The sequence below is a fragment of the Pinus tabuliformis genome, chromosome 7 (genome assembly GCF_031772625.1).
Source record: "Pinus tabuliformis cultivar Carrire ecotype Pingquan chromosome 7, CPIR1, whole genome shotgun sequence".
NCBI lineage: Eukaryota > Viridiplantae > Streptophyta > Pinopsida > Pinales > Pinaceae > Pinus > Pinus tabuliformis.
Window position 1 is genome coordinate 1,058,969,204 of NC_142293.1, and position 144,179 is coordinate 1,059,113,382.

Sequence of the window (144,179 nt, forward strand, 5' to 3'; positions counted from 1 at the left end):
ACATGAAAACTGAAATACATCACCTTTTCCTATCAGATTTAAGAGTTCTAAAAATTTATCTTTGATTCCTTTGAGTAGGAGTTTTTTATGATCTCTTTTTCCAAATACTTATGCTTTGATTTTTGAAGGTTGTATCGAAATCACTCCACATAGTCCTCCAAGCTTTCATCTTCCCCTTGTATCATATTGACAATATCTTCATTGTCCTTGCAATAGTCTTGGTACTTGTTGACTGATAAAAGGTGCCTTTTCAACTCCTAATTATCTTCACATTAATTATCAATCCGAGCAAGTCTTTCTATTTCAAGAGTGTACACAGTATGTAGTGGCTATTTAACTCAAAGAGTAATGCTTCTAAATTGCAGTATAGATCTTTTAAATACAAGAGAAAACAGATGCAGTAAGTAAATTCTAATTGCAATCAAAAGAAAACTCAATCCTTTAATGAAATCAAATCCTACAACAATTCAGGCAACAACAATATGCAATTCAAGTAACAGCAGTATCAGTTAAGAGTACAGCAGTGATAACTCCTCTCTTAGAAACTAATTGAATTTAAATCAAACACATTCTTTGTAAAACAATGATGATATCAACCTGAGAGCCTAATAGCAGTAGTTAATACTCATTACAGTTGATTACATCGAGCAGGATATTTATCTAGGAAATTCAATCCAAAGCAAAAGGAAACTAATTAAACAACAAAGTTCTAAATTATATAAAATAGAGTTATTCTGTCAATGCAAAGAAATAAGGAACAACAACGAAATAAAATATCAAAAAGCAATAATACTATCAAACTGTCATGCTTGCAATAATTGAAAATATATGACACAGGTGAAGCAGTGAATTCCACTGGAAGCCGGGCCCTTAGCCGCCAGCGTACACTATTGGTTACTTCAGATAAATGAAAAGGAACAACAACTCCTCTTATGTATTAATCATGAAAGAGTATTACAACGTATTTGCATTCTTCGCTACAGTGAAAGTCTGTAATTACGAATTACAATAATAATAACAATATTCATCCCCTTTCTGCTTATAATTGTTGCCTTTTATAATGAGAAAGGGGTAAAAAGATAAATGATAAAACTGATACCTCAAGATCTCCCGATCCTAAGAGATTCGTGAAATTTTCTAACTTCAGACATCTTTCCCTTCTTGCATTGATCCTGTTGATTTGTTTTTTGACGTATCTGCAACCGCTGTGTTCCTTCCTTAGCCTATCAATGTTTATTGTTTCTTCACAGCGAACAACATTTGTCCCTTTTGTTGCTTTCCTGCAAAAAGGAAGGTAATAATTATCCAAAGCGTAACTGCAAATAATTTTTGTATTTCTTACCGTAATTTCTTAATAGATTAGTGCATTGGGATATAGAAAGGATAAGAATAAAGAAAAAGGATAATAAGTTAATAGTAAATGCATACCTTATCCATGACCCATCATACTCCCCTGCTTACCCTTTTTCATGTCCTCATGAAAACCATGTGGTTCGTATGCAGAGTAGTCAAGGAATAAGCTGGAGAAGGAATGTCATAAAGCAGTCTGAAACCATGATTCTTGGGCAGGAGCTCAAAAATGTGCCCTCTCTGTCCTTTAGACAGTTCATATACAGCCTTGTACCCCTCATCAAGATACCAAATAATAGGGCTATGGAACTGACAGCCTAGCCAATAAGGACCTTCCCTTAAGATGAGATTACTATAAGTGACAAAGTGTTCTACAACCAGTTTAAAATTTTTATAGTTAAATGGATCTTTATTATGTACATTGTTATTGGAAACTGTCCATCTGAACTTAGCTACAGCCAAGGAGCTTTCCTAAATGGAGAGGAAGTACTCTATTCCCTTTTGGACAATTTCTTTCTGAATAGGCCCCAGAATTTTAATCACTCCTTCCCTCTTCATTAAAATTTTGTGGTTGGCCAACATTTGTAACAATTGTTTTAGTTCACCTCTGACCCAAAGGTCCAGTCCATTTTCCTGTCCCTAGAACGTGTTATGATCCTTGAACCATTTCAGTTGGTTAACAGCGAATGAAATAAAAGCTTGAAATTGCACATCCCCCACAAAAGGAATGGGGTTCTTTTCAGTTTCTTCCTCTAATACAAAATTGTGTAAATAAAATTCACACAAAAACCTCTGAACTTTTACCCCATGTTGTTTACAATAGTTTATAAAATCATCAATTGTTTTCAACTCTATCGGTTTTCCAACTTTGACAACTTTGATCTTCAAGTGTAAGTATCTTTCAGCAAAAATAGGGCATAATTATTGGCAGGAGATCTGCATGTCAATACATCAGTATATAATGAGCAAATAGTATCCATTTGACTCTTGACCTTTTCTAATCTAAGCTTCATTTTCTCAGTCCTCTCTTCTACCTTTCGGTATTTATCAAAGGCCTCACTTTCTGAGATGTTCATGTCCCGAAGCTGTCTCTGTAATTCCTGGTATTTTTGCTGGGAGACTGTTTCTAGTTCAAGGTGTTCTATGGTAAGCCGAGCCTGGGCTAAATCTGCTTGAAGATTCACTATCCTGGGGTCATTGTTCATCATGATATCTTTGGCTTGGGTATTTGTCTGTGTACTCCTGCTATGGTAATGGATGTTGATTGTCTGTGTTTCTTTGTTGTAGGAGGCCCAAACCTCTATCTGGGTAGATGTGCTATAGGAGGGTGCCATCTCTGTCTGAATGGCTAAGTCATGAGAAAGTATAACCTCTGTTTGGGTAGTTGTTTCTAAAAAAAGTGTATGTTGTTCCCTAACAGGTTCAGTGAGTATGGGCTCAGTTTGAGTCCCCGTAGCTTTTGTTCCTGCAATTCAGTTTGGATAGTTGCGTTTATTGTTTCTGGGGGTTTGTCTAGGACTTTACCTGCTGATAACTCCCTTATTTTTCATTTAAGCCTCTTCACTATTTTCCACAACCTTTGTTGTTCCTTACTGAGCTTTTTAATTGTGGCTCTATTCTTTTTAGGGGGAGCAAATATTTTGCTAGTCATTTCCACTCCAAAAGAGCATGGTTGCTCGTCTTGACTCTTCTGTAAAAGAATTTTCCCCAAATTGATTGTCATCTTCTTGGTCTATCTCCATGTCCTCTGTTTGGTTTATATTCTCTATATTTAGGTCTACCTGGCTGGGTTCTTCTGGAGGTATATCGCTAGGTTGGCCCACCTCTTCCTGAGTGACTTCTGCCCCTGTTTCTACTTCACAGATTACATTTTTTGGTATGCTCCTGTTGTGGCCAGAGTTTTCTTCTGATTGGGTTGCTCCAATGTTAAAGTTGAGCGGGCTTTCAGGCTGTATAAATTCATTCATATTGGCTAAAATTTGGGCCAATTCAATATCATGCAGTAGGTCTCGTGGGGGACTTGTATTTGATGTTGAGGGGAGTTCTAATCATTTCTTTCCTCTTCACTAGAGTGTTATGTTTCCTCCTCTTGTTCTAACTCCAGGTCATCCCGTCCTCCCAACTATAAATATTGCTCATTTTCTGGACTAGATATTTCTATGGGTTGGCTGCTGCTACCCTGGGGATTTTCAACTGTTCCCAAGTTTGTCCTTAATCTGGCAGAGTGTCTGTGTTTTCGTGGAATGTTTGTTGTGCAGGTAGTCCTCTTCCTTTTTGGAACAGGGTTAGGAGCAGGTAAAGCTAACCCCCTTCTATGGCAAATATTAGTTCTTCCCAACTTGTTTGCTGCTGGACGAGGCTGTAGATAACTATCAACCTAATTAAACAATAATGACTTATGAGTGTTTCTATGTGTCTGGATTTTCTTATTCTTTCAGCAGAATCATGCAGTAAGAAATTCAAATATGCAGGTAGGTCTATTAAACATTTTTGTTTCAAAACTGCTAACAGTTTAACTTGACGCGGCCTTACCACATCTTTGCACCCATCACATGTAATGAAATTCTAAACAACTTTGGCTAGTTCTCCCCATGGTTCTCCAAGGGATGATGGTCGAACTCCTTTTCCTTTCATGATCATCTCCTACCCTTCATCTTTAAAGGCTTAAATGGAATCCTATAGTTTTAGTTGTTTATTCATCCACATGGGTCCTTCAGCTAGTAATCCAAAAACTTCTGCAATCACAGCATCTGATACTGTGATTTGGCTGCCCCTCACCATAGACTAGTCGTTCTGTAAATTCTACAGGAATTCTATGGCTATTGTTTCGTTGGGTTGCTAAAATCATGTGAAATATGCAACCCACCCGGCTCAAATTGGAATTTCTCTGGCGGCATCAGAAACAGCCAGTATTGGTGGCTCCCCGCACACTGTTCTTCCTCCCATATTGCGTGAATTCTACACACTGTAAGTTACCACAAGTAACACAGCAATAGATAGAACTAGCGATGGAACAACAAGTTGTTATGATCGTTATATCAGAAGATATTTTTCAGCATAAATATTGTTAAAGACCTGCTATTATGGATTGTCATATAGTTTTGCATAACCAAATAAAGGACTGACACGCATGCATAAGTACATTGGGAGTCACCCTCGCCCCCCTTTGAAATGACAGGTCGCCTTCAACCAAATTAATGAAGGAAAATCATGCTAGTGGCGACGTACAGGGATGGTGGAAGTGATAAGGTACGCCTATTTATGAAAGGATCGCAAGAGATATCAAAGTGTTGAAATCAATGCATATATGATAATTATCAATTAGTGAGGAGATGCCATGAGGTGATTTCGAAAAATGAAAAAGGACATCTGACAGAAAAAAGATACTTTACCACTATCATTCCACTTAAAGCTTATTATGATCGATTTTTTAGAGGATATCCATGCATAAAGGTTCAAAATAAATAAGGAACATAATTGCTCTGTAGTAAAGATACCAAATAAGGAAAGGGACTTATAATAACTATTGATGTTGGAAATATGACTTCAATACCATCAGCAGAGATTATGTTTCCTGTAGGCATCTATAGCCTCGACAGAGTTGCTTTCTAACCATTTGGAACCATGGTCCATTATGTAAAATAGGGAAAGTGCATTATGATATTAGAGTGGAGACCAATGTGCTGGCTTGGTGACTAGATGAACACATTGCCATTCACTAGGAAGGAGCAAAAGGTGGGTATGCCAGCTCGTGATGAGACCTCCTATTCCAAGGACTCTTTATTTCTTGATTCATCCATTAGATCATATCCCTAGTGTGGTGTCCATAGTGGGAATGCCACTTTGTTACTTCCTCATGATCATGGTAGGTTGGCTCGTGATGAGACCCCCTATCCTCCATTTGTAACAAAATCAAACAATTGGTAATAAACATATGTATATCTTTATTTATTTATTTTTAGAACAACACTTCCTATTTATACATAGAGGGTGGCTCAACACTCCTTAGGAGTAGGAATGGCGGAATAAGTCTAAACATATCAATAGAAGAAAGTATGTCCTTAACCTTATTTGATGATAATGAATAGAGAGAGTTATAGGGTTTAGGGAAGAACCACCATGGTACAAGTAATCAATCACTTTGATTTATAATGGAAATTCGGGCAGTGAAGTGATATAGATGGTTGTGTCCTTTATTTTTTGATCAATACAAAGCAATCTTGTTTAAAGATGATAATATTCAATAATTTCTTTTTCCAGTAATCCTCATATTTGTATCGTTTCATATATATTTGTACCCTTGTGCCTGATAGAGGATCATAAAAAGTGAAATAATATTCATAAAGTGCTTATTTCCTAAAGAAAGCCTCACACAAAAAGTGTTGTTCCTTATAGGGAACAGCAAGAAAAGACACACAAAAAGGTGTTGTTCCTTAAAGGGAACAACAATTGTTCCCTGTAAGGAAAAGCGAAGGAAAAATACACGTGGATGGTGTTGTTCCGTGTCGGGAACAACAAAAGGATATATGCATGACAGTGCTATTCCTTTTAGGGAACAACAACTGTTCCTTAGGAGGAACAACAAGAAGAAAAACTACACACCGAAACAGTTGTTCTTTAGAGGGAACATCAGTTGTTCCTTAGAGGGAACAGCAACTGTTCCTTATAAGGAACAGCGAAAAGAGAAATAATTGGACATGAAATTGTTGTTCCTTAGAGGAAGCAGCAGTTGTTTGGGAGTCTTTTGTTCGTCTATCATTTTTTTTAACATCATTGTGGAAGATAGCCTAACAGTCATGACAACGTCACCATTTTCTTGCTTTATACTCGCGACGACCTCGGGTTGCTAGTTTAATTCCCGCGACGACTCTTGAAATCGGACCGTCGTGAAAAATAGGTGTACTTTCGCGACCCTCTCTAGTTGTCTATGTAACACTAGCGACGACAGCTCTAGTTGTCAGTGTAACACTTGCGACTGTCTCTAGTTGTCAGTGTAACACTTGATACGATTCTTGTAAAGTTGTTTTTACAAATTTACCTCCTGAATTCATCAATCTTGTTTATCCCATATTGTTTCTTGTCTCTCATTAGCTTGTTTTAATTGCTTTTGGTTCGGGTACTATCTCTTTGATTTCATTGAGTGAGTCTTGTGTTTTGGACCATGTGACCTAGCCCTTTAGAAGTTTCATTGAGAAACCGTTTGCTTGGGTTACTTGTCTGTTCAAGGTTCATCCACAACCGTCTTGTGATTTACTTGAGGCTTTTTCGCTGCTTGTTTTCTTGCTGGTTGATTTTTACTGTCGATTATTGAACCAATTTTTATGTTGATTCGATTTCTTCACTACCAAGCATAGATCACAATTGTTTGGATCGATCAGTCCACACTTGCTTGTTTGTCTCTTTAAATTCAAAAAAAAAAAAAAAAAAAAATCAAAAGTTTGCATTCATTTAGAATACGAAAGTGAAATTACATTTGCATTACGAATTTTCATGTTTGAGAAATTGGAAAGCGAATTTTAAATCTTTTATTAGTAGTATCGATGCATCGTGAGATTAATGTATTGATGCATTGTGTTTCTTAGTGTTTGCATTCGCTTGTCTTGGTTTTGGAATGAACTCTCTACCTTTCTGTAAGTAGGTGTTCATCGAGATGAAATATTATTTACTCATTCTAGCTGCATCCTAGAGTTTTAGATATACATATGGTAGGGCTTGGAAATTGAAACATAATTCAAGGTCAACTCTAAAATGAACTGAATGAACTTAACAATGCATTGGAACATAACGCACACTATTTAGAGGTCTAGGCTAGAGACGTGCTTCGGCGTCATTAAACCTAGTCACTATTGCTTTCACTCAAGGTTGGGTGATTCCTCCTTTTGTGACTCAATAACGGTCTAGTACGGAATTGTGCTCCCATGTACCGTCAAGTATATGTTGGGAGACCCCACTAGGTTATCATCATATATCCCTAGGAAGTCGTGTCTGCCACCTTGCAAACCGTAACGCACTGAACACAGCATTCGGAATATTGACTACCGTACAGAAAGTCCTTGGTTTTCATATGACTGCCAAGGTGTATATGCAGTTTTACGGGTTGTTTGGTAAACCTTTTGCCTAGTTCTCTAGAGTAGTCACCTTTGTTCCTTTTCGGACTCCCTAAAAGAAAAGGCCCATCTGAGCACTTGTCACTTCAGGCTCATTAAATATTTGAAGGCGACTAGAGTCATCTTTTCGTCCTTTTCTCGACTCTTTAAAGATGAAAAGGTCAAGTTTTGTTCATGTGTCATAAAATATACTACCCACGAAATATTCCTGGTAACATTTTAAGTTCTAAGAGTGTTTCTCAGGCTCGTTCCCGATGGAAACAGTCCCCGAGTCCACTGGTCAAGGTCTTCCCCCAGATGGGAACCCTGGTCCATTTCCTTCTTTTGGAAATGTCAGTGCTCCGTATATGGCAACATTGTCTTTGCCTGGGTTAACCATTGGTTTGCCCGTGTGGTTGTTTTCAACTTCAGTGGTGCCAAGTGTCATGATTCCTGTTCCACCGTCTCCTTCGTCTAAACCACGACATGTTGATTCCAAAGTTGAGCCTGTGCCTTCTTCCCCTATTTCTTCACCTTCATCTCCTCCTTCGTCTGGTGTCCAAAATGGTGGAAGCTTTATCCATAAGCGGACAATGGTGAAGGGGATGGTTGCATTCACATATCCTATAGGGGAATCGAATCTTCCCTTTCTTCTTACCGTTGCCAGCTGATAAGGTAGCATCACCATGAGCTTCAGAGGACGACGAGGGACGAGCCAGAGCGTGAAACCATACTTCTAAGATCCTAGGAATACCAGGACAATCACGAAGAAGATGGTCACCCTTGCACAATTTACAAGGAAACTTAACCTTCCGCGGAGGAGCAAAAGGTGGTCCGACCTGAGATGTACTTGAAGTAGTAGCTGCACAGGTGGCCTCGCGTTTATCGGACTTCTTCTTCTTCTTCATCTTCTTCTGTACTGGGGGCATTGGAACTCGATCTGTCATTGGTGCATCATGACATGTATTCCTCCCAGAGTGCATTTCTTCCATCCCACGAAGACCTCTTGGGAGCCATGTTCTCGTATGGACCATGAACAAGGGTCTCGAAGATAGTTCTAATCTTGTGTCGACCTCATTAAAAAACGAAACAAGCTATATGAGGATAGTTTGTTTCTGTTTCAACCTCATTAAATGATGAAACAAGGAGTCTTGAGGAAAGTTCTCGATCTTATGTCAACCTCATTAAAAATTGACACAAGGGTTATGAGGATAGTTCTTTTACTGTGTCAACCTCATTAAAAAATGAAACAACTCCCTTTCCACATCGAGTCTTTACTTAAGCTCTCGTAAAATCCAAGTCGAGTCTTTCCAAGATCTTGAAAGTGAACCTTCATTCCATCCACCTCGTTGAATGCAATGAAGCTTGGGGGGCATGTACCTCTATTTGCATTGTTATGCTGGGGGCATGCGAAATTGTAATGGGCATAGCTTTTTCATTTCAAGCTTTTCTAAACATGAAACCGAATCCAAGCAGAGTTCTCAATGGTTCAAGCTTGTATAAAAATGAACCCATACCTGATTTACATCTTGTGATTGCCATTTTATCCATAAAATTCTACTAGATGAGCCTTGGTTGTTTCATTCCATCGCCACCATCTCTTTGGCCGATCATATGCTTTCACTTGGTTGTCTTTTCCTTTCCTGAGGAACTATAGCAATGAGTGGTTTTATTAGCCAGCCTCTTGATTGTTACATGTTTTGAGCAGTTCCACCATTGTCGGAACTAGTTGCTACCCTTTATACGACTCGTTCCTCTAGGAAGAGTCACCTTTAAGCTCTTTTCTAACTCGTAAAAGATGAAAAGATTACTGAGTATTGCTCCCCTTTTGACTCGTTAAAGAGAATAAAAATGGAGGTCTGCTTTCAGCTCTTTTCCGACCGTTTAAAGACGAAAAGATTGTCGAGTTTTCCCTTTTAACTCGTGTTACACAAAAATATCGTTGCCATGATTATTTGCAGTCAGTATGGGTCTATCATCACTTGTACTGTCCTCCTAAGCAAGTCTCATACCTCAGCTATTCAATTCAAGCTTTGAAAATGAGAGAAAGACATTGAAAATCAACAAAGCTCTGGTTCCGCACTTTCTCTCACTGTTGCCTGCAGTCCCACACCCCCCGTTTACAAAAACTGCTGACCTGCCTGCTTTGTCCCTAAAGGAGTGGGTGTGAACCCCTGTGAAAGTCAAAAAGGCGTAAGTTTATTCTAAAAATACTCACTTTGGGTTAATTCTAGATGTTTCTAGAAGGAATTTTGACGTGGATTGGTCGCTCTTAGGTGGCTCATGCATCCCAAAAGAGAAGGAGCTAATCCCTTGATGAGAGGAGCTATCCCTTTGAAGGAGGGCTTTATCCCTTTGAAGTAGGACCTAGTAACTTCCCTCCATTGCACTATAAATTAATGCATTGGGCTGGTTGCTAGGGAGGTTAGAAGCTGAACATTTTTTAGGGTAAATGATGGTGGAATTGAGACTTCCTAGTTAAGCTTGAGAGGAGAGATGACATACCTTTTTGGCTTCATTGGGAAGAGAGTGAAACTTGTCAAAGTAGAGGAGACTTCTTTCTGGACCTTGGGAGGAGCTTGTACAGCATCAAGGCACAGGTTGTAAAGTTATTCTTTGATTTGAATTAATACAATCAGATTCATTTTTCTCAACAAATTGTCTTATGTCATTTGTTTCATGAATTCCTTGATCTTCATGTTAAATATGTTTTATGATATTGGCTTTGCAGGTGCTATTCAACTTGTTTTCTTGTTTGTGTTTGCAAATTTGCAACGAGGGAGCTCATTTGGATCGAAGGAGCGAGGCTTCCACAAACTTGCATTGGACCCAAGGTAGGCCTAAATCACTTGTTTTCCTTTGTTTATAAATGCATATTTAGGGAAAGATAGTTTTTGATTGGCTTGCTTGTCATTAGATATCTTTAGAGTCTAGGAAGGTCTATCTTGTCTGCAAGATTGACTCATTCTGTGTGACAAAATGACGACTCCACTGGAGACTTGATTTTTTCCTTGTTTTTACTTTGACCTGACAAACTGTGTTTTTGTTTCTGTTTTTGGCTTGTTGTGTGTGGAATTGGGTAGATTTAGTAAATCCAGGGTTATTTTTTGTTTTTCATAACTTTGCGAGAGGACCGCACCCTAGGCTTTTGACACAGTGCAGACCTATCCGCACTTTTGCTTTTAGCACAGAGCAATACCGTACCTGTGTTAACTGTGGGCCTGCGGACCCTGTCAAAATTTTGGAAACCCCAAGATTTTCTCTGTTAGTCAGCTTAGTTTTTGTTTAGATGTTATTTTCCCCTGCCCAGACCTGCATATAACCTGTCAGAAGCTTTCCTTGGGTTAATTTCATTAGTGTTAGGGTTTTAGGTGAAATTCCTAGAAGTTTTGCTTGTTGGGCTTGGTTTTCATTTTGGTCTTGTAGTAGCTCTGAGCTTAGAAGTTGTAGAAGCCTCAGATCACCTTGGTTTTTACCAGCCTTCTTATGAGTATGACCATTTTCAAAATCTACCTTTTTTGAGGAATCCACCTCGTGTTTTCTCTTTACGAAACTTCGAAAAAGCTTGTGTTAAAAGTTTGGATTTTCATTTTTAAAAAGAAAACGAAATTGGTTGTTTTTTACTCATTTGTGATTCTGCATAAATTGGTCCTTAGTTTACATCTAGCTAAGTAAAACATCCTTAAAAAAGACATCTTGTAAGCTTTGACTTCAAATAGGTTTTTATAGTTTATAGATCTCAAAGTTAGTCATTTCCATAGTTTTGAGTGTTTTATAAAAAATAAAAAATAAAATCTTTTGGAAAAAGTTTGTTTTTGTAGTGGTTGAGTGTTTGGAAAGAAAAGGGAAATTTTTGTGAAAATAACTAGTTGTCTCATTTTGAGTTCATTGGAAAGGACAAAAGCTCTTCTTTTTATTTGTTTGTTAAGAAAGATTTGTGTTTACAAGTATTTGCATTCTCAAACTCTTTCCTAGCTAGAAGTTCATTAAAGGGAAAAGATTGTTTAATCATCTTAAGTGCATTCTTTTTAGTGATTTTGAGTCGAGCCTTCATACCACAATTTTCATCTCCGCACCTCTTGACTTAAACAAAAACCAATAAAAATAACGCTTAAAGTAAAATTCATATAGTAATATTTTTATTTCTAGGGCTCTGATACACCAACATAGCTTAGGCTAGTGTCTTGGAATAGGGAGTAATTAACTCTCCGAGACAGTAAAACAAACAAGTAGTTGTATCTTGCGGTAGGAGAGAAATCCAATTGTTGCATTTATGATTTGGGAAAGGTCCTCTTAAAGGAGAAGCATGAGATCGTGTCCGAACCAGTGTGGGAATCAATCCTTCCTCATTGGGAACGACGCTAGATATTCACGTATTAAAAACGGTAAACCTGATTAACCATTGTCGAGGATCCTAGGGTCACTTGTTGGTAAAACTTGGATAATGTCAAGGAGCCTTTAAGGGGATTGAGCTTGTTACTCTACCCTTGCGTGTGTATCAGATCATAGACTATTCCCCCAAGTATATTTGTTTTAGTTGGTAACCTTAGTGACCATATTCTTTAGGATTCTTCCTAAGGTGACAGTGGTGGGAAGATCCCACTGTACCTGGAGCAGGCGTCGGCTAGACTCACTTGGATTTTTTGGGGGGTTATCTTCACTCGAGACGGTTAAGTGGAGGGACTTGTGCCAGTCTATTCATTAAGCAGGTTGTCGGGGTAACTGTTCCAACCGCCATTTCTGTATTGAACTCTACGACGTTGGGCTTCATCACCAACTAGTGTTTTCAGTATGGAAAGTTACTGTTTGTGTGTATTTGATCTCCTAGATTCTTTAGGCATGTGATTCAAATTTGTTTGGTTCTTTAGAGGCTTTAGGTGATTTTTATTAAGATTTTACTTTGTTTGCGTGTGAAGTAGTTAAAATTTTTTAATTGTGGCTGAATTACCGAGGAAGTCCCGTAGACTTCGGGGCCAACCTCCTAAGTTTTCATCGAGCCAGCCTGAAGGGTTAAGAGCCCTCGTAACTCCTAGAGACAATAGAGTTGGGTCACCTGAAGAAGGAGAGTCTTCTTTGGTGGTACATCCTCATTTTCAAGCTTTAGTAGCAGATTATAATCCACAATCAGTGTCTGTTTCCGAAGTTATTGGTAGCTTTTCATCTACTAGTGATATAGGTGAGGAACCTAAAATATCCGAACTTGAAAGTGAATTTGCTGCTACTCCAACATCGAGGTTTGCTTCTCTAGCTTCTAGTGGTCCTGGTTCACCTAGGGTAGAAAGAATAATCACCCAAAATCTTCCTTCTGGACTTATAGCTATTGCAGAACTTGCTACTCCGGAAGAAGAAGTAGGCATCCCTATCCCTGAAAATCAACCTGATATTGAGCTAAGGGAGCCTGAATCAATTTTTTACAGTCCACCTAGGAGCAGTGCTTGGTATCTTTCTTTGACTAATTTCTTGGAAAACACAGGGTTAAGTTTTTCACCACCTCGTGTTCCTTATCACCCAACACCTAGAGGTTATTATCCTCTGTTAAATATGTCAAGATAGTCGTCCATGTTTACTCAATAGCCAGAATCCTTTTTGTACAGCGATCCTTCTGTTCCCTCTGGGTATCAGTCACTTTCTGGTACTTTTTTGGGAGCATCTCCTCAACCCATTGAACAAGGGTTATTAACTGGAAGCAATGGTAATAAGCCATTGAGTGTAGAAGATATTCTCATGATGTCAGGTACTATTCCTAATCCTCAACCTCAAGGTGGCCAGTTACTGCCTGGGGGGAAGCCTCAAAATCCTCAATTATCGCCTAGGGGGCAACCTCAAGGTACCCAATTTGCACCTGGGGAGAAACCTCAAGGACAGTACATACCTACGGGACAGTACGTTCCTCAAGGTCAACCCCAGACTCAATATGTACCTCAAGGTCAACCCCAGTATCAATATGTACCTCAAGGTCAACCCCAATATCAGTACGTGCCTCAAGGGTATCAACCGCAATGTCAGTACACGAACCAAGGTTTCCAACCACCCTCCGGTCAATCATATGTTCAAGGAACGGGAAATGTACCTTTGAATTATCAACCCTACCCTCAACCTGGTTATGGTCCTCAATATCCTCAACCTGTTATGGGTCCATACACCGGAATGAATTTAGTGTGGGATCCATCGCAAACTCAACAGGTGTTGCGTCCGAATGTACAGTTGTTATCTCAAATTGGAAAACCCTTAGTTTCTAGTACACCCCAGCAACCTATCCAGTCTACTATTCAAACTTCTGAACCTTCGGTAGTTTCTTAGCCTGGGCCTAGTACGCCTCGTACTCCACTTCAAACGACTGCTACAACTGCCGCAACACCTGTTCAATCTACCCCACCTACTTCTGGAGTATCGACAGCTCCGGTTTCTACTGTTCCTGTATCTACTCCTCAGACATCTTTACCTCCATCTGCATCCACGATTCAAACTTCGGTTCAGATGGCTATAGGACAACCTGGTTCAAGTATGGTTGTCAAAAGTCAACCACAATTTACTTATCAACCATACCAAGGACAGTACCAATTCGGTCCTGCTGTGCAGTAGCCAGTCTATCAGTATCAACCGTACCTTGGGTACACATATCAACAACCTCAACAACCCCAGTATGGTCCGGTTAATCCTGGTTTTCCGGGAGGCTACAATATCCGAAATGCAATTCCTATTCCTAGTTATCCTGGATATGCTCCTCCTAGGGCTGGTCTCATGACCCAGAGTTTTAGGGACCCTAATCGTCAGTTACCATTTATCGCAACTTTGGACTTGCCTGACTTGTTCTGCCTAACGAACGATCCCATTAATTATCTTCCGTTTTGGCCGCCAATGCCAAATAAGTTGCCTAGTGATATTCCTAAGTTTGAAGGCAAATCAGGAGAGGACCCATTGAACCATGTGATGACTTATCACCTTTGGTGTGCGTCTAACTCTATTTTAGATGATTCAATCCGTCTAAGGCTTTTCCAGCGCACTCTAATTGGTCTCGTGGCCAAGTGGTACATCGAGTTACCGCGAGGAACTTTTTATAATTTTAGTCAGTTAGCTACCTCGTTTTTAGCTCATTTTCAGTTTCCAGTCAGATATGACAATGCCACGGAATTACTAACTTCATTAAAGCAATTAACGTCCACATACATTTCATATCACATTCATGAATGGAGACGTCGATGGCGTTTAGTGAAGGTTTTTATTCCGGATCAAATCTTGGCTGAATGGTTTGTAAAATCTTTGTTGCCAAAGATCACTGAGGATGTAGCTAAGGCCGGAGTCGTTACTGAGGAGCAAGTAATTGCTCAAGCACAGTACCTTGACTTGGTTTATACTCAGTCAAGTACGTTACACGAGAAAATCCCCGATCTTCCTAAGCAGAATCAAATCGCTGCAGCTCCTTCAGGGTCTCATGCCGCTGATGGTATGATTGGTACGGTTAACACCAAAAGTAAGAAGAAGTCTTCCAAGAATTCTTCTCCTATCATAACCTTACCAGATTCCCCAACAGGAGATTCTTCGGTAGAAATTTTCGCCGATATTCACGTTGTAGAGTCATCTACAGCCAAACCAAAATATGGTGGTAAGAAGAAAGGGAAGAAGAAAAATAAAACGGACAAAAATTCAAAAGAGAAACCTGAAAAATCAAAATCCAATGATGAAAAACGCAAACCTCGTTATCCTTGTCTCATTTGCGACGAAGAACATTTTACAAGAGACTGCCCTCATCGTGCAGAGGTTGCGAAGATTGTCAAAGATTCCCAAACACATGTTGTTTTGAAGGATCCTTTTCCAAGTCAAGACAGTAAGATGATAGGTTCTTCCTCGAGTGCCAGTGAAGAACCCATATTGATGATGTCACATGTTAGGATTGTGACTCGATCGCATGATTATGGTAGTAAAAGTCCTATTGATGGTAAAGAAGCAGAATCTTCTCATTCTAACCCATCAACCACAGCTCCCGGTTCTGATCCACTACAGATCGAAAAACCTAATCCAGACTTGGTAATCAAACCGCCCGCCAAGGGTATACTTCGAAAGTCATCTTTCAATCCACATGCGAGAGTAACTCAAAACTATAACATTGTTAAGGATTTAGTTGTTTCACCCTCGGCAATGTCGGCTTTGGAAGTGCTGCAATCATGTCCAGCATAGCGTAAATTACTTTTGTCGGCTATAGGAGCTATTGATGTTCAAGACTCGAACTTAATAATTTTTTATCTAGAAAATAGTACACCACGCTTACCTCATCAAATGGCTTTCCAGATTCCAGTGATAGTCAAAAATAGGCCTATTCATAGGACTGTGATTGATGAGGGAGTCTCAACGTGTATTATGTCGATACAGTGTTGGAGATCGCTTGGTTCTCCTTCACTAAATCAATCCCCGACGATTCTAAAGGCCTTTGATGGCTGTGGGTTTCATCCTTTTGGCATTCTACAGGATTTACCTAGAGGGGTTGAAGGAAAAACCGTTAATCTAGATGTGGAGGTGGTTGATGCCCCTCTAGATTACAACCTTCTCTTGGGTCGTAGTTGGTCTTACGCTATGACAGCTGTCGTTTCATCCGTCTTTTAGGTTATAAAGTTTCATCATAATGGAAAGATCATAACAATAGACCAGCTGGCTTACTTTTCATCCGACCCAGCCTCTTCTGAAAATATTCAGCATGTCGGTAAAATGACTATCCCGTATAAGGATGTTAGAGTAGGACTAGTCAAAGATGTCAGTTTACTGGGAACTTTTCCTTTTCCTCCGATCAACACATCGTCTTATTTTGCAACCATTTATATGATTTCATCAGACACCATTGTTTATGATGATCATTGGATCGTTCCTTCTGAAACTGAGATAGACTCATTTGGTGATGTTATGTCTTTGAGTCCATATGAAATTGCGTATGAGGTCGTGCAATCGTTTACCGACCCATCTTCAACCAAAATTGACTTAATGAATGTGGTCCGTGAGGAATCACTTTTCACATCAAGCTCGGATTCAATCACATTTTCTGAACTTGTTCACTCCGATGAGAAAATTCATTAAATCCTATGTGTAGATGATTTACCATGGGAAGATCTCCATCACAGATCTTCGTTCTTACCCGAGAATGATCGTTTTGAAAATGATTTTTTATCAATTTTTACGACTGAATATGTCAAGGAACCTCAGAATCCAATGAAAAATCCTGATTTGGAGTTAAATTTGGGAAACATCTCTCGAACTATTCCTATTAACATTTCGGTTAAGTCTGGAATTGTTGAGAACATTCATATAGGTGCCTCGTGTACAGAAGATGAAATTCAAATATATAAGGCCCTCTTTCAAGAATTTCACGACGTGTTTGCCTGATCCTATGAGGAAATGCGAAGAATTGATCCTGCAATTGTTGTTCATGAAATCAAGACTTACCCGGACGCTAAACCCGTCCGGCAACGTTTGCGTCAGATTCACCCAAGAAAAGCTGCTGCTATTAAAGCAGAAGTTGAAAAATTACTCAAAGCAAGTTTCATTTATCCGATCCCGTTAACAGATTGGGTATCAAATATTGTTCCAGTTAACAAAAAACAAGGGACAATAAGAATATGTATCGATTAGAGGGACATTAATCGAGCCTGTCCAAAGGACAATTACCCAACTCCCTATATCGATCAAATCATTGATGATTGTGCCGGCAGCGAAATATTCTCCTTCATGGATGGTTTTTCCAGATACAATCAAATCAATATTCTACCTGCTGATCAACCAAAAACGGCTTTCATTTGTCCATGGGGGACATTTTCTTATTGTAAATTACCTTTTGGGCTCAAGAATGTCGGAGAAACTTTTCAAAGGGCCATGTCTTATGCGTTTCATGACATCAAGCACATTGTGCAACCCTATCTCAATGATTTGCCTGCTCATTCATTACATCGAGCTGATCATCTCATCCATCTACGAGCAAACTTTATGAGGTGTAGGCATTATCGGATTAGGTTGAATCCACACAAGTTTGTTTTCTGTATAGACACGGGTCGATTGTTGAGGTTTGTTGTTTCGAAAGCCGGCATTCGCGTCAATCCCTCGAAGGTCAAAGCTATTGTCAAATTGCCTCCTCCTTCGAGTCTTCGCCAACTCCAAAGTTTGCAAGGGAAAGAAAAATTTTTAAGACGATTCATTCCTAACTACGTCGAGGTTACAAAGGGTTTTACCCGGTTGTTGAAACAGAATACTCCATTCTATTGGGATGAGATAGCTCAGAAATCTTTTGATGCACTTAAACACGCGTTGACCCATGCATTGTTATTGCATCCTCCCAACTACAACCAGGACTACTTCTTGTATCTCGCCGCCTCTCATTCCACCATTGGAATGGTCTTAATTCAGGAAGATGAATTTGGTACTGAACATGTGATATATTACCTTAGTCGAACTTTAAATCCAACTGAGCTAAAATACTCACATGTGGAGAAATTGGCATTGGCAGCTGTTTAAGCTGTCCAACGTTTTCGTCACTACATTTTACTGTGTAAAACTACAGTAATTTCTGATTGCAACCCTATGATCAACATTTTGACCAAGAAATTGCTAGGGGACAAGTACTCTAAATGAATTGTTATCCTGCAAGAGTTCAACTTGGAATTTGAAAAATCTAAGTCTAAGAAATCTTTAGTTTTTGCGGAATTAATGTGTGACTTCCCACGTGCTGACACGGAAACTGTGGCAGAGGAGCCCATTGCGGATGAATCCTTGTTTCTAATCAATAATTTAGATCCATGGTATGGGAATACCATCGTTTATCTCCAGACCCAATCCTTTCGGCCAGAAATTTCAAGGTCAGAACGTCGGAAAATATGATTCCAGTCCCAAAAATTCAGGATTATTGGAGATACTCTTTATCACCATGGGGCGGAATCTATTTTTCGACATTGTTTAACTCATGAGGAAGCTGAAAGGGTTCTAAATGACTGTCACCCTGGAGCTTGTGGCGGTCATATGTTTGGGTATGCCACAGCCCAAAAGATATTGCGCGCTGGCTACTTTTGGCCGTCTTTGTTTAAAGATTGTATTAACACGGTCCGAAAATGCCACAACTGCAAAATTTTTGATCGAAAGATGCGTGCTCCACCTGCTCCTCTCCACCCTATAATTGCCGTTGGTCCTTTTTCCAAATGGGGTATCGATTTTATTACATGTAACCCTCACTCAGTGGGGGGGCATGCATATATCATCCTTGCGGTAGATTATTTTACCAAGTGGGCCGAGGCGATGCCTACATTTGAGGAAGACGGCAAAACAGCTGCAATTTTCATGTTCAATCAAATAATTGCTAGGTTTGGTGTCCCACAAGCGATTATCACTGATCATGGGCGTCATTTTTTAAACGTTATGATGACCGAACTTATAGGCCAGCTTGGCTTGCGTCACAATAGTTCAACTCCTTATTATCCACAAGCTAATGGTCTGGTTGAATCCATCAACAAAGTTTTAGTCATCATGATCCGACGAATCATTGGGATTCATCGATCGAATTGGCATAACATGCTATTTTCAGCACTTTGGGTGTATCGAACCTCAGTAAAAACATCAACAGGGTTCACTCCTTTCCAACTAGTTTATGGTCTGGAAGTTGTGTTACCTATTGAATGTGAAATCCCATCATTGCAAATGGCCATTGAGTCACTTCCAGCCACTTCCAAAGAGGAAAAACGTTTGTTATACTTAACTCAATTAGATGAGAATCGACGTGATGCTGCATTGGCAATCGAAACTCATGCAAAACGTATGAAAGCTCAGTATGATCGAAATGTGACCCCTCGAAATTTTTCGGAGGGAGATCTAGTCTTACTGTATGATCAAGCTAATGATAAATTAGGCGCTGGAAAATTCGTTCCTATGTGGCATGGTCCCTATGTTGTCAAGCGAAAGCTAGCAAAAGGGGCCTATGAATTGGTAGACTTTGACGGGGACTCTTTAGGTAAACCCAGAAATGGTCTTTACCTGAAGAGGTATTATGCTTAAAGGATGGGTATGGAGATATTTTTTAGTTAGGATAGTTTTCTTTCTAGCTGGTGTGTTTTAGTTTAAAAAGTGTGCTTAGCTTAGAGAGTGTTTTTTGTCATTATTCCTGCTTATCTTGGTTTTACTCTTGATATTGCAGATGTCGATGCCTCTCCAAACATACATTGGTTTCGCTGATGGTGCTTGTCGTAATACACGGAACATTTCTTCCGCAGCTTGGGTTATCTATTCGCCCTCTGACGAGTTAGTATCTATGCATGGGGTAAGCCTCGGTCAAACAATGAACAACATTGTCGAGTATAGTGAATTGATTGAGTTATTATCTGAATCTATTTCATTTGGGATCGGAGTTTGATAGTGAGGTTAGATTCTGAACTCGTTGTATTACAGCGTAATAGAGTGTATGCCATTAGAAATCCAGTGTTATTGAGATTATTTTTGAGAGTGCGTCTCTTGGAACGTGAATTTGATTATATTGAATATCAGCATATCCCAAGATCTTTAAATACATTAGCAGATGCAATTGCTTCTTGAATGTTAAGTAGACATTTGCAATAATCATACATGTAAATTTAAAACCATTCCATAACATGATTTACAAGATAAGCCGGTAATAGTGATATATATATAGGAGTGTGTCAAAAATACATCGTCCTCGATCATAGGTTGAAAAACACCTTATGATCAGCAAAAATGATAAGTACAAAAAGCAAAAATGTCATATGTGCCTACAATAGGCGATCGTCCTATCACTGGTGATGATCTCGATAAGAAACCACTGCACAGGCCACCTTTCAAAGGAACATCCTAAAAGGTCCGTGGACCCCAATCACATAGCGCTGAAGTCGACGAGGAATGTCATCTATGCTGGTCTCCGGAATGTCTCCCGTCAAGCGCTCTAGATGACTCTCCAACTCGGCCAAGGTCTCTGCTGATTCGTCCTGTGGGGTTGGTGCGGCTGTAGCTGGTTGTTTCCTCTTGTAAGGCTAGAGAGCAGCTGGTCGTTGTGGACCCACATCTGCATTTGAAACTTTTACTATCAGTTTTGGGACGATATAAAAATAAAAAATTAAAAATTAAAATAGGAAAATGTTGAAAATGATTTTACATGAGTCATCCCATTGCTCTCTTGGTGGAAGAGCCATGTCTGGGTCACCACGAAAATCTACCCCAGCGTAAGGGAAGTCCTGAATAGAAAAAACCTGGTTTTCCAACCATTGGAAATACTCAGTTTTGAATCGAACAACCTCTGTCCCCTCGTCCGGATGACGAGCCATAACTGCAACCCATCGCATCAGTCTGGGCTCTCGAGGAAGCCCAGCTCCAACAGTAAGGTGCTGCGGGATCAACATTGGAACCCTCTCCAGACTAAAGCTCACAACCAAAGCCCCATAACCAAAGGTCTTCAGTTGTCCATTCTTGGCTCTGGTAAGTTGGCCTTTTACATTGGCCAACACAGCATCGCACCAATTGAAGATGGTGCCTAGAAAGCAGTCAACTGCCATCCGCATCTGGGATCCCGTGGCAATATGTAATGCGGCACTCCCACAAAGTTTGGTGACAGTAAATGCGATCACCATGAGTTCAGGATGGGATATGGTTTTAATGTCTATCCCTTTGTCTCTAGCCTGGCTGTTGCAGAACTCTAGCCGGAGGCTATCGACAGACTGGCCACCTGGCCTAGTTCCAAATAGAGTCAAGTATTCGCCTCTCTTAGGCAAACCAGTCAAGAATTATATGTCTGCCGGCTCGATTTCGAGCTGGTGGCCACCAATGAAGAAGCACTGGTCTTGTATGCTCCACCTGTCTACCAGCCACTGTAAGAAATCCACCTGGGCCCTCATGCCAGGTATGGCCTAGAATTTGTACAAGCCGCATGCCCTCAATGCATCGATCAAAGGTTGGTGATTCAACGCGGCAAGATCCACGTCCTCATGCTCCCGTTCATGCCAATCTAGCATGATGTACACTCTACATCCAATAAAAATACAAATTAGAATGCTAGAAATTAAATTCTTTGGGTCAAATTTGAGAATTTTTGGGTTAAAAACCCTTGTTGCCGAGACCGCAGCCTCTGTGTTAGAGACAGTGCATGGGTTCGCACCTTGCCTACATGGAAGGTGCAGACCCCTGACTTTTTCCCCATTGAGAAAAAGTCGAGGTCCGCGGGCTGCCAGTGTTATGCCTGCGGGTCCCCGCGCGCGGGTTTTTAGCCTAAAAACCCACCAAAAAATGAAATAAAAACCTAAAACAAAAAATGCAACGGTTGAAAATGAAGAGTAGGATGATGTGGATTACCTGGAGAAGACGGCGTTCTATTCTGACGGTTGGATTTTCCGCAATCTTCACGGGAAGTTTCTGAACAAAAGCACTATTTTCTCACCCAAATCTCAAACGGTAAAAATGAATTGACGAAAGCCCATTTTATAAGTTTTTTGAGTAAATAAATTGCAAATTTGTTTATGTTTCACTTTAGAAAGGTAATTTTTGCAACATTTTTATCCATTTCAAACAGGTATGAGTAATGTTTGCATTTTTGTTCAGGATAACGGATTATTCAGGCGAAATCTATTATTTTCAACGAAAAAACATTTAGAGTCACCTTTAAGCTCTTTTCTGACTCCTAAAACATGAAAAGATCGCCTAGTTTTTCTTTTTAAACTCGTTAAAATGGAACTAAAAAGATGGTCCACTTACAACTCTTTTATGACCGTAAAAACATGAAAAGATTGTCGGATTTTTGTCGTTTCAAATTCAATATTGGTTATAAAAAGACGTGTCATTGATCGCTTTTTTACTTTTTCAGATAAAGGACACTAATTACGAAAAGTACTCCTTGGTCGTAAAGATTAAGCGGTTCTCTCAAGTATTATTTTATACTTTTTCGGGCTTGGGAGACACAAATTTACGAAAAAGGTCAACCCTGGAGTCTTCTTAAGTTTTTTCAGACTCTCTAAAATTGAAAAACGCCGAGTTTCTCCTATACTGGACTCGTTAAAATTTCACAGTAAAGGACCTGTTCAATTACAAATAGGAACGAACCACTCCTTCTTAGGGTTCGAATTTAAACTAAGTTGGACTCATCCGAAGGATGAGCTTATAATCAAGCAAATGTTATCCTCCTCAAGCTTGTCAAAAATAAAGAGGTACTTGCCAGAAATGGTGGGGGAAAAGAGAGAAAAATGAGCCTATTTGTCATACTTTGTAACCACTCTTGAACACGACACTTTTATTCACCTGGGTTGGGAAATTCTTTGCCTAACAGTTAATCAAACCACATTGAAAGTCTTCAGCCAGTTTCTGGGTATTAACTTTGGGTCAATTGTCACCAAACCATCTGCTGTGTCGTTATGTGTTCAAGAGGTCACTGCCAATAAGCCATTCATCTGCAAAATATCTGTCATCCATCTTGACCATCCCTGAGTCGGTCCTTGCAACTAAATTTCTTCAACTTGATCTATGATTTAGTGTTGTGGGCTTGCCTGCGACGGATCGCTTTCTATCGACTTCAGCTCATTATCTAGAAAGATGATATAGAAATCATCAGTACCTTGGGATCTGTATGCCTCAATGGCAGGTTTCTCGCCTTTGACGATAGGTTGCATCATTGACCTTCGATCAAAGGATTCCGTAACATGTTCGACATCAACACATTTATTCACATCTCATGGATTGTACTGGGTATTTTGAGAGCCATTGACATCACTGGTGGTTTCTCTCACACTTGTTAATAGTTTACATCATTGACTGGTAATCAAGTGGTTTCTACCATGTTCGACATCAACACATTCATTCGCATGGACAGAATCGTACTGTTTCAGGAAGTAGAAATGAAGACCCTGGATCTAGTTTCCACAATCCAGGCTGCGAGGAATTTTGTATTCATTATATGATGGAATATTCATAAACAGATGGTTGTGTCCATACCGTGTCCACTTGAGTCTATACTTGTGATGTATTACAAGATCATTCCTGTATCAGAGCAGTAGTTAGTTTTCTAAGTCAGTTTTGATCTGACTATGGGAATGCCTACCTCAGTGATGATATGATCTCATATATATATCTTGCATTGAATGTTTTTACAGGTTCCGACCGGGCTCTCCACAAGATGATCCTTGAAATGATAAAGTACTTCACTCTTCCTAAATGATAAATGAAATCCTCATCTACTACAGACTTCGCACTTTAGGGGGCAATCCGTTACACAAAAATATCATCACCATGATTATTTGCAGTCAGTATGGGTCTATCATCACTTGTACTATCCTCCTAAGCAAGTCTCAGACCTTAGCTCTTCAAGTCAACCTTTGAAAATGAGAGAAAGATATTGAAAATCAACAAAGTTCTGGTTCCGCACTTTCTCTCACTGTTGCCTGCGGTCTTTCACCCCTCGTTTACAAAAACTGCGGACCTACCCACTCTGTCCCTAAAGGAGTGGGTGCAAAACCCTGTGAAAGTAAAAAAGGCGCAAGTTTATTCTAAAAAAACTCACTTTGGGTTAATTCTAGATGTTTTTAGAAGGAATTTTGACGTGGATTGGTCGCTCTTAGGTGGTTCATGCATTCCAAAAGAGAAGGAGCTAATCCCTTGATGAGAGGAGCTATCCCTTTGAAGGAGGGATTTATTCCTTTGAAGGACGACCTAGTAACTTCCCTCCATTGCACTATAAATTAAGGCATTGGGCTGGTTGCTAGGGAGGTTAGAAGCTGAACATTTTTTAGGGTAAATGCTGGTGGAATTGAGACTTCCTAGTTAAGCTTGAGAGGAGAGATAACATACCTTTTTGGGTTCATTGGGAAGAGAGTGAAACTTGTCAAAGTAGAGGAGACTTCTTGTTGGACCCTGGGAGGAGCTTGTACAGCATCAAGGCACAGGTTGTAAAGTTCTTCTTTGATTTGAATTAATACAATCAGATTCATTTTTCTCAACAAATTGTCTTATGTCATTTGTTTCATGAATTCCTTAATCTTCATGTTAAATATGTTTTATGATATTGGCTTTTCAGGTGCTATTTAATTTGTTTGCTTGTTTGTGTTTGCAGATTCGCAATGAGGGAGCTCATTTGGATCGAAGGAGCGAGGCTTCCACAAACTTGCATTGGACCCAAGGTAGGCCTAAATCACTTGTTTGCCTTTGTTTATAAATTCATATTTAGAGAAAGATAGTTTTGGATTGGCTTGCTTGTCATTAGATCTCTTTAGATTCTAGGAAGGTCTATCTTGTCCACAAGATCGACTCATTCCATGTGACAACTCGTTAAATGGAACAAGAGGCAGTTTGCTTTAAGCTCTTTTCCGAGCGTGTAAACACGAAAATATTGCCAGGCCTTTGTCGTTCCGGGTTCGTTATTGGTTACGAAATGACATGGTTTCGATTTCTTTTCTAATTTTTGGGTCGAGGTCACTAATCACGAAAAGTACTCCTTGATCGTAATGGTCAAGCGGTTCTTCGGAGTATTGTTTTATACTTTTTTAGGCTCGAGAGACACAGATCTATGAAAAACGACCCCACTGGATTTTTCTCTTCCGTGTCTTTTTCAAACTCCCTAAACATGAAAAAGACTTCAAGATTTACCTATGTCAGACTCATTAAACCCTGACGACATTGGACTTGTCACCATGATGAGACTCGAGCTTCTCTCCCTAGGACTCGTTAAACTATTACTAGGTTGGATTCGACCAAAGTTTAAACTTATATTACAAGCATATGCTATCCCCTTCAAGCTTGTTTTCAAAAATAATTGGGGTACTCACCAGCAATGGTGGGGGAAAATTTGGAAATCATCACGGCAGCTAGTCACTCTTGAACATCGACACTTTTGCTTCTTGTCAGGTTGGGACATCCATACATCGTCATTTGGCCTTCCACGGGTTTTGGTTTTCATTTAGCCTCATTCCATCTGATCCAAGCTGTCTCCATCGAGCCTCTGATCCCTTGGTACCTGAATTCTGCCACCCTTCGGAGTCGTGTCGCCGAAATGTTCAAGAGTATAATCCTTTTGTAGTTTACATCCCTGCCTCCTCCTCTGATACTCTGTTTCGCCATCTACCACTTGTCCCTTATCTCGTGTCGTTAATGGGAGAAACATTATGACCCTCCTGCGATGGATCGTCTCCTATCGACATCGACTCATTATCCATGAGATTGATCTAGAGATCCCCTTTGGTACCTTGGAGCTTGCATGCCTCAATGGTAAGTTCTTCGCACCTGACAGTTGACTTTCATCATTGGTCGTCAATTGGGTGATTCCACGAGTTTTTGACTCCAGCTTATTCTTCACGCTTCGTGGATTGTACTAGAAAGTACCTTGAGAACCATTGGCATTATTGGTGGTTTCTCTCACGCTTGTTAACGGTTTTCATCATTGACCGATACTCAAGTGACTTTCTATCATGCTCGACCTCAGCACATCTATTCACATGCTAGAATTTGTACTATAATCGGTTGGGTTCAAGACCCCAAACTCAGATTACACATGTTCGGGCTGCGTGGATTGGTTCATGATTACCTGACTCATTGATGGATGGCTGCAACCATACCTGAGTCTTCATGGATGATTGCGACCATACCTTTATCATTATCATGGTCTTATTAGCTGGGTGGCTGCATCCATACCACAGACCTAATTCGTATGTCTTTTGGATGGTTGTGCCCATGCCTAGACTACATGTATTTCACTATCAGAGATATTAGTTGTACTTGCACCTGCAAGTTCTTCTAGATGGTGTTCCAACTCAGTCAATTTCATAAAAACTTCACCCCTCCCACTCTCTCAGGCCTCATACTTTAGGGGGCATCTGTTACACAGTAATTTGTCATTTCCTTCACCCCATTCCTTCTATTGTGTCATGTGTCCTAGTGAAACATGCTCATACTAAACAAATGCTCTCTTATGTTGCCAAGTGACCCACTTTTCCTAAGTTTTCTGCCTCATCGTGACTATGGACTTAATATACATGATGAATAGCGGTTGTAAATAGTCCAGCAATGCTTCCAACGTGGAAGTACATTTGTTTCCCACGACGGTCCGATTTCTTACTCCGACACGAGGCTACTTGCTATCTTTAGCGACGGTCTGACTAGCTACATTTCCTACTAGCAATGTCAAAGCTAAAGCTTAGTTATAAACTCGCGATGATCCAGATTGGGCGAATTCGTTCCAACAGTCGACCTTTTGGATGTCTCCAGACCTGGTTGTTGGCATAGTTTGTGTTGCCCTTCCTCCTCTAGTATGGTAGTTTTGTCATTTGTGCTACCTTCCTTGGGGATAAGCTCTCTCTTCCACCTTTCATGGAGACTTCTTCTCCTATTTAAACACTCACGATTGCTATGACCAGCTAGTTGGTAAATTCTTGGATTGAGCAGTGCTATTAGTGTTTGTGAGTTTACTAGATAGCTGGAGTGGGTGTGACAAGTGTGGCATTTTTGATAGCTTATGGAAGGTTGTGAAGTGCCATTAACTTTGTGCTAAAACTTATGAGTGAGAGAGAACTTTGTATGTTGGGAGATCCATCTTCAAAGAGTGAATGCTTGAGAAATACACTGGTTGGACCCTCTGAGAAGGCTTGCGATGTCAAGACTTTGGTTGTAAGCTTGCTCTTATTTCATTATTAATACAATCAATAATGTTTTCCTATGTCTTGTATGTAATCTACTTGATAGATCATGACTTCTTGACTTTGTGAGTAAATAGATCATCGTTGTTTTCTAGTTACGTGCTTTTTGTATTTCCTTTACATTGTTTTAGGTTGATCACTCATTGAGGAGAAGGAAGCGGAAGCCAGAGTAGTGCAATGGAACTCCATCGACCACTAGTTGAGGTAGGCCTCCAACTATGACTGTTTAAGGAAATCTATTGTTCATCTGTTCTTGCTGTGACTAGACCCACTCTAGGGCTAGAGGGGTTTCCTCTGTCTGCAGAGGGAACACTTTCCTGCATCACAGAGGTGATGGTTTGATCTTGAGTTTTCTGTTTAACAATGTTCTCCACTTGTGGTGGTTGTTCTACAGGTAACTGGTCTTCATATTTTTTATTTTTATCCCCCTCTAATTCTATTATCCACCCAGATCTTAATTGAAGCTCATTGCACTCCCTTAACTCAGTTTCTGGCTCTAGTCCTCAATAATTTACACAAATTGAACCAGTTTGTTGTTGGGGTTCGGGTTGGGTTGGGCTGGGAGCTGCGGTCGTAGTTTGGTCTGAGGGTTCTATTGCAATGTGTAGGGAGCTTGTAGTGTGGGTTGAGGTAGGGGGATTGTTCCTACTGGCTGATTTGTAGGTCTTTTCTAGCTTGACTTCCAGTTCTGGTTGTATGAAGTCGAGGGTGGTCATTGGGATTGATATGCATTATTCTACCAAAACGATGGGAAGTAAGAGGAATTTGGCCAATTGTTATTTTGATTTGATTGGTTAGGCCAAGGTGGCATAGCGAATGGTTGTTGTGACCAATTGGAAAAAGGTGGCTGACTCTGCCACATGGCTCCTAGGTTTTGTTGCGAATTATATTGCGAAGTTTGAAAGAAAGAAGATGGATGAGTTGACGTACCAGTTTGTCGTTGTTTCCATTGGCGACGTTGATTTAGCAGGTAGACTAGTTATGTTTCTTCCTCTGCCTCCTTATAGACTGCTTGTAGCCATGGAAGTGATGGGTAGCTTTTTGTAGCATGATCTTTCGTACATATGGCACAGGTTTGCACCATATCCAGGCGGCATTCTTTGTGACTATGCCTCTTCCTGCATCTAGGACAGAATATCACCAAGTTTTGTTCTACTTCCGCCTGCTTTTGTTTGGATTTCATCATGTCCAATTGCATTGTTAGAGTTCCCAAAATATCTGTTTTGAAATCCTCTAGCAAGTTGCAAATTTCTACACGAGTTATACCTCGACCAAAGATTTTGTTGTGCCTAGTGTTCATGTCACATTCTGCTAGTTTCAATATTGTACTGCCTCTTGAGGACCTGATACACAATTTACTAATGTTAGCATATTCTTCTTGATATATATCGCCTTTTCCCATAATGTTTAATGTTTCTATCCATTGTTCTTTCATCCCTTTAATAAGTGTAGTTTTTAGCACATTATCAGGTAAAGGCAGAGTTGCATAGGGAGACTGCTAGAGGTTATATTGAAATGATTCCACATATTCTTTTAATGTTTCACTGGGTCTTGCTACCATTTGCAATATTTCATCTTTCAATTCCCTAGATCTGTAATAGTCCTAATATTTTTTTAGGAAAGTGGTTTTCGTTTGTTCCCAATCATTTATTGTGCCTCCACCTAATCCCATAAACCATCGCAAGGCTGCTCCTTTCAATGTAGAGGGAAACAACTTTAGTTTTTGGGGGTTGGTGGTACAATCATAACCCCGACACAACACATCAAACTCAAAAAGGAATGCGTCTAGATCCTCTGATGTCAATCCATGAAAGGTAGGAATATTTTGGAGAGGGATGGCTTTCATGGGTGTGTTGACAGCTGTGTTAATGATGGGATACTGTAATGTAGAGGTCTGAGGTGTTTGTGGGTTGTTGGCCATTTGATCAAATATGTTCCAATACCCTTCCAGGATCTCTAAAGAGTTATTCATAGGATGATTAGAAAGGGTGGGGATGATATTAACAGCACTCCCTTGATCTAGGATACTAGGTGTTCCTTGTTGAATTACTATCTGAGGGGATCTTGGCTCCTCTGTTTCCCTTGTTTCTCCTCCTCCTTCACGAATATTACAAGAATTCCTTTCTTGTGAGGAAATTTGGTGTGAATTTTCAATCTCTTGAAAACTCTGCTCAGTTCTAACTGTTTTGTTGTGGACCTCAGTATTGGCTACAGATGGTGAGCCTGTGACCCGAAGGGAGACAGTAGGTTTTTTGGAAGCAACATTTCTAGGACCTACTGATGGTTGAGATTCATCTTTCTTTAGGATGTCGTCTATGAACATTGATTGTCCAAGGGCACTGGTCCCTTAGATCTGTCTGGTTTGGGTAGTGGAATTGGATTGTTTTTGGGTTTTTTCTTCATATTCATTCATGAAAACAATTCAAATGTTTATCTTCTACCCTAAGTTCCTAACAATCTTGCTGGAAAGCGGGCAGGGGAACAGGCATTTTACGTGCTCCATACACAGGTTCTTACCTTTCATTTTTAATACCCAGTTCTCTCCCAACAAATAAGCAGCAAATACCTACTTTAGATTTCTGTAATTGTGCTGAAAATTGAGTGGAGGAGAAAGAACTTTACTTTCTCGTTACATAGGTTCTTACCTTCCATTTTCAAAACCTAATTCTTCTTCAACAACAATCATCAGATGTAGATTACTCCTTAGAAATGGCTACACTCTCCCCGGCAATAGCGCCAAAATGTTGAGTGATAAAAGGTGCCTTTTCATCTCCTAATTATCTTCACATTAATTATCAATCTGGGAAAGTCTTTCTATTTCAAAAGTGTACACAATATGTGGCGGCTATTTAACTTAGAGAGTAACACTTCTAAATTGTAGTATAGATCTTTTATATACAAGAGTAAACATATGCAGCAAGTAAATTCTAATTGCAATTAAAAGAAAACTCAATCATTTAATGAAATCAAATCCTACAACAATTCAGGCAACAGAAATATGTAATTCAGGTAACAGCAGTATCAGTTAAGAGTACAGTAGTGATAACTCTTCTCTTAGAAACTGATTGAATTTAAATCAAATGCATTACTCTGTAAAACAACAATGATATCAATCTGAGAGCCTAACAGCAGTAATTAATATTCATTACAGTTGATTACATCGAGCAGGATATTTATCTAGGAAACTCAATCCAAAGCGAAAGGAAACTAATTAAACAACAATGCTGTAAATTATATAAAACAGAGCTATTCTGTCAACGCAAAGAAATAAGGAACAGCAACGAAATAAAATAGCAGAAAGCAATAATACTATCAAACTGTCACACTTGCAATAATTGAAAATACATGACACAGGTGAAGCAGTGAATTCCACCGGAAGCTGGGCCCTTAGCCACCAGCATACACTATTGGTTACTTCAGATAAATGAAAAGGAACAACAACTCCTCTTATGTATTAATCATGAAAGAGTATTACAATGTATTTACGTTCTTCACTACAGCGAAAGTCTGTAATTAAGAATTACAATAATAATAACAACATTCGTCCCCTTTCTACTTACAATCGTTGCCTTTTATAATGAGAAAGGGGTAAAAAAATAAATGATAAAAGTGATCCCTCAGGATCGATTCACATAATTTTCTGACTTCAGACCGATTCACATAATTTTCTAACTTCAGACATCTTTCCCTTGTCGTGTTGATCCTGTTGATTTGCTTTTGGACGTATCTGTAACCGCCGTGTTCCTTCCTTAGCCTGTCGATGTTTGTTGTTTCTTCACAGGGAACATCATTTATCCCTTTCGTTGCTTTTCTACAGAAAGGAAGGTAATAATTAGCCAAAACGTAACTGCAGATGATTTCTGTATTTCTTACTGTAATTACTTAATAGAATAGCATATTGGGATATAGAAAGGATAAGAATAAAGAAAAAGGATAATAAGTTAATAGTAAATTCATACATTTTCCATGACCCAACAGTACTTCTTCAAGAATATGTTCTTCATGTCCTCATATGGTTGGATGTAGTTCCCACCTAGGCTCATGAACCATCAAAGGGTTGCTCCTTTTAGAGTAAGAGGAAGCACTTTCAACCTTTGATCATTAGTATAATAATCATATCCTCTACAAGGTATTTCAAACTCAAATAAGAATGTATCTGGATCTTGATTTTTCAAACCATGAAAATTTGGTAGAGAATATGGGGGAATTATGTGCATTTGTGTCACTCCTCCTAGATCTTTGATAGGAAATTCAAAAGTTACAATGTGAGCCATTTCTTACCATAATAGAAAAAGTTTTTCATGTGTTTCTTTGAGGCTCCTCCTTCAAATGTTCCTATCAATTGGTTAGTGAAATGAGTGGTGCTTACATCACCACTCGAGTGGAATTATCAGATTTTTTTTCAAAAATTCTACCTCTAAAATTCCTACTTCAATTCCTACGCAATTCTGCTAAAAAGCGGGCAGAGGAGCAAGCACTTTACTTGCTCGTTACACAGGATATTACCTTCCGTTTTTAATACCCAATTCTTTCACAGTAGACAAACATCAAAAACCTACTTCAACTTCTATGCAATTGTGCTGAAAAGAGAGCAGAGGAGAAAGCACTTTACTTGCTCGTTACGTAGGTTCTTACCTTCCGTTTTTAATACCCAATTCTTTCCCAGCAACAAATATCAAACATACATCACTCTCTATGAAATGGAAACACTCTCCCCGACAATGGTGCCAAAATGTTGGCTGATAAAAGACGTCTTTTAAAACTCCTAATTACCCCACATTAATCATCAACTTGGGCAAGTCTTTTTATTCCAAGGGTGTACACAATATGTGCATGCTATGAATCCAGAGAGTATTGTTTCTTAAAATGAAGTATAAACCTTTGATACAAGAGTAAACAGATGCATTTATAAAACTCAAATTACAATCAAATCTCAATCAAGAAATTCAATTAACAATAGCATAAACCAAGAGCATAGTAGCAATAACCAATATCTTCTTAGCTGATTCAATCTAAAACACACTCAATCTCTACAAAGAAATCCAAATGGAAATGATGTCAATCTGAGAGTTCAATAGCGATAACCAAACTCTTATAGCTGATTAAATCAATATGATTCACTATCTTAATGGCTAAATAATTTAATCTACAATAAGCGTATATAGAATCAAATGACAGTGCTATAAAACATGTAAAGAAAATGTATTGACTTCAATATAGGAAAGCGGTAAATAGAAAATAAGATAAACTCACAGAAAAATGGGAAAACTATCAAACCAATCAAACTTGTAGGAATCAGAAATATATAACACAAGGGAGCAGTTTAATCCACCAGAGGACAGGCCCTTAGCCACCAGCGAATACTGCTGAGCCACTTCAGAGAATACGAATGAACAACAACATCAGTTATATATTAATCAATGAACTCAAGTAGCATTACAATACGGTCATGGTCTCCAATAGCACAAGTCTATAAATTAAAATTACAATTTGAAATAACAGAGATCGGTCCTCTTTCCTCCTACAATCTTTTGCTTTTATAGTCAAAAGGAGGTAAAAGATAAATGCGATCCCTCAAGATCCCCTGATCATGAGGGATTCACAGTTGAATGCTATCTTCAGACACCCTTCATATTTGGCGTTGATCCTCCTGATTTTTCCTCCAATCTGACTGCAACCGATGCGCCCCATTCATCCTTTATTGGTTTATGCTATTCTGTCGCTAGGGAACAGCAATTGTTCCTTTCGTCGTTTCTCTGCATAAAAAGGAGTAAAAGTTACTTATGATAGCTAAATCTTAACTGAGAGTAGTTCATTCATTTCTTATCATAATCCATCAATATGTTAGCGTATCGAGATATGAAAGAGATAATAAAAGAGGAAAAAGGTGATGGAATTAAGAGTAAATACATACCCATTTCATAACTCAATAGCCCCAAACCCCGTGCATGGGGGCTACTGCCCCCCTGCATATCCCAACATTCTCCCACTTGTTGTTTTCTTTCCATAGGAGAACATATTCATTGGTCTAGCCCTACAATGCCCATTGTTTCTCTACACGAAGAGAAATTCTCAATGCTCACAGACTTTGTCAATGCATCTGTTGTATTCTTCAAAGTGTCCACCTTTACTAGCAACACCTTTTTGTCCTCAACCATATCCCTCACAATGTGATACTGAACATCAATGTGCTTTGTGTTTGAATGATAATAAGGTTTCTTTGCCAAGAAATTTCACTTTGGCTGTCACAATCTATCCTTATAGCTCACTGTACTAACCCCATACTTGAACACAATCTCTACAACAAAATTTCTTCCTTTATTGCATGTGTGGTTGCCATGTATTCTACATCTGTAGTTGAAAGGGCCACTACAGACTGTCTCTTACTCATCCAATTAACTGCACCTCCAAATAGGTTAAACACATACCCACTTGTCGATCCTCTCTAATCCAAATCTCCAACCTAATCTACATCAACAAAGCCACGAATGTCCAAAACTCTATCCAATCCTGGTCTTCCTTAGTAACACAAACCATAATCACTAATGCCACACAAATACCTGGAAACTTACTTCACTACTATCAAATGATCCTTTCCTATTTTTTACATAAACCTGCTCAATACTCCCACTGCATGTGCAATGTCTGGTCTAGTACAGACCCTTCCATACATCAGGCTACCCACTGTAATTGCATATGGAACACGGGACTGCCACACAAATACCTGGAAACTTACTTCACTACTATCAAATGCTACTTTCCTATTTTTTACATAAACCTGCTCAATACTCCCACTGCATGTGCAATGTCTGGTCTAGTACAGACCCTTCCATACATCAGGCTACCCACTGTAATTTCATATGGAACACGGGACATGTCCTCTTCCTTTTCTTGTATCTTGGGACATTATTCAACATATAAATTTACACCTACATGAATAGGAATCTTCACCAATTTATTATCCTGCATATTAAACCTCTGCAGTATTGTCTCAACATACTTCTTGTGGTTTAACTAGATATTCCTCATTGCCCAATCTCATTTAATTTCCATGCCCAAAATATAGTTTGCAACACCAAGATATTTCATGTTGAATTTGGAGGACAATTGGGTCTTCAAATCCTGGATAATTTCTTTGGCATTTCCAACCAGCAACATGTCATCCACATACAAGACCAGATAATACCACAGTCACCAATTAATTTAAAATACACACAGTGATCTACTTTTCTTCTAGTGAAGCCAAGTCCCCGTATAAATGTATTAAATTTTTGATACCACATCCTTGGTGACTGTTTTAACCCATAAAAAGAATTTTTTAACTTGCATACCAGTTCTTTCTTACCCTTCACTGTAAAGCCTTAAGGTTGCTTCATGTAGATCTCTTCTTCCAGATTCCCATGAAGAAATGTTGTCTTCACATCCATCTATTCTACCTCAAAATCAAAAGCATTAGAAACAGATAAAAGTAATGTAATAGAAGCTACCACAAGAGAAAAAATATCACCAAAATCAATGGAAGCTACCAACCGAGCTTTGTATTTTTCCACCTTGCCTTCCGCATTCATCTTCTTCTTAAACATCCATTTTCTGCCAGTGGTTTTCCTTCCAGGCAGCAACTTCACTAGATCCCAAGCCTCATTTTTGTGCAAAGATGTCATTTCATCAACCATGGAATCTTTCCAGAGTTTTTCATCCTTTGAATCTACTGTTTCCCACACAATTCTGGAATCATAATTAGTAATAGATAAGGCAAAATTTGAACATAAAGAAAATGGACTATACCTTTCTGGTTGCCTTCTTCCTTGAACTGATATTCTCACAGCTGGAGTTTGTGGCTCTTCATCTTTTGATTCCTCTTTTGCTGTAGAGTCTGATTCTTCCTTCTTTAGCTCAAACTCTATCTTATCAGGTTCCTTTGGTAGGACTTCATGTTTAATAATATCTTTCACCTCTCTAAACACCACATCTTGGCTCTACACAACCTTCCATGTTTCTAGGTTCCAAATCTTATAACCTTTTAAACCATCCTTATACCTAATAAAGATATGCCTTTCAGATTTACTATCTAGCTTTGTCCTTTTCTCCTTTAGAACATGTACATATGCATCATATCCAAATAACCTCATATGTGAGATAGAAGGTTTCTTATGAGTCCATACCTCTTGTGGAGTATTATCCTCCAACGCTAATAAAGGTGATATGTTGACCAAGTAACATGTAGTCTCCACCACCTCTACCCATAATTCTTGTCCTAACCTGGCACCACTAAGCATACTTATTGCCTTTTCCATCAGTGTCTCATTCATTCTTTCCGCAAATCCATTTTTTTGAGGTATGTATGGAGTAGTCTTTGTCATTCTATACCACACTTCTTACAAAACTCTTCAAATCCCTTCTTGCAAAACTCTCCATCGTTATCTGTCCTCGACACCTTTATCTTCTTCTCTTTCTAGTTTTCCACCAAAAGCTTAAATTCTTTAAACCTTTCAAAGACTTCAGATTTATTCCTAGGAAATATATCCTTGTATTCCTAGAGAATTCCTCTATAAATGATACATAGTACACATACTTACCTAGTGCTGGAACCGACAGGTCTAAACACATCGTTGTGCACAAGCTCTAATACATGTTTCACCCTATTAGCATGAGAGGTGAAACTCACTCGATTTTCCTTCCCATATACACAATTTTCACAAAAATCAAAATCCAGAGAGAAATTAGACATACCTTCTACCATACCATTACCATGAATTATTCGAAGGCCCTTCTCTCCAATATGTCCAAGCCGTTGATGCCATAGCATGGTCTTTTCTCCAGATACCACTAGATTTTCTTCTCCACTTTCAGGAACCACAAAACTGTTCCACCCATTAATAACGGTGCTACCGTGAATCTTGTATAGAGTTCCAATATGAACTCCCCGCATCAATGCCAATGCTCCCTGAACCATCTCTTAGGTATCTTTCTCGAACACTAATTTTACACCCGGATTATCCAACTTGCTTATAGAAATCAAATTTCTGGCCAATGCAAGAATATTTAGAACACCCAGAAGTGTTCTAATCCTTCCACCTTGCAACTTCAACTTTACCTTTTCACGACCAATGATTCTAGCGTTCCTGGCATCCCATAAGAGGATATCACCAACATCATATTTCTCATACTCACAAAACCACTGCCTATGGGGAGTGAAGTGAAAGGATGCACCTGAATCAATCAACCATGCCCCGTGATCTACATGTGTACTTGAAGAAGAAGTCAAGTACACATCCTCACCTTCATCTGAGGTGGTTTCCATCTCTGTAGAAGGAGCGTCGTCAAATCCCTTTCCTTTATATTGACGGTGTTGGACCCACCAACATGTCAAGGGGATCTCCCCGATAAGAAGTCCCAATTATACCTCAAACCGTTTGGCGTAGGAGTCCTAGCAGTGGGTCGTAAGGTAATGCCTTGACCGCGATGTCACATTGAGGCAAGTAAGATAACTCTGTCAGTAGCAAGGGTGTGATCGATGTAGTCAGTCAAGGAAGGTGAATGAGAGGTTTTAACACATTGGGGGTGAGATGAGTGCACCCCTTAGCAACCTGTAATAGTACTCAGCTGAGAAGGGAATACACAAGAAAAGATGCATCACAAGCTAGAAAGTAGATCAGTCGACAATTCAAAGTGATGGTTAAACCAACAGCACATCTGCAACAAGATTCATATAATTTCATATGAAGTAGTTCATACACAAATATGTAAGTTAAACAACATATATTTCTAAGCAATTAGAGCACTCTAACTACAAGAAGTTAGAACAACATATGCATGAAAATGTGTTGTCTCTTATTATATAAAGAAGTGTAAGTCCCAATCATACAATACATCCATGTAAACCTGCTAGCCCCAACAGTGGAATGTTACAGCCACATCCGCTTGCTCCTCCAAAGAGATGAACTAGCTCTATGCAGTGGAGAAGCCAAGGCGTGTTACAATATTGTCCAAGCTTTCTACAAGATATCTGATCAGAAGCTTGGCTGAGAAAAATCCCTTACAGTGAGTTATGACAGACTATTTATAACAAAGGGTGGGGTGACCCTTGACATTCCCCTTTATGACAGCTCAACTACCCTCATCACTCTTCACCTACTCTATGACTGGTACATCCAACTATTGACACTTGACTTACACTTGACATGACTCAACATTACAATGCACATGTACTCATGTGAGACAACATGGCTTGAGCAACCATGCAAGACATCACTGACACTCGGTTCGCTGTGATGAGACCAACCCTTTGACATTCTTGTGATGGTGAAGGTGGTGAGTTGATGCCAATCTTGGTCATCTATGATGGTGTGCATGCACCTCATGGTGACATCTTGCTGAAGCGAACTCTTGCCTCCATTGCAACAGTGCATTGGTTTGGCTCCTTCATCCAACTCATCTGCTAACATGTGCATGGTCTTCTTGGGTGCGGCTAAACTGGAAACAAACTGATGCATAGTGTCTATGTTGATCTTCAAGTGTGTGTTGGTGGTCATGCACATCATCTTGCCTAAGTACATGTTCAGCTCCAGTTGCACTTGCTTCTTGTCTTCGCCTTCGTGAGTGTGTTGAATGGATTGGATTGCATGCATGCACATAATGACATGCATGTTGTCGAATCCCTTACACGCGATCAACAACACTGCTCACCATGTCTACTCCATGTCAACTGCTAGGATGGATATTTAACTTGTACAGGCGCAGTTTCATCAGTGAGTGCATGTTGCACCCACTCTTATTCCTATTCCTATTGCAACGCATTCATTTGTTTGTGCAGCTTCATGTTCTTGTTGAGTTGTTGCATCAACACATGCAACTCCCTCTTTGTTCCATCCTCTGTCTTCGTGCGATCTTTATGTCGTGTCGTCACCTCATAGCCTAAGTCTCCAAGGTTGCTTTCATTATCAATGGATCCACTTGATCTTGCAACTTTTTTCTACCTTTCTGTTGTCAACAACCTTCCTCTTGCATTCATTGCATCCTCTGCATTCGTTGTATTTGCTGCATTCGTTGTGTTTGCCACATTCGTTGTGTTCCCTGCATTCACTTTTTCGTTGCACTCATTGTGTTCACTGCATTTAGTATGTTTCCTTCAACTATTGTTCATGATGCTGCTCATTGTGATATATTTATTTCCTTGTCTACGAGCAACTTGATATCTTCGTGAGAAGGCAAGCTCATAGAAATTTGATCGATAGCATCTCCAGCTGTGCTCTGAACAGTGTCTTCGACTCTGCTCTCTTGGAAACCATTGTACCTGGACTGCTGAGAGGCAAATGAACACTTGTAATACTTGGAGACATGGAAACACTCATGGCAAGCAATCATTTAGTTGAAAACAAAAATGAACTTGAGAACTAACTTGCAACATACCTGTGTGACTAATCATGAAGGTTGTGCAATTTCGGCTACGAGGTCAGGAGACTGACTGCCAAGACTGCGCAAGGCACATTCTGGGTGGTTGGGAGACTTACTAACTATTGGAACTACGCAATGCACAATCTAGTCTAGTTGTTGACTGCTGGAATTGCGCAATGCGCAATCTCAGCTATAAATGGTTGCAAGCTCAGTGACTACATTATGCAATTTACTTGGCCAACAGTCATTATCCCTCAGGATTTTGCAAAGTAGGCATCGGTAAAAAAATTGGGAAGAAATGTGCATTTCTTGAGAGGAAGACATAGCCTTCCCTCTCAAGATTGTGCAATGTTGTCTTGGTGAGGCACTTGGTGAGGCAAAGTCTGGGCCAAGTTTGGCCAAACCCGTCGAAGGGCAACTGGACGTGAATGTGAATATGAATGCATGTTGATACTGAGTGTAAGAATAAGTGAATGATCATGCATGAAAATGGTGAATGACAGATTCAAGGAATGGAACAAAATTCATGTGGGTGAGGCATGTCGCTGAATCGGTGAACATTCACAAAAAACGGTTTCATGCATGAGACAGTAGTGAGATGTTGACGAAAACTGAAATGGTGCTAGGAAAAGCTAATATACATGTAAAAGATAGCAAGTGTTCAAATAAATCAAGTAAACAGTGCTCATACAAGTGAAAACACAAAAAGAAACAGAAATACAACACAAGGCATGGGAAGCGGGCTTACCCCAAAACAGCTAAGCTTAATGTGCTGACTGCTCCTAGATGTGATGTGGGATGTCAGAGATGCAAGGTTGATGTAAGGAATGAGATCTTCAACATCTGATTGATGATTTTTGATAACATCGAAGTTGTGATGCACATGCCACAAATCTAGGGAAAGCGACACTTGGTGGGAGGTTTCTAAAACAATCCTTGCATGGAACCTCCACTTGCTAAACATAGATCCTTGAAACAAGGAATTATTTTGCATGCTACTTTGGGAGAAACAGCCCGTGCATGCAAGTCTATTTTTCTCGGTCCTAAAGGGAGCCGCTCAACTCAGCTGCACATGCAAGAGTCTGTTTGACTGCTTGAATGAAATGCGCATTTCTGGCTGGGAGAGGGCTGACTGCCAAGGAGATTGGTACAATTTATGGGCAGAGCAGCTGACTACTATCGATATTTTCACAAATTTTGGGTTGAGCAGCCCTACTACGGAAAATTGTACAATTCCTGTTGGGAGTGTTGACTAGAAGAATTACGCAATCTTGGAGCCTAGCAGGCTACCAGACAGGATTGTGCAATTTCTGGACGGAAGGCTGGTTTCCCTCTAGAAATGCGTAATTTTCTAGGGAAAGTTACTCAGCCTGTAGCGTGACCAAGTCCAGGTGGGCAGCCTGTGAGGGGAATGCATCAATATGTCTTCGACAGGCTGCCTTTGTGCATGAAAAACATTGAAGCTTGTGTACATGATGAAGCAAGACAAAGTGTTGTTTAAGGTTGGTAGGGAGGCTCCAAAACAGGCTAAGGAAAAATTTTGGAGGGTGGTTGCAACTGCTACAACACTTTCTCGGGAGATTTAGATTCACAGTCCCTTTTAAAGTGCCCTTCCTTTTCGCATTTCTAGCACACCTTTATAGGTTTTCCTGGAGATTTAGATCTCCCTCTAGATTTAGATCTCCCACTCGGGACTTTTTTTTTTCTGGGACTATCCTCATACAGACAAGGCATCACCATTCTATCCCTCCATATTTTTTCATCGCATATCCTCTGATAGCAAGGATGAGAATATTTCATCAAAATACAAGGCAGTTGCATTAATACCTATTGCAACAACCAGACCATCCCACAAATCTGGTAGAGAACACAACAAACTGATGCACTTATCTTCATCTAAAATTTTAATATCAATAGATAATAACTAGCTTACCACAGTATTAAAGGTGTTCAGATGCTCTATCACCGAGTCTCCATATTTCAACCTCAAGTTATACAACTTTTTCTGTAGGAACGGTTTATTCACCAGAGACTTAGATTAGTACAAAGTCCCTAACTTGTCCCAAAAATCCTTTCGTCGAATCTTCCCCTGATACATTCAAAAATACTAAATATAAGACATAGAATCTTATTGTGCTCTTTTCCTTCTGATCCAACTTCACCCAGCCTTCAGCTGACATTTTCGTTGGTTTAGTACCTAGATCTATCGCAATCCACTGATCCTTATCCACCACCAAATCCTCCATCTTAAGTTTCCACGGCTCAAAACTCTAACCATTAAATTTCTTGATCTCTATCTTTCCACTACTCACCATCTTCTTTCACCACAAGAACCAATCCCGTAGATCTCCCACTAAACAGGGTCTACCACATGCCCAAGAAAAAACCCTCAGCAGAAAAGGTGTCCCCTTGAAGCCAAAACAACTCTGATACCAAATGTAGGTTTCAACCCTGTACAAAATTTACATACATACAAATTATAAAAACAAAAATAAACAATGGCGAGAGCATAAAACATAAAACAAATATACACAGAGATTTTCCCCTGGGTCCGAAAACTGGGACTACCATATTTATTTTTTCATTATATTCCTTTCAATGTTACAATACATATATATACATGCCGAAGCATCCATAAACCCCAATCCATTAACCCTGGATTAGAACATAATCATAGTTACATTGACCGGATCAACAAAATACCATGGATAGAAAAACATCATGCCCAAAACCATGTACGAAATCCATGCAAAAAACCATAGGTAGGTTCGGCCACCTAATATAGGGTCCAAAAAAAATTCTGAGGCGCTGCCCTGAACCACTTGCATACCCCCTTGCTATGCCCAGCACAATGTACAGGGTGAGTTGTTTCCATCTGCTTAGTCGATCATATCCTTTCCTGAGGAACAACTGTGATGAGTGGTCTTATTCACTAGCCTCATTACCTTTGTGTGTTTTGAGCAACTCCATCATGATCGGAACTAGTTTGTACACTTTATACCAATCATTCATTTAGGATGAGTCCTCTTTCATCTATTTTTAGACTCCCAAAATATGAAAATATTTCTTAGCACTTATCTTTTTGAAGTCGTAAAATTAAACGAAAAGAAGTCTACTCGATATAAGTTTAACCCTTTTTCGAACTAAAATAGACTAACTACGAAAAGGGAATACCTTAGTCGAACATGGATAGGAATTTCTCTTGGGTATTGTTTTCTACCTTTTCGTACCTAAGGGACATCTGGAGTTTTCTTTTTTGCATCTTTTTCAAACTCTCTAAACATGAAAAATATGTCGATTTTTACCTTCACTGGACTCATAAAAACATCAAACAACGGTGGACCCGTCGATCATGACGGGGCTGAACCACTCCTTCTCAGGGTTCGTTAAATATACTCGGAGGGATTCATCTGAAGGATGAACTTATAGATCAAGCATATGTTATCCTCCTCAATCTTGTTAAAAAAATAAAGAGGTATTGACCAATATGGTTGGAGAAAATGGGAAAACAAGGGATTCCATTTTTCTAATGGAAAAGAGTCACTCTTCAACACGACACTCTTCCACTGCATCTCTATGGCTTTTGGGTTAGGTAATCTTCTTTTCTTTTGGTTATCATCCTGCTTTCAGAGCCTTCATTTCAGTTTTGGGTCAATGCTGCCAGCTCCCTTTAGTGTCGTCGGTGTGTTCAAGAGAAATCATTCAACTGATCTCCTCTACAATACTCTTAAGCATTCATTTCATGTCTTCCTTTCTTGATCCAGTTCCATGTCAGCATCATTTTGATATTTTTTGTCTCAATCATCATACCCTTTCTGTGTCATTGATAGGGGATACATCAAGTCCCTCCTGTGACGGGTCGCTTCCTATTGACATCAATGTTGGGTGTGGAGCCTGATTATCTTCTATAGTACCGACATATTGGACCCCAGTTCAAAACCGCCCGTAAAATAACCACTGTCGTGGGGGGTCCAGGGGGGGGCGGCAGCGACTTTTGGGAGCCCCCCCCCTGGCAGGGGGTTTCGGGGGCAGCGCCCCCGAAGCTAAAAATAGCTGTAAAATTGCCTTGTAAAAGTATAGTAATTTCTAGTCAATCTGGGCCGTTCATTAGGCGGATGATCTGACGGTAGAACTTATGTTTAGTTTAGGGTTTTTTGCCCTAGAAGGAAACCCCTCTCTTTATATGAGGGCATTGTATTTGAGGCTGTGATATATAGATGTGTATTCGGTGAGCGAGAAACATAGAGGTGAGACTGTGAGAGAAAACAGAGGATATTACAGGGGTTTTGCTGTAGGTTGTATCTCTTCATTTTGCTGGATAATAGAAAGGAAGGATTGGATGTTCGGGGTGGACGTAGCCCAAACTGGGTGAACCATGTATATCTGTGTCTCTCTTGTTTTGTGCGTTTTCTGTGTTTATATTTCTGCAATATTATATGTGTTCCATTGCTCCGTAATATATAATTTTCTAACAACTGGTATCAGAGCCGAAGGTCTATTTGGCTGATAAACTCGCAGGAAAGAAGGGTTCCTGGTTCGAGTGGGAGCAATGGCGGAAGATGGTAAGTTTAGGGCCGAGAAATTTAACGGCCAAAACTTCTCGCTGTGGAAGATGCAGATGGAAGATTATCTGTATCAGAAAGATCTATACCTACCATTGGGCGGAAAAACAAAGATGCCGACGGGTATGAAAGACGAAGAATGGAACCTTCTCGATAGAAAGGCACTCGGAACAATATGGTTGTGCCTTGCTGCGTCAGTCGCCTTCAACATTTCGAAGGAAACCACGACAGAGGGTTTGATGCAGACGTTGTCGAAACTATATGAAAAACCCTCGGCCTCAAACAAGGTATTTCTTATGAAACGGTTATTTAATATGAATATGTCGGAAGGTGGATCTGTTGCAAACCATTTAAATGATTTTAATACAGTTACAAGCCAGTTAAGTTCTGTAGGGGTAAACTTTGATGATGAAGTTAGAGCTCTGTTATTCTTGTGCTCATTACCAAAAAGTTGGAATGGTTTGGTAATGGCCATTAGTAACTCCGTTTCTGGATCTAGTACTTTAAAGTTTGATGATGTTGTCGGTGCTATCCTTAGCGAGGAAATGCGACAGAAAAGCTCCGGTGAGACATCGGGAAATGCTTTGAGTGCAGAGTCTAGAGGAAGAAAAATGGAAAGAGGAAAGAGCTCAGGATATCGCAGTAAATCAAGGAAAGGCAGATCCAAGTCCAGATCGGGGATAGTGTGCTGGAAATGTGGAAAGAAAGGACACCTAAAGAAAGACTGTAGATCTCGGAAGGGAAAAGAAGGAGATGCACAGGAAGAAAACAATCATGAAGCAAATGTGACAGGTGAGGTGTTACAAGATGCTTTGATTCTTTCTTTTGAAAATATTACTGATTCCTGGGTGGTAGATTCAGGGGCTTCATTCCATGCCACACCTGATAAGAAATACTTTCATGACTATGTTCAAGGAGATTTTGGACAAGTTCGTTTGGGTGATGATAAACCCTGTAAAATCGTTGGAATGGGTAAGGTTCTTGTAAAACAGCAGAATGGAAACCAATGGCTATTAAAGGAGGTAAGGCATGTTCCAGATCTAAAGAAAAATCTGATTTCAACAGGGCAGTTAGGCGGTGAAGGTTGTGTGACAACTTTCACAGATAAAGCTTGGAAGGTCACTAAAGGAGCCCTGGTAATAGCAAAAGGCGAAAAGGTTGGTACATTGTATTTATGCAATGGTATTTCTAACTCTGTTAATGCTTTAACTTCCAGAGGAGCAGATGCAGCATTATGGCATCATAGGCTCGGACACATGAGTGAAAAGGGGATGAAGATTCTTCACTCAAGGAATTTGTTGCCGGGTTTGAAGAATGTTGATTTGGACTTCTGTGAGAACTGCATTTATGGAAAACAGAAGAGAGTCAGATTTCTCAGAGTTGGGAAAGAAAAGAAGAACGAAAAATTAGAGCTTGTGCATACAGACGTATGGGGACCTGCTCAGGTATCATCTCTCGGTGGCTCTCGTTATTATGTTACTTTTATTGATGATGCAACTAGAAAAACTTGGATTTATTGTATTAAGAATAAATCTGATGTATTTGATACTTTCAAGAAATGGAAAGCTTTGGTTGAGATTGAGACAGGAAAGAAATTGAAGTGTCTTAGATCAGACAATGGAGGTGAATATTGCAGCAAAGAGTTTGATAGGTACTGTTCAGAGCATGGAATTCGCAGAGAGAAGACAGTTCCAAGAACACCACAAGAAAATGGTGTGTCAGAAAGGATGAACAGAACAATCATGGAGCGTGCAAGGTGCATGAGATTGCATGCAGGATTGCCTTTACAGTTTTGGGCAGATGCTGTAGATACTGTTGTTTATTTAATAAACAGAGGACCTTCAAGTTCCTTGGATGGTGGTGTTCCAGAGGAAGCATGGACAGGGAAAAAGGTAAACTACTCTATTTTAAGACCTTTTGGTTGTGAGGCCTTTGTCCATATTGATAAAGAAAATAGAACAAAGCTTGAGGCAAAGTCAAAGAAATGTACCTTTATTGGATATGGTGTTAATGATTTTGGTTATCGCTTATATGATTATGAAAATCACAAAATCATTAGGAGTAGAGATGTAATATTCAATGAAAAGGTCTTGTATAAGAATCAGTTGCAGGAAAAGAAACAAGAAAAAGGAAATAAGGAATACGCAGTTCTTGATGAAATTACTGAAAAAGTAAAGGTGCCTGAAAATAATAATAATCAACAACCACAACAACAGCAACCATCACAACAACAACAGGCACCCCAAACACCTGAAAGTGGTGTTAGAAGATCTACCAGGACAAGTAGACCTCCTGAACGATACTCTCCTTCATTATATTATTTATTGTTGATTGATTTCGGTGAACCTGAATGTTATGAAGAAGTAATGCAGGTTGAAAGCAAGAAGAAGTGGGAGGTAGCCATGGAAGAATAGATGGACTCCTTAATGCATAACCAGACTTGGGATTTAGTCAGGTTGCCTGCAGGAAAAACTACATTGAAGAATAAATGGGTTTACAGGCTGAAGGAAGAAGATGGAGGAAAGCAAAGGTACAAAGCTAGACTTGTGGTGAAGGGGTTTGCACAGAAGAAAGGTATTGATTTTGATGAAATATTTTCTCCTGTTGTTAAAATGACTTCAATCAGAACTATTTTAAGTCTTGTAGCAGCTGAAGATTTGCATCTTGATCAGTTAGATGTAAAGACAGCCTTTCTCCATGGGGATTTGGAGGAAGAGATATATATGCAGCAGCCACAAGGATATGAGGTGAAAGGGAAGGAGAAACTTGTGTGCAGGTTGAAGAAGAGCTTGTATGGTTTAAAACAGGCTCCAAGGCAGTGGTATCTAAAATTTGACAAGTTTATGTCTGAACAAGGTTATACTAGATGTCACTCTGATCATTGTGTTTATCTGAAAAAAGCAAAATGATGGCAGCTATATTATATTGTTATTGTATGTAGATGACATGCTTGTTGCAGGATCTAACATGCAGGAAATAAATGTGCTCAAAAGAAAATTGGCAAATTCATTTGCAATGAAGGATTTGGGTGCTGCAAAACAAATCCTTGGTATGAGAATAACTAGAGACAGGAAAAATAGAAAATTAACATTGTCTCAGAATGAGTACATACAAAAGGTGTTGAAAAGATTTAACATGCAAAATGCAAAACCAGTTAGTACACCTTTTGCTAGCCATTTCAAACTTAGCAAAGAAATGTGCCCAAAGACCCAAGAAGACATGGATTATATGTCTAAAGTTCCATATGCATCAGCAGTTGGAAGTTTAATGTATGCAATGGTCTGCACAAGGCCTGATATTGCACATGCAGTGGGAGTTGTAAGAAGGTACATGAACAATCCAGGAAAGGAACATTGGATGGCAGTGAAATGGATTCTCAGATATTTGAGAGGTACCACAAATCAGGCATTATGCTTTGGTGGTTCAAACATATCCCTACAAGGATATGTTGATGCAGATATGGCAGGTGACAGAGATAATAGGAGGAGCACTACAGGATATGTATTTACTGTCGGAGGAACAGCTGTCAGTTGGGTTTCAAAAATCCAAAGTGTTGTTGCACTTTCAACAACAGAAGCAGAGTATGTTGTTGCTACAGAGGCTAGTAAAGAAATGATTTGGTTACAAAGGTTTATGGGTGAATTGGGTAAGGAGCATGATATGGGCACGTTATACAGTGATAGTCAAAGTGCCATTCATCTTGCAAAGAACTCAGCATTTCATTCCAGGACAAAACACATACAGCTCAAGTACCATTTCATACGATCAGTGTTGGAAGATGGAGAGTTGAAGCTGGAAAAGATACACACTAGCCAGAACCCTGCAGATATGCTAACAAAAGTTGTAACCAGGGAGAAACTGAGAATATGCTCAGTTTCAGTTGGTCTTCAAGGATGACCATGAAGATGAGAAACAGCCAGGTCCAAAGAGGAGTCATTGTCCAGCAAATGGAGCAGCAGTGGAGTTGCTACAATCAGTCTCCAAGTGGGAGATTGTTGGGTGTGGAGCCTGATTATCTTCTATAGTACCGACATATTGGACCCCAGTTCAAAATAGGGCGGCAACGCCGCCCGTAAAATAATCGCTGTCGTGGGGGGTCCAGGCGGGGGTGGCAGCGACTTTTGGGAGCCCCCCCCCTGGCGGGGGTTTCGGGGGCAGCGCCCCCGAAGCTAAAAACAGCTGTAAAATTGCCTTGTAAAAGTATAGTAATTTCTAGTCAATCTGGGCCGTTCATTAGGCGGATGATCTGACGGTAGAACTTATGTTTAGTTTAGGGTTTTTTGCCCTAGAAGGAAACCCCTCTCTTTATATGAGGGCATTGTATTTGAGGCTGTGATATATAGATGTGTATTCGGTGAGCGAGAAACATAGAGGTGAGACTGTGAGAGAAAACAGAGGATATTACAGCGGTTTTGCTGTAGGTTGTATCTCTTCATTTTGCTGGATAATAGAAAGGAAGGACTGGCTGTTCGGGGTGGACGTAGCCCAAACTGGGTGAACCACGTATATCTGTGTCTCTCTTGTTTTGTGTGTTTTCTGTGTTTATATTTCTGCAATATTATATGTGTTCCATTGCTCCGTAATATATAATTTTCTAACAATCAACACATCATCCATGATGTTGACTTAGAAACACCCCTTAGATACCTTGGTGCTTTTATACATCAATGGAAAGTTTCCTCACTCTCGGAAATAGGTTTACATCAATGACCTTTGACCAAAAGGTTCTATGTGGGGTTCGACATCAAATCATTTATTCACACCATACAGATTATACTGTATTACCTTGAGAGTCATTAACATCATCGGTGGTTTCTCTCACATCTTTTAATAGCTTACATCATTGGTCGGTAATCATATGGTGTCTACCATATTCGACTCTATCCCATTCATTCACATGGTTAGACTCATACATTGGTTGGTCATGTGAACAAGATAGTGACCTCAAACCTAGTTTCATCCATCCAAGCCACGATTTCTGAAGTTATTCAAAGATCACAATTTATGATGGTCATGATCATATAGACAATCATCCAGTCAATGGTCTGTCAGTTTCATATGTGGACGTGTCATTTGATCATTTTACATGTTATTCCAGCTTATGAGATGAGTATGGGTATGCCTCCCTCAGTGAACAAATATATGTGATAAATATATTGTAACAGATGAAGCTCGTCAGTTGTCCTTGATCCCAACTTGTCACAAAGTAAAGCACTTCAGTCATCATCTCTGAATTTTCACTTTAGGGGGCATTCTATTGTAGTCCATTTTGCCACATCCGATTAGTGAACCTCCTAATGGAACCAATCAACATCTTATTCCCCCTTGTCACAATCATGCAAAAATCCCTAAGCATGTTCCCTTCATCCCCCATAATTTCAGACCTAGACTGCATCATTTAGGCCATTTTTAGGACCAATGCTCCATGTATGCCCACTGGGACGCAATCACCTACAGGTTGCTCCAAAGTGGCCTTCATTGGTCACCAGGAGGTTTCTCCCCTTTGCACCTGCATTGGTTCTCGAAATCTGAGAGAATGATCAAGATTCCGGAAGCATCCCTTTCTAGGAGTTTCCAGAAGTTGTTTCAACTACTTACCTTGGATAAAACATTCAAATCATATCCTTCCCTACTTTGGAGTTTCCACCACTTATCCTTTGATCCTTACCCTCCATCAAAGGTGGATCTCAAACCCTAGATTGGTAATTGGATAAGAACTCCCAACTTACCCTACTTCTCTATATATTCCCAGCCTTCTATGTACTTGGGGGTTGGATTTTGGAGTGATTATGCCCTTATGTTTTTGTAGTGAGTGGTCATCATCTCATGCATTTAGGGTGATTGGAGGTGCATATTGTGACAAGGAAAGGACAAGTCAATAACTTGGAGGAGATCTTCTACAAGATCAACTGCTACTTATTGTTCTAATCTCCTTCCATTTATATTAATGCAAATAATTCATTGTTTTCCTTTATGTGATGTTATTATTTCATATATCTCAGTACCATGTTGATCTACTGAATGAAGTACTTAAATGATACTTCATAGATCTCATAGTTTCTTGGCTTGTGTTATCTGATTGTACAGGTTCTAATTTTGGCATTCGGAGTTGGAATTGGAGTTTCCAAGCTAAAGAAGGAGCGAAGTGTGTGAAGGATCCTAGGTAGGCCTCACTCTGTCATCTATTTACTTTAAGGAAAAGCATTGTGTTCCTTGTCTCTCTCTTGTTCTAGGTTAGCCATTGTTATCGTAAATCCCATATAACAAATGCCATACCTCATGTTGGCAATTTTTAAGATGTGATGAGACACAGTGGATAGTATCCCATACCTGATGAGTGACCACCTCTGAGTCGCCAATTAACTTTAGAATCTATGCCTTCATATTGATGGCAGTATTATTAATACAGTTGAACTCTAGATAGCATGAAAGGATATGCTTCCTGTTACATGGGTCTGTAAGTACGCAACCAACTCTAGAGCCATCCCACAACTTTGAACCATCAAAATATAGAGTCCAAATATTATTAGTACGGAAACTTTTAGGGGATAATACTTGCAGGTGGTCTAATTTTAGCTGCTTTTTCCACAAAAAGATTTCCTAATTTCCACTTTTCTAAAAATGATTCGCCAAAATTCTATATTATATAATTATTTCACCTTAAAAATCGCCAAAATTTTATATAAAGACTGTATAAAATTATTATAAATTTGAATTTTTTTACAAAATATGGCCAAACATTTTTACAAATTGCATATTATGGACTAGTGAGATTTTCCAAGGTTTCTAAAATTTATGATAATTTTCATCCTTGAATTTTTTTATTATTATTAGCTACTAAGCTATTTCCTATACTATTATTAGTACTACTATGTACATCTATATTACATAATTCATTTTCACCAGCTGGAGAACAAGGAAGGAGATCCAACTGTGTATCTGATGGGACAGGTGACGGTTGTGCTTGGTAACACCCAAGGTCAGCTTCAAGGAAACAATTTCCAAATATTAGATCAGCAAAAGAAATAGGTTCATTGCCACCCTCAAGTGGTATCACTGTGTGTTTCATGTATTGGTAACTTTCCACTCGAATCTGGTTATTTTTTCCCTTGAATGGAAGCCATAAATGTGACCAGTATGTAGCAAAATACCCATGTAATTTCTTAGAACAATCTTTGTTTAGGAGCACACCATAGGCTTATGAGATGTCCACAATTGCAATAGTTATACATTGGTGAACTCGGTGATCATATGATAATCGAATAAGAACATTCATTAGTTCACCAATAGCTTGGATGAGAGATATTTCCATATGATAATTTGTTCATTGGTTTTGTCCCATTTAGCATTTATTTTCTTGGCAATAGATAATTGCATTACATTCAAATATGCACCAGAATCGACTAAACAATTATGGACATTATAAATAAAAATTTCAAATGTTAACAAAAATGGAGGTCAGAAAGTGTTAGCTTCTAGTGTTACGGCATTGACTATAGATTCAAGGGCACTAAGAGACTTACTAGGCACCTTCTGAGAGGAAGAAGCTTTATCACCTAGAAAAGGTTGTCAAAAGGCTCGGATGATTAGTTCATGCTAGCTTGCTATTTTAGCGAGCTCAAAAATGGAAATATCGGCTCAAGCTCTCTTAAGATCTTCAACTATGTTATACTTGATTATTTCACCTTTAGCAGGTAGTGTTGAAGTGTCTAGAGGAGTAGCTTGGTTTGACATTTATGGAGTGATGGACTTACTCTTGTTGTTGGAGGAAGTTTCATTAGAATTAGTTGCATTCCCATACTTATTTTGTTCATTCTGATCAAGATTGACCAGTGATGAGACGCTTCTTAACAATTGTTCTTTCAATTTTTGTCTCATCACCCCCTGATCAAAAATAGGCCCTTTTCTACTCAAATCATATCGACCATTTTTCTTTTGACGGGGGACCTCACTTAGTGGTGTTTTTTCAACACTCTTCTTTTCAGTGTTATAGATACAATCAAAAGCATTCACTGTGTTTCCAATACTAGTACTTTATTCACTTGCTCTAGATTCTTTATTTGTTGATCCGTAAACTGTCATGGGTATTCCACTGGACAATTCGTAACAAAAAATCTTATAATATTATATTAAAAATATGAGATTCTACACTATTACAGTGTTAATTAACTTCTAGATCTGTAAAATTAATGGTAATTAGTGCATGGATGTAAAATTAAATCAAGAAGAAAAGTAGAGAATGACATAATAATATCACACACACTTAATACACAAGATATGCTCTATGGGAAACCCTTTTGGGAGAAGACCTGGCTGGAAGGTGAGGTCACTTCGCTCTCTTTCTCTGTCTCGAAATATGGCTGCAGATACAAAGAAGTAATGTCTATGACCCGTGGGCCGCTACAATGCATAGATCCTCTTTATGTGCTCTACCTCTTACCTCTCTTGGCTATCTTTGCTCAACTATGGAACAAAATTACTCTCAAAAGAATGGAATGCCTCTTCCTCCAGGTGGCCCGGTTATAACGCAGCCCGATAGCCTACTAGTGGTTAAGTTTGACTACATCAACTCTTAACTAGAGTTATAAAATAGACTCTTCTAGAGTATTTTACATCAAAAACACGTGGCTAGCCCCTTTTCAATGAATAATGGGGGCTGACACGGCATCCTCCCAAACTATAGGTGCGAAAACAGGAAGGTCAACTTCTAAGTTTCATAACTTTTGCATACAGACTCCGATTGATGTGTTCCTTGCACCGTTGGAAATATTTGTGTGTAGAATAGCATGAAAAGGTGCGATGATTTAGCGACAAAGTTTTACCCCCAAAAAATGTCGTTTGATGCCTCAAAACGCTCCCAAAAGGTTTCGGACCCCGTTTTACCAAACTAGATCCTGCCAGTAAAAATGGTCCCGTGAGCTGATTCCTCCGCTTTTTCCACTCCAAATGTATCTCGATGGATGAAAAAAATATAATGATCCAATTTAGATCACACGTCCCCATTTTGGGAGGCTTTTTGTCCCCAAAAGATTTTTCTGAATCAGGTGAGGATTTTTTTCCTCCACCTTCTCTCTGGTGTAACATTTAGCTTTGCTTGGAAGTTGTCCCTACAACCCAATGTGCCAAAGGTATTTTTCCCTTTGCCTTGTAGTTCTAGACCGCTTCTGCAAAACTGTACCTTCTGTCAACTCTGCCTGAGTGTCTGGTGCAAAATCCTCCACGAAAGGTAGGACATGTTCCTCTTCCTGATCTAGCATGGAAGGCACATAGAGTTTCAAATTCTCCACATTTACAACTAGGTAAATGCGCATATATGGTGGTAAAATGAGTCGATAGGCATTATCACCCACCTTTTCCAATATCTCAAAGGGACCGTATCTGAGAGCCTTGATTTTCTTACCAGGACCCTACAATCTCCCATTCCTATGACTTTTGCAGTGTTTCCTATACCTGTATATGGATCTGCCTGATCTTCTCTATAAATTTTTTAGCCCTAAATGTAGCTCCTATAAGGTCTTCCTTCACTCCTCCTTGTTTCCCATATGCAATATCCAGAGGTGAAGGTGGCAAATATCTAAAACAAGTTTCAAATGGGGACTTTCCTATAGAAGTGTGGATTACCTTGTTATAAGTATGTTGTATATATACCATATTTTCATCCCAGGTTTTCGGATGCTTCTGGTTGTAACCCCTCAAAAGTTGCACCAAATTCATGTTGACTACTTCTGTCTTCCCATCTATCTGTGTATGGAATTTTGTAGATCTCTTCAACTTCATGTCCATCTTCTCCCACAATGTAGTCCAGAATGCAATGAGAAATATTGTATCCTTATCTGAAATGATGCTCCTTGGTATCCCAAAGTGTACCCAGACCCATCCAAAGGACAAGTTTTCTACTTCTTATTCACTAATGGTATTTGTACAAGGCATCAAAACACATATCTTGTTGAACCTATCAACTACCACAAACGGATAGTCATGTCCCTTCCTGGTTATTGGTAAACCTCCCACAAAGTCCATGGAAATTCTTTCCCAAGGACGAATAGGTACAGGTAAGGGATGATATAGAGCTTGTTTCCTATTGTTAGGCTTGTTGGTACAACAAAGAATGCATCCTCTTATGAACCTACCTTCCTTCTCTTACATCTTGGGCCAATATACATACCTCTGCAAGTTATCCACAATCTTCCCTGCACCAAAGGGCCCTGCAATCTTGGAGGTGTGAGCCTCTCTAATCAGTTGCAAGCACTTACCTTTAGGAACACATAGCTTATCCAAACTATAGAGTAACCCATCCTAGAGATGGTATTCAATGGTGTTGTTACCATTGTGCACATGACTCTGACTCTACAACTATCGATACACCTCCTTGAACTCCTCATCTTCTAAATATGCCTCTTATCCAGAAGACCTGTCTTCGCGTCTGCTAGTAAGGATTCCATAATGTGTGCGGCCAGAGCGTTCATGTTGTGGTTCAACTATAGGAATGTCTTTTTTAAATGACATTCCTGGTGAAAATAACAAAAATTATCCATACCCATACTTTCTATTTTCAGCACAACATTTGAACTCTAAGCAGACTTGGTGGGTTGATTGTTGTTGTTATTTTTATTATTATTCCTTCACAATGGGAAGGACTTGGGAGGCTTGATTCTAGCTAAAGTCTCGCTTGACCTTCTCTTCAACTCTGAAATTTCATTGGTAAGTTCCTTCATCTTTCCGGTCAAGCTTTCAATATTTGATAATTCCTTATCTTCAGCCTTGCTTGAAGAAGGCTAGGATTTCCTACTAGTTTCCTTGGAGTATTTTGATTCATCGTCATCAGTAATAACTCCAATAACATGCAAGTCCTTCTTGACAATGATTTCTTCTACAAAGTTTTGTGCCAATGTTTTCTTTGCAGCTCTTTTAATGAATGAGGAAATGTTAGTGGGAAAGGTGGTTGTGTAATAATCGATAGTAATCGAATCATGTGGTTTTGTGCCCGGGGAAACTTGTTCAATATACGATTGAACTTTTTATTGAAATATTTCACTTTCTCCTTTCTCCCTATATTACTATTTCCAAACTCTTTCAATAACACAAAATTGTCTTGTCGTCAGCAAATTTCTCTAGGAATAACTTCTTAAACTCCCTCCAACTATGGACTAAATTCATAGGCATACTATGGTACCATGTTGCTACTCTACCTTCTAATCTATAAGGGAAAATTCTTCAAGAAACATGATTGTACCTTACTTCCAACATCCATATATGCATTTAGAAATAATTAATATTATCATTTTCCTTTATCTTCTTGTCTGGATCGAACTTTGATAATAGCTTTTGCGAATGTCTAGGAATATTATCAAGGTTGTCCAGAAGAGCGAGAGACCCTTGGGCCATCCAATATAAGTCCTGGTCAACCATGTCTTTGTCTCTTAGTTCTTACTCCTTTTCTAAATATGAGGAGTCCTCTCCTTCACCATTTAACCCAACAAAAATGTCATTAGAAAGAAAAAGGTCATCCTCGTACCCTTCATTAAGGGGTGGAAGTGGATTTTCTTGCACTGTATCTTCTAAGTATCTTCTAACTTTTCAAGAGTGTCAAAAACCAAATATTCCACTGATCCAAGTGGATGTTGGTGGCCACCCACCTATTCCACTGGGACCCCCACCATTATCTCTTTCAATTTTTCAGTTTCCATAATTGTAGCATAGTTTACTATTTTTGGTAGTTTTTCGGGTCCTAAACTTTCAGAGCCGTTTTGAGGCCCTAAACAAAGTTTTTTTGGGAAAACTAGGGACAATAGGGATTTTGGACCAATGTTGGCTACTCAAAAGTTGTATTCCTCAAATATCTCTTTCTAACAAGGTATTTTGCGTGTCAAACAGAGATCGTATGCCAAAATTACGACCCCAGGAAATTGATGTAACAATTTACCCGAACAGGGTCCATAGTTTTGGTGTTTCATATCCCAGGGTTAGTTTTTTGGATGTTTAGGGTTTTCCATTGTTTTTCAATAATAAATATGCCTCTGAGGCTCATTGTAACACAGTTCAGAGGCATGTAGCAGCCGCATCACTTCTCAGAGCTAAGATACCATTGCCCGAGCTAGTCTTATTTCCATTCTATTTGTAAGCATATTTCAGTATTTGATATTAATGAAATGAAGTGTTATTTATGCCACCTATTTATATTTATGTTTATATCTGTAATTTGTTGCATTCCTATTTAAGCTCAAATAAGTGGTATTAGAGCGGTCTTCTCTTTCTATGTTTTTCTTTGCATGTCCCCAATGAGGTTGGGATATAAGGAGTTAGGGCTCGAACTGGTTGAACCTTTGCAAGACAAGCCTCGCAAATCCCAATAGCCTCCCATGGTGGAAGAGAAGAAAGATGAGGGGAAAGGAGATCCTTTCAAAATCTTGCTCGAAGAAGCCCTCGAGTGATAGAGGAATGCAATGATGGACAACTTTACCCAAATCCTTCAGCAGCTTCCCAAGCACGACACATCTCCTTCCAGCAGCTACTCTAGAAGCACCACATCCCTTAAGGTACAAGTTAACTTTGACATCCCCATATTTGAGGACTAGATAGATGTAGATTCCATAAATAAATGGTTAAATCTGCTAGAGGGATATTTTTATGTTCATGATTTTTCTAGCTGGGAAAAAATTACTTTTGCATTTCTCAGAGTCGCCCCCCACATCAAGGACTTGAAGGAAACCTACTGTGAGAAGAATGACGAAATTACACCCACACTATTTTCGGCTGCCCCCACTTGGAATTTGTTTCGGGATTCCATCGAGGAGAAATACTACTCTGTTAGGAGCTATGAGGATAAATACATAAAGTGGACCACACTGTGGCAGGAAAGGGACTAAGACGTGTCGAAGTTTACCAATGTTTTTCATACCCTTCATACGAAGTTGGGTATCAAGGATTTTTAGAAACATTTGGTACTCAAGTACCATGATTTCCTACATAGGTACATCTAGGATCAGATGGAGTTCCAAGACATCTCCTCACTCGGTATGGCATACTAGTATGTTGTCAAGATTGAACAGAATTTTAAAGAAAAAGAGCAAGACTTTGGATCTGCGAATTTGAAGCAAGGGAAAGGTGCCCCCAAACCAGAGTACAAAGGATAAAGCCAATGCGGGGTGACTCAAGACAACCCATTGAAGCTGCAAGAAAATAACAACACTACGAATTCAAATATGGACACAGGAAAGTGGTGTTAGTTGCATAAGAGCCCCACTCACAACGCAAGTGAGTGTCAGGCCAAACAGCCTTTGGTGGATGAGTTGAAGGTTGCAAAATCATATGCATGTTCTAACTCTGAGTAAAAACCCAACATGAGGAATGAAAAAGGGAAGAAAATTATTGATATAGAGCCTAGTGCAATTGTTTCAACCACCAAGATCCAAAAGAATGAGCCTGAAGATCTAGAGGAGGGGGGGTGTCTCTTCTACTCACATTTGTGGGTGAAGGGTTCATCGCTGCAATTCATTATCGACAGTGCGATCCAAAAGAACCTAATTTCAGCAAAGGTCATGCAGCAGTTGGGACTACCAACCACACCACACCTGCAGCCATACAACATCGGGTGGCTTCACCAAGGACGAGATCTTCGATTCAGCTAGCAATGTTGCCTTCCCTATAGCATCAAGCCCTTCATAAATGAGGTATTGTGTGATGTTACTCCTCTTGATGTTTGTGATGTATTATTAGGAAAACCATAATTATGAAAGCGACATATTGTATATGAGTCAAAACCTCGCTCTGTTATTATTTCCTTGGGTAATACGTTATATAGGATACTGAAGGTAGCTCCGCCTACCGCCATCTCTTTTATCTCTGCTAAGCAATGCAGTAAGATCATCTCCCATACTAGGAAATTTGTTTTCTTTCAGATTTGCTCATAAAGTAAGAGGAAGATCGTAGCCACATCCATGGACCCTGAGAAGGGTTCCTCCACGCAACAGAAGCAAGTGGATATGGTCGTGGAAGGATACAGGGACATCTTCTCCTCACCCACAAGGGTACCCTTACATTGTCAGGTCAAGCATTCATTCAATCTGACTCTTGGAGCACCTCTACCCAACAGGTTGATATATCGCCACTCCATTATTAAAAATACCAAGTACAAGCAATGACGTGATCAACATCAAGTGCCACACAAGTTTCAAGTGGGCAACAAAGCTTGGTTGCCTTTGTAGAAAGAACACCTTATTGGAGCCCATCGAAATCTAAGGCCACTCTGATATGGTACTTACACCATTACCAAGGCTATGGGAGAAAATTATTTTGAGCTCAACATTCCCCCATTCCTTGGCCTACACCCAATGTTCAATGTGGACTGCCTTCAACCATACTTCCCATCATTACTGGATGCATAAGACATTCCAAAATAGCTCACACCAACAGAGTTAAACCCAAACTACATGGAATAGGCCACAACTGATCAGACTATGGGCACACAGGTTAAGAACACTCACCAGCAGAAGACCCAACTATATTAGGCTCTCAAAGCTGGCCAATTCCTGCACCAAGGCAAGTGGCTCACCAAGGACCAAGTTCAATAGAAGTTTTCCCATCTCATGGAGGTAATCAACATAATGGGGACCATTGCTTCCTAAGGGGTGAGGATTGATATAGGTGGATATTGGTGGACACCCACCTATTCCACTAGGACCCCCACCACTGTCTCTTTCAGTTTTTTAGTTTCCTTAATTGTAGCACAATTTACTATTTTTGGCAGTTTTTCAAGTCCTAAACTTTCAGAGCCGTTTTGAGGCCCTAAACAATGTTTTTCGTGAAAAATGGGGCTAATATGATCATGGAACAATTTTGGCCACTCATAAGTTGTATTCCTCAGATAGATATTTCTAACGAGGTATTGTGTGCATCAAACGAAGATCATATGCCAAAGTTACAACCCCAGGAAATTGATATACCAATTCATCCAAACAAGACCCATAGTTTTGGTGCTTCATCTCCGAGGGTTAGGTTTTTGGATGTTTAGTGTTTTCCATTATTTCTGAATAATAATTAGCCCTCTGAGACTCATTGTAACACAGTTCAGATGCATGTAGCAGCCACATCTCTTCTCATAGATAAGCTACCATTGCCCGAGCTAGTCTTATTTCCATTATATTTGTAAGCATATTTCAGTATTTAATATTAATGAAATGAAGTGGTATTTCTACTTCCTCTCTATATTTATGGTTATATCTGTAATTTGTTGTGTTCTTGTTTAAGTTCAGATCATCCACTATAGAAACTAATATACCAATATAGGTTGTTTCTTTCATCTTCAGAAAATGTGGGAGATTCTGTGCACCTAGAATTAAACCGATAGCCTTTACAAACTAATGGGTTATAGGTCTAAGTGCCTTGATTTCTTCGTAGGTAACCTCTTATGTCAACTCCAGGCCAAGATTAAAATACCCTCATACATCAGGAATAGGAGTTGGAATGGTGCTCAGAATATTGCTACCTTGTTTAGAAGATGAATGGTTAGGGTGTCTGCAGTTATCAGCCATAAAAAATGGGTTACCCTCCTTCTAGCACCAGAATGTTGACGGTGTTGGATACTGCCAACATATAGGGGATCTACCTGATATAAGGTCCCAATTAGATCTCACACCGTTTGGTGTAGGATTCCTATCAAAAATACGACTTGGATGTCATTTAATTAAATATATGATTGGCTTTAGTTGTTAGCATGAGAGAGAAGTGAAAATGTCCTTTTGAATGAGAAAGCGAGTGCGCCTTGTGAATGTTCAATTGAAAATGTATCAAGGTTCTCTTGTTGCAAGGGGGAAAACAAACTGAGCTTCTCAGAGAGATGTAATAGTACTACCCTAATGGAGAGACACATGAATAAGAAAGTTGTGTCTAACATCGATCAAAATAGTCCACATGGATGAGACAATCATTATAAACATTACAACACATTTCAAAAATTTGAGCACTGAAGTCAACAAAATAGTTCAATTACTCCAGTAAAGGTGAAAACAAACATGAACCATAGACATTCAAGGAATAGTCTTAGAAACATTCACAATCCATGTATGAAAATGTGTTTTCCTGGAAGGCTTTGATATTAAGAAAAAGTTCCAAGATACATAAATACAACGAACATCACTAGCTCTAATAGTGGAGCATTAAAGCCACTACTTCCTCCCCAAAAGTTCTAACTTTGTCTCTCTAATTCCTTGTGGGAGAAGCCAATGTTAAAAGTCCTTTACATGAGAAATGAGGATCCTTTTATAACTTGGGGCACGACCTTTCACATCCCCATGACTCTTGACTTTCCAACTTCTAATGAATTTTGGACTTCTACAACCTTTGGACTTCCAAATGACTTTTGGAATTACATATGAATTTTGGTATTATAAGTCTTTTGGAATTCTACGACACTTTTTTCCACACATGACTCTAGGACTTCCACTTATTTATTTTTATAATGATTACAACATTACATCATGACTTCCACATCATCATATGATAGAGACATGGAATGTCACTATCTTTGACAATTGGGGCTAATAGTGACTAATGACATGGAGTTTATTCAGTGGCGACATGATTTCCACCCTCCAAAGGGTCTTTGATCTTCGAGTATTTAGGGTGATTTGATTATCAAGCTTCCAATGTGCTCTTTGTTCTTCAATTCTTAATTTGTTTGTCTTATTTTCCATATCTTCCTCATGTGTGATTTCCATGTTGTTCCTGAGATACCTATAACTACAATCTCTCATGACAAGAAACCATCAGCCTGAAAATCTCTTATTCTAAGATGTTTTATGCATGTTTTTTTTCATGCCTTAATAGTGTGCTTGGAAGGAGAAAGAGAGATTCTAGGCACAAGGGTGCACTTCAAAAGGCTGAAGGGATGAAGAGGGAAGCCTTTAGGGCTTTGGCATCTACTCATGCACTCAAGAGGAAGAGACAATCAAGGCATGGCACATGGCATAGGTCCAAAGGATGAAGGGGAAGGCTTAGGGCTTCCCAAGTGTGTTGTGCACTCAAGGGAGAGATGGAGGGCACAGGGAAAACTCCTAGAGGTTCAAAATATGAAGGATTCAGGCCTTCGAGGTGCACTCATGCATTCAATAGGTCTAAGAGGACGCATGGTGCAAGACTTAAGGCTAAAGGGAGAAGCTTCGTGCCTTTGGAGTGCGCTCATTTTCTCATAGTGTCTGGAGGGCTCATGGCACATTTTGGAAGGTTGAAGAGTTGAGCTTAAGGTATTTAGGGTTCACTCATGTGCTCAAGGAGAGTACACTTCCTTGAGTCGAAGGAGTGCCCTCATGGAAGTTATTATCTTGAAGGGCGCAATTCAGAATAGGGAAGGGGAAAGGGCTTAAGGAGTGTGCTTTACGCTCTTGGTGGACACATGGCACACTTACGAACAATGAAGTATTCCTGATTAGGGCTTCAAAGTGTGCTTGTGCACTCTTGGCCTTAATGGGTTCACTTTGAAATCAAAATTTGTCTAAGTCTAGAAGATAGAGAAAGTAGCAAACATGATGCTTTTTAGACATGAAACCATGTGCGACACATACCAACTCATCAAGAAAGCTTATGCAATATTGAAAAATGCTAAGTATACATCAAAATTCCACTTTTCATGCATTCCCCAAGTACAACAAGTGAAGTGTGTGTGACTATGAGCAAAAAGTGATGTTTTACAACGATAAAGATGTCATGACCATGAAACACACCAAAGATGTTATACTCAATATGATGACACTTGAGAACACTCGAGAACACATGAAACATATAGGATGACATGAAACAACATTTGATGCAATGATAAAGTAGGCTCCAAAATTAAAATGTAGTGAAATTTAGGAGGGTGTTATAGCAGCAACAACAGTTTCATTTTAAAAAAATCTAGGTATGAGCGTCCTCTAATGGTTTAAGAGAGTGTATAGAAGAATTTAATGGAGGATTATAAGGAGAAGAAAATGAGAAAATAAGGAAATATGCCACTTATTCTAGGAAGGTAAATGATAATTTGAAATGAATATACTATATTTTATTTAGTTCTACATAAAAAATTATGATATCTAACCTATTTAAAACTTTTTATAGGCTCCCAAACATGTCAAAATAAACTAAGGAAAGACTAGAAAAACATTGGAAACACAAACTTGGCCAAGGTGGGTATGTGAAATTAAAAGCATGAATTGTAAGTAACAAATAATAAAATCATATCATTCATATTTGTAGTATACCTAGGTGGGGTATTATAGAGTACAGAGGGAGGTACCCAACGGAATAATGTAATAATGTGATGGGCCATAGTTAATAAATAAATTGGTTAACCCATATCATGTAAGGGACCATAAGTAGTTAGGAATAATGTGATAAGTCTGTTGTATTAGATATATGGTATTGAGAGACCCTTGGTATTGTATGTATGAAGCCTATATAGAGGCAAGAGACTCCCCATTGAGAGATGTCAAGCATATGGCTTGTGGAGTGTTCTCCTTCCTTGAGTGATTGTATGGTGTTACCCTACCTCAAGGGTTTTGATTAATAAAGAGAAGCATTTTCATATAGTTATTTTTGGGTATATTTTTTATTTTAACATATTTTCAGATCATATCTACTACAGGTGGTATCAGAGCACTTTCTTGGGCGAAGAGGGCGAGCATTTTTTTCATTTTTTGCAAGACTTTCTGGGCAGTGATTTGGAAGATCAAATCTGAAACTTTTGGTACAAAATATGAAAAAACCAATAGAATATCTATATTCTTTGAGGAAAAATACCTGAATTATATAAAAATAATAATAATAATAATAATAATATAACTATAAAAAAATAAAAAAAATAAAAAAAAAAATCTGAATCGGAGTCTGGATGAGGGAGATGTCACTGATTTAAAGTCAGTTGTTTTGCATAAGTTTCTCTAATGGCAATTCGTAGACGGCGGATATCCAGTAAATTTTTTTAGTTTTTTTGTGGGGAAGTTTGGGAAGATAATTGCATATCTTATATCCTCTTGAAAAATATCCCAATTTCAAAAAAAAAATGGGTCGAATCAGAGTCTGGATGAGGGAGATCTCGCTGATTTAAAATCAGCTCTTGTTTCAGAATATTTTGTGACGACTGGATAGTTGCAACATGAACCTGAGTTCGAGGGTGACCATATCGAAATTTCAATCACATGGGAAGATGTAGAATGGTTGTTCCACTTCCAAAAATAGGTTATAATAAGGATTCCAAGCCATATTGACTGAGTGGTGTCCATTGTCCATTTTAAAACCATTACTCTATTTTTAAGGGTTCTATCAAGATATTTTTTATAGGAAAAGATCATGGTCCTACTATTGAAGAATTCATAACCTAATCAAGAATTTGAAAAAGTCCTTTTAGAAAAATGGTCTCATGCTAGAAAACAAGTAAGTGGGACACATAAGGAGATATTTTATGATGGTATCTCCTTATTACAGGTTCATGGATTTATTCAAAAAGAGAAGATCATTGTGTCTATCAATCCTAATTACACGCATAAATTTATTAATGTTCATTTAGCTAAAAGATTGCAAGTCCTAGCCAAACAAATGGACCACACACAGGTTAATAATGAGGAGGTGCAAGTTTATAAAGATTTGAAGATTTCTATGGATAAGTATGTATTGCATTCTTATTTTTATGCTTCAAATGATGTCGTTTTGAGATACACTTGGATGGAATCTGTTGGTACTATTCATGAAGCTCTGGTATAAAATAAAAATAAAAAAATAAAATTACATTACAAGATATTTCCATCAATAAACAGGTAGAGTCCAAGCTGGCTGAAGCATAAAATGTTGCAGGTACTGACACATTAGATGAGGAGTCTGTGGACCATGGTTGAAGTAATAATGGAAGATAATAAAAAACCATAGATTCCATAATAGGTACCTGTTGTAGCGGCTACAACCACCCTCCAAAATTTTTCCTTAGCTTTGTTTTGGAGCCTCCCTAACAACCATCCTCAGCAGCATGTCTTGCACTGTCAAGTACACAAGCTTCGATGGTTTTCTAGTAGCATGACAGCATGTGCATGATATCTTGTTGCATTCCCTTCACAGATTGCTTCTCCAGACTTGGTCCAGTTGTAGTGTCATGAGCTCCCTCAAGAAATTGCGCAATTCTGGAGGGGAACCAACCTTCCTTCTAGAAATTGCCCAATCCTATATGACACCCTGTTGGCCTCAGAAACTTTTGAAAATGGCAACAAGAAATGCTTAAAATAGAAGTGCTAAAAATAGCACTATTATAAATAACAATTTGGGTACCAGTGTTCGACATAGAAATAAGGAATCAAAATTGGAAGTGCTAAAAATAGCATTGCTATAAATAGCATTTCGTGATGGATTCCAATTTTAGTTAGTCCCTGAACTAAAATTGAGAAGTAAAATTTGAATTTGATCTTAGCAACTATTTGTAAAATAATTAATTAATTCATCTTGGGTTAATTAGTTGGATAAAATCAAACATGAAGTCTATGTGAAGACATTCAATAGTTTTTCCCTTGATTGAGTAATTTATCCATCAGTTAAAGAGATAAGGATGAGTTGTAATTAGTTGGCTCAGTTAACTAAGTCAAGTCCAGTTAGATTAATTCAAACAGTTTGTTGAATTAATTGTGAGTTCAGTTAGTTAATGCATGCATGCATGTAACTATTTCTCTCTAGATAACTAAATATTCTCTCATAAATAACTCATGCATGTCATTTCAGTCAGAGACCCAGTTGAGATCAGAGGAAGGGACAGTGTACTATCAGTTGGAGGATTTTTCCTATATAGGAAACTCATCCATGCAGAAGGAATTATCTCCTTCACGATTATGTAGTTACTACTGAGCCAAGTGAGCAGTGTGAGGTGGGAATTCACACAAGTGGAAGCACTAGACCCCAGGAAAAACTGTGCAAGGAAATAGGAGGCTTGGATGGCAGAGGAGAAGGTTTGTGAGAAGCCTTTGACTGTCTATGAGCAGCAGAGGGATTGTACTGAGAGCTGGATAGCTTGTGAGCTAAAGCTTTGTGTAATCCAAACATATCTCCACTTGTATGATAATACAGAGATTGGTGTTTTTAGCTGAGGCTTTCCCCAGAGTATTCTTCTGTGTTCCATGTGTATAATTTCTTCTTCCTTGTTATATGTGTTCTGATTGATCTAGCTCAAATTGATTAAGCTTCCGCAAAGTTTGATTGTATAAGTAGATCTAGTATTTTGCTTTAGTATATTTCATTATCAGGTGATCTATAGTGGGAATTTATATATGGTATCGCAGCAAAGGTGGTCAAAGTGAAGAACAGTATACAAGAAGGGAGAAGTTCGAAGTTTCAAGTTCCTGAATATAGAAATCAAGTTCTTATCACATCTCAATTTCACCAATGGCATTCAACGATTTAAGACTCTAGTATGCCCTTGATGGTAGCTCAAATTATATAGCTTGGAAGGATCACATGGAAGTAGTATTAGAGGATAATGGTCTAAAGGACTTCATTGATCAAGAAGTCCCCAAGCGACTGATGCTACAGAATTGGCGGAATGGAAGAAATGTGTGGCTAGAGCAAGGAGAATCCTTCTGAAGGGAGTTCGAGACCACATAGTCTCTAGTCTCCATGGGAAGGAGACACTGTTTTCAATGTGGAAAACATTGAAAGATCTATATCAGAACAGCAGCAATCAGAGAAAGCTAGCGGTGAAAGACAAGCTTCAGAAAATCAAGTGTGAAAAGGGTGACACGATCTCTACATATCTGAACAAGCTCACCATTTGTAGGGATGAGCTTGGAATTGTAGGGATCACGACAACTGATGATGACATGGTGATTCTTGCACTTCTCGGTCTTTCTAAGAGCTGGCATACCTACTAAGACTCAATAAATGGAAGAGAAAAGCTTCCACACTGGGAATGACTTTGGTCGAATCTGATGTAGGAGGATATAAGAAGAAGCACCAGAGATGGTTCTTTATCCAAGGAGGATGAAGAAAATTGCACCTTAGCAAGTAAGGCAAAGAAGGGGAAGGAGAAGGATTCTCATCCCAAATTGAGTTCTTCCTATGGTGGGAAGAAGTTTGACAAATCAAAAGTATGATGCTTTTGTTGTCATGAGGTGGGCCATTTTGCTACAAATTATCCACTGAAGAAATCCAAGATGGGATCCAAGGAAGAATCTAAAGGTGAGGCATTGGCCTCATAGTTCGAGTTGGATTTCACACTCTTCGCATGCAAGGTTTCATCCATGGTGGGATGTGGTTGGTTTCTTGATAGTGGAGCTTCTTTCCACATGACCGGCGACAAGATTTTTTTCATTACCTTGGAGGAGAAAGATCTCCAGATACTCATAGCGATGGGTAATGATGAAAAGTATAGTGTCTCACGTGTAGGAACAGTTGTTTTTTAGAGGGAGCATGGAGCTCACATTACATTGACCGATGTCAAGTATGTACTAGGACTGAAGAAAAATTTGGTGTCGATCGCAATGCTAGAAGACAAAGGCTATGATGTAGTCTTCAGTGAGGGAAAGGTTTTCCTTCGACACATCACCACTAGACAGGTGAAGAAGATTGGTTCATGAGTCAAGAACCCGTATGCTCTTGAGGTTCAAGACGCATGCAAAGCCTTGAGGAGAAAGGAAAATGTTGGAGACTTGGTGGTTGAGAGGGAGAGTACATTACCTCTCAACATGCAGCACCAGAAGAAGTCTCAGACAATTGTGGAGGAACCACAATTAGAGAAGTAGCTTAAGGAAGTTGTGGAGCAACCACAACTAGAGAAGCCAAGAGGAGATCGAGTGCAGGCATCCACTCATGTAGAGACCTCCAGTAGGGGGAAATTTCGAGCCAAGTGGGTAGAGGGATCACATGCCTCCATACCTTCAGGTCGGAGGTGGGGCGATGTGGAGTGACAGTCCCAACAAGGCTGGAATAAGGGCATGATCATTGAGGTACCCAATCTCTTTGATTATACCTTGCTACGAGATCCTTGATAAGGAGTAGCAGGACTGGCTGAGTGGGTAGAGGTAGATGCGGATGGAGTGGCAGAGAGAGCTACAGTGCAAGAATCCCAAGACAATGCAGAGCTAGCAAGCTACAACAATGCGAGAAGCATAGGAGTGTTTCACCAGTACAGGATGGCACAGAGAAGTGTTCAATGGTGTGAGATGCATGGAGTTTTCTAGCAGCTTAGAGGTCATAGAGGGAGAACTTGTATGAGGCAGAGGAAGCCTCAGCATCAGAGGATGTTTCTAGCCCAATAGGGAGGTCGGTTGGGAGATTTTTTTTGTTTCTAGAGTTGTTGGAGCAACAACACTTGGTAGAAGTGTTGCATGCAAAACATTCCAAAGGTTCAAGATCGGGTTCAAGTTGAATGCCTTCCTTGTTGAGAGGGAGTGTTGAAAATGGCCACAAGAAATGCTAAAAATAGAAGTGCTAAAAATAGCATTGCTATAAATAGTAGTTTAGGTACCAGTGTTGGACATAACAACAAGGAATGAAAATGGAAGTGCTAAAAATAGCATTGCTATAAATAGCGTTTTGGGATGGATTCCAATTTACTTAGTCCCTGAACTAAAATTGAGAAGTAAAATTCAAATTTGATCTTAGCAGTTGTTTGTAAAATAATTAATTAATTCATCTTCAGTTAATTTTTGGAGAAAATCAAACATGAAGTCTATGTGAAGACATGCAACAGTTTCTCCCTTGATTGAGGAATTTATCCATCAGTTAAAGAGATAAGGATGAGTTGTAATTTGAGTTGTAATTAGTTGGCTCAGTTAACTAAGTCAAGTCTAGTTAGATTAATTCAAACAGTTTGTTGAATTAATTGTGAGTTCAGTTAGTTAATGCATGCATTCATGTAACTGTTGCTCTCTAGATAACGGAATATTCTCTCATAAATAACTCATGCATGTCAATTCATTCAGAGACCCAGTTGAGATCAGAGGAAGGGACAATGTACTGTTAGTTGGAGGATTTTTCCTATATAGGAAACTTATCCATGCAGAAGGAATTATCTCCTTTAGGATTGCGCAGTTACTACTGAGTCAAGTGAGCTATGTGAGGTGGGAATTCACACAAGTGGAAGCACTAGACCCCTGGAAAAAATATGCAAGGAAATAGGAGGCTTGGATGGCAGAGGAGAAGGTTTGTGAGAAGCCTTTGACTATCTATGAGCAGCAGAGGGACTGTACTGAGAGCTGGATAGCTTGTGAGCTAAAACTTTGTGTAATTCAGACATATTTCCACTTGTATGATAATATAGAGATCGGGGTTTTCAACTGAGGCTTTCCCCATAGTATTCTTCTGTGTTTCATGTGTATGATTTCTTCTTCTCTATTATATGTGTTCTGATTGATCTAGCTCAAATTGATTAAGCTTCCACAAAGTTTGATTGTAGAAGTAGATCTAGTATTTTGCTTTAGTATATTGCATTATCAGGTGATCTACAGTGGGAATTTCTACAAAAACTGTGCAATTTTGCCTGTTAGCCTTCCCTGGAAAAACTACATAATCTGACCCAATAGGACTGCTGAGCCCAAAAATTTTGCAATTTTGGGCAGAAATCAGCTGCTCAGCCTAGAAAATGTATAATCCCTCTAGGCAGCCAACCCATCTCCCTCCCAGAAATGTGCAAATTTCTCCCTCAGTCAGGCAGGTTGTTGCATGTGCCATCGGGTTGACCAGTTCCAATCGGGACCGAGAAAACTCGACTTGCATGCATGGGCTGCTTTTTCCCGAAATAGCAAAAAGGAACATGCAAAAAGCATCCCTAGTTTGTAGGGAGCTATTTTTAGCAACTAGAAGTTACATGCAAAGATCATTTTAGAACCTTTCCTCCAAGTGTCGCTTTTCCTTAGATTTGTGGCATGTGCATCATGAGCATTGAACTTATTTATTCAATTCTTCAAAGCTCACTTATTCACATTGATCTTGGAGCTCTAACATCCCACAGCACATCCAAGAGTCTTCGACTCATGCAACTCAACTATTTCTGAGTAACTCCACTTAACTTGTCTTTTGCAGCATTTATGTCGCTTTTTATGTTTTGGCTTGTGTTAGTGTTGTCTGCTTGATTTATGTGAACACTTTTCGTTATTCACTTTGATATTAGCTTGTACTAGTATCATTTAATTTTTCGTTAGCATCTCACTGTTGTCACATGCATGACACTATTTTGCACGAATGGTCATTGATTCGGCAACTCACTTCACAGACATGCATGTTGTTCTGTTTTATGAATCCTGAATTAACTATTTGCATGCACAATCATTTACTCCTCCTTACACTCAATATCACCATGCATTCACATTCACGTTTTCTTTCAGTTTCCTGTCAGCGGGTCTGGGCAACATTGGTCTAGAATTTGCCTCACCAAGATAGCATTGAGCAATATTGAGAGGGAAGTATCTGCCTTCCTCCCATAAAATGTGCATTTTTCCCCAATGACTATCCTCCAATATTGCATTGCTTAATTTTGAGGGACAGTGACTGCTGGCCTAGAAAATTGTGCAATGTAGTCACTAGGCTTGCAACCCTTGCTAGTTGGAATTCTGCATTGCACAATCCCAGAAACCAGTAGGCCAATCTAGATTGCGCATTACGCAATTCCAGTAGCCCGTAATGCCTTTTGCATAGCTCTAGTAGCCAGTCTCCTGGTCTCCCAAGAAAAATTGCACAATCCTTGCGAGTCAATTCCCAATTATGTTTCATGTCGTTCCTCAAGTTCGCTTTGGTTTTAGCTGATAAATATCTTTCCATGCATGTCACCATGTCTCCAGATCTAGCAGGTGTTCATCTGTTGCTCAGCAATTCAGGATCAATGGCCTCCCAGGGAGCAAGATCAAAGGACACCGACAAAAGTGCAACTAGAGCAGTAGTTGAGTGAGTATCTACAAGTCTGCCAATCTATGAAGACACCAAGTTGATTGTAGATAAGGACATGATGTTGAGATGGCAAGAGGTCAATGATGCATTTACAGGGACATTTGGGGAAGACCTCAAACACCACCAAGTCTATCTGAACATTCACAAGTCTGGCTTGTACCAAATTGCATGCAGGTATCCCGTGTTCAAATGCATGGACATGATACATTGGATCGTCTCACACACTGATCCCGAGACGATGACATTAAACAGTGCCAGTGAGATGGAGATTTTTACCTTCAGGGCACAAGATTATGAACAGATATACCATATGTCGAATCACGTGATCACCATGGAGACACCCTTCAGCATACCCAACATCAATTCCAACTCTAGAGACATCTTGAAGAACTGGGTAAAGGAGCTGGCCAAATTGCAAAAGGCATATCAATACTTGGTCATCTTTGCATGTCGCTTGTATGGCCAAGAGAGCACGGAAACCTTCCCATGAATTTGGGTGATAGCGTTGGACCAACTGGCCACTGAAGGCAAATCATGCAACTGGTATGACATGTTGGCTCACAGCCTGAAGGAACAGGTAACAAGAGCTCAACAGTCGCGCAAAGGTCAGAAAGTAGAAATCTACATGTCCACTTACATCTTGGATGCAATCTATACCCATCAATAGTTTTCGGGCTTGAAGTGGGCATGGACACCAACGGAGATCTCTATGAATACTTATTGTAAAATGTTGTCGAAATGAAGCTTCAAAGGACTTATCACACAGTTGTCTGATCATTTTGTCACCTTGGTGTACAAGATGATATTTGAATAGGATCCACCCTACATATCGAAGGCAGCAATGGAGTCACTGATCAATATAGTAGATTGGTATGCCTCACCGTTAGCCACCTTCATATAGATGTACAACGTGGAGAAGCCTCCACATGTTCTATCGAAGTTTTACTTAGACAATCTCGTCATGCAGGAAGTATCATAACACACCTTGGAAGGATTGTCAGCCAGGTTTCACCAGAAGAAGAAGGCACCTTGGCCTTCTCTTCCATTGTGCATCAGGTTATACGAGATACGAAGTTTCAAGCATGCGGATTTCAAAGCAGAGGAGATCAAGAAATATCCATTCGACGCCCGAAGCTACAATCTATATGACCTGCACTATTTTGTAAAAGTTCACTGCATGAGAGTACAATTTTAGTGGATCCACGGGTCATGTCATTGGGCGGAGGAGGACCCATGGAGATATTGTTAAAGCTTCTCCAGGCACGATGAACTCATAGGCATCATTGTGGAATGGTTAGCGAAGCAGCATCCTAGAGAGCACCAGCGGCATTAGCAGCAACAGAGGTAAACATATCGGCATACGACAAGGGAAAGAGGAAGATTGTAAAAAACATGGAGGAGGGACAAAGCTATAAGTTCCGAGCAGACCCACTTGTGCAGAAAGCATCTTTGGAAACAGAGGTGAAGAGGAAACAACGTGACAAGAGGAATGTGCAAAGGCAGAGAGAAAAACAAAGAACAGAGGAAACAAGGAATGAGTTGCATGAGTTCAAGGAGAAATTCTGGAAGGAATATGAGTTCCGCAGACAGGAGAAGGAAGCACAGCAAGAACAGGTACAACATGGGGCACAACATGTACAGATAGATGAAACTGCACCTGTACAGGTAGTCAACTCATCCGAACAACTAGCACCAAGCAAATAAGATCAGCCATTGCAAGAGCAAGAATTTTCTCGAGAGATTGAAAAAGCACTTGAGCAGATGGAAATGGATATGGAGCAATAGGAGTTAGAGCAAGACACCGACCTCATGCCTCACCACCAAGAGGTCGACCCACTAGCTTCACCAGATCTGGAAGCGAAGCAAGTCCCAATAGACCAAGGAGACATTGAGATCCTTGGAGACAATCCGGAGGGAGAGATGCACAACATCTCATTTGATGAATCCCAACATAGAGTTGTGCAATCTTGCAAAATGTCGACTCTAGATGATCATACATCTCGTGCGCAGTTTGAGGAAGGAGTGATCATGTCTGACATGCACAACATCCAACAGCATTGGCCGATGCTACCAAAGCATATGCTGAAGCCACTAACTTGAGTGTTTGCTTCTTGATAGCTGAGAACGAGCGAATCAAAAAGGAGTTACAGATGTCCAAGCAGGGAGGAGAGTTGGTTACAACATTCGCCAAGGAGAGTTGAAGAAGGAAATATTGGATGAAGTATTGTCCCTTGACACAGCCATGTGGGCATTGTATTTGAAGTTTGGTACCATGCATAAGGCAGTTATCCATCTCAACAGTTGGTAGCAGTGGTGTGTGAGGAGAGAACATATCTTTTCGAACATGCATGTTGTTGTTGATTACATGAAAACATGGACAATGAGATACAAGGGAGCCCTGTTACACTTTCCCAAGATGATGAAGCCCAGAGCGGTCGAGGTGAAGGCATGCACCCAGAGTCAGATCCGGAACTATGAAGATCTCTTGCAGCTCATCACTAGTCTATAGGCTTCCCATGCACAGGTATTCAGTAGTATGGATGTTGTTGTGCGCACACATGTGATCTCATCTATTGGGACACTCACCTAGGCAAATACAAAGACATAGGTCCGATTTGAGCTTGACTCATACATTGACGAGTTGATGCGCATAGCTACCAGCCCATTCTTGATGATTAGTGCAGACACCATGCACTAGTATGTTGTTGGTCCGGACACACTCAAGACAATGATGCACATGTTATCAGACAAGTTGGACAAAGGAGCTCAAGTAGTGTACCCGGATGCTATGGAGGAAAGATTTTGTTTTTAGAAAGATGTCACCTTAGAGTACACTGACACCATCGCAGGCTACCGAGCTTGGCATTAGTTCGCTATTGTTGACCACCATGAGGATGTCAAAGAGTTGGTCTTCCCAAAGTTATCCGAATCATAGTGATGTCTTGCATGGCGTTCTCAAGCCTATTTTTTATCACATGGGTACATGTGCAGATTGTATGTAATGTCTTGTCAAGTGTAAGTTCAAGTGTTGATAGTTGGATGTAACAGTCATAGAGTAGATGAAGAATCATGAGGGTAGATGAATTGTCACAAAGGGGAATATCAAGGGCCACCCCACCCTTTGCTATAAATATTCCCTCATAACTCATTGTAAAGGCTTTTGGTCAGCCAAGCTTCCGATAGGATATCTTAAAGAGAGCTTGGATAATATTGTAATGAGTCGTGGCTTCTCCACTGCGCAGATCTAGTATATCTCTTTGGAGGAGCAGGCGGCAGTGACTGTAATGTTGTCAGAACTAGTGGTTGGTCATGGATGTATTGTATGACTAGAACTTACATTTCTTAATATAATAGAGCCAACATGTTTCATGCATATGTCGTATTGTATTTCAACTATATTTTTTACTCTAAATGATATATGTATCTGTTTTCTTATGCATCCATGTGTAGCTATTTTCTGTATATGTATGTATGAATCTTACTGAAATGTGTTGTTGATTTAACCATCACTTTGGATTGCTAGCTTACTTTCTTTCCATGTTGTGATGCATCTTTGCTCATGTGTTCCTTTCTTAACTATGTGCTTTCACAAGTTTCCAAGGAGCGCACTCACCTCACCCTCCATGTGTTAGAACCACTCATTCACCCTCCTTAACTTACTGCATATGTCACACCCTTGCTACCAACAGGGACATATTACTTGCCTTTGTGCGAAACCGTGGTCAAGGCGATACTGTATGACTCACCGTTGGGACTCCTACACCAAACGGTCTAAGGTCTACTTGGGACTTCTTACCGTGGAAATCCCCTAACATGTTGGCGGGTCCAGCACCATCAATAATACCAAATACAAATTAAGATCCATTAGCTGGTGAATTAAGGAAAGATACACCATTGGTTAAAACTTCAGCATGTCACCACCCACATCACCCAGCAAGAAAATAACCAACAAGATGGCAACGAATTAGCAACAAGGACAACAACCCCTGCACAATAGATAGAGAGGTGTGATGATCCACCCACATCACATCAACACAAAGGAACGCTAGGATCAACTCCCATCTCAAGCGAGCGAGACACCAGCTAGATCGAGTAGTCACATGGCTCTGGGATGGCTAGATGTACATGCATGGTACCACTGGACTACTCTTTTGAGTAGATCTTATTATTTGTGTTCTTCTTATGTTTCAGGGATGAAACATGTTTAACAGGGGTGGAATGTAGTATACCTAGGCGGATATTATGGGGTACAGAGGGAGGTACCCAAGGGAATAATGTAATAATGTGATGGGCCATAGTTAATAAATAAAGTGGTTAACCCGCATCATGTAAGGGACCACTAGTTAGGAATAATGTGATAAAATCATTGTATTAGATATATGGTATTGAGAGACCCATGGTAATGACCCGTGGTATCATATGTATGAAGCTTATATAGAGGCTAGAGACTCCCCATTGAGAGATTTAAAGGATCATGGTATTGGTAAGCATATGGATTGTGGAGTGTTCTCCTTCCTTAAGGAGTGATTGTATGGTGTTACCCTACCTCAAGGTTTTTTATTAATAAAGAGAATAATTTCTATATTTTGTGTTTGTAATTCTCTTGAGATTATTTGTAGTTATTTGGTATATTTGCATTTTTATATATTTAAAAGTCATATCTACTACATAGAGCCACTGAACTCCTACCATCACATTAGTGTTTGGTACATCCACCACAAATAAATTATCTATCACTGTATAATTCCCCATGATTAGCTTCAATTTAGGGCATATCTAGTGTAGTCCATCTAATGGCCACATGATATGGCTGTTGTGAAGCCATCAAAATCCTCTATCAGAATCTCTCTCTGGTCAACCATGGTTGCATCTCTAAAGTTATGGGAAGACTTACCATCAATCAATTGTCACCTTGTTCTTTTCCAGAACCCCTCTGACTCAGAAAGTATGATACCTGGGGAATACTCACATGGTGTAATAATAGGGGCTTTGCCTCCATCCTTTGAAGTCTCACCCTCGGTCGTCTGGTGTCCATGTTTCTGAGCCTACATTAGCATTGGCTCCTCATCATTATGATCATTGTTGCCACTCTTTGAATATACCTCAATATAATGGGTCTTGCTCACTTTTTCCTTTCATGCACACTTGTTCCCTAGTGCCCAATGCTCTTGAAATATGAAATAGAGCTTCTCCTTTCTCAACTCCTTTTGGGTCTCCTTTTCCGAATTCTATTTTGCAATGCCCTCCCTTTGACAATGTTTGACTTATTTGGTATTCTTGGGAAAGAAAGGCTTAGGAGGGAATCTTCTCTTAGGAACAACATAATGCATGTCCATGGCTCTGTTAACTGCATCACAAAGAGTGGCGGGTTGATATCCTTTGACCCAACCACATAGAGGCTCAGATAGCCCCTCCATAAATATCATCGCCACTCTAGCCTCCAAAATTTCTATGACCATAATTGTTAGTCTCTAAAACTATGAAATATAGGCCTCTAGACTTCCTAAGTTGAACCAACTCCCAGAAATGAAGCTTTGGATCCTTCCTATCGAAACTCTCTATGAGCCTTTGAGTAAACTCAGTGTATGAGGTAATGTTGGTGTGACCCAATGTCGCCAACCCATGGTACCACCACACATGGGCTTCATTATCCAAGTGAAATATGGCCAGCTTAATGGCCTCTTCCTCCGTCATTTGATGTAACTGGAAATATGTATCTATCTTTTGTACCCATGGCCGAACTGGACAGTGAGATGACCCATCAAAGTAAGGAATGGTCACCTTCCCCAATGCCTTATGTAGTTCGTGATTCTTCCTCAAATCCTTTTGAACTACCTTAGGCTTTCTTTTTAGTTGGAGCTGGCAGAACTCAGTGAAACTCATAACAACTTGGAACTCATATCCCAATGCTTTATACTCCTCCAAATAATCTACATAAAGGATCACGTAACTCATGTTGTCTTCTTGGTCCTCTGTTGTTGCATGTATGAACTAAGACATAATTAGTTTGAGTGCTCTATTGTGTAAATTTGAATGGCTTTGCATGGTAGTATGGGAATGCCTGAACTCAACATTGTTAGACCCTTCTCCATTAACAGGATCCTTCTCGAAGGAAGTACCTTTATTTTCTATCCCACCCATCAGATCTACCATATCCTTTTGGCATATATCCAAATCTTTCAATACACTAAGAAATTTGTTGAATTCTTAAGTTTCCTTGTCCCCCATGTCTGGCTCTTCCTTTTCAAGTGTCTCTTCTACCCTTTTTCCATTTCTAGGGGTTTCTTCTTCCTCTCTTCTCTTCCCTAGATATTCTTCTTCTTCCCAAATGGGAGTGGGCTCTCTGACTTGAAAGCTCCTTCTATAGGTTACCCCACTGAAATGATTTTCTTATGAATTCATAAAATTGTTGATAATCTACCCTTAAACCCCACATCTCCCAAAGAATATGCTCTTATACCACTTTAAGATACCCACCACGGATATTTTGGAAAGGACCCACAAATTTTTTCTGTTTTAATAGTTCACTTGACTGTGGTGTTTTCACAAATAGTTTGAAACAATGTGTTGTAGATGATCCTTTGATGAATTATATTAGAAATAACACTAACAATTCCAAGCACACATGATAGATATACTTACCAGCAAATGATAACCATTTTTGCATTGAAATTATAGGCATACATACCACTACTAACACACACTTTAATAATGATAGAGAACTAAGATAGAAAATACCAGTGAATAGTGGAAGAGATAATGATTGTAGATGAATGTTATAATATCAGAGTACCACAACAATAATAATCCTCCATATTGAGTATCTCTCTCTCTCTCTCTCTCTCTCTCTCTCTCTCTATATATATATATATATATATATATATATATATCACCTTCAAATACTTAGGTATGCCCAAAAAAAATACACAGGTACAGAATCTCATTACCCGACAGTAATCATTCTAGCAGTGATAAATTTGTGGTCTTTGATACTAATATAAGCTTTGCATAGCTGATACTTAACTGAACAATGACTAGGAGGACTTGAACAACCAACAATAAAGGGATTTCAGCCTAAGATATATCCACACCAATGAGGAAATACTTGACTTCAAGATTTGGTAACACACAAAGGTTCTCTTCAGCACTTCAATCTTGGTTTTATCTCTGAAATCAACCCCAAATAGACTTGAGAAAACATTAGTAAGGAAGAAGAGGGTGTAGCCAGTAAATAAGAAGGAAACTTGCTCCACCAACACAGAAGTAACATGACCCTTTCGTTATCTCTGACTCTCAGCCCCAACATCTAGAAAAACTCATCTAGCAAGAGTAGTATAAAAATCAACCTTCGACTGGAAAATTGTTCTACTTTTCCATAGAAAAAATCAACCCACTGGGTATACTCAACTTTATAAGCTTCAACCCACAGAGATGTGGCTTATCTTTGACCCTCTAAATGCAAAAAACTCCTCCTACATGTATATAGAAAACTCAATATTAGAAGATAAAATCAACAAATAACACATTTTTCCTCCATTATATTCTGCAAACCTTCTTCTTCTTAGTAGAACAATAGTGAAATTTGAGTGATTCCTCTCTCTAAACCAACTAGGGTGCATAGTTTCAACACCGAAGCTAGCAATGATGGCCATGATTTCTCAAATTATAAGCTTTCTTCCAAAAGCTCTCCAAAATCTCTTTTCCACAAATTTCAAGTGATAGAATGAGGAGAGACTCCTCACTTTTCTCCTTTTATAACTTAGTGGCCACTTTTTGCCGCCATTTTACCCTTTTAATTTTATAAATTCACTTTAGGAACTTTTCACTTTATAAATTGAAAGTGACTTTTCATTAGCCTAGGAAACGACCCTTTTTCACCACTTTGACATTTATAATGTTTCTCCTAGGTGAATCATGTTCCCTTAGTTAAATTTTCCTTACCTTAGCCTACAGGAACTTCATGAGAATATTGGTACCCTGTCTTATGCTTCATAAGCAGTTTGGGACATTACAATCCTCCATTGCCAAGATTACTTTCCCTCAAGCAACTTTAGCTCTGATCTTTTAGCACCTGTTCACCCTCCCAAGTGGCATCCTTAATAGGTAAATCCTTCCATTTTATCAGGTACTTCTTTATGGTTATATTCCTCAACTTTAGCTCCCTTGCCTCCAAAATCTCTTCTGGAACCAAAACTAGCTCTCCTTACTCATGCAATGGTGGGGGGTCAATGGAGGCAACTGCATGCTTCCCCAATGCCTTTTTGAATCACAAAACATAGATGACGTTGTGAATTTTACATCCTTTAGGAAGCTCAATCTCATTGGTGACTTCCCCAACTCATCTCATGACTATATAGACATGTTGAACTTGGGTTTCAATTTTTATTCCCCTTTTGTTTTAGAAATGACTTCCTGTGGGGTTGAAGAATAAATTACACCATGTTTGCCACCTCAAAGTTATGTTATATCATGTGAGTGTCTACATATATTGTTTGTTGGTTATGACACATATGTAAGTTGTCATTGAGGACCCGTAGGATATCTTAGCTCTCCTGAATCCAAAATTTATCTAAAGGGGCATGGATCTCCCCAAATACATGATCTACAAATTTCAGGGCATCATATTTTTACAGTCCTTTGAAGGTAATCAACCAATAGACATGTGGAAAGTGGTATTTTAGTAGTGTTCCCCTAGATGCAAACACTTTATCCATACCTTTTGTGTAGGAATTTACAGGGTAAGTTCCTCAGAAAGAATACCAAAAGGACACCGCTCACAACCAGATCTCAAATCAATACACCAGTATTTTTGACGTGGTTAAAACCCTCAGAGTGCAAGGAGGGAAACAGTCCATGGCCTGTCCCAACGTAGGTACAGACAATTTATTAATCAAAGAATGAAAATTTACATAAGCTTCTCTCATGCACGGATTACCCGAACAATGACCCTCCATGCGCTTTAAATAGAACTCATGGACCAATCGGGTGTCAAGCCACAGATCAAGTGTCGATAATACCGAGGTGAGAGTGAACCGTCGGATCACTACATATCGTGACCGTCGGATTGTAAGTTACAATATGTACAACGGTAAAGAAAGACACTTTACCTAACTCTATACCTAACTCTAAACTAGACCAAGTTGATCTTAACTATATCCTATGTGTCGGAATATCCTAACATCCCCCCTTAAGAACAACTTGGGATAGGATTGAAGGATTTACAAATATGACACAATAGGAGAAGGAAGGAGGCACTAGAGCCTATCCCCCCTTAGTGACAACTTCCTGAACTCTAAGCATATATCGAAGTTTAGTGAACTTCGCCTCTGTGAGAGCCTTTGTGAAGATGTCTGCAATCTGATCATCTGTTGGACAATATTGTACTTCAAGAGCATGGTCATGAATGAGTTTTCTGATGAAGTGCATGTGTAGTTCGATGTGTTTGCTGCGCTGATGCTGGACTGGATCTTTGCATAGCTGAATGGCACTTTGATTATCACACCAAAGGGAGGTTGGATGCTGCTGCTCAAAGCCAAACTCTGATAGGATCTGACGAAGCCACAAGGCTTCCTTACTAGCTTCCACGGCACCACGATACTCTGCTTCTGCTGACGAAAGAGAAATGGCAGCCTGTTTCTTACAAGCCCATGTAATAGGTCCTGAACCAAGAGTGAAGACATAACCGGCAGTAGACTTCCGATCATCAGGGTCACCAGCCCAATCAGAATCAGTGAAACCAACTAACAGAGGAGCTGCTTTGGCACTATAATGAATCCCAAACTGTACTGTACCTCGAACATAACAAAGTATTCTTTTGGCTGCTTTCCAGTGACTTTCACGGGGGTTTTGCATAAAACGAGCAACAAGGCCAACAGCAAAGGAAAGATCAGGACGAGTATGGGTTAAGTACAAGAGTTTTCCTACAAGTTGACGGTATAAGGTAGCATCAACTTCAGGAGAAGAACAAGAGACTGAAAGTTTGACTCCAGACTGAAAGGGAGAAGGGGCTGGCTTACAGTCTTCCATGTGAAAATGACGAAGAATATCACAAGCATACTTGGACTGGGAAAGGGAAATACCCTCCTTGGATTGCAAGACTTGAAGACCGAGAAAATAGTGTAAGTGTCCTAAGTCTGTCATTTCAAATTTCTTTTTAAGGATAGACTTCACATGGTTTATAAGGTTGGGATCACTACCAGTAAGGATAAGATCATCAACATAAAGAACAAGGATGATAAGAGAGTCACCCACTTTCTTGGTGTAGACAGTATTGTCAGAATGACACCTAGAAAAGCCAGATTCTAAAAGAAAGCTATCCATTTTGGCATACCAAGCCCGAGGAGCCTGCTTGAGACCATAAAGGGATTTCTTAAGTCGACACACAAGGCTTGAGTCTGTTTGTATGAAGCCAATGGGTTGTTCCATATAGATTTCTTCCTGCAATTCCCCATGCAAGTTATGTTATATCATGTGAGTGTCTACATATATTGTTTGTTGGTTATGACACATATGTAAGTTGTCATTGAGGACCCGTAGGATATCTTAGCTCTCCTGAATCCAAAATTTATCTAAAGGGGCATGGATCTCCCCAAATACATGATCTACAAATTTCAGGGCATCATATTTTTACAGTCCTTTGAAGGTAATCAACCAATAGACATGTGGAAAGTGGTATTTTAGTAGTGCTCCCCTAGATGCAAACACTTTATCCATACCTTTTGTTGGAAATATACATAGTTCTTGAGGTAAACTTCTAGCCACTTGTTGAATATCTTAGTTTTCCCATCAATCTGTGGGTGGTAAGTATTTCTCGATGTCAACCCAGTCCCAACAAGTCTGAATAACTCCTACCATAATCGTCCCATAAATATATTGTCTTTGTCACTCACGATGGTTTTGGAAACCCATGCAATCGGAAGACCCTCTTGAAGAACAACTTGACCACCTATGCTATTGGATATTTAGATGGTATGGAAAATAAGTGTGTGAACTTTATAAGTTGGTCCACCACTACATCTATGTACTCCTTACCCTATACCCAAGGGAACCTAGTGATAAAGTTCATGAAAATTCTCTTCCATTTCTACTTAGGGATAGGGATTGATTGTAGCAACCTTGTCGAATGGGTATGTTTAGATTCGTTCTGCTGGAAAATGTTGCATTCCTTCACAAACCTCAACACATCCACCTTTAGGCCCTTCCAAGTGAATGTCTCCCTGATTTTTCTGTAGGTTTTTAAGTACCTTGGGTGTCCTTCCAAAGGTGAGATATGAGTTTCTTGCATGATCTTCCCCTTAAGTTGTGTACCAGATAGATCTGGTTCTTGTAGTAAATGATCTAGTCCATGAACCAATATCTATCATCCTATATCAATCCATTGAGAATATTACAAGTGATTTTTTTTGGAATATTCTATAAGCAGCATTGACTTCCAATCATCTATCATTTCCATGAGTGAGAGAGTGGGTGGCATCCTCGAAAGGATGTTTGCTACTACATTGTTTTTCCCCTTAACAGACTTGATCTCAAAGTCATAGACCTGCAATTTATTGATCCATTTTTGTTACCTCTCACTCAGCTCCTTCTACTCCAAGAGAAATCTCACGTCCTTATGCTATGTCTTTACTTTAAACTTGTTCCCCATGAGATATTATCGAAATTTTGGCCAATGCATGCATAATGGCCAACATTTCCTTGTCACAAATTGAATAATGTCATTCATAATCTCTAAGTTTGTGGCTTTCAAATGATATGGGGTGGTAATATTGCATCAAATTTGCTCTTATTCATGTCCCCAAATAATCACACTCCAGTGCCAGTGGTTGAATAAAATCCGGTAGCGTAAGCACAAAGCACGAACTCATCACCTGCTTCATCCTCTCAAGTATTTATTTTGATTTATCGTTCCAACTGAAAGCCCCCTTTTTGGTGATTTTTGTAAGAGGCCTTGTTAACTGTGAGAACCCCTTAACAAACTTTCTATAGTATATGCAAAGACAAAGGAAGCTCTTTATTTAATTATATTTTTCAGGGTGATCCACTCAGCTATTACCCTAATCTTCCCTTGATGGACCTAAACCCCATCATTCTCAATCACATGCCCTAAGTACAGTATCTTTGTCATGATGAACTCACACCTGGAATATTTTTTCTATAGTGTTGGAAATATGTTTTCATTGATGTCAACATGTGTTAGCAGGTGGTAGCATGAGGCACAAGTGTCAAAGATATATCTCAGAAGAGCAGGCTCTAGGCATAAGAATAAAGGTCCAGGTGCAAAGAATGGAAGATACTTTGAAGCCATTTTTTATACAATATATGAGCTTAGAGGCCACATCGGACCCACTCAATTGCAAATTACTCTGAAAGAGCTTTCCAACTATATAAGGAAGTCCTAAAATGGCCTCTTGGGTTGAAATATAGAGCCAGTCAAAGCTCTATGACCCCAAAGTCAAATAATAGAGTTAACAGAGGTTTCAGAGGACCTTTGTAACAACCCTAGTGAAAATTCCATGTAATAAAAGTTAATAAGGGCAAAAATAATAACCACAGTTTATGGGACACTTATTCTAAGCTGAATGTTGGCCAAGACATCCTAGGGTGTTCATTTGGTTTATTATATCTAAGGAATTTGACAAAGGCAATGGCTAAGGCTTTGGAAAGGAAAAATGGTATTTTTGGCACATTTATTTATGAAAATAATTGAAATTAGGAGAAAAGGGAGGTCAAAGGTCACAGGTTGCATGTGAGGAGAACATTGAAGGAAAATAATGGAAAAAAAAAAAAATTAGAGGCCTCATTCATAAAAAGGCTTTTGAGGATCAGTTGGTAACCTTTTGTTAGTTGAGTTTTGGAGCTCTCTCATTATTCTCTCTCTCTCTCTCTCTCACTCTTGGACACTTAGAGTTTTCTTGGAGCAATTTTGGCGTTGGAGCAAGAAAGGCAAAGGAGGCAAGAAGAAGCAAAGATCAAGTAGGGAAAGGCAAGATCAAGCAACTACAACAGGGATTCATTGCAGGTATTGATTTTCATGTGTATTTTCCTTGCTATATTTGGCATGCATGCTATTGCATGTGGTCCTTTTCTCTCATGGCATGGGTTTTGCCAGGTGTAACAATGTTTTCAGCCTAGCCTTGCCATTTCTGGATAGCCATGGTGTGATGGGTTTCTCATGTTTTGGTTGAGTTGGATTGACGAATGGATTCGAAACTGAGTGGGGTGGATCTCTGAATGATAGAGGACATGTCCTAGTAGTCCCTAAACAAGATTGTGGATCACGCTAAAGCCACTGGCCTAGTGACCCCTGAGCTAGACGATGGGTTGCGGTAAAGTAAGGATTGCGTTGCCTCATTGGGCCTAGGAATCCTTGCCGGTGAATGGCAGGATACATGGTAAATCCAAGAGGTGGTTTTCTCTCCTTTAGGCCTAATAATCTTAGGTTTGGGATATGCAGTAAATCCTAGAGAGTGGGTATTGGTTTAGGGCCTAGTGATCCGAGTTTGGATTGCAGTAAATCTAGAGAAACTAGGAAGCAGAAAAATTCCTCATTGTGTAGGTGGAGAAATCTAGTGGCGTCCATGCTTGTTTGGCCTAGTGGTTGAGTGGAAATCATGATAAAGCCTGTTATGATGTGCTCATTGTGTTGGCCTGGTGATACAGGATGGATTATGGTAAAGCTTGGTTTCTATTGATGAGGGTGAGGTGGTTTAGCTTGGGTATGCCTTGGTAGCTTCTTTGGTTTGAGTCCCACATTCATGCTTGCAATATGGCATGGGGGTGAATGGCTGAAGAGAGATTTGGCTCAGCCATTATATGGTCGATTGGAATGTGGTTTTTCCATCCCTAGTTGGTTTATTACATTTGTTAATGAGAAATTCACTCACTTGATTTTCATGTGTAAATGTATTGATGTATATGTGGATTTTATGGTTGATATGCTTATGATATTTTTTTCCCTATTATGTTGGTTATATGTATGTTTTATGATAGAAGCTATGTATGGATCTCAACATGTTTTTACTTGTAAATGAATGGATAATTTATTCATGGCCTAATAGATGATAACGCAACAAATTACATGAGGGAACAATGGTTCATAGTGATTCTCAAATAAGTATGAGATCCCTACACTTCATTTTGTTATTTACACATGTAGTTTACATGTTAATGACATGTTTAACGAAATGTTTGTTATGGCTAATAGGGGTCTGATTAAGGTATTGTTTAACTTATTTCTTTTGCATCATTGTTTCCATGTTCTTTGACTGATCTTAAGCTATCATTCCATTATGGGCAGTGACCTGGGCTCTCGGCTTGAAAAAGTGGCTAAAATGCCAGGGTCACTGGAATAACACTGGAAAATTGGGTCTCTGGACGCTGGCAGGCAAGCCTATGAGAGTGAATTTGGGTTTTTGGATGCTCTCATGCATATAGCATGAGAGCGACTGAGGCTTAAGATGTCTAGAACATCTGTGGGACCCAGGGACAGGATTTATGAGTGGCTTACATGTCTCCTCAGGTTTCTGTTGCTGATGTGGATAGGTTGGTTGATGTGTTCCATTGATTCGACTTCCTCAAGGTCACATAGGAGGTAAAATCCAATCATAGTAGCCTCTCGTCACATGTTTACCCCGGTTGGATAGTTACTTGGGTAGATGTGTGAGGAGGGTGTTACAAACTGGTATCAAAGCATGGTTCACCTCTCAGACTGGATGGGCAGTGTGCATTTGTCATGCATGCATGTGAGTTGCATTTGTGTCTCTTACACTTTTATTCCATGTGCTTGTTGCATTTGTTTGTTGTTGATCATGATGGTAGTAAGGTTGCCATGAGGAACTTGATGATTGATTTTGTGGAATGCATCATCATGAGTATATGACTAGTTACATATGGTTATGTCGCTTACATGTTGATTATATGTCGCTTGACTACATGCTTGTATATCAGGTGCATTATTGAATATTTTGATTACATGTATCATTCTTGTAGGTTAATTACAAGGATTGATCACTTATTCTCAACTACATGCATTTATGTGTATCTGTTGTTGATTAGGAATTGCTTAGGCATGTTGATGGTTGCTTGTGGCAATGTGTACAATGGAGTAATGGTTGTTGTGATGCATGAGGTCATAGCACGCATTGTTGATATGGCCTTGCATTGATGACTAGACCTGTTACACTAAAATTTGTCACCATGACTATTTACAGTTAGTATGGCTCCATCAACTGTCATGCTATCCTCCTTGGCAAGCCTCATACCTCTGCTCTCCATGTCAAACTCCAAGAAAGAGAGAAAGTCATTAAAAATCTATATATCTCTGGGTACGCAGTTTCTCTTAGCCTTACCTGCATGTACGCACTCCAAGTTCACAATACCTGCGTACTTGTACGCTCTGTATGTAAAGCAATGGGTGCGTACTCCTGTAAAGGTCAAAAGGCACAAGTTTCACTCCAAAAACGTTACTTGTGGTCATTTCTAGAGCATTCTAGAAGCTTGTTTGACGTGTATTGAGCGCCTCCAGATGGTTCATGTATCCCTATGAAAGAGGAACTTATCCCATCAAGAGGGGAGCTATCCCATTCAAAGAGGGGCTTATCCCATTGATGGTGGACTTGAATAACTTCCTCTAGAGCACTATAAATACAGGCATTGGACCAGAGGGAGGGGAGGTTGAAAGCTGAACATTTCTAAGGGTAGATGCTGCTGGAATTAGGACTTCCTTGTAGAAGCTTGTGAGGAGAGATTACCATCTTTGCTTGTTTCATTTGGAAGTGGCTGAGCTGATCAGAGTAAAGGAGAACTCTTGTGGACCCTGGGAGGGACTTGCACAACACCAAGGCTCAGGTTGTAATGGTTCCTGTTGTTACCTTTTAATAAAAATAAGTCCATTCTTCTCAACAATTTGTTATTTATGAGTTGTTTCATATACTCCTTGGTCTATATGTTAAATATGTTTTATTTTATGTGATATTCAGGTGCTATTTAATCGTTTGATTGTTAGTGAATACAGATTTCGAAGAGAAGGAGGAGCTCATCCGGATCAACGAAGCTGGACTACTACAACACCGTTGGATTACAGGTAGGATCTAAACACTTGATTTCTCATATTGTAAAGGCATATTTAGTGAAGGATTTCTCTTATTTGTCTTGTTTGTCACTAGAAAGTCTTAGGCTTCTAGGGAGGTCGGTTTTGTCCGCACTAACGACTCTTTCTGCATGACAAAATGGCGACTCCACTGGGGAATCCATTGATGTGAATGTTTTTTCCTTTGTATGAATTTTTGATCTGAGAAAAGTCGTTTGTTTTCTGGTTTTTGGCTGTCTGACTGTGTTTTTGGGTGGGATAACTTAGGGTTAAATTAGATTTTAGTTTTTCTCGGTTTTGCTAGAAGTACGCAGCCTCTGCGTTGAGCACAGTACGTACTTGTACGCACTGCAGCTTTGTGCACAGAGTGTACCCGCACCTGTGAAAACAGGCTGCCTGCGTACCCCTGTCAAAAGCCTAGAAAATTTCAATTTTCTCTTTTTTATCTTTTAGATTTTGTTTATAGCTTGTTTTTGCTGCCCAGATCCACTGTTCACCTGTCAGAAGCTTTCATCTTGGCTAATTTCATTGACATTCCTGCTTAAGCTTTCATCAATTGGGTGTTTTGAGTCTCTTTCTTGAGAAATTCTTGATTTATGTTCCTTTGGTCATTACTTGGAGGTTTCTCTCATTCCTTTCACAATTTTGCATCTTTTTGCTTTTGTTTTTGCAAAAAAAATTCCCCCTCATTCACCGGGGAGGGGGGGCTAAATTGTGTATGAGTGTTAATCGCCTTTGAGTGTTTTTATTTTTTGATCTTTGGAACTCTCGCCCAATTTTCTCGACCTCCACTTGATTGGTTCTTAGATTACATTAGAATCATCTTGTGTTTGAGAATTCTCTTGCATAGATCACATTTGCATAATTAGAATTCTCCTTTTCAGAATATTAATGAAAAATGTGCATAGATTACATTTGCATACTTTTCAAGTGAATTGTGCATAGATGACAATTGCATAGTTTACATTCTGAAAAATCAATCATAGATTTAGATCAGTTTTCTTTGATTTGAATTTGCACAAAAATAAGAATAAAAAAGTGGTTTGGAATTGATTTGCATTAGTTTTTCTTGATAAAATTATTGCATTAGAGAATTTGTTATATTTTCTCTTAGTGATCAATTTTTTGCATTGTCAGAAGTGAATGGAAACTCTCTCCTTACTTTAGTTAGGATTCATCGAATTGAAAGGATTATCATATTCGATTGCATTCAGTTGAGTCGGGTCATAACACCATTGGTTTCGTATCCATTTACCCATTTGAGTAATAACAGCCTTAATAACACAACACTTAATTAAAATTCATCTAGTAATTTTTACATTTCTAGGGCTCTGAAACACCAACATAGCTTAGGCTAGTGTCTTGGAGTAGGGAGTAATTAACTCTCCAAGACAGTAAAACCAAACAAGTAGCTCATCTTGTGGTAGGATAAATCCAACTGTTACATTTATACTCTGGGAAAGCTCCTCTTAAAGGAGAAGCACGAGACCGTGTCTGAACCAGTGAGGGGATCAATCCTCCTTCATTGGGAAAGACGCCAGATACGCACGTACTACAAATGGTAAACCTCGGATTATTGTCGAGGAGCCTGGGGTCACTTGTCGGTAAACCTTGGATTATTGTCAAGGAGCCGGCAAGGGGATTGAGCTTGTTACTCTGCCCTTGCGTGCTATCGGGTCGTAGACTGTTCCCCCAGGTATATTTGTTGCTGTTGATGACCTTAGTGACCATTATCTTTAGGGTTCTACCCAAGGTGACGGTGGAGGGAAGATCCCACTGTACCTGGAGCAGACGTCGGCTAGACTCACTTGGATTTTCTGGGGGGTTCACTTCACTCGAGACGGTTAAAGTGGAGGAACTTGGTCCAGTCTATTCATTAAGCAGGTTGCCGGGGTAACTGTTCCACCCGCCACTTTTGTACTGAATTCTGCGATGTTGGATTTCATCACCAACTAGTGTTTTCGGTCCGGAAGGCTACTGTTTGTGTGTGGTTTGACTCTTAGATTTGATAGCGCGTGTTAATTTGTTTGTTTTTACTTTTAGAGACCATAGGTGTGAATTGTGAATTTTAATTGTTAGGTGTGAATTGTGAATTGTTAATTTTAGTTTTAAAAATTGTTAATAAAATTCACTGAAGTTGAATATAATGGCAAATGTTCCGGAATTTATCAACCTAGGAACCCCTCCTAACGAGAATCCTAGTACTTTTCCTTACTTTGGAAATGTTGGTCCTCCTTATATGGCTACTTTTTCATTACCTGGATTTACAATAGGATTACCGATATGGTTATTTTCAACTTCGTTGGCCCAAAGTACTCCAATTGTTCCACCTCAACCGGATGCTTCACCTCAACAGAGTTCACCATCTCAACATCACCAACCTTCTGTTGACCCTTTACCTTCTTCGCCTAATTTTTCTTCCTCCATTTCTTCCTCTTCGCCTGGTAAAAGCCTTGATGCTAGTAACCAAGAGGCTAAGAAGAAGAAGAAAGGGAAGAAAAAGAAGAAAAAGAAGAAGCAAGATAAGAAAGAAGTCAACCAACCAACCGTGGCTGCAAGTGTTAGTTTTGTTGAGGAAACCTCCAACATGCATCGTAAACCCAAATACCCTTGCAGGCTTTGTAAGGGTGACCACTTCCTTGTCAATTGTCCTAGTATACCAAAGGTCTTGGAAGTATGGTCAGAAAAATCTCATCAACTTTCTATTGATCCATCAACTAGTGATAGTAAGGTTCCTGGGAAAAAGGGTAAAGTTAGGTTTCCTTGTAAGTTATGCAACGGGAGTCATCAAACTCACATTTTCCCTCACATGGATGAAGCCTCAACATTGTTGGAAAACCTTACTGTTCCACAGCAAGAATTTCCAACTGGTTACCGTAAACTTTCTCCCAACCTACCATCAACTGACGGAGTGATTGATCTAGTTTCAAGTACAGTCAATCGCACTCTTTCATTGGAGAGTGAAACTCATGTCACTCAGGTTGATGATCCATTAGTTGATCAAGTGGTCGATTCAATTTCACATTCGGTCGACCCCACTTTCCCTTTAGAGAGTGAACTTCATACCGCTCAAGTTCTTCTTGTTACATCAGATTCTTCTATGCCGGGGGGCATTTCACCTGTTTCTACAGAACCCCCTCTAAGCACTGAGGTCTTTTCCTTTGATTGGAATCGACTGACAGAACCTCGTCTTCCTTCCTCCATCCCTTTCCAAATCATTGTCAAGGCTGGTGGTAGGGACATACATCGTACTCAGGTAGATGAAGGTGCTTCTGTTAGTATTTTATCCTCAACTGTTTGGAAAGCTTTGGGTTCCCCTCAGCTTGCGCCTATTACGCAGAATCTGAAAGCTTTTAACATAACCATTAGTGAACCTTTAGGGATCCTTCCTAAGTTTTCTATTACCTTGGAAGGTAAAATTTTCTGTATTGATCTTATGGTAGTTCGAGGTCCCTTGGATTTCAATTTACTCCTTGGGCGAGACTATGTTTATGCAATGAAAGCTGTCGTATCGACACTCTTTCGCGTGATGTCTTTCCCTCACAATGGCACTATTGTGACTGTAGACCAGCTTTCGTTCCCTAGTCTTGTTTCAACTACCAATAATATGACACCCCTAAATGTTCCTGATTCTAAAGTGGTATCTACCCTGCCACGGGTTAATTATGTGGCAACTGGTCCCATGTTTTCAGTTACCGGTGTACGTGAGCCTCTCACTATTTGCTCATCTTCCTTTGATTTAGATCCGGTAATTGACATGGAAAACTCTATGGGATTACTTGAACATGATGTTCTTATCCCTTTTGAGTCCCTTGACATGTGTTCCTTCCAGAGAAGTATTCTTCCTTCTGATGAAGACCTCTTGGAAGCCATGATCAAGGTGTGTCCATTGACATGTCTTTCTTCCAGTTGGAAGCCATGATCAGAGGGTTTCGAGGATAGTTTTTGTTCCTGTGTCAACCTCGTTAAAAAATGAAACAGGGTGTAGCGAGGATAGTTTGTTCCCATCTCAACCTCATTAAAAAATGAAACTGGATGTATCAAGGAAAGTTCCTTTTACTGTGTCGACCTCGTTAAAAAATGAATCAGTTGAGCGAGGACAGTTCCTGTTACTGAGTCAACCTCGTTCAAAAATGAATCAGGTTAGAGGATAGTTCCTGTTACTGAGTCAACCTCGTTAAAAAATGAGTCAGGTACGAGGATAGTTTGTTCCTCTCTCAACCTCGTTAAAAAATGAAATTGGATGTTACGAGGATCGTTTTTTCCTGTATCAACCTCGTTAAAAAATGAAACAGGCTAGCATGAGGATAGTTCTTTTACTGAGTCAACCTCATTAAAAAATGAATCAGCTAGATTTTAGGATATGTAGGTAGATTGTAGAAAGTAGGGATAGTTCCTGTTACTGAGTCAACCTCATTAAAAAATGAATCAGGTATGAGGATAGTTCCTTTTCCTGAGTCAACCTCGTTAAAAAACGAATCAGGTATGAGGATAGTTCTTTTCTTGTGTCAACCTCCTTAAAAATGAAACAACTCCCTTTTCAAGTTAAATATTGAAAGTAAACCTTCATTTCATCCATCTGGTTGAATGCAATGAAGCCTGGGGGGCATGTACCTCGCTTTGCATCATTATCCTGGGGGCATGCGAACTTCTTGAGCATCGTTCCTTGTCTTGTGTCAAGCTCATTAAAAAATAAAACAATGGTAGGTTAAGTAGGTAGATTGTAGAGCATAGTTCCTTGTCTTGTGTCAAGCTCGTTAAAAAATGAATCAAGGTTTTTAGAGTAGAGTTTTTGTTAGGTAGATTGTAGAGAGTAGACATGAGCATAGCTCCTTATCTTGTGTCAAGCTCGTTTAAAAAATGAAACAAGGGTTTTGAGGATAGTTCTTTTCCTGTGTCAGCCTCACTAAAAAATGAAACAACTCCCACAAGTCTTTCCAAGATCTTGAAAGTAAAGCTTCATTCCATCCACCTCATTGAATGCAATGAAGCTTGGGGGGCATGTACCTCGTTTTACGTCATTATGCTGGGGGCATGTGAACTTATAACAAGCATAGTTTTTCATTTCAAGCTTGCGTAAACATGAAACCGAATCCAAGCATAGTTCTTTTCCTGTGTCAAGCTCGTTAAAAAATGAAACAAATCCTCCTCTACTTGAGTCGAGAGTTTGACTAGATCTCATAAATGTTAAGTTGTATATTTAGGTTAGTTATTTCAGTGTTTTGCATAATTTTCTTACAGTTTTAGGTCGAGTCTTTCAAATGATCTCGTACATGAACCTTCATTCCATCCAGCTTGTACTTAGTTGAATGAAATGAAGCTAGGGGGGCATGCACTCTAGCAGTTATGCTTAGGGGGCATCAAGCACAGTTTTATCTCTGTTTCAAGCTTGTGTAAAAATGAAACTATTTTGCAGCATAGTTTTTCTCTGTTTCAAGCTTTTGTAAAACTGAAACCTATCTTGAGTCAATTTCGGTTATTTTCAAGACTCGTTAAACTCATGAAAATCCCAAGATTATTTTGCTATCTTTCATTCTCATTAAACAAATGAAAATGTCGAGTTCTTTCCGTCTTTTCCTGCTCGTAAATTAAATTGAAAGTCGGCCACATGAGTACATTTTTATCATTTTTTCGAACTCGTTAAAGCTTACGAAAAGGTGAAAACCATGAGTACATTTTTGTCATTTTTTCGAACTCGTTAAAACTTACAAAAAAATGAAACCTTGGAGTTCTCTTTTAAGCCCTTTTCAGACTCTTAAAACATGAAAAGATCACCGAGCGTTTCTTTTACACTCGTTAAAAAGGAATTAAAAGACGGTCCCCTTATAGCCCTTTTCTGACCGTAAAAACAGGAAAATATTGCCGGGTTTTTGTCGTTTCAAACTCGATACTGGAAATAAAACGACATGTCCTTGATCGCTTTTTACTTTTCAGGTCAGAGGCACTAATCATGAAAGTACTCCTTGGTCGCAAGACTAAGCGGTTCTCTCAAGTATTATTTTATACTTTTTCGGGCTTGGGAGACACAACTTTACGAAAAAGTTCAACCTGGAGTCTTCTTAAGTTTTTTTAGACTCTCTAAAAATGAAAAACGTCGAGTTTCTCCTATACTAGACTCGTTAAAATTTCACAGTAAAGGACCTGTTCAATTACAAACAGGGACGGACCACTCCTTCTTAGGGTTCGAATCAAAACTAAGTTGGACTCATCCGAAGGGTGAGCTTATAATCAAGCATATGTTATCCTCCTCAAGCTTGTAAAAAATAAAGAGGTACTTGCCAGCAATGGTGGGGGAAAAGAGAGAAAAATGAGCCCATTTGTTATCCTTTATCTCAAAAGAAGCCTTATTACCACTCTTGAACACGACACGTTGTATTCACCTGGGTTGGGAAATCCTTTGCCTCACAGTTGATCAAACACATTGAAAGTCTTTAGTCGGGTATTAACTTTGGGTCAAATGTTACCAAGCCATCTGTCGTGTCGTTATGTGTTCAAGAGGTCTCTGCAATAAACATTCATCTGCAAAATACTCATCATCCATTTTGACCATCCCTGAGTCAGTCCTTACAGCTGCATTTCTTCAACTTGATCTATGATTTCGTGTTGTGGGCTTGCCTGCAACGGGTCGCTTTCTATCGACATCAGCACATTATCTAGAAAGATGACCTAGGAATCGTCAGTACCTTGAAGTCTGCATGCATCAATGGCAGGTTTCTCGCCTTTGACGACAGTTTACATCATTGACTTTCGATCGAAGGATTCCGTGAAATGTTCGACTTCAACTCATTCATTCACATCTCATGGATTGTACTGGGTACTTTGAGAACCATTGACATCACTGGTGGTCTCTCTCACACTTGTTAACAGTTTACATCATTGACTGGTAATCAAGTGGTTTCTACCATGTTCGACATCAACTCATTTATTCGCATGGATAGAATCGTACCTGTTCGGGAAGTAGAAATAAAGACCCTGGATCTAGTTTCCACCATCCAGGCTGCGAGGAGTTTTGTATTCATTATACAGTATACTAACTATAAACAGATGGCTATGTCCATACTGTGTCTACAAAAGTCTATGATTATGATGTACTGCAGAATCATTCCTGTATCAGAGCAGTAGATAGTCAATTAGTTAAAGTTTTCAATCTGAGTATGGGAATGCCTACCTCGGTGATGATATGATCACATATATGTATTTTGTGTTGAACACTTGTAGGTTCCGACTGGGATCTCCACAAGATAATCCTTGAAATGATAAAGTACTTCACCCTTCCTAGAAAATATGAAACCCTAATCTACTACAGGCTTCGCACTTTAGGGGGCAATCTGTTACACTAAAATTTGTCACCATGACTATTTACAGTTAGTATGGCTCCATCAACTGTCATACTATCCTCCTTGGCAAGCCTCATACCTCTGCTCTCCATGTTGTTGTGGTCACCAACAACCCCCCTCTTTGCTTGATATTAGTAATAACATCAAGCAAAGGGGGACCCTTAACCAAAAAATCCAAAAAATATTTTTGTTTGAAAAATCTTTTGTATTAACTCCCTAAGAGCTATATCGCGTCGCAAAGGAAAAAGGAGCGCTTTCCCAAAGTGCATAAACACACTAAGGAGGAGCGACGCGAGAACTCATCGCATCGCGTGCATTAAAGGTGCTCAAAAGGGGAAAACCTAAAGAACCGCCGACAGCCAATATGCGACATCGCACGTCGCAATGTCGCATAAGCAGCACAAAGTGACAAAGCGAAAAACCTTCCGACCTTGCGATATTGCGATATGCGATCTGCGACCATGCAAAGCTGCGACCTGCAATCTATGGTGTGCGAAAAATGAGACCATCAATTGCTGCGATACCACTTACTTACATCGCAATCTTCGAGGCTGTGATGCAAATCGCAGAAGCCATTCATCGCAGGCATTCCTCGGCATGATTTGTGAGCCTAAAATTAGGCGCGCACCTTACGGGAAATTAATGATTGTACGCCTGTGGATCCAAAGATGATTATTTTGCGTTTTTCGAAGAGTCAAGTCATAATGGGTGACATGATTATGCATTCATTAGAACTTAATTGCTTTCATGTCAATCTTTTCTTCTGTCTCTTTTCATTTACATGAACTATAAGTCAGCAACTGATATAAATCTATATGCAGGAAACATCTAAGGAAAAGCGCCAGAACTAGAAGAACAGAGAGGAGATGACTTCGCAGATGGATACCGCATATAGCAGGACCGCGGATCCCAGAGTATCACTCAACAAATGCTGATGGAAATAGGTTATCTAGGACTCAGAGTCAAAGGCGCACAAAAGCAAAGCATTTATGAAAGATCCTCAGTCCCAAATTGGGTAAAGCAAAAAGAAAAACGCTTAAGGGGAAAGACATCTTAGAAAAGCCTGGAACAAAGAATGGAAACAAGTTTCAATTGAGAAAATTGTTCAGGCAACAAAATCCCCAGCTCATTGAGTCATTCGCACGGCCGGAAACCGAAATAGCAACAACACAATCAGTTTGAAAGAAATCTGAGTTGTACTAAGTATACACGCCGTGAAGACACTCCTCCAGAAGAACACTTTCAAAAATATCTTCTAGTTTGTCAGAAAGAGGTGCCAACTCTTGTTATTTCTAATTTTCAAGCTTGAACAAAAGGAAAGGACAAGCAGCCGACTCTTTCACGGCGAACAGCGCATCGCTTACAGCACTAAGGAGCAGATACAGAAATGGTTAGAAATTAGATTCAGTTTTTAGAAATAAATTTGTTTTAGTAAAAGGGCGGTCATTTGAAGTCGTTCCCTAAATTTGTGTAATTAAAATTAGCCGGTTAGTAGTATTTAACCCTTCTCGTTGCATTGGAGAAGGGTCCGGAAATTTGTCAAAAAACTTGTCCTCAGAACATGCACTTTTGCACCCTCGGAGGGGGTTTTTGATGAATGGACAGATCAAGATTTATTTATGTTTGCATTTTAATACCTGCTACTGATGTTGCACTTCTGTACTCTTAGTAGGCATTAGAAGTAAGTAGAAATAGATCATTATTGCTTCAGGTCTGTGAGTATAAAATCAGTCATAAATGGTACTTTTATCTCTTGACGAGTTTCTGCTTGCATTCTTAGAGTAATATACAGCTGATGTTGTTTATATGTTAACATATGAATGATTGGACTACCATTTGGCACTTTTGTATGGTGGAGTCATTGATTTGTGCTTAATACATGAATAACTGATTATGCGATATGCTGTTCACAACCGTTTTGCTTAACTTTTTATGCAGGATGGTTCATCTTAATTGATTTATATTCTCATAATATCTGAATAATCTTCATTACCAGTTATTGTGTGAAATCTTTCTAGATCGCATAATGGAAAAAGTTCTATCCCGGGTTAGCGTAGATTAGATGTGTTGTTCTTGATAGATTAAAGTAGTATAAAGTTCAGTCTCAGAGTTTAGAATTAAATTAGCTTAGAAATAATTCCTGATTTTCATTATCATATTCTACACACACACACATCACCAAACTCTACACACACACACCCCCTTAGAACGGGAAGCTGGTCCCGTTATCCCCAGTCGGACCCGCTACACCAAACGGGCACGGAGCCGCCAACTAGGTTCCCGACCGGGTGGGTATCCCCCTTGTTGCTGACCCGATTTCAGGGCCCTCAACATATTTCGCGCTAGAAGGAGGGCTCGAACTATGAATGGCACCTAAAGAAATATCAAAATACCATTCTGAGAGTAATACACCCTCATCAACTCCCTCGACTTCTCCAACATGGTTAAACCCGGAATTTGAAGTCGCTCGAGTACCTACCACTGCTACATATTCGAATATATCAGACCAATCTATCATTGATCCCCTTGAAATTCAAACTTTGATTCGTAAACTCCAGGGATTCTCTATTTTTAACCAGAAGTCTGATAAATCTAAAAGCAGCGTGACTTCGCAGTACAACCCTGCTCATCCCCTTACCAGATCAAAGAGTGAAAAATTTGGCATACAACCAAGTGAACTCCCTCTCCCTACCAGGAAAAGAGCAAGGAAAACACCACCAGAGTCTGACAGTCAGACTCCTTCATCCACTTCGTCCATATCAACTCCCTCACCGCGAAGTCAACCACCCACTCTTTCATTCCAACTCACTCACCCATCTTCTACAAACCTTCCTCTTCAAACATCAAAGATCTTAATATCTTCATCTTCTCAACATTAGGGATCGTCTTCTGCACTTCCATTAACTAGCAGCTCAACGATGGCCCAGTCTCCATGGAACAATCCTGGGGCGGTTTTAATGCCTCCACCCTTGAGCCCTATACCGGCCCATCCTGAGAAATGGCTGCCTAAATTCAATCCGGAAGCAGGAATGCTAGCCGAAGAACATATCAATAATTTCATGCTTTCTGTTAATCTCAACGGAGTCACTAACGAAGACGTTGTTGTCGGGCTTTTCCCTTATACAATGCAAGGAACAGCCGGGTCATGGTACTTTTCATTACCTTCCGGATCCATCACAAGCTGGGACATTTTTCAAAGTCAGTTCCTCACCAAGTTTGGTGATGACAGATCCACGGCGACATTGATCAATGACCTATCTAATATTAAGGCTGAGGCTAGAGAACCCATTAAAGATTTTAACTTACGGTTCAATAAGATCCTCAACAAAATCCCCGATGCCTCACAACCCAGCGAGGAAGTAAGATGTGAATGGTACATCACGGCTTTACCTCCAAACTTGGCTATCTTCGTAGATAGGGCAAACAAGGCCACCTTAGTCGACAACTTGACAGAAGCGTTAGCAGTGGAAAAACGCGTGGTAGCCCTAGAAAAGAGATCTGTTATATAAGAACGCAAATCTAAGAAGATCTCTTTCAAAGAAGACACCAAGAAGAAGCAAACGAAAGATCCTTTCGATTTGGAAGGATTACAAAAAGTGTTGAAAGCCATGTCAAATGAGATGATTGATATTAAGAAACAAGTAGCAGAGACTTCTTCGAAAAAGCCCTTTAGGACTTTTAAAAGAAATCCTCCCATGGAGGTAAGACCACCTAGTGTTGTCTCAAACGTTGAATCTGAAGAAGACGAAGAAGAAGAGAATACCACTGAATGGCAGACCGACGAGGAAGAGGTCGTAGAACTACAAGGAATGTGGGACTTCATCCTCCCACAAAAAGAGGATCAAGAAGCATTTCCTGTTAGCACGAGAAGCAAAAATCAACTTGATCCTTCCCTAACTACCCCAAAACAAAAGGGCGCAAGCCCTGCAACAAAAGAAAAGGTCGCAACAAAAAAGAACTGCTAAAGCGACCCAGATTAGCCCAGTCCAATCTAATCAAACGCCTCTATCAAGAACACTAATAATGTCGGATGAAATGGAATATAACATCATTGATGACATGAAGAAGACTAGGGCTAATATCACTCTGTATGAATTGAGTAAATTGAAACACCAGCAGAAAATAATGATGAAAGAATTACATGCTGTGCCTACTACATCTTTACCTACAGCTGTAGCTTCCCACAATCTGGGAAGGCCTCCAACCAACACGATCAATAAAATTGATCCAAATGATTGGAGGAAGATCAAGATCTCATACTCCCCCTTTTCTTCTCACATATGAAATCTTCAACAAAAACGTGCACAATTGCTTGGTCGATTCTGGTGCTTCAACGAATATTTTACCCAGGTCAATATGTGCCAAATTGAATGTGCAACCTCAAAAATCCGCGGTACGTATAGTTCAACTTGATCGATCCCAAGTCGAAGTGATTGGTGAACTTAATCAAGTGACCATAAGATTGTCGTCTAACCCAAAAGTGTGTCAGGTTATCGACATTCTAGTAGCTGATATCCCTGAGTTCTATGGTTTGATTCTTAGCAGGGATTGGTCGGAAAAACTCCACGGATATTTTTCAACCGATTGGTCGCACATGTGGTTACCATATAATGGTAAACCAAATCAAATAATGGTTGAATGAGAATTGCACCAAAAATACATAGTGACTGAACTGGAAGGAGAAAATGAGGCCATAACGTACAATAGCAGCATTATAGGCAATTACGCAATAGATTCTTTCCTAGGTAATTTCAATGCTCATATTTCACCATACTTAGAGAATTCAGTTTTATCCCAAGTTGAAAATTTCTCCCAAACTGATGACTCAAAATGTTTTAGTTTTTTATATAATTCTGTAAATACATCTTTATTTTGGAAATTATATTTTGACGGATCTAAATCAAATGAGGGGGCAGGAGCAGGATGCGTTCTGATTAACCCGGACGGGAACAAGATTATGCTCACATGCAGACTTGAGTTCGATTGCACGAACAACACAGCGGAGTACGAAGCCTTGGTTCAAGGCCTATACAAAGCAATCGGATTAAACGTTAAGTATCTTCAAGTCTTTGGAGATTCGGAGATCGTCGTAAAACAGGTACGTAACACCATACATTGCCTGTCAAGTCATTTAAAGCATTATCAATCATTAGTTCAAGATCTCACTGCACATTTCGTAGCATTCAACATCTCGTCGATTCCAAGAATTCAAAATGTGAGCGCAGACCTATTAGCTAACGTAGCCTCTAGACTTATCCCTTCTGAAGATTTTAGTCCTGATAGGTTTTCAATAGAATTAATCTTTAGACCATCCATCCCTGACAATATCACCAATTGGAGAGTGTTCAACGACGATCTTGACATCGTAAATTTCCTTACTTCTGAAGGATCCTACTCAAATCAGATAATCGACGAAGAGCATCATGATCATCAAATACAACAAAATGGCTCTGACAATGCTATACCAAAATCGGTGGTCAAGTTAGAAGATTTATATGATTTGAAAAGTCGGTTTAAAAGGTCCGCCAATGCTAAACTTTGCAGTTCTACCTTGAACTATGAATTAGTAAACCTAGGGACCGATCAGAAGCCACAAAACGTTAACCTAGGTCATGGCCTAGCCCCTGAAGAGAAATCATCATATATCCGTCTTCTGAGACAATACAAAAACGTTTTTGCCTGGAATTACGATGAACTAAAAACATACAACACTTCTATCATTCAACATGTTATCCCTATGATTGACAATGAAAAACCTGTCCAGCAGAAGCTCAGAAAAATACACCCTAACCTAGAAAATCAAATAAAAACTGAGCTTAATAAGTTGTTGAGAGCCAGAATAATCTTCCCCGTCAGGCATTCTAAATGGGTATCCAATATGGTGCCCGTTAGGAAGAAAAACGGAGACATTAGAATCTGTATCGATTTCCGAAATCTCAACAAAGCCTGTCAGAAAGATAACTTTCCCCTCCCACCTATGGAGCAAATATTACAGGCAGTAGCAGGCTCAGAATTAATGTCATTCCTGGATGGATTTTCAGGATACAATCAAGTACTGGTGCATCCCGATGATCAGTTAAAGACTACGTTCCGAACCAAATGGGGAACTTATGCATATCGGAAGATGCCATTTGGGTTGATCAATGCCGGAGCTACCTTTCAGAGAGCCATGGACATCGCGTTTAAAGGGTTAGTCAATAAATCAGTGGTGATTTACTTGGATGATATAACAGTGTACTCCAAAAAACGAAACAACCACCTCAAAGATTTGAAGCAAATCTTTCAAAGATGCTTGAGGTATGGGATTTCGCTCAACCCAAAGAAATCTTTCTTTGCGTTAAGCGAAGGAAAATTGCTCGGATTCATAGTGTCGAAATCTAGTATTCATATAAAACCCGACAGAATCAAGGGAATTTCCGAAATATCCATGCCCCATAACAAGAAAGCCATGCAATCCTTCCTTGGACAGATCAATTTTGTCAAAAGATTTGTCCCGGATTTTTCACGTATTATTTCTCCCTTACAAAATATGATAAAAAAGAATTCAAATTTCAAATGGGGTCTAGATGAGCACGAAGCGTTCAACTTAATCAAACAAGCTATCATAAATGCTCCATCTTTGGCCACCCTAAATTTCTCGAAATCTTTTATCTTGTACACTTTTGCCTCAGAGAAATCCTATGCCGCGATTTTGACCCAAGCAAATCAAGAGAAAGCGAAGGCTCCAATCGCATTCTTTAGCTCAAACTTACAAGGTGCTGAAATTAATTACTCAGACGTAGAGAAACAAGCATATGCTGTTTTCAAAGCGATAAAATATTTCAGACCTTTCTTGCTTAAAGCCCACACTAAAGTCGTAGTACCGTTTCCGGCGGTAAGAAACCTTTTGGTGCAGAAAGACGTGGGCGAAAAGAGAGCTAATTGGATTACCGCTTTACAAGAATATGATCTCGAGATCAAACCAGCAAACATCGTAAGAGGTCAAGGCTTCTGCAAGATGTTAGCCGGAACATCACAAATCCCGGAGAACTCATCTGAAGAGGTACAAGCATACGAGGTAAGCCTAAACGATGCAGAATCATCATATGCTGACACCATTTATTTTCTTAAGAACGGGTATGCTCCATCACGTCTGGATCATACCAAGAAAAGAGCTTTGAGATTAAAAGCTAAACAATACCAGCTCGTGAATGATGTCTTGTTTAAAAGGAATTACGATTCTGTGCTTCTTAGGTGTCTTGAGAAAACTGAAGCCGAAAAGGTTTTGCAGGAACTCCACGATGGACCAGCGGGTGGACACTATGCCGGAGATGCGACTGCACATAAAATCTTGCGTGCAGGATATTATTGGCCCACGCTGTTCAAAGACTCATACAATCACGTAAGGAAATGCCAAGTCTGCCAGACTGCTGCAGGAAAACAAAGGAAACCGTCCATGCCGCTACAACCAGTCATCATCGACCAACCATTCAGTCAATGGGGCTTGGACATAATAGGTGAGATCGTTCCTCACTCTTCTAAGCAGCATAAGTATATCCTTACGGCAACTGATTATTTTACCAAATGGGTAGAAGCAGTTCCTCTCAAGACAGTTCATTCTGAAAATATTATTGAATTCATAGATCAATTTATCATCACTAGGTTTGGATTGCCAACAACATTAATGTTTGATAACGCTTCATATTTTTCTGGAAATACTATGACTGAGTTTGCGCTTAAAAGAGGTTTCAAACTGAAATATTCTGCCAACTACTATCTGCAAGGTAATGGATTGGCTGAATCAACAAACAAGAACCTAATCAGAATTATCAAAAGAACAGTCGACCAAAACCAAAGGAATTGGCACAAAGCGCTGGTAAATGCTTTATGGGCTGATAGAATCACGAAGAAAGCTTCAATCGGCACTTCTCCCTTTAATTTATTTTATGGGAGAGAAGTGGTTCTTCCGACTCACCTAGTCATTCCCTCTTTGTCTTTAGTGCAATATATCGATGAAGTACCTACTTCCTCTTTACAATTAAGACAAATGGAAATAATCAAACTAGAAGAACAAAGAGAACAAGTTAGGAAAACCCATGCTCATCACCAAGCGCTAATAAAATCTTCTTTTGACTCAAGCATCATAACCAGAAAAAACTTTTAGATGGGTGATTTAGTTTTGAAATGGGATAAGGCTCATGAAGAAAAGGGCAAACATACGAAATTTCAGAAGCTGTGGCTTGGCCCTTTTCAGATTGTAGAAGTCGTAGGCCCGTCTACATTCGTGTTGCAGGATCTGGCAGGAAGGAGAGATTCTTTACCTATCAACGGACTGATTCTTAAATTATATTTTCCATAGAAGAGAATTCTTCTAATTTTTGTAGGATAGATTTAGTTTTTAGTTTTTTATTTTGTTTTGTTTTTCTCTTTTTATGAATAAAACCCGTTGTAAATGATCATTTAAAAAGGATTCATGAAAGAGCACGCCAATTCTCTATCAGATTTTGATTTCGCTTGTACAAATAGCAAAAAATTTTGAAAATCTGAATTTTATTATTGGCAAATAGAGTTAACTTCACTTTGATTACGATACTCGTTTCGACCTCTAAAAAACTTTGACAAAAGCAACCTCTGGTAAAAGAATTGTTTTGTATCAGCACCATGAAAGGTATCATCAATAATAAAATAAGCATTCTCTGCAAAGCTGTTGTTTTCAAAAACTCTATTATTGTTGTCCAGAGCTTTCTTAAGGAAAAACAATGACTTCCTCCCTGCTAAAAGGAAATTACAGCATCCAGAGAAACAATCCAAACAAAACACTATATCTCAAAGAATAAGAGGTCTCATCACGAGCCGGCTTATCATGATCACAGATATTATAACTTGCTGACTTTGCCAATACTGTCTATCAAAACAGGCCAACGACTTAAGATTGTTGCAATCAAAAGACAAGAGGTCTCATCACGAGCCGGCTTGTTCAGCAAAAGTGTAAATCAGGTGAATGACTGTGTCATAATTTGGCCACCAAACCAAGACATTGTTCTTTAGAGAATTAAAAAAGGAAAAGTGTGTCAAAAAGGATTTTTCTCTGGAATGTTGCGAGTAACCTCAAGCAGGAAAAAGGATCATTGCTGGATAACATGGTAACCCTGTCGAGGCTATGGACGCTTGCGGGCAGCAGAGGCTATACCTACGACAAATGAGCATACTTTTAAGCCAATGCGCAGAGAAGACCTTATTTTATCTTTTATTAAGACCAAGTAATGTCTGATGCGAATGCAAGAAAAAACCTGAGGAAGCAAGAAATTGGGATATAAAAAGGGTTGAGACAAAATATCGTCGACAAGGTGAGGGGCAATCTACTCTATCTGTCCATAACAAAATTTAGACATATAAAAAAAATTTCTATTTCGGAAGTGAACGGTCAATAGAAATGCAGAGATAACTGGTTCTTCACAGTGAATCGCCATTGTTGTGGTCACCAACAACCCCCCTCTTTGTTTGATATTAGTAATAACATCAAGAAAAGGGGGACCCTTAACCAAAAAATCCAAAAAATATTTTTGTTTGAAAAATCTTTTGTATTAACTCCCTAAGAGCTATATCGCGTCGCAAAGGAAAAAGGAGCGCTTTCCCAAAGCGCATAAACACACTAAGGAGGAGCGACGCGAGAACTCATCGCATCGCGTGCATTAAAGGCGCTCAAAAGGGGAAAACCTAAAGAACCGCCAACGGCCGATATGCGACGTCGCACGTCGCAATGTCGCATAAGCAGCACAAAGTGACAAAGCGAAAAACCTTCCGACCTTGCGATATTGCGATATGCGATCTGCGACCATGCAAAGCTGCGACCTGCGATCTATGGTGTGCGAAAAATGAGACCATCAATTGCTGCGATACCACTTACTTACATCGCAATCTTCGATGCTGCGATGCAAATCGCAAAAGCCATTCATCGCAGGCATTCCTCGGCATGATTTGTGAGCCTAAAATTAGGCGCGCACCTTACGGGAAATTAATGATTGTACGCCTGTGTATCCAAAGATGATTATGTTGCGTTTTTCGAAGAGTCAATTCATAATGGGTGACATGATTATGCATTCATTAGAACTTAATTGCTTTCATGTCAATCTTTTCTTCTGTCTCTTTTCATTTATGTGAACTATAAGTCAGCAACTGATATAAATCTATATGCAGGAAACATCTAAGGAAAAGCGCCAGAACTAGAAGAAAAGAGAGGAGATGACTTCGCAGATGGATACCGCATACAGCAGGACCTCGGATCCCAGAGTATCACTCAACAAATGCTGATGGAAATAGGCTATCTAGGACTCAGAGTCAAAGGCGCACAAAAGCAAAGCATTTATGAAAGATCCTGAGTCCCAAATTGGGTAAAGCAAAAAGAAAAATGCTTAATGGGAAAGACATCTCAGAAAAGCCTGGAACAAAGAATGGAAACAAGTTTCAATTGAGAAAATCGTTCAGGCAACAAAATCCCCAGCTCATTGAGTCATTCGCACGGCCGGAAACCGAAATAGCAACAGCACAATCAGTTTGAAATAAATTTGAGTTGTACTAAGTATACACGCCGTGAAGACACTCCTCCAGAAGAACACTTTCAAAAATATCTTCTAGTTTGTCAGAAAGAGGTGCCAGCTCTTGTTATTTCTAATTTTCAAGCTTGAACAAAAGGAAAGGACAAGCAGCTGACTCTTTCACGGCGAACAGCGCATCGCTTACAGCACTAAGGAGCAGATACAGAAATGGTTAGAAATTAGATTCAGTTTTTAGAAATAAATTTGTTTTAGTAAAAGGGCGGTCATTTGAAGCCGTTCCCTAAATTTGTGTAATTAAAATTAGCCGGTTAGTAGTATTTAACCCTTCTCGTTGCATTGGAGAAGGGTCCGGAAATTTGTCAAAAAACTTGTCCTCAGAACATGCACTTTTGCACCCTCGGAGGGGGTTTTTGATGAATGGACGGATCAAGATTTATTTATGTTTGCATTTTAATACCTGCTACTGATGTTGCACTTCTGTACTCTTAGTAAGCATTAGAAGTAAGTAGAAATAGATCATTATAGCTTCAGGTCTGTGAGTATAAAATCAGTCATAAATGGTACTTTTATCTCTTGAAGAGTTTCTGCTTGCATTCTTAGAGTAATATACAGCTGATGTTGTTTATATGTTAACGTATGAATGATTGGACTACCATTTGGCACTTTTGTACGGTGGAGTCATTGATTTGTGCTTAATACATGAATAACTGATTATGCGATATGCTATTCACAACCGTTTTGCTTAACTTTTTATGCAGGATGGTTCATCTTAATTGATTTATATTCTCATAATAGCTGAATAATCTTCATTACCAGTTATTGTGTGAAATCTTTCTAGATCGCATAATGGAAAAAGTTCTATCCCGGGTTAGCGTAGATTAGATGTGTTGTTCTTGATAGATTAAAGTAGTATAAAGTTCAGTCTCAGAGTTTAGAATTAAATTAGCTTAGAAATAATTCCAGATTTTCATTATCATATTCTACACACACACACACATCACCAAACTCTACACACACACACCCCCTTAGAACGGGAAGCTAGTCCCGTTATCCCCAGTCGGACCCGCTACACCAAACGGGCACGGAGCCGCCAACCAGGTTCCCGACCGGGTGGGTATCCCCCTTGTTGTTAACCCGATTTTAGGGCCCTCAACACATGTCAAACTCCAAGAAAGAGAGAAAGTCATTAAAAATCTATATATCTCTGGGTACGCAGTTTCTCTTAGCCTTACCTGCGTGTACGCACTCCAAGTTCACAATACCTGCGTACTTATACGCTCTGTATGTAAAGCAATGGGTGCGTACTCCTGTAAAGGTCAAAAGGCGCAAGTTTCACTCCAAAAAAGTTACTTATGGTCATTTCTAAAGCATTCTAGAAGCTTGTTTGACGTGTATTGAGCGCCTCCAGATGGTTCATGTATCCCTATGAAAGAGGAACTTATCCCATCAAGAGGGGAGCTATCCCATTCAAAGAGGGGCTTATCCCATTGATGGTGGACTTGAATAACTTCCTCTAGAGCACTATAAATATAGGCATTGGGCCAGAGGGAGGGGAGGTTGAAAGCTGAACATTCCTAAGGGTAGATGCTGCTGGAATTAGGACTTCCTTGTAGAAGCTTGTGAGGAGAGATTACCATCTTTGCTTGTTTCATTTGGAAGTGGCTGAGCTGATCAGAGTAAAGGAGAACTCTTGTGGACCCTGGGAGGGACTTGCACAACACCAAGGCTCAGGTTGTAATGGTTCCTTTTGTTACCTTTTAATACAAATAAGTCCATTCTTCTCAACAATTTGTTATTTATGAGTTGTTTCATATACTCCTTGGTCTATATGTTAAATATGTTTTATTTTATGTGATATTCAGGTGCTATTTAATCGTTTGATTGTTAGTGAATACAGATTTCGAAGAGAAGGAGGAGCTCATCCGGATCAACGAAGCTGGACTACTACAACAGCGTTGGATTACAGGTAGGATCTAAACACTTGATTTCTCATATTGTAAAGGCATATTTAGTGAAGGATTGCTCTTATTTGTCTTGTTTGTCACTAGAAAGTCTTAGGCTTCTAGGGAGGTCGGTTGTGTCTGCACTAACGACTCTTTCTGCATGACAATAACTAGGGTGATGTTTATGTATTGATGAATTTAATTTTGTATGTCTATATGTTATTATGTTTATGTTATACATGTATCATGCTGATTATTGATCTTGTAGACAAGGTATCCTCCCAGATTTATACTAAGGTAAATTGATTATTGTGATTTGGTTTATCTGACATATTATGCATTGCGGGAAAGAGATAAAATCACTAGCAAGGATGTAGACCACATAGAATCTCCCTATGAATCAGATGGGCAGTGTGGTGTGGGGCACTCTTCTAATTTGGCAGACACATTGAGAAGCTTGAAAGAAGAGATAAGGAGTTGTAAAGGAGATAGTGATTGGAACATATTGGCACAAGAGAAACAAACAAATGTTGATGTTATACTTATTCATAGTTTGTCAAACTTGCAGTGACAAGGGCCACTTTGGATCATCCATGGACATGAGGATACAAATAAGGGGGAATATGGAAGTAGCTCTCCTAGTATACATAGTTCGGATAGATCTGATATGATGAGAGATGGCATGTTGTTCAACACTCTAGATAGAAGGGGTGATGAGAATAGGTACTATTCTAGTTCTGGTTCTAATAGACATCATGATTGTCATCGTTATCATCCTTACAAGAGGAATGATAGATGATACTTACCATATGAGTTTAATAAAGCGAAGCCACCTACTTCTGATGGATATGTGAAGAAGTCGAAAGATGCAGAGGCTTGGATACTTGGGATGAACAAATTTTTTAAGTTTCGTGATTACATAGATAACATCAAGGCCAAAGTATCAATCTTCAACTTTAAAGGTAAAGTTTGGTAGGAAGATGTTAAGCGAGTCAAAGACATTAGGATAAATTATTTGAGTTGGCAAGAGTTCAAGAGGCTTTTTCATAAGAAGTACTTGTCATAAAGGTACTACGACAGTAAGGCCAAATAATTCTATGAGCTAAATATGGGATCAATGACATATGAAGAGTACACCACCAAATTTCTGGAGCTATTGAGGTATGTACTGTATCTTATTGATGAGAAGGCTACAGTTCAGTGATTTGTCAGTGGTTTTCCATTAGCATTTAGATATTGGATTGAGTATGATGAGCCTTGGTCACTTGAGGAATTTACTAGGAAATTGAAGTGTTGATATGAACAATCAAAGCGTAAGGATGAATCTCAGCAAGGATGGAAGGGAAAATACAAAGGTCAAGGTAAATTTCAGCCTAAGAGGACAAGGCCTCAACATGCAAATGAGAAAGCAAATGTGGCACCACCAAGTAGGTTTAATGCAACTACACAGGGACATGAGTCACAGCAGTAGCATAGAGGTGTTTGTATTGGTCAGTTGGTGTGTTGGACATGTGACAAGGAACACCATAAGAGATATTGTCCACAAAATTAGGGTGGTAGGCCTTAGATATACAGTGCACAAGAGGCACAGACTGTTGGAGATGTAGGGCAAAACATTCCTCGTATCTATGAAGTTGTGGACAACAAACAAGCAGAACACCATGCATTTATCATTGAGATGGATGAATCTTGGATAGTGTAGTTGGTTATAGGTACGAAGAAGTGAGTTCATCATTGGGTAATAGCTTGTGCATTTGATTTGAGTAGTATGCCTATCGTAGTACATTTGAATGTATTACCATTGGGATCATACAGTATCTTATTGGGCATGGATTGGTTGTATCTTCGTTATCCAAAATGGATCTTGTAGGTTAAGTCAAAATTTTCTTAATGACAAAAATGGTCCCATGTACCAATTTTTTATTGACTTGTGTAGAAAATGGGTAGTCCCAGATCAACCCGAAAACAACAATCAAGTGTCATTCAATCTGATTCTGGTGTTTCTTACGGTTTTTCATTTGGACTCCACGCGATGGAGAAATCATCTAGTGAAGTTAAGGTGTCAAAGAATGCCTTGTTGACTATGTGACTTGTTGCAGTTCAATAAGGCACAAAATCCATCTCCAGGTTCCTATTGGGTTGTGTTATATTCTTTCCACGACTAACTATCCTAGTGAACCGGGGGGTTAGAGGGGGGGCAAATCCCCCCTTTATTGCACTGATTGCATAGTGGGGGGGTGGTAGCTGCCCCTTTCTAGGGGGTTTGAGGGGGTTGGGTAGCACCCCGAGGAAAAAAAATTTAGACCCCATATTAGGTTGGGCGAACCTACCTATGGTTTTGTGCATGGTATTCACACATGGTTTTGGACGCGATGGTTTTCGGTCCATGGTATTGTATGCTTCATCATGTATACATATGTATTGTAACATTGAAAGGAATATAATGAAAAATCAAGTTGGTAGTCCTGGTTTTGGGATCTAGGGGAAAATCTATGTGTATATGTGTTTTATGTGTTATGATATCGCATTGTTTATTTTATGTGTTTTAGAATTCATATGAAGGTATTTTTCTACAGGGTTAAAACCTACATTTGGTATCAAAGTTGTTTTGGCTTCAAGAGGACACGTTTGTTGCTGAGGTGTTTCACTCGAGCCTATGGTAGACCCTGTTCAGTGGGAGATCTACGGGATCAATTCTGGTGGTGAAAGAAGATGGTGAGTAGTGGAAAGATAGAGATCGGTAAATTTAATGGTCAAAGTTTTCAGTTGTGGAAACTCAAGATGGAAGATTTGTTGGTGGATAAAGATCAGTGGATCGTTGTAGATCTAGGTTCTAAACCAACGGGAGTATCCGATGAAGAATGGAAGAAGTTGGATCGAAAGGCTAAGAGCACAATACTATTGTGTGTCTCAAATTCAATATTGTTGAATGTATCAGGGGAAGTTATGGCGAAGGCTTTGTGGGACAAGTTAGGGACTTTGTACCAATCTAAGTCTCTAGTGAATAAATTGTTCATACGAAAAAAAACTGTATAACCTAAGGATGAAAGATGGAGACTCGGTGACAGAGCATCTAAACACATTTAATATTGTGGTAAGCCATTTATTGTCTGTTGATATTAAAATTTCAGATGAAGATAAGTGCGTTAGTTTGTTGTGTTCTCTACCAAATTTGTGGGATAGTTTGGTTATTGCAATAGGTAGCAATGCAACTACCTTGAAATTTGATGAAGTAGTCTCATCCTTACTGACGGAGGAGATGAGATGGAAAAATATGGAGAGCCAGAATGGTGATGCCTTGTTTGTACGAGGATGATCCCAGAACAGAAACAAAAATAAGTCATCGAGTGGGAGATCTAAATCTCCAGGAAAATTTGTAAAGATGTACTGGAAATGCGAAAAGGAAAGGCACTACAAAAGGGACTGTAAATCTAAAGCTCCCGAGAAAGGAAAGGGATCTAATGATGCTCCTTCTGCAGAGGCAAAGACCACCTTAGATGAAGGTGGGGATGTGTACTTGGCTTGTTCAAGTACACATGTAGATCATGAGGCATGGTTGATTGACTCAAGTGCATCCTTTCATTTCACTCCCCATAGAGAGTGGTTCTGTGAGTATGAGAAATATGATGGTGGTGATGTCTTCTTGGGGGATGACAGGAAGGCTAGAATCATTGGTCACGGAAAAGTCAAGTTGAAGTTGCAAGGTGGAAGGGTTAGAACACTTTTGGGTGTTTTGCATATTCCTTCATTAGCTTGAAATCTGATTTCTGTAAGAAAGTTGGATGATGTACGTGTAAAAATAGTGTTCGAGAAAAATACCTGCAAGATGGTTCAGGGAGCACTGGTATTGATGTGGGGAATTCAGATTGGAACTCTGGACAAGCTGCAAGGTAGCATTATTGTTGATGGGTGCAATAGTTGTGTGGTTCTTGAAATTGGAGTAGAAAATCTAGTGGTCTCTGGAGAAAAGGCCATGTTATGGCATCAAAGGCTTGGACATATTGGAGAGAAGGGCCTTCGAATACTTCATGATAAAGGTATGGTAGAAGGTATGCCTAATATCTCTCTGGATTTTGATTTCTGTGAAAATTGTGTATATGGGAAGCAGAATCGTGTGAGTTTCCCATCTGGTGGTAAGACGGCGAAACAAACATTAGAACTTGTGCATAGTGATGTGTTTGGACCTGTGAAGGTTCCATCACTGGGTAAGTTTGTGTACTATGTATAATTTATAAATGAATTCTCAAGGAATACATGGATATATTTCCTTAAGAAGATATCTAAAGTCTTTGACAAGTTTAAAGAATTTAAGGCTCTGGCGGAAAACCAAACAAAGAAGAAGATAAAGGTGATGAGGACAGATAACGGTGGAGAGTTTTGCAATAAGGAATTTGAAGAATTTTGTAAGAAGTGTGGTATAACACGACAGAAGACTACTCCATACACACCTAACAAAAATGGAGTTGCAGAAATAATGAACAAGGCGTTGATGGAAAGGGCAAGAAGCATGCTTAGTGGTGCCGGGTTAGGACAGGAATTCTGGGCAGAGGCGATGGAGATAGCATGTTACCTGGTCAATAGATCACCGTCATCAGCGTTGGAGGATAAGACCCCACAAGAGGTATGGACTAGTAAGAAACCCTCTCTTTCACATCTAAGGGTATTTGGATGTGATGCATATGTACATGTTCCAAAGGAGAAAAGAAAAAAGTTGTATAGTAAATCTAAAAAGTGCATCTTTATTGGGTATAAGGATGGTTTAAAGGGTTATAAGCTTTGGAACCCAGTAAAAAGGAAGGTTGTGTACAGTCGAGATGTGGTGTTCAGAGAGGTGAAAGATGTTATTAAACATGAAGTCCCATCAAAGGAACCTAAGAAGATCGAGTTTTAGCTAAAGGAGGAAAATTCAGACTCTACAACAGAAGAGGAATAAGAAGATGAAGAGCCACAAACTTTGGTTGTGAGAAGATCAGTTCGAGAAAGAAGGCAGCCAGAAAGGTATAGTCCATCTGCTTTCTGTTCAAATTTTTCTTTATCTATTACTGATGATGATCCCAGAACTATCGAGGAAGCAGTAGATTCAGAGGATGGAAAACTCTGGAAAGAGGCCATGGTTGATGAAATGGCATCTTTGCACAAAAATGAGGCTTGGGATCTAGTGGAATTTCCAGCTGGAAGGAAACCCATTGGCAGCAAATGGGTGTTCAAGAAGAAGACAAATGCAGAAGGAAAGGTGGATAAATATAAAGCTCGGTTGGTAGCAAAAGGTTATTCCCAAATGCTGGGAATTGATTTTGGTGATAATTTTTCTCTTGTTGCCAAGGTAGCTTCTATTAGATTACTTTTATCTATTGTTGCTGCTTTTGATTTTGAGGTAGAACAGATGGATGTGAAGACAACATTTCTTCATGGGGATCTAGAAGAGGAGATCTACATGAAGCAACCTAAAGGCTTTGTGGTGAAGGGTAAGAAATAACTGGTATGCAAGTTAAAGAAGTCTCTATATGTTTTAAAATAGTCACCAAGGATGTGGTATCAGAAATTTGATACATTTATACGGGGACTTGGCTTCACCAAAAGCAAAGAAGATCACTGTGTGTATTTTAAATTAATTGGTAAAAGTGTTATCTATCTGGTCTTGTATGTGGAGGATATGTTGTTGGTTGGAAATGACAAAGAAATTATCCAGGATTTGAAGACCCAATTATCCTCCAAATTTGACATGAAAGATCTTGGTGTTGTAAACTATATTTTATGCATGGAAATTAAAAGAGATCGGGCAAAGAGGAAGCTCTGGTTAAACCAGAGGAATTATATCAAGACAATATTGCAAAGGTTTAATATGCAGGATAGTAAACCGATGAAGGTTCCTATTCCTGTAGGTTGAACAGTGTCCCAAGACACAAGAAGAGGAAGAGGACATGTCCCATGTTCCATATGCAAGTGTAGTCGGTAGCTTGATGTATGCAATGGTCTGTACTAGACCAGACATTGCACATGCAATGGGAGTATTGAGTAGGTTTATGTCAAAACCAGGGAAGGAGCATTGGATAGAAGTAAAGCAGGTTTTCAGGAATTTGCGTGGAAATAGTGATTATGGTTTGTGCTATCAAGGAAGACTAGGATTGGACAAAGTTTTGGATATTCATGGCTTTGTTGATGCAAACTGGGCTGGAGATCTGGATCAGAGAAGATATACAAGTGGGTATGTGTTTAACCTATTTGGAGGTGCAGTCAGTTGGATGAGTAAGAAACAATCTATAGTGGCACTGTCAACTACAGAGGCAGAATACATGGCAACCACTCATGCAAGCAAGGAAGTAGTTTGGTTACATAGATTGTGTTCAAGTATGGGATTAGTGTAGGGAGCTATAATCATATACTGTGATAGCCAAAGTGCAATTTTCTTGGCAAATAACCTTGCTTACCATTCAAAGACAAAGCACATTGATGTTTAGTATCACTTTGTGAGGGATATGATAGAAGACAAAAAGGTGTTGTTGTTAAAGGTGGACACTTTAAAGAATAATGCAGATGCATTGAAAAAATTTGTGAGCTCTAAGAAGTTCTCTTGGTGTAAAGAAACAATGGGAATTGCAAGGCTGGATAAATGACTAAGCTCTCCTGTGGCCCCCTATAGAAAGAAAACAACAAGTTGGAGAATGTTGGGTTGTCTTAGAGGGGGGTGGAGCCCCCCTTTGTTGCAATGATTATGCAGCAGGGGGGTCATAGGGGGGATTGCAGCCCCCCCTATCCATGGGGTTTGAGGGGGGCGGGTAGCTCCCCTCTACGGGGTCCGGGGTAGTGCCCCAGGGAAAAAAATTTGGACCCTATATTATGTTGGGCAAACCTACCTATGGTTTTGTGCATGGTTTTCGCACATGGTTTTGGATGCGATGGTTTTCAGTCCATGGTATTGGATGCTTCGGCATGTATAAATATGTATTGTAACATTGAAAGGAATATAATGAAAAATCAAGCTAGTAGTCTTGGTTTTAGGATCCAAGGGAAAATCTATATGTATATGTGTTTTATGTGTTATGATCTTGCATTGTTTATTTTCTGCATTTTAGAATTCGTATGAAGGTATTTTTGTACGGGGTTAAAACCTACAGTTCCTTCAAAAGAATGATGGTAAGAAACATATGTTGATTAATGGTTTTGGCACATTTATATTTGGCACATGTTATAAGGGTCAAATTATGTTAATTATGTCAAAACATTATGTTAAGTTTCATTTACCCTAATGCTATGATGGCCATTGTATTATGTTGTCTTAAAATAAGGGGCATTAGTAAAATGCCAAAACATATGGATCTAAGGCAAGGTGAGCGCAAACTATACTACAAAGTTTAAAGTGGGAAATATTATTATTCAACCTAAGTGCAATGGTGAGAATGATGTTTATGAGCACATATGTAAAACCTTGGTGGCAAAAGAAAAAATAATGTTGTATTACCTTTTTAACATAGCGCATTGTTAAATTCTACAAATTATATGTTATAGTTTACAAACCATATGCAAAAGCAAATGTCAAATTCCACGGTGGATTCCATTTTATAAAGGCGAATATGAATATTGTTACAATGGGCCATCACCGTCGAGAGGTTAGCACCATTGAAGCCACAGGTCAGCAAGCAGTTTAGTAGAAAAACTCGGAGATGGTAGAGTAGGTCAAGACCACTGGGGATCAGTGTGCCACGAAGGTCCAGTCAGTTCATTGTTGGCACAACGCATATGAGGGAAAGATTAACTATAATCAAATTCCACGAAGGCTTGCCATCAAATCAAGTGTACAATGCTAGAAGTCTTGAAAGTAGGTATACGTTGGAGAGCGATGTGTCGAGTTGACCACCCAACGAGACCACTGAGTCAACACAGTTGAGTGACCCTTGGGGGAGCAGGTCTGCTCACATAGCACAGGTTCGATGATCCATTAAGGGGCTAGCTCAATAACGTCACAACCCCCAGAAGGTGGAAATATTCAAGTCACATAGAAAAATAGCTAAGTTTTCTGCAGTGTTTGCCAGACCGCCAGTGGAGTATTTTTATTCTTGGGTTTTTTTAAATCAAAACAAACCTTCATTCCTTGCGTGAATTAGAAATGGATGAGAACTATGGTTTAAAACTATAGGATGTAGTTTTAAATTAAATCCATATGCATTATATTAAGGAAATGAGATATAGTTTGTTAAAACTAAGTGCATAATGTATTTGCACTGAGCCATTGTATTGGCTAGCTTCTAAGTTTGTTAAAACAAACTATGCTAAATGTAGCATTCATCCATCCTATAAATGCTTCGAATTCTTTAAGCATAGACAGGGATACACTTGTGGAGATCACATATTCAGTGTCAAATTTCTTCTTGAAGCTTTTTAGGAAGGGACACACTTGTGGAGATCACATATTCAATGTGAGAGTTCTTCTTGAAGCTTTCCAGGAAGGAAGCAGAGGGTGTAGCATAATCAATTCGATTACAAGAGTTGAATTTCATATTTGATTGCAGAAGGTAGAGAACCATTGTGCCATATCAAGGCATCAAGAAGCATGAAGTCATGAGCCAATAAGTTTTGGGCTTTCCAGAGTCATACGAAAACCAAATGCAGTGATTCAAAAACCTAGACAGGGGTTTTAAGTTGCCCCGGAGACACTGACGAGGTCCTTTCAGTGAATGTAGTAGTTGAAATTCTAGATTTCAGTACAGAGACAATATGACTCCTATGTCAAGTTGAGGGAGGTTTGATTTGTATTCTCATTGCTATTGATATATTCTCGTTTTCAGTAGAGGTTTGAGTCTGCAATTTAAGACTCTTTTGTTTTGCTGTAATTGAAAAATTCACTGGTAGAATGTCCATGTGAAGTTGCGAGAGATCTTTGTCCAAGAGAATTTCCATTATGGGGAATAGCTGCAACTGTGGTAGCAAATGTAACATACCTCTTATTCACTAAAATATGAGTAGCCTAGCCTTTTGTGTAGTGCCTGGAGACGTAGCCCAAGAGGGGTGAACTTTGTCATCAACATCGGTGTTTCTATCTTGTTGATTTGCATAACTTTTGTTTAAAGTTATTTATAGTTAATTTCACATATAATGAAGTCATCCATAATAAACGACTAATTAGCAAAGTTGCATGAAGCATCATATAATTAATCTTGCCAAGGAGAGAAAGAATGATCTAATTTTTTGCATTTCATATCATATTTTGGTATCAGATCAAGTTCTCATACAGTGCAAGAATGGAAAATAGTTCCAAGCAGCTCAAGCGAGAGAACGATGCTTCGTGGCAGATGGTGAAATATATAGAGGAACACAAGTAGAAACTCCAAAGAAAGATTGAAGCTTTGAAAAACGATGCCTTGTGGCGAATGGTGAAATATCTGAAGGAAGACAAGCAGAAACTCTAGACAAATATTTAAGCATTGCAAAAGAGTCGTAGGATAAACAGTCCGTCAATTCACTGTTCATCCACTGAAAGGACAAAGGAGGTATCACCTCTTCATTTGGATGATGAAGATAGTACATCATTATCCACGACTCTAAAAAGTCGATCGGTAGAAGAAGCTATCGAAATTTTTTCCTCGCCTTCTAAGGAAACTTCTTATGCACCAGCCTTACCCAGAAAGGACTTGGAGAAGAACGAGTCTTCCAGTGAGCAGGAAATTGGGGCATTTGAAAATCATACCAAAGGAATGGGTAAGAATCTCATGGAGAAGATGGGTTACCAAGAAGGACAAGGTCTTGGCAAGCAAGGCCAAGGTAGACTTTAGCCAATTTTTGTACAAGAGAGGTCGAAGTATGAAGGCTTAGGCTTCAACCAATCGATATGTGGCTATAGCAGGAAGAGTGGTCATATTTCATATCGATGTTGGTCTCTACATCCTTAATTGTTGCCGAAAAAGTTGTAGGACCGAAAAGGTAAGTAGTTGAATCAATCAAGCAGTGATTCTAAAGGTGAGTCCTCAAATCGAAACTTAATATTAAAAGTTAGAAAGAGGATTTACCCATGTACATTTTGTGGTAGTAATTCACATGGTGTAGAAGAATGTTGGAAGCAGAAGGCATTTAAAAAAAAGGTGGGTGCAGTAAGGACTAAACCACGTACATATGATGTAGCACTACAAGTAAAGAAGCGTCCAAGGAAGATTTTACTGCAGTCGGACAAGGATTTTGTAACATCCAGACAAAGTACGGGAAAGTCTAGTAAAAAGGCAACTAGCACAAACTTCGAAGAATGATTTTGTTGACATTGCAAGATGAAATGGAATTCAACGAGAAAGTGTTCGATGCTACCTTGAGAAACAACATCAACATCAATAGAGTAAAAGAACCTAGAGCTAAGGAATTCAAGTCTCCATATTTGAACTGGACAGATTTCATGCTTTATGTAAAAAGTGTCCGTAAAATTTTCAGTAGAAAAAGTCGAGTCTGTAACTAGGATCTAGATGTTGTTTGTATCTAATGAATTTTTTACTCATGTTGGTCATAAAACTTTTGGAGGTCCAAAAGTTCTTTTTGTTGGAAGGTGTGATCCAAAATGGATCTTGTAGGTTAATTCGAAATTTTCTTAACGACCAAGATGGTCCCATGTAGCAATTTGTTTTCGACACGTGTAGAAAATGTGCAGTCCCAAATCAACCCGAAAAAAAAACAATCAAGTGTCAGTCCCTATGAAACCTACGTTTCTTACGGTTTCTCATTTGGACTCTGGGTGATGGAGAAATCATCTCGCGAAGTTGAGGTGTTGAAGAAATCCTTGTTGACTATGTGACTTGTTGCAGTTCAATAAGGCACAAACTTCATCTCCAGGTTCTTGCAAAAGAATGATGGTAAGAAACAGATGTTGATTAATGGTTTTGGCACATTTATATTTGGCACAAGTTATAAGGGTCAAATTATGTTAATGATGTCAAAACTTTATGTTAAGTTTCATTTACCCTAATTCTATCATGGTCATTGTATTATGTTGTTTTAAAATAAGGGGCATTAGTAAAATGCCAAAACATATGGAGCTAAGGCAAGGTGAGCGCAAACCATACTACAAAGTTTGAAGTGGGAAATATTATTATTCAACCTAAGTGCAATGGTGAGAATGATGTTTATGAGTGCATATGTAAAACCTTGGTGGCAAAAGAAAACATAATTTTTTATTACATTTTCAACATAGCTCATTGTTAAAGTTTACAAACTATATTTTATAGTTTACAAACCATATGCAAAAACAAATGTCGTAATGGATTTTAAAACTATGTCATTTAAATGGCATATTCAAAATGCATATGACAGAATGTAATGGTTATGTCAAATGCCATGGCGGAGTCCATTGTATAAAGGCGAATACAAATATTGTTACAACAGGCCATCACCATTGGGAGGTTAGCAACATCGAAGCCACAGGTCAGCAGAAAGTTTAGTAGCACAACTCGGAGATGGTAGAGCAAGTCAAGACCATCGGGGATCACTGTGCCACAAAGGTCCAGTCAGTTCATTGTTGGCACAATGCATATGAGGGCAGGATTAATTGTAATCAGATGTCACAAAGGCTTGTCACCGAATCATACGTACAATGCTAGAAGTCTTGAAAGCAGATATACGTTGGAGAGTGATGTGTCGAGTTGACCACCCAATGAGACCACTGAGTAAGCATAGTTGAGTGACCGTCGGGGGAGCAGGTTCACTCACATAGCATAGGTTTGATGAGCCATTAAGGGCCAGCTCAATAATAGCACAATCACTTGAAGGTGTAGATATTCCAATCACATAGCAAAACAGCTAAGCTTTCCGCAGTGTTTTCCAGACCACTAGCGGAGTATTGCTATTCTTGGGTTTTTTTAAATAAAAACAAACCTTCATTCCTTGCATGAAGTTGAAATGGATGATAACTATGGTTTAAAACTATAGGATGTAGTTTTAAATTAAATCCATATGCGCTATATTAAGGAAATGAGATATAGTTTGTTAAAACTAAGTGCATAATGTATTTGCACTGAGCCATTGAATTAGCCAACTTCTAAGTTTGTTAAAACAAACTATGCTAAATGTAGCATTCATCCATCCTATAAGTGCTTCGAATGTTTTAAGCATAGACATGGACACACTTGTGGAGATCACATATTGAGTGTGAAAGTTCTTCTTGAAGCTTTTCAGGAAGGGACACACTAGTGGAGATCACATATTCAGTGTGAGAGTTCTTCTTGAATCTTTTCAGGAAGGAAGCAAAGGGTGCAACATAATCAATTCGATTACAAGAGTTGAAGTTTAGATTTGAGCGCAAAAGGTAGAGAACCATTGTGTTAGATCAAGGCTTCAAGAAGCATGAATTCATAAGCTAGTCAGTTTTGGGCTTTCCAAAGTCATACGATAACCAAATGGATTGATTCAAAAGCCTAGACAGGGGTTTTAAGGTACTCTAGAGAAATTGACAGGGTCCTTTCAGTTAATGAAGCAGCCAAAATTCTATATTTCAATACAGAGACGATCTGACTCCTATGTCAAGCTGAGGGAGGTTTTATTTGTATTCTCATTAATGTTGATATATTCTCATTTTTAGTAGAGGTTTGAGTCTGCAATTTAAGACTCTTTTGTTTTTTTGTAATTGGAAAATTCATTGGTAGAATTTGCATGTGAATTTTTGAGAGCTCTCTATCCAAGAGCATTTCAATTCTGGGGAAATACCCGCAACTGTGGAAGCAAATGTAACGTACCTCTTATTTAGTGAAATATGAGCAACCTAGCCTTTTGTGCAGGGCCTGGAGACATAGCCCAAGATGGGTGAACTCCATCATCAACATTGGTGTTTCTATATTGTTGATTTGTGTAAATTTTGTTTAAAGTTCTTTACAGTTAATTTCACATGTGATGAAGTCTCCATAATAAACAACTAATTAGCAAAGTTGCATGAAGCATCATTTAATTATTCTTGCCAAGGAGAGAAAGAATGGTCTAATTTTCTGCATTTTAGATCACTTCATAGAACCAAGGTAGACTGTTATGAAAAGGCCTTTGAGAGTGTTGATGAAAATGGGAACCAAGAGTCTTGCAGGGTAAGAAGAAAGCCACATAAGTTAGGATGGTGACAACTATGCAAGCAAAGCGTAGCCGCAAGAAAGTGTGTATGTTATTTACAGTGCACATTTCTAGTGAGCAGGTATCCAATTTTGAGCAGGTTGAGGATGCAGATGTGTTGAGTAGGTACCTAATTTTCCAGAAATTTCAGGATGTATTTCCTAAGGAAATTACATAATTTCTACCTCATATGGAGGTAGATTTTTCAATTGAGTTAGTTCCAGGGGCAGCTCCAGCATCAAAAGCACCTTACAGGATGAGCACACTTGAGTTAATTGAGCTAAAACTACAATTGAAGGAAATGTTGGACAAGGGATACATTAGGCCAGGTGTATCACCTTGGGGCGCACCGATCTTGTTTGTGAAGAAGAAAGATGGAACTCTCAGATTATGCATTGACTATAGGCAGTTGAACAAAGTGACCATTAAGAATAGGTACCCATTGTTGAGGATTGATGACTTGTTCGATCAGCTGAAGGGAGCAACAATGTTCTCAAATATCAACTTGAGATCGGGATACCATCAGGTAAGCATCAAAGAGGAGGACATTTACAATACTGCGTTCAGGACCAGGTATGGGCATTATGAATTTTTTGTAGTTCCATTTGGCTTAACTAATGCTCCAGCTACATTTATGTGCTTGATGAATAGTGTGTTGTGTTCGCATTTGGATAATTTTGTTAATGTGTTCATTGATGATATACTAGTATATTCTAAAAATGAGGAAGAGCATGTCGAGAATTTAGCAGCAGTGTTGAGGTTGTTGAGGGATCATCATATGCTAAGCTCAACAAGTGTAGTTATTTTGAGACTGAGGTATATTACTTTGGACATGTTTCCTCCTAGGAGGGCATTGCAGTAGATCCAGAAATGATAAGGGCCATCATGGAGTGGGTAGCTCCTAAGAGTGTGGATGAGGTGAGATATTTCATGGGTCTGGCAAGCTCTTATTGGAGGTTCATCAGGAACTTCTTGCAGATTACTTATCCTATTACATCATTGCAGAGGAAAGGTAAGAAGTGCGAATGGACAGAGGAGTGTGAGGCTAGCTTTAAGGAGATTAAGCAATTGTTGACACATGCACCAGTGCTACAAATTGCATATCCAGACAAAGAGTTTGTAGTATGCAAAGATGCTTGCAAGAGAGGACTTGGTCGATTCCTTATGCAAGATGGACAAGTGGTATGCTATGAGTCGTAGAAACTAAATGAGCACGAGAAAAATTACCCGACACATTATCTTGATTTAGCAGCAATCATACATGCATTAAAGATGTGAAGACACTATCTTCTTGGTAGAAAGTTTGTACTTATGACTGATCATATTGGGTTGAGATATTTGTTTGAATAGCCAAATCTGAATGTCTGACAAGCTAGATGGTTCACCATGATCAATGAGTTTTATTTTGAGATCGAGTACATCAAAGGTAAAGAGAACAAGGTGGCATATTCTCTCAGTAGGCGGGTACAAGTAAATCACTTGGAAGCTATGAGCTCCTATGGGACAGACTTATAGGATAGGATCTTGCAAGCAGGCCAGTAGGATGTCAGGTATATGGAGATTTTGCACAGGTTGCAGTAGGGTGCTGGTACAGGTACATGTGATATTAAAGTTATAAGGACAGGTGCATGTACAGGTACATGTAGTGGTACAAGTACAGGTGGAAACATAGGTACAAGTACAGGAGCACAGGGTACGGTTTATTGCCTTACAATGGATGGATTGGTCAAATTCAGAGACAGGATATATGTGCCAAATAGTAGTGAGCTCAAGAATGTGATATTGAGAGAGTTTCATGCGAAACCTTATTCAGGTCACCCAAGTTATCATAAAACATTGACTGCAGTGAAGAAATTATATTATTAGCCGAATTGGAAGAAGGATGTAGCAGAATTTGTGGCTAATTGTTTTGACTGTCAGCGAGTGAAGACAGAGTGCAAACATCCAGGTGGACTACTACAGCCGATTGTGATTCCAGAGTGGAAATGGGAGGTCATTTCCATGGATTTCATCATGGGGTTTCCACAGACAGTGAGACAGCATGATTCCATCATGGTTGTTATGGATAGGTTAACAAAGGTTACACACTTCATTCTAGTGTAGTCTACATTCTTAGCTAGTGATGTAGCACAGGCATTCATCCAAGATGTGGTCAAATTACATGGTGTTCCAAAGAAGATTATGTCAGATAGCGATGCGAAGTTCACTTCCAAGTTTTGGAAGGAGTTATTTGCAGGTTTGGGCACAAAGTTGGCCTTCAGCACAACTTATCATCAACAGACAGATGGACAAACCGAAACGGTCAACATGATACTGGAGGATATGTTGAGGATGTATGTGATGCATCAGTAGTCGAAGTGGGAAGAGTATCTCCCCTCAGTGGAGTTCGCATACAACAATGGTTATTATGAATCATTGAGGATGAGTCCTTTTGAGGCATTGTATGGGCAAAGTTTCAATACTCCCATTAGTTGGAGTGATCTGGTTAATAGGGTGTTGATTGGACCAGAGATGTTGGCAGACATGGAACAGGAAATGTAGATGATCAAGAAGAATATAAAGGAAACACAAGATAGTTAGAAGAGCTATGCAGATAGGAAAATGTTGTTCAAGGAGTTTCAAGTTGGGGAACAGGGGTACTTGTGCATCAAGCCAAAGAAGAGCTCCTTATGGATTGGATCATGTGCCAAGCTGGCACCATGGTTTTGTGGACCCTTCAGTATCATTGAGAGGATTGGTCTAGTAGCCTATCGACTTGCACTACCTCCAAAAATGAAATTCCATGATGTTTTCCATGTATCATTACTTAAGAAGTATGTTAAGGATGTTGATCATGTGATTGATTAGTCTATATTGTAGGTGGAACCAGATGGAGAATTCCAACCGGAGCCTCAATGTATATTGCAGAAAAAGGTCCTCATGATCCAAAATCAAGCAATCAAGCAAGTTAATGTGCATTGGAAGCACTTTGGTCCCAATGAAGCCACATGGGAGATGGCGAATCAAATGTGGGCTATGTATCCTTCCTTGTTTGTCGGTTGAAGAAAAGCAATTTTGACTTGGTATTTTAGTGTGATTTTTGGCATTTTCTTTGGTATATGTTCTGGTATATGTTTTGATGATGTTTGGTATATGTACATATGTATTTAGATGTAAATACTGCCATGAGCTATGTTATAAAACTCCAATAAGCAGTATGGGTGTCATGTCATTATGATGTCATGTTATTATGTTGTTATGATGTTGGTTTGCTTTTCAGCAGGGTGATCATTGTAAATATTGAATCAAGCTATGTTATAAAGCTCCATGGGTAGTATGTTTTCTTTTCAGTAGTTTCGATGAGGTCTTGGTGTGGTCTAACACCAAGGACGGTGTTCCCCAAGGGGAGGGTTTTGTAACAACCCTGGTAAAAAATCCATGTAAAAAAGGTTAATAAAGGCAAAAATAATAACCATGGTTATGGGACACTTATTCCAAGCTGAATGTTGGGCAAGACATCCTAGGGGGTGTTCATTTGGTTTATTATGGATAAGGAAATTGGCAAAGGAAATGGCTAAGGCTATGGAAAGGAAAATCACATTTTTGGCACATTTATTTATGAAAATAATGGAAATTAGGAGAAAACATAGGTGAAAGGTCACAGGTTGCATGTGAGGAGAAAATTGAAGGAAAATAATGGAAAATGAAGAAAATAGAGGCCTCATTCATAAAATGCTTTTGAGGATCAGTTGGTAACCTTTTTTCATTTGAGTTTTGGAGCTCTCTCATTATTCTCTCTCTCTCTCTCTCACTCTTGGACACAGAGTTTTCTTGGAGAAATTTTGGCATTGGAGCAAGAAAGGCAAAGGACGCAAGAGAAAGCAAAGATCAAGCAGGGAAAGGCAGGATCAAGAAGCTACAACATGATTCATTATAGGTTTCGATTTGCATGTTTATTTTCCTTGATAGATTTGGCATGCATGGTATTGCATGTGGTTCTTTTCTATCATGGCATGGGTTTTGCCAAGTTTAACAATATTTTCAGCCTAGCCTTACCATTTCTAGATAGTCATGGTCTGATGGGGTTCTCATGTTTTGGTTGGGATGGTTTGCTAGATGGATTTGAAGCTGAGTGGGGTGGATCTCTGAATGATAGAGCACATGACCTAGTGGTCCCTGAACCAAACTGTGGATCACGGTAAAGCCACTGGCCTAGTGACCCCTGAACCATACTGTGGGTTGTGGTAAATCCAAGAATGTGTTGACTCGATGGGCCTAGGAATCCTTGTCGGTGAATGACAGGATATATGGTAAAGTTAAGAGGTGGTTTTCTCTTCGTTGGGGCTAGTAATCCCAGGTTTGGGATATGAGGTAAATCCTAGAGAGTGGGTCTCAGTTTAGGGCCTATTGATCTAAGTTTGGATTGTGGTAAAAGTCTAAGAGACTAGGAGGTAAGAAAATTCCTCACGATGTAGGTGGAGAAATTCGATGGCATCCATGCTTGTTTGGCCTAGTCATCAGGTGGAGATCACGGTAAATCCTGTTATTATGTGTTCATTGTGTTGGTCTAGTGATCCGGGATGGATTATGGTAAAGCCTATTTTCTATTGATGAGGGTGAGGTGGTTTAGCCTCAGTATGCCTTGGTTGGTTCTTTGGTTTGAGTCCCACATTCTTGAAGTGCGAATCTCAGCAATATAAATGGCATGGTTGGGTGGTAAAATAATGAATCGAGAAATTGGCGAATCTTTTTTGTGCATTTATCGAACATTAGCCCCTAAAATTTTCCATGGTCCCACATTCATGCTTAGAATATGGCATGGGGGTGAAATGATGAAGAGAGATTTGGCTTATCCATTCTATGGCCAGGTTGAACGTGGTAGTCCCATCCTAGGTTAGTTTATTGGATTCATTAATGAGAAATTCATTCCCTTGATTTTCATGTGTAAATATACTCATGTATATGTGAATTTTATGGCTGATATGCTTATGACATTGTTGTCCCTATTATGTTGATTATATGTATGTTTTATGACAACATCTATGTATGGCTCTCAACATGTTTTAACTTATAAATGAATGGATAATGTATTCATGGCCTAATAGATGATAATGCAGCAAATGAGCAGCAGTTTGATTGCAGAGAGAGCAGGATAGCTTGTGAGTTGATTCTTTTTGTAATCTGAACATATTTCCACTTGTATGATAATACAAAGATGGGGGTTTTAGCTGAGGCTTTCCCCATATTATTCTTCTGTGTTCATGTGTGATTGAATTCACTTTCTCAGTTATATGTGTTCTATTTGATCTTGCTCACATTTGATTAAGCTTTCACAAGTTTGTTGTAGAAGTAGATCAAGTATTTTGCTTTAGTATATTTCATTATCAGGTGATCTACAGTGGAAATTTCTACATGGTATCAGAGCAAAGGTGATCAGAAGCGAAGAACAGTATACAAGAAGGGAGAAGTTTGAAGTTTGAGGTTCCTGAATATAGAAATCGAGTTCTTATCACATCTCAATTTCACCAATGGCGTTCAACGATTTAAGACTCGAGTATGCCCTTGATAGCAGCTCAAATTATATAGCCTGGAAGGGTCACATGGAATAGAGGATAATGGTCTAAAGGACTTCATTGATCAACAAGTCCCCAAGCCCGCAGCATCTAATGCTACATAATTGGCGAAATGGAAGAAATGTGTGGCTAGAGCAAGGAGAATCCTTCTGGAGGGAGTTCGAGACCACATAGTCTCGAGTCTCCATGGGAAGGAGACACCATTTTCAATGTGGAAAACATTGAAAGATCTATATCATAATAGCATCGATCAGAGGAAGCTGGCGCTGAAAGATAAGCTTTGGAAAATCAAGTGTAAAAAGGGTGACACGATCTCTACATATCTGAACAAGCTCACCACCTACAGGGATGAGCTTGGAAGTGTAGGGATCACGACAACTGATGATGACATGGTGAGTCTTGCTCTCCTCGGTCTTTCTAAGAGCTACAATAGCTACCAAGACTCAGTGAATGGAAGAGAGAAACTGCCAGATTGGGAACGAATTTGGCCAGATCTGATGCAGGAGGAGATAAGAAGAAGCACCAGAGATGGTTCTTCATCCAAGGAGGATGAAGAAAATTTTGCCTTAGCGAGTAAAGAAAATAAAGGGAAGGAGAAGTTTTCTCATCCCAAATCGATTTCTTCCCATGGTGAGAAGAATTTTGACAAATCGAAAGTGCGATGCTTTCATTGTCATGAGGTGGGCCATTTTGCTACAAATTGTCCACTGAAGAAATCCAAGATGGGATCCAAGGAAGCATTTGAAGGTGAGGCATTGGCCTCACAGTTTGAGTTGGATTTCACCCTCTTCTCATTCATGGTTTCATCCATGGTGGGATGTGGTTGGTTTCTTGACAGTGAAGCTTCTTTCCACATGACCAGTGACAAGAGTTTGTTCAGTACCTTGGAGGAGAAAGATCTCTAGATACTCATAGCGATGGGTAATGATGAAAAATATAGTGTCTCAGGGGTAGGCACAGTTGTTTTCAAAGGGAGCATGGAGCTCGCATTACCTTGACCGATGTCAAGTATGTACTAGGACTGAGGAAAAATTTGGTGTAGATCGAAATGCTGGAAGACAAAGGCTATGATGTAGTCTTTAGTAAGGGAAAGGTTTTCCTTCGACACATCACCACTAGACAGGTGAAGCAGATCAGTTCACGCGTCAAGAACCTGTATGCTCTTGAGGTTCAAGATGCATGCAAAGCCTTGAGGAGCAAGGCAACTGTTGGAGACTTGGTGGTTGAGAGGGAGAGTACATTACCTCTCAACATGCAGTTCCAGAAGAAGTCTCAGACAATTATGGAGGAGCCACAATTGGTGAAGCAACTTTAGGAGGTTGTGGAGCAGCCACAACTAGAGAAGTCGAGAGGAGATCAAGTAGAGACATCTACTCATGCAGAGACCTCCAGTAGGGGGAAATTTTGAGCCAAGTGGGTAGAGGGATCACATGCATCCATACCTCCAGGTAGGAGGTGGGGCAATGTGGAGTGACAGTCCAAGAAAGCTAGAATAGGGGCATGATCATTGAGGTACCCAACCTCTTTGATTAGACCTTGCTACAGTAGCCACGATGAGGAGTAGTAGGACTCGCTGAATGGGTAGAGGCAGATACGGATGGAGCGGCAGAGAGAGCTACAGTGCAGGAATCCTAAGACAGTGCAGAGCTAGCAGGCTGCAACAATGCGAGAGGCACAAGAGTGTTGCACCAGTGCAGGATGGCATAGAGAGGTGTGTAATGGTGTGAGATGCATGGAGTGTTACAGCAGCTCAAAGGTCACAGAGGGAGCACTTGTCAGTGGCAGAGGAAGCTTCCGCATCAAAGGATGTTTCTAGCCAAACAGAGAGGACAGTTGGGAGTTTTTTTATTTCTAGAGTTGTTGGAGCAATAACACTTGGGAGAAGTGTTGCATGCAGAACATTCCAAAGGTTCAGGATCGGGTTCGAGTTGAATGCCTTTCTTGTTGAGAGGGACTATTGAAAATGGCAACAAGAAATGCTAAAAATAGAAGTGTTAAAAATAGCACTTCTATAAATAGCAGCTCGGGTACCAGTGTTGGACATAGCAACAAGTAATGAAAAATGGAAGTGCTAAAAATAGAATTCCTATAAATAGCATTTCGGTATACCTTCCAATTTTAGTTAGTCCCTGAACTAAAATAGAGAAGTAAAAATTCGAATTTGATCTTAGCAGTTGTTTGTAAAATAATTAATTAGTTCATCTTGAGTTAATTAGTTGTAGAAAATCAAACATGAAGTCTATGTGGGAACATGCAACAGTTTCTCCATTGATTGAGGAATTTATCCATCAGTTAAAGAGATAAGGATAAGCTGTAATTTGAGTTGTAATTAGTTAGCTCAGTTAACTGAGTTAAGTCTAGTTAGATTAGTTCAAATAGTTCGTTGAACTAATTTGAGTTCAGTTAGTTAATGCATGCATGCATGTAACTGCTGCACTTCAGATAACTGAATATTCTCTCATAAATAACTCATGCATGTCAGTTCAGACAGAGACCTAATTGAGATTAGCTGATGGGACAATGTACTATCAGTTGGAGGATTCTTCCTATAAAGGAAACTCATCCATGCAGAAGGAACTATCTCCTTCAATATTATGCAGTTAGATCAGAGGTTAGTGAGTGTGTGAAGAGGCCAATTCACACAAGTGGCAGAACTAGACCCCAAGGAAAATTGCACAAGGAAATAGGAGGTTTGGAGGGCAGAGGAGAAGGTTTGTGAGAAGCCTTTGACTATCAATGAGCAGCAGTTTGATTGCAAAGAGAGCAGGATAGCTTGTGAGCTAATTCTTTTTGTAATATGAACATATTTCCACTTGTATGATAATACAAAGATTGGGGTTTTTAGCTAAGGCTTTCCCCAGAGTATTCTTCTGTGTTCATGTGTGATTGAATTCTCTTTCTCAGTTATATGTGTTCTATTTGATCTATCTCATATTTGATTAAGCTTCTGCAAGTTTGTTGTAGAAGTAGATCAAGTATTTGCTTTAGTATATTGCATTATCAGGTGATATACAGTGGGAATTTCTACATCCAATCATAGTAGCCTCTAGTCGAATGTTTACCTCGGTTAGTTGGTTACTTGGGTAGATGTGTGAGGAGGGTGTTACAACCTTTGGTGCACAACCAAAGTTGGCATAATAACCAAGAATGGCGGATCCTATAAGTGAGAGCTCTGGGAAAACGTGGCAGCAATGGGTTGGCAGGAAGGTGGAGCCCAACTGGCAGTGGAATCTTGTAAATCTTGGATGTAACAGGCCAGGTGGAGTCGAGACACATGACATCATCTTGACAGCACTTCGATACGGGCCTTTGGAGAGAGGTAGTGATCCTGAGGAGTGGTTTTCTACTCTGTCTATCACGTAGATCAATGGTAGAGATCTGCCCTAATGGAACCCCTCCCAAAACCATAAACTTCTTAGGGGTGGTGTTGAGGTGGAAAGGGATTGAACCCGATGGTTTTTGAAAAGAACAAATTATAAAGGAAAATGGTCGCAAAACATGCCTTGGAGGACCTTCTCTCTCTTCTTTAATAACATAATAGGTGGTAGTAAACGATTATGCTAGATGACAGTGGAAGGTGACATTAGCATAGCCAATAAGAGGTGGACACAATGCATGCAGATATGGCATATTTGGGCACCCAAGTGTCCCTCTTCTGGGTGTCACCACTCTGGGGTGCTAGGTGTCCCTGATGATGTCAACATGATATCATCCCAGAGGGATTATCTCGAAATATTGGTGGAAGTGCCAGGTTGTAGAGTACACGTTGACATTGACAGTGGACAGAGCAGTAGCCAATGAATAGAGGACCGAGAGAACCCCATCGGTCTATTAGAGTCGGTCTGGTCATCCCTCCATCAAAGATCATTTCTCTTATTGCATTTCATTTTTAGGTGTCTCGCTCAATTCACTCAGTTGCATTTCGCTAGGGGCATGCCATAATCTGACGAAAGGATCTTATCATTCATTATCCCTCATGCCTTATCATTGTTGGCTCAGGTCTGTTCATCAAAATCAAGTTTTGAAGTTACTTACAGTCCTGTTTTAGTCTATTCATCAGCAAGAGTCATTTCAGTCACTAGGTCTAAGGTTAGTTGATTTGGTCTTCAACAATGTCCAACAATGCCAGCAGACCCATGAGGGAGGTCCTTAATAAGTTTTCATTTCCAATATTTTCATCATCATATGCTCGACTATGACTTTTCTTCAAAACTCTGTTTTGAAGAAAATTCGTCATTTCGTTTTGTAATAAATTGCCATGTAATTTTCAAAAAAATTTCAGTTGTTGAATTCTCTAGGTGTAGCCCTGGTCTTCCTTTGTCAAGACATGCCACTATCCCTACAAAAATTGCCAAAAGAAAACATCATTCAAGCCAAAAAATCAAAGAGGAAACAAAAAAGACAGAGCTATATTAATTGTTAAAAAAGTGCCAAGTCAAAACATTACAAAGTGGGTTTGTGAGAAACAAAAATTAAATCCATCACTATAAGATATTCTCATTGTTTAGAAACATCCATTTGCATTCAAAGGTTGATTGAAAGCTGACTCAAAGTGGTGATAGGGCGAAATTGTAAATTTCCAAGCCAAAGCTGTGTTCAAGGTCGGCGCGGCGCATAGAGCAGGTGGCATGGCGCACTGGGGAGGCGCAGCGCACTTGGCGCGACCATTCAGTGTAAAATAACACGGGCGTGGCACACCGGGAAGGCGCGGCGCTTTGGCCAAGTTGTGCGGTGCATACAGCTGGCTGGCCCGAAAAGTTCCAAAACAGCCTCCCAACGCCAAAAACGTACAAATTTCCTTTGTTTCAAGTAGGTTGAGCTCCAACTCTCCTGTTCATCAAAGTTTGGTAGTTATGCTATGATGGTTGATGTGTTAAGTGTCTAAACAAATGATCAAACCATATCATCTTAAATTCCTCAAATAAAAGATGCTGCCTAGGGTTTCAAAAATTGTTTGCCACCAAGCTTATTCTCTTTCCATCATTTTCTTTCTCCCTGATTCCATTTTTCCCCTGATTTCATTTTTCCCTATCCCCTAAAATTACTAAACCCCTATCCCAAATTCCCTTTCCCAAACTTTTAAATGTAAAACCCTAAACCCTATTCCCACACATGAATCCCAAACCCTCTCCCATATTTCCCTAACAAATCTATCCCAATAGTCCCTAATCCCTTACTATTTTTTCCCCTTCCTAACAGTCCCTTGTTTCATTTGTTTTCCCCTTGGTGGCAGAAATTAAACACATCACAAAAGAGCAGTCCAACACAGTTTTTATACATCAGCAATCAGTTTTCTCCAAGGCATTTTGTACGGCAGTCATGTCATCCGGTCATTCATCTGATTATGGAAAGGAAACCCAAAGTGACTCACCCATGGAGGAACATGCACCCGGGAGGCCTCATAGAGGCGGCAGACATATCAGAGAAGAACCAATCACCCTCATTGAATTACAGGCTTGCCCTCTAGCCATCTTCTATTTTCAACATTAGTCGTGTTATGAGTTTTGTGAGAAGGTGGCCAATGTTCAATTTCATCATGAGTTGGCTTGTCTATTTGTGCTGCATTTACATGGAGATCAGGTTACTTTGGCTGGTGTCACCTTCACACTTACACCAGAAACCATTTCACTGGCAACCGACATACCAAACATTGGAGAATCATGGAACAAGAGGAAGAAGATTGACCGGTAGCATTATGAGCCATTTATTAAAACCGGTTTCATGAGGCAGCTCAAGAGAGTGTTTCCATTTAGATATCCTAAAGATGAATATGCTCCACTAATGAAATTAATCATGAAGTATTTCAACAGTGAGGGACGGTTCTCTCGTTCATATGCTTATCACATTAGGTTGCTCATGCATTTCACCCGGGTACGGATGATGAACATTCCTTATTTCATATGTCGGAACATAGAGAGGATGACCACCCTTGTGCGGCACAAAACCCCTCAACAGCAACATAACATTGTTTATCATTTTGCTCTCATCAAGATTTTGGTGGTTCATCAACTTGGATTACAGGGCATCGCTTGGGATGATTTCATCTCCGTGATTTCTTCAGAGCTTCACAACGGATTTCAGAGGTTGGGCATGAGACAGGTGGACCTTCTCATCAGTATGAGCGCCATGAGACCGTCAGTGTGCCGGTATTCATCACATATTAGAGGGGAACTAGACATTTGTTTGCAGCAGTGAAGCGAGTGTTATCTTCACTCGGTGTGGAAGGGGCCTCACTTCCGACATCAACACCACAGGTACAAAACAAAGGCAAGAGGCCAAGCAGGATGAGGGGTCTTCAGGTGAACGAGAGACCGACTTCATTCTCATTCATGATGATGATACAGATATGGGCCCAGAAAAAGCCAAACTTAGAGATATCATCCAAGAGCAGCAGACAGAGATCAAAGCCTTATCCCTCGACCTGGAGAGGGCTAAGTGGAATATTAAATAATTGGAGCAAAGGAATAAGCAACTTGAAGATCAGCAGGTGATTATGGAATTACAAAACATCAGGGAGAATCGTCAAGCTGCTCAAAGGAGGAGGATTGAACTCTCTTCATTGGAGCAAGCGATTAATGATGATCGGGAGTCTTGGCTTGAAAGAGTCAACATCCACTTAGAGGGACTGTTGGACAAGGCCGACAGAGACAAAGCATTGCTGAGACACATGGCTTTCCACTACATGGCGCGAAATAGGGTTTGCAAGGCACGAATAAGGAATATAAAGCTAATAAGGAAGAAAAAGAGGCAAAAGGAGCATGATCATCTTCGGATATTGGACGAAGCCTCTTTAGCCTAACATGACACTTGATAGAGAGGGTCCAGCCCAAATTTCAAGAAATTTGGAGCAATATTTGGCAGTTTGAAATTTTTTGCACTAAAAAACAGGTTTTGCTTCCCTATGCGCCACGCCACGTGGCGCTCGCTTTTGGTAGAGGGCTCCAAATCCAAAAAACTTTGCATTTCTAGATTTTTCATGATAAATTATGGTTTCTGGTGCATGGCCAAGAAATTTGGGCAAGTTTTGATTCCTCAAGAGGCCAAAAACACTCAAAAAAATGACCCACTGCCCCTATTTTGACACACAGGATGCAGTCTTGGGAGATTGAAGTTTTGGAGGGGCAAATGACATCCAAATTTAGAAATACCACTTGGGTTGGAAAGTAGACAGGAAGACCTTTCTAACAAGCACATTTGGGCTCAATTTTGACTTTAGGAAGTTCCTCAAAATCAGCTCCAAACTGGCGCGACACATAGAGAATCAGGCGTGGCGCATAGAGGATTTTTGCTTATTTTTCACTGTTCAGCTCAGAAATTCACCAAGTTTTGACCAGTTTTGCTTTTTGATGTTACAATTAACCTTTCATGATGTAATTTGATAACCATGATGTAATATTGGCACATTTTTACTTGTTCTAGAGGATTCATTCACTAAAAAGTGAAAATTAAATGAATGAATCAGTTTCCTAGCATATAGGGGTAAGTTGTTTGACTACCTAGATTTTAGTTCCTTGTTTAGAATTGGTTCAAACAGCTCATAGAATGATGAGCTTGACCCCTAGAGGCATGGAAAAGAGTTAGGCTTGTCTATATCATGTAATTTCTCAATCATTTTCAGGGTTGGACACTTGGGATTGCTTGGCACTCTATTGTACATTTCATTTCTGCAATTTTGGCAAAGGAAAGACCAGGGTTTTGCAGCACTTGTTGGGATCCATGTGGCTCTATGTTTTGATTGTGTGTTTCTCTATGTATTTTTAAGTTCACTAATGTTTATGTGTATCATTTTCCCTTCTCTTGTCTTCTGCAATTAAACAAATGAGTGATTAAGGTAGAATTCATTGGACTGCTATGCTCTACCTTGATATTTTGTTTAATTCTTCATGTTTTCATCTGTTTGAGGAGGAATACTGAGACCTTCTTGCCCTCCTTGGCTCCTCACTAGTCTGATCCATCCATTCATTCAATCCAAAGCATCAAAACTACTGCCTATCTTGCCCCTACCTGAACTCTGCAAAAATCTGGCCTCATCCCCGGACCCAAAATTTGCCTGTCCCTTTTTTCCAACAAAACCCCCAAAAACTCAAATCAAAACTTTGCACTTCATACCTAGCCTAAGATCAGTTGTTAAATCAGTCATCTCAAGCCCCATCGATTATCTTTCGCTGAGATTGACCCGGAGAGATCCCTCTCCTGTCCTCGTAGGGATAGCTACGAGGCTGAGCGTGGTTTGATGTGGACCTAGAACCTTGTCTTTTCAACCTGAAGCAAATCTAGGCTCTAACATAGTGGTGACCATACTGGGGAAGAAAATGGTTTGCTTGTTGATGTCATTTGTTTTATAAGCTACAAACGGAGCCTGAAGTTATGCCAGGTAGCCTTCAAAATGCTTTTGCTTTGCATTAGTGCAAGTAGATAAACGCTGCTTCAGTCAATCTCCAGTCTATCTTGTAATCGTGACACTTGATTTGCAAATTATCCTAGTAAACCTAAGAATTCTAAGCTTTTGGATGATAAGTTTAGAATTTGAAAGGCTGAACAAGTTGTTTATGTCCCTTTGATTTCTTGAAATAATAACACACTGGCTTCCAGAAGACATACCAGAGAAAATTTGGATCCTGATCCCCCTTCTGTTTACGAAAATCCCAATCTGATTCCAAGAATTGTTCGCCAAGGAAGTTCTATCATTCCCGTGTTCAAATCTCAATTGTGTCCTGTCAATTTTGAGTATCTTGAGGATCAAGAGTTTGATGAGCAGTTTAATTTGTCTCTGTTTGAAACCAAATCTGAAAGTGTTATCGCTTCCACTACCTTAAATCCTGAGTTTGTTTGAAATTTTGAAATTGAAAGGGCTAATAAATCCATTGATGATTACATTTTGAAACAGCTCTAGACTTCAATTACGGCTTCTAATATTGCTGATTTCTTAGAGACTGCTTCTACAACCCTTGGGTCATCTGCAATTGCGTCTAGTTCAAGAATTCCCACCGAACCTCCCTTCATTCCCACCCTTCCCCCGCAGCCTACTATTTCTGATCAAAAATCTGCAGTCGTATCACCTCCGTCTACTCCTTCTACTCCTAAAATACCCAAAATTGCTTCACCTCCACATACACCTCCTCACACACCTCACCCATCAGTTGCACCCACTCCCCCAACTTCACCAAGACCAATTGCAAATCCACCAAGAGCAATGGCTGCTCGGTTCGCACCTCTCGCGCTGCCTCAAGCTTTAGGTGACATGCCCGCAGATTATCAGAGTAAAATTCCTTTGTTTGATGGCACTCCTCAAGGTACCACGGCTCAACAACATGTGGACAAAATGATGGATTTCTTCGAGCTTCATGAGATTGATGCAGAAAACGTGACCATGAGATTATTCGTGTAACTTTCGCAGGTGAGGTAAGAAAATGGTTCAGAGCTTTGACAGCTAGAAGTATTCCCACATTAGAAGAGGTTCGAAGACAGTTCTTGGATCGCTGGAATTTAAGAAAGACCCCCTTCAAATCACTTCTGAATATACCAAGACCAAGCGGAATGTTGTGAGTCTGTGCAAGACTACTGTATTAGGTTCAATGTGGTTTATAATGCAATTCCTGATGATTTAAGGCCATCTAGAAAGTCAAATTTACTTAAGTTCCCAGATGGTTTTGATCCAGATATGGCTTATCAATTAAGAGAGAGAGATCCAGCTACCTTAGAAGAAATGCAGAAAATTGTCGTTAGTGTTGAGGCAAATTTGAATGACAAGAGAGCTAGATTGAAAGCTGAGAAGAGAGTCTCAATAAAGGAAGAAGCTTCTACCTCAGATCAAGTGCTCCGCAAGGTAGAGAAGATGATTGGAAAGTTAGCACTTGATAAGCCTGAACCACAGATTCAGAATCCTAATTTTCGTGGCCAGCAGTAACCTCAATTCAGGATCAAACAGCGTGAGCAGCGAGCACAAGAACCGGCATCACAACAGTAGCAAGTAAATACACCTCTTCAGCAGAATTTTGTTGGTCCCGAATCTGATGATGAAGACAATGTAATAGGGGAAGAAAACCACTTCTTTACTCCTGATGATATGCCCACCTTTATCACGGAAGATGATGAGTATGCAGAAAGTTCAGCTGTACCAAAGGATGCAGATTATATCTTGGCGAGTGACACAACTCTTGAAGAGGAGGCGGATGAGTATCAGAGAGGTTATATGCATGCTTTGTCCGCCCAGCAGCGTCAGTATTCACTTAGAAACAGAAATGTCCCCATCAATCCAATCCAGAAGAGAAAGGAAGTTCCAGCATCTAAGAATGAGCCACCTGTTGTACCAAATAAAGGAAAAGAAATTGCTGATCCTACTCCTAGCAAGTCTCCACCAACAAATGAAAGAGTAAATCAGCCAATTGTATCAAAAGATAAAGCTGAAAGGAAAGATGTTCCAGCCAAAGAGGTAGAAAAAACTTCTGCTTTTAGTTTAGAAAATGAAATTTCTAAATTGAAGGTATCCATTCCCTTGATTGAATTAATGAGGAACAACAGTTATAGAGGTCAGGTCTCTAAAATTTTGAATTTTGATCCAATGTCTGATATGGTGAGTGTGGATGATCAACCTAAACTGATTTTTGGACCAACATTAAATGGTGAGTCTCCAGAAAGTGATGTGCCTCCTTTTTATATCAGTTTGAGAGTGCATGAGTTTGTGTTGCATAATGATATGTTTGATTCTGGCGCCTCCCACAATCTTATGCCGAAGGCTATCATGGAGAAGTTGGGTTTGGACATCACTAGGAAATACCATGATCTTTATTCATTTGATTCTAGTAGGGTGAGATGTATTGGGCTCATTAAAGACTTGGTGGTCAGTTTGGATCAAATTCCAGCAAAAAACATTTTGATGGATGTGGTGGTGGCAGATATACCTCCTATATTTGGCATGCTTCTTTCCAGATCTTGGGGAGCAAAGATTAAAGGAACAATGCAGCTTGATTTCTCCTATGCAACGATTCCTATGTTTGGCCAAATGAGAAAACTTCATCGGGAACAAAAAATGAAATACATGATTACAAGCAAGGAGAAACCAATTAATCATTCGATTAATTATGTACATACAGATCTAGAGTCTTTTGTTTTGTATTCAGATAGTTTCAATGAGATTGATAGTCAGTTAGTTGCAGCAGATGATATTCCAGAAATAGCAGAGAATTTCAAAGTTTTGAAGAAAGAAATTTAAGAACAGGACAATACCATTCAGCGATTAGGAAAAGATAATAGACAGCAAGCAGAAAAAATACAGCAAACAGAGTTTCAGCACTTAGAAGAAGAGGAAGATGGTTTGTGGACCATGGATTTCGATGGAGAAGTGGGAAATGATGGTGCTAGAATTGGTATTTGGGTACACAATCCTTTTTCTGCTCCGAACAAAGTGCCTAGTAATGTGCGGGTATGTTCTTACAAGCTTGCTTTTGATTGCTCAAACAATGAGGCTGAGTACGAAGCTTTGATTGCTGGCCTAAAAATCCTAAGAAAGCTGAATGCTAAGAGGATTGTTGTATATGGCGACTCCGAATTGGTGATTAAGCAAGTTAAAGGTGAATATCAAGCAAAGCATCCTCAGATGCGGGCATACTGGAATGTTGTTCTAGACATCTTGAAGTTGTTTTCAGATTATACCTTGACGTGTGTGCCTCGTATTCAAAATAGTATTGCAGATGCACTTGCTAAGGCAGCGAGTAATTTGAAGATTCCTATGAACTCAAGTAATAAATTTGAAATCCATGTGAAACATCGTCCGACTGTCCCAGACAATCAAAGATATTGGCAAGTTTTCCAAGATGATGAGGAGATTGATGATTTTCTGCAAAACAAAGGTAAGTTTAAAGATACCTCAATTGATGTAGAATATGATGATGGAAAAGATGATGTGCAGATCAATCAAATGGAAGTGTTGCAACTCAAGGATAATGTGATTCCTAAAGGCTTGATACCTTTAGAAGAACTCTTTGATCATGATGACATAGCCTGCAAACCAACATTGCAGCCAACAGAGAAGAGATTCGAAGAGGTGAATATTGGAACAGCTGAACATCTGAAGATGGTAAAGCTGTCCAAAGCATTTCCACATAGGGTAAAGGCCAAATATATCAGTTTGTTGTCATCCTTTGTTGATGTGTTTGCTTGGGACTATTCCGACTTGAAAACATATGATACCAATATAATTCAGCACACAATTCCTATTAAGCCTAATCAGAAACCTTTCAGGCAGAAGTTAAGAAGGCTTAATCCAAAATTGTTGCCATCAATTGAGAAGGAGGTAAACAGGTTGTACAAATCAGGAATCATCGTTCCCATCATATTTTCTAATTGGATATCTAATTTGGTGCCCGTACGAAAGAAGACAGGTGAGATTCGTTTGTGCATTGATTTTAGGAATCTCAATAAAGTTTCATTGAATGATAATTATCCGCTGCCAAAAATGGATCACATACTTCAGTGAGTAGTTGGAGCATCTTGTATGTCACTACTCAATGGTTATTCTGGATATAATCAAATTTTGGTCCATGAAGATGACCGAGACAAAACATCATTCACCACTCCGTGGGGGACTTTTCATTACGCTAAAATGCCTTTCGGTTTGAAGAAAGCAGGTGCCACATTTCAGTGGGCAATGGATATGGCTTTCGCAAATGAGAAGGATGTCTTCTTGGTTGTGTACCTTTATGATTTGACAGTGTTTTCTAATTTAGATGAAGAACACATGTATCATTTGAAAACTGTCTTTCAAAAGTGCAGAAAATATGGTGTGTCGCTGAATCCGAAGAAGAGCTTTTTTGCCATGGATGAAGGAAAACTACTTGGACACATCATATCAAAAAATGGCATTCGTATTGATCTAGCACGTGTAGAAGTGATTCAACAAATTGACCTTCCCCGGAACAAGAAGGAGATTCAATCTTTTAAAGGTAAGATGAATTTTTTACGCCGCTTTGTGCCTAATCTTGCTGAACACCTAAGAGAGATTACAAACATGCTTAAAAAGGACAACCAAGTGAAATGGACCGCAGAGGCTATAAAATTTTTCAATCTAGTAAAATTGGCTCTTTCTTCAGCTCCAGTTCTACTCAGCCTGGATTACACTCAGGATTTTGTATTGTTTTCATTTGCTTCAGAGCATACTATGGCAGCTGTATTAATGCAAAAAAAAATGAGCATGAAAGACCAATTTCTTTCTTCATCCGAACTATCAGAGATGTAGCCTTGAAGTACAAAATCATTGAGAAGCAAGCCCTTGCACTTGTAAAAGCATTGAAATATTTTTCCGTATATATTCTGCATTCCCATATTTTGGCTTATGTTCCTAACGCTGCTGTCAAAGATATTTTGGTACAAACAGATCCAGAAGGAAGATGAGGCAAGTGGATTGCAGCTTTGCTGGAATATGATGTGGAGATAAAGCCCACAAAGCTTGTTAAAAGACAGAGATTGGCAAAGTTAATGGCTGAATCAAATCTGCGCGTCTTAGACATAAATCGGATCGTTGCTATGTCTGATGAAAATGAGGAAGGTCCGTCAATTTAGGTAGCTGAAATCTTTGTTCTTTCTCCGTGGTATTCAGATATCATATATGTGCTTCAGAATTTGTCCTCACCACCTAGTATGGCTAGAAACAAAGCTAGAACTCTTAAGCTAAAGGTTGCTAAGTTTTGTATTTTGAATTCTGCACTTTATTGGAAAGATCTGGTGGTGTTTTGTTAAATTGTTTGGTGGAAGAAGAAGCGAAGCAGGTCATGGAGGATTTCCATAAAGGAGATTTTGGCGGTCACCTTTTCTGGAAAACAACGGCAAATAAAATTCTGAGAGCTGGATACTATTGGCCGACATTGTTTGCTGATGTGTATAAGACTGTCAAGAGCTATCATAACTGTCAGATTTTTGAAGGAAGGCAAAAATTACAACCTTTTCCGCTTAAGCCCATTGAGGAGAGTGCTCCTTTTCAGTAGTGGGGGTTGGATTTCATTGGTGAAATTCATCCTGCTTCTTCAGGTCAGCATAGATGGATCCTCACGGTGACAGATTATTTCACGAAGTGGATCGAAGCAATTCCCACCAGACAAGCTATGGATGCAGTAATAATTTCATTCCTTGAGAATAATATTTTGTCTCGTTTTGGTTGCCCAAATAAGTTAATCACTGATAACGCATCAGCTTTCAAACCAAAAAGGATGGTTGAGTTTTGTAATAAATATCACATTACTTTGGGGCACTCAATCGCTTATCATCCACAAGGAAATGGATTGGCAGAGTCTTCCAACAAATCTTTGGTTAACATCATTAAAAAGTTGCTGGAAATAAACAAGAAGAGTTGGCATAAGAAGTTGGTCCATGCACTTTGGGCATATCGAGTGAGTCAGAAGAAATCCATCGGTATGTCCCCCTTTGAGCTAGTTTATGGAGTTGATACAGTGTTTCCCACCTCTCTCGCAGCTCCGGTAGTCAAACTTCTTCAGGAGGCTGGTAGTGAAGATGATCCAATGCAGAGAAGACTAAATCAAATTATCCATTTGCAGCAGACACGAGAAGAAGTTTTTCAAAACACGTTCAAGTTGCAGGAGAGAATTAAGAAAATTTATGACAGAAAAGCAAAGGCGGACAAATTTCAGTTGGATGATGTAATGCAAAATTGGGATGCAAGGAATGAGGAAAAGGGTAAGCATGGTAAATTTGAAAATCTTTGGAAAGGGCCCTTTAAGATTTCAGCATATCGAGGTCAGAATTCCTTTCTTCTGAAGGAGATGAATGGAGAAGATTGTCCAGGAGGGCCGGTCAATGGTCGGCTGCTCAAGCGGTATCATTTCTGAGTTGTTTCTGTTGTTTACATTGTCACTGTAAATACAATTTTTTTTCAGTTTCATTGCAAGTGTGTGATGTGATCTTTTCTTCAGTCTGGGGCCCGAAGTGAAGGCTATAATTCTAAAGAAAGATTTCAGTTTTGAGTTCAGTTTTTCGAGTTCGTTTTTCAGTCATTTCAGTTTCAAAATTGAGTCGGTTTGAGTCAAGTTTCAGTCAAATAAATTGAGTCAAAGGTCTTGTGTGGATTTCTTGAAATAATGGACTCCATAGCAGAATGGACGAAGGCACTGTCTAGCTCTTCTAGAGATCTACCATTCTTGGCACCTCCTTGGAGCTACCATCCCCATTGGAGCCAATGTTAGAGTTGGTCTGGTCATCCCTCCATCAGAGATCATTTCTCTTATTGCATTTCATTTTTAGGTGTCTCGCTCGATTCACTCAGTTGCATTTCGCTAGGGGCATGCCATAATCTGACGGAAGGATCTTTTCATTCATTACCCCTCATGCCTTATCATTGTTGGCTCAGGTCTGTTCATCAAAATCAAGTTTTAAAGTCACTTACAATCCTATTTTAGTCTATTCATCAGCGAGAGTCATTTCAGTCACTAGGTCTAGGGTTAGTTGATTTGGTCTTCAACAATGTCCAACAATGCCAGCAGACCCTTGAAGGAGGTCCTTAATAAGTTTTCATTTCCAATATTTTCATCATCATATGCTCGACTATGACTTTTCTTCAAAACTCTGTTTTGAAGAAAATTCGTCATTTCATTTTGTAATAAATTGCCATGTAATTTTCAAAAGTTTTTAAGTTGTTGAATTTTCCAGGCGCAACCTTGGTCTTCCTTTGTCAAGACATGCCACTATCCCTACAAAAATTGCCAAAAGAAAACATCATTCAAGCCGAAAAATCAAAGAGGAAACAAAAAAGACAGAGCTGTATTAATTGTGAAAAAAGTGCCAAGTCAAAACATTACAAAGTGGGTTTTTGAGAAACAAAAATTAAATCCATCACTATAAGATATTCTCATTGTTTAGAAACATCCATTTGCATTCAAAGGTCGATTGAAAGCTGACTCAAAGTGGTGAAAGGGTGAAACTGTAAATTTCCAAGCCAAAGCTGTGTTCAAGGCCGGCGCGGCGCATAGAGCAGGTGGCACGGCGCGTTGGGCAAGCTACGCGAGGCATACAGCTGACTGGCCCGAAAAGTTCTAGAACGGCCTCCCAACGCCAAAAACGTACAAATTTCCTTTGTTTCAAGTAGGTTGAGCTCCAATTCTCCGGTTCATCAAAGTTTGGTAATTATGCTATGAGGGTTGATGTGTTGAGTTTCTAAACAAATGATCAAACCCTATCATCTTAAATTCCTCAAATAAAATTTGCTGCCTAGGGCTTCAACAACTGTTTGCCACCAAGCTTATTCTCTTTCCATCATTTTCTTTCTCCCTGATTCCATTTTTCCCCTGATTTCATTGTTCCCTATCCCCTAAAATTACTAAACCCCTATCCCAAATTCCCTTTCCCAAACTTTTAATGTAAAACCGTAAACCCTATTCCCACACATAAATCCCAAACCCTCTCCCATATTTCCCTAACAAATCTATCTCAATAGTCCCTAATCCCTTACTATTTTTTCCCCTTCCTAATAGTCCCTTGTTTCATTTTTTTTCCCCTTGGTGGCAGAAATTAAACACATCACAAAAGAGCAATCCAACACAGTTTTTATACATCAGCAATCAGTTTTATCCAAGGCATTTTATACAGTAGTGATGTCATCCGATCATTCATCTGATTATGGAATGGAAATCCAGAGTGACTCACCCATGGAGGAACATGCACCTCGGAGGCCTCATAGAGGCAGCACACATATCAGAGAAGAACCAATCACCCTCACTGAATTACAGGCCTGCCCTCTAGCCATCTTCTGTTTTCAGCATCAGTCGTGTTATGAGTTTTATGAGAAGGTGACTAATGTTCAATTTCATCATGAGTTGGCTCGTCTATTTTTGCTACATTTACATGGAGATCAGGTTAATTTGGCTGGTGTCACCTTCACACTTACACCAGAAACCATTTCACTGGCAACCGGCATACCAAACATTGGAGAACCATGGAACAAGAGGAAGAAGATTGACCGACAGCATTATGAGCCATATATTAAAATCGGTTTCTTGAGGCAGAGAGTGTTTCCATTCAGATATCTTAAAGATGAATATGCTCCACTAATGAAATTAATCAAGAAGTATTTCAGCTGTGAGGGACGGCTCTCTTGTTTATATGCTTATCACATCAGGTTGCTCATGCATTTCACCTAGGTACGAATGATGAACATTCCTTATTTCATATGCCGGAACATAGAGAGGATGGCCACCCTTGTGCAACACAAAACCCCTCAGCAGCAACTTAACAGTGTTTATCATTTTGCTCTCATCAAGATTTTGGTGGTTCATCAGCTTGGATTACAGGGCATCACTTGGGATGATTTCATCTCCCGTGATTTCTTCAGAGCTTCACAGGGGCTTTCAGAGGTTGGGCATGAGACAGGTGGACCTTCTCATCAGTATGAGCGCCATGAGACTGTCAGTGTGCCGGTATTCATCACATATCAGAGGGGCACTAGACATTTGTTTGCAGCAGCGAAGCAAGTGTTATCTTCACCCGGTGTGGAAGGGGCCTCGCTTCCGACATCAGCACCATAGGTACAGGACAAAGGCAAGAGGCCAATGCAGGATGAGGGGTCTTCAGGTGAACGAGAGACCAACTTCATTCTCATTCATGATGATGATATAGATATGGGCCCAGAAAGTGCCAAACTTAGAGATATCATCCAAGAGCAGCAGACAGAGATCAAAGCCTTATCCCTCGACTTGGAGAGGGCTAAGTGTAATATTAAATACTTGGAGCAAAGGAATAAGCAACTTGAATATCATCAGGCGATTATGGAATTACAAAATGTCAGGGAGAATCGTCAAGCTGCTCAAAGGAGGAGGATTGAACTCTCTTCATTGGAGCAAGAGATTAATGATGATCGGGAGTCTTGGCTCAAAAGATTCAACATCCACTTAGAGGGACTGTTGGACAAGGTTGACAGAGACAAATAATTGCTAAGACACATGGCTTTCCACTACATGGCGCGGAATAAGGTTTGCAAGGCACGAATAAGGAATCTAAAGGCAATAAGGAAGAAAAAGATGCAAAAGGAGCATGATCGTCTTCGGATATTGGCCGAAGCCTCTTTAGCCCAACATGACACTTGATAGAGAGGGTCCAACCCAAATTTCAAGAAATTTGGAGCAATTTTTGGCATTTTGAAATTTTTTGCACTAAAAAACAGGTTTTGCTTCCCTATGCGCCGCGCCACGTGGCGCTCGCTTTTGCTAGAGGGATCCAAATCTAAAAAACTTTGCATTTCTGGATTTTTCATGATAAATTATGGTTGCTAGTGCATGGCCAAGAAATTTAGGCAAGTTTTGAGTCCTCAAGAGGCCAAAAACACTCAAAAAAATGACCTCACTGCCCCTATTTTGACACACAGGAAGCAGTCTTGGGAGATTGAAGTTTTGGAGGGGAAAATGACATCCAAATTTAGAAATTCTACTTGGGTTGGAAAGTACACAGGTAGACCTTTCCAACAAGCACACTTGGGATCAATTTGGACTTCGTGAAGTGCCTCAAAATCAGCTCCAAACTGGTGTGATGCATATAGAATCAGGGGCGGCACATAGAGGATTTTTGCTTATTTTTCACTGTTCAGCTCAGAAATTGGCCTAGTTTTTACCAGTTTTTCTTTTTGATGTTACAATTGACCTTTCATGATGTAATTTGATAACCATGATGTAATATTGGCACATTTTTACTTGTTCTAGAGGATCCATTCACTAAAAAGTGAAAATTAAATGAATGAATCAGTTTCCTAGCATATAGGGGTAAGTCGTTTGACTACCTAGATTTTAGTTCCTTGTTTAGAATTGGTTCAAATAGCTCCTAGAATGATGAGCTCAACCCTAGAGGCATGGAAAGGAGTTAGGCTTGTCTATATCATGTAATTTCTCAGTCATTTTCAGGGTTGGACACTTGGGATTTCTTGGCACTCTATTGTACATTTCATTTCTGCAATTTTGGCAAAGGAAAGACCAGGGTTTTGCAGCACTTGTTGGGATCCATGTGGCTCTATGTTTTTATGGTGTGTTTATCTATGCATTTGTAAGCTCACTGATGTTTATGTGTATCATTTTCCCTTCTCTTGTCTTCTGCAATTAAACAAATGAGTGATTAAGGTAGAATTCATTGGACTACTATGCTCTGCCTTGATATTTTGTTTAATTCTTCATGTTTTCATCTGTTTGAGGAGGACTCTTGAGACCTTCTTGCCCTCCTTGGCTCCTCACCAGTCTGATCCATCCATTCATTCAATCCAAAGCATCAAAACTACTGCCTATCTTGCCCCTACCTGAACTCTGCAAAAATCTGGCCTCATCCCCGGACCCAAAATTTTCCTGTCCCTTTTTTTCAACAAAACCCCCAAAAACTCAAATCAAAACTTTGCACTTCATACCTAGCCTAAGATCAGTTGTTAAATCAGTCATCTCAAGCCCCATCGATTATCTTTCGCTAAGATTGACCCGGAGAGAGCCCTCTCCTGTCCTCGTAAGGCTAGCTACGAGGCTGAGCGTGGTTTGATGTGGACCTAGAACCTTGTCTTTTTAGCCTGAGGAAAATCTAGGCTCTAACACAGTCAGCTCATCTAATATCCCATAAACTATTTAGAATTGGATTAATTAGAAGAGTCAGGATCAAAAACACGAGCTTAGCACTTAAGGCTTAAGTCGATGGTTGCAGAGACCGGTCTTATCGTGATAAATTAAGAAAAGGAGCCAACGAATGGGACTTAAGCCTAAATTCGGTAGAACTGGTAGTTTTGACAGAGGAATTTGAAGTTAAGCCAACTTAACAATAGATAAAAATAGCAGGCGGACTGCTTAAACCTATAAAAGTCCAGATTAGCTAAAAAATGCAAATAAACTTAGTTCAACTGGAAGTAAAGGACAATGAAGGTCATAGAACATGGTGAGTAGGTCTAGAAGATTGAAATAAGTAAGAACAAGGAAAATTTAAAGGAACATGCATAGATCTAATGCAAGATGCATGCCAAAATTAGCAAGCCAAAAATTATTTATAAGCAGCTTGTGTGAACAGTTTGAGAGACAGATCTCGAGAGTTTGTTGGTAAGGTGAAGTAGCTGGTATTTTCACAATAATAAAATATTGTTGTAGGTGTTTTTTCTGAAGTGGTGATAGATATTAAATTGTTTTTGAAAGCAGAGAAGGCAATCATTGATCGTAGTGTGAAAATGGATGAAAAATGGAACAATGAGTGTCAAAACAAGTTGTATATTGTTGATAAGGGTTTGACTCTCCTTCCTTTGGGTGATGGAGAATAGGTGAGGTTGTATCTCCATTCGGTTGTAGCTGATAAAATAAAAAGTTGTAGCTTCTTGTTGGTTGTAGACAGAGCATTGTATTTGTAAGTTGTAGCTTGCCCTATTACTAAAATAGAGAAGTAGTTTGTGAATTTATTTGTTCCTTGAATGTTTCATTGATTGTTGAAGTAGTTTTTTATCACATTTATTTTTGAAAGTGCTCTTTACTATATTATTTCTCTCTCATAAAGTAAAAAGAAATTTTTAATTGGTAAAATTGCTACAATATTGATTCACCCTGCTCTTCGTATTGTCCTAGTTTCCAACAATTGGTATTGGAGTTGGTTACTTCTAATCAGTATAACAGATGGAAGAAAGATCGAGGACCATGGAAAACCAGGAAGGAGGTTTTATCAATAAGGAACCTATGTTTAATGGAACAAACTATGTGTTTTGGAAAGTGAGGATGAAGACCTACATTCAGTCACTTGGAGCTGATGTGTGGGAT